Genomic DNA, 144,179 nt, shown 5'->3' on the forward strand with positions numbered 1-144,179 from the left:
ATATGATGCAACATGTTCTTGTGTCAAAGGGTGTCTGGAACATTGTGCAGGGCATTGATGTACGTCCTGGTTCTGAGGATGTAGGCGATGTTGAGGATGTTGTAGGTCTTGCTGCAAGGATTGCAGCTGTTAGAGTTGTTTTGCCTACGGCATAACAAGCTCGTTGGGATGTTAAGGATGCGCGGCTCATGCATTGATTGCGTTGTCTGTGAAGCGCACCATTGTTCCTCACATCCGTTCAGCAAAATCTGCAAAAAAGGCTTGGGATATTTTAGCAGGTCTTTATGCAAGCCGCAATGAGGCTAAAATTGCTTTGCTGTGTAAAGAGCTGGAGTCGAAGATTATGCATGAGGAAGATGATATGGACACTTTCCTTGCTAGTGTCAAGGATATCAATGAGCAGCTTATTTCTGCAGGTGAAGTCATTTCAGACAGTTCCATTGTGCAGACTGTTCTTGATGCCTTACCAGATTCCTACCAGACTTTTGCTAGTACTTGGAGACTTATGACCCAAGGAAATCCTGAAGTTGTCAAGTTTGATGCATTATGCACATTGCTGTTGCAAGAGTCACTTTCCAGAAAAACAGGACTAGGCAGCGTGCAGTTGAACAGGCTTTTATTGCTTCTCAAAGAAAGGGTGGTAACAGCAATGAAGCCACTTCTTATGGTTCTGCTGCGAGTGGAAAAACTTCTGTTCCTAATGCTTCTGCTGGCAGCAATTCGTCTGGAAATTCTGGTGATAAGGGCAAAAAGAAGATGCGTTGCCATTATTGTAAAGCTAATGATCACTTGATCAAGCAGAGTCCTAAGTTGAAGGCCAAAGAGGCTAAGAAGAAAGAGGGTGGTTCTAGTGCAAATGTTGGTTCCACTACAAATGCAGCCATTGTTGAGTCTTCTGTGAAAGGAGACTGTGATGCTGATGTTGATGTAGAATGGGCTTTTAGCACAAAGTGCACTTACAATCCTGGAGGTTAAGAAGAAAGAGGGTGGTTCTAGTGCAAATGCTAGTTCCACTACAAATGCAGCCATTGTTTGAGTCTTCTGTGAAAGGAGACTGTGTTGTTGATGTTGATGCAGAATGGGCTTTTAGCGCAGAGTGCACTTACAATCGTGTTGTCCATGATGCATGCTTGTCAGTTGATGCAGATTCACATGTGTGGTATTTTGACAGTGGTGCTACAAAGCACATTACCTCACATCGTGAATTGTTCACCTCTCTCGAGTCTGTCCCTCATGGGAATTCAGTCACTTGTGCCAACAATGCCTCTTATCCGGTTCAGGGAGTTGGAAAGATTGTGCTTACTGCTGCAAATGGCAGTTCTTTCACACTTAATGCTACACTTTATGTACCTAGGATCAAGAAGAATCTTTTGTATGTATCTGCACTTGCTAGACTTGGACTTGTAGTCAAATTTGTGGATGACAGATGTACAGTTCATGATCTTAGTTTTGGTGATAAAATTGTTGCATCTAGCATTTTGTGCCGTGGATTGTATAAGCTCACTTTGTATGACAAGTGTGGACAAAAATTTTGCAAATGCAGTTGCAGATTCAAGGGTTGTTTCAGATGCAAAACTGCGGCATGCACGTTTTGGGCATCTAAATTTTGCCAGTTTGCTGCCTCTTGAAGCACCTGTCAAACATGTTTGTGAAGGCTGTATTTTGGGTAAAATGCAGCGTTCTAAGTTTCCCAAGGATGGTTCAGTTAGGGCCACATGCAGGTTGCAGCTTGTACATAGTGATGTTTATGGGCCCATGCAAACTCCGTCCTTGGGCAATTACCTGTACTTCATGACTTTCATTGATGATTACTCCAGGCATGCATGGGTATTTCCACTTAAAGTGAAGTCCGAAGTTTTTATGTGCTTCAAACAATTTCTGGCTATGGCTGAAAATGTCTCGAAATGTACTATGGGCATCCTCCGTTCCGATCAAGGGGGGGAGTATATGTCTCATGAATTTAATGCATTTCTGGCTAGTCGTGGGATAAAACACCAATGTACAGTGCCTTGTACGCCTCAGCAAAATGGTGTAGCTGAGAGGAAAAACAGGTCACTTACAAAAATGGCACGATGTATGGTCAAGAGTCAAGCTTTACCACATTTGTTTTGGCTCGAGGCTGTCATGTGTGTCACTTATGTACTTAACAGGTGTCCTACGAAAGCGTTGCAGTCTATGACTCCATATGAAGCATGGCATGATAGAAAGCCACCTATTTAGCACATGCGTGTTTTTGGCGCTGTTTGGCTTATGGTTTAGTGCCATAAGTGCAACGTAGAAAATTGGATGATAAGGCTGTCAAATGTATTTTTGTTGGTTATAGTGCTGAAAGCAAAGGTTACAGGTTGTATCATCCGCAAACAAAGCGTATTTTGGTTTCATGGGATGTAGTGTTTGTGGAAGATTCTGTTCAACCCTTGTTGTCATGTACTAGAGACAATAATGTAAGCTCACAGGACATTTATGACACTTTGTTGCCTCTTTTTTGTGGTGGAAGTTCGAATGTAGATTCCAATGAGGCAAATGAACAACCTATGAAGGTTTCTAAAAATGATACAGATCAGTCTATTACTGATGCAGATGTACATGATGTACTTGATGAGGAAAGGGCTGAAAATGAGCAGGCTAGAGGTATGCCAAAATGGTTGGTGCGTACATTGTGTGACAGTAAATTGGATACACCTTTCTCTAATTGTACTCGTTCAGGATCTCGGCATTCATCTTATGCATCAGATTGTTATGCCTGGCTGTGTCTAGCTTGCATGATGGTGAGGAACCTCTCTCTTTTGATGAAGCACAAAATTCAAAAAATTGGGTGGCTGCCATGCAATCAGAATATGATGCACTTATAGAAAATGACACATGGACTTTATGTGATTTGCCTCATGGCAAAAAGGCCATTGGTACAAAGTCGGTTTACAAGTTGAAATGCAAGCTGGATGGTGAGGTTGATCGCCATAAGGCTTGACTTATTGCAAAAGGCCATGTGTAGAAAAAAGGCATAGATTATGAAGAAACTTTTGCTCCCACTTGTCGTATGACTACTGTTCGTTTCTATGTGCATTGGCAGATCATTTTGGTTGGGATGTACATCAATCAGACATTGTTACTGCTTTCTTGAATGGTGACATTTTTGAGAAAGCTTATGTAACATAGCCTTGCGATTTTGTCATAAAAGGACAAGAGGACAAAGTGTGCAAATGTAAGAAGGCTTTGTGTGGGTTGAAGCAATCTCCTTGTGCATGGTATGAGAAAGCTGACACTCATTTGGTCAAACAAGGCTTTCGTAACAGTCCAACAGAAAGCACATTGTATGTAAAGTGTGAGGGTGATGTACTTCTCAGTGTGGTTCTTTATGTAGATGATTTGCTGATCACTGGACCAAATGAGAGACATATTGCTGAATTTAAGGCTTATTTGAATGCCACTTTCAAGATGAATGATTTGGGGCTGTTGCATCATTATTTGGGCATACAGTTTAAGCAGTGTGATGGTGGTATCGCCTTGTGTCAAAAAAGTTACATAGAGACATTGCTATGTAAGTTTGGACTTGAGGATTGGAAACCTATTGCCACTCCCATGGAAACAAGTTTGAAGTTGAGTCTACATGATGCTAGTGATCCTGCTGATGTCACTCTTTACCAAACTGCTGTTGGCTACCTCATTTATGTACGCAACACGAGGCCAACTATTCAGTTTGTAGTCTCACAAGTCAGCAGATTTATGCATAGCCCAACATGTAAGCATTGGCAGGCTGTTAAGAGGATTTTTCGCTACCTTAGTGGCACTTTACATCTTGGATTGTTTTATTCCAATGGGGGATCATTGCCGCCAGACTTACATGCTTTTTTCGTTGGGCTGGTTGTTTTGACACGCGAGTGTCCACAAGTGGTTTTTGTTTCATGCTTGGCAGTTCATCATGGTTGATCAAGAAGCAACCTACTGTGGCCACTTCGAGTTGTGAGGCTGAGTACAGGGCAGTCTTCACAACTACGGTTGAGTGTGTATGGCTCAGACGCCTTATGGCTGATTTGGGTGTTGAACAAGACACTGCCAACACTATCTACACTAAGAGTCAGAGCGCATTGGCAGTTGCAAAGAACCCAATTTTTCATGCTCGCACAAAGCACATTGAGGTGCATTACCATTATGTCAGGGAGAGGCTCTCAGTAGGAGAGATCAGCTTGGCTTATGTGCCAACACAGGACAACCTTGCAGATATTTTCACAAAGGCATTGTCTCGTGAGAAGCTTGAAGCTTTTCGCAAAGCTTCGGGCTTACTCCCCTTTGTGGACTGATCATGTCCTTAGGGCATGGCACTTCCCTTTACTCATGTGCAAGCTCTCGTTCACCGCATCACTCCAGGGGGGATTTGTTACCATATACATGTGATAGTGGTGTGTGTGAACACACTAGGACCGTCGAGGCATTTTTTCCCTCTTTAGGAGGTTTTCCCCCCTGTGCATTGTATATACTCCCATCACTCTAGGGATATCTATCTTTTCATTGCACACTAAGTAATACACTCTCTATTGTGTGCCTTGAGCTTCCTTCGTCTTCTCCAAGCTGTGTGCGTTTCTCTGCAACCCTAATTCCAACAGCAATGGCCTACTGGTTGGCTTAGAACTCCAAATGTTGAGAAGTTGGGTGTGAATATAAAGCTAATCATCCTTCCTGCTTTGGTTTATTCTCTAGTTAAGATCAACGGCCCACGCTGTTGATTGATTGTGGGCCACCAATCCCACCTGACACTGGGAGTGTAAAATAGTCCCGTGGGAGAGCAAGGCAATGTGATTCCGAATAAAGCTTTTCCAAGGGACACAAATAAGATAGAGGCTTTGAAGGGTGAGGTGTGATCGGCACAACAAAGGGTCTCCAATCAAGGGATATAAGGTGCTATTTGATGAGATAGGGGGATACCAAATGAGCCCCTAACTAAGACCCCCTCTTTAGGGGTACATTTTCCATCATTACATTGGTAATCAAAGTAGATAAAGTTCCTTACGACTCATGGAAATCAAGTGTCATGAAGAGGACTCTTCCCCACAATCCCTCCTTCAAAAATTATCCATGCTAATAGGCTTTTGGGAAGCTCCAAGCTTATGTGAGAATGCCATTAACGCACTTTGCCCCATTCTAGGCCCCAAACAAAATAATGCTACAATGAGACACCTGCCCATGGAAAAGATGCAATTCTATCTTGTTTCCGACCAAGTTCATACATTAGTTGGAATCAAGATGAGGAGTGGAGTGGGAAATACAATCCAATGATGAAAGTGACCTAAAAGCCAAGGCAGACAAGTTGGCCTCTATTGAGGTCTTTTCCTTGGCTAGTTCTTCTTTGTCTTTCATTTCCTTGATGAAGATGGCTGAAAAATCACATATCAATCTCACTCAAAATAACCATGTCTCTAAAAATGTTGCAAACCCTTTCACCTTTGAAGCACCATCTTTGTTTGTGGCTCCCTTCTTGAAGTTGCCACCTCCTCCTCTAAGATTGATGCTCTAAGGATTCAATGACGCTTACCCTATGGTAACTGGTGAATGGAAGAGAGGGGGTTTATTAAAGGGAATGAATGCGCATTTTACAAAGAATGTTCCCATACAAATTGTTAAAAAGGGGCATTGATGGATGCAATGACGTCCCATTGCTATTTCCTTGGGGTTGGTGTTACCAACTCTTTTGATAAAGTAAGCTCATTGTTGTCTCCATTCCCCCAAGGGTTGATGCTGCCAGCTCCTCTGAGAAAGTACGCTCATTGTTGTCTCCATTGGCCCTCCTTATCTTCTTCTCCTCTTCCAAGATTGCAGGCACTGTGTCTGATACATTTGGATTTGTAGAAGGCTTAAGAGTTTTATGTAAAGAGGTAGAGCAGAATAGAGCTTGAGCTCTTACAAGAACACATGCACACAACCAAGAGAGTACACAATGGAGATGGAGGCACAAATCTTATTCTTCTTCTTCACAACTCAAAGTGATGATAAGTCCTACAAAATATAAGTAGGAAATACAACATAAGTTCTCCAAAACATAAGTAGAAAATACAACATTATAAGAACAATGTACAACAGTTAGTGTGAAATCACTAGTGAGTGAGCTGGTAAGATAAGTGACTTTTATTTTGAATAGGTAGACCATGTCGGTGAAGTCCATTTGTAGTACCACTAACGATGGTTTTAGTGTCTACTATCTCATGTCTGAGTGCGTGTGGTGAGTGCCAGAAGGAGAAGGCACCCAGACATGGTGGAGAACAAATAAGGATAATTATCCTCTACTCATTATTCTATTAAGTGAAAGAATAAGGTTAGTAGTTAGTTAGTGATAGGTGTCCAATCAGGTTGTCCTAAGCACTTACAATCTCTTACTTGAAGGATAACGTGGCCCAAGTGAGTCAATCCTGACCCTAGGGTAGTCATCACTCGTTCATCATCCATAGAGAATGTGTCCACATGTCTTGGAATTACCATATTAGCCTCTAGCATGAGCATGTCAAAGAATCCATATTGCTTATCTCCATGGTAGGAGGCATCTCTATCCTAACAGGATTAATCTGTTGTGTCTTGCTAGAGCATGTACGCTCTAACTCTGCATCTACAGACATGTTGTGCACAATGCTTTGGAGCCCATCCACGCAAGATATGTGTCTAGAATCTTGGTGACATGACTGTAATGTAATCAAGACTATGCCGTCTTGCACCTCGAATACATGCATAGGGTACCATTCTTGGCTCCTCTCGCAATGACTAGCAAACTGCAATGCATCTGAAAAGATTGATCTCTAAGGAATACCTGTCATCCACTATCTCTCAATTGTCCCGTTGGAACTATAACTGGAATTGTATTCAAAATAGTCAATGTACAAATGGTGAGTATTAAGTATGCCACTTAAATGGCTTTGGAGTTACAGAGAGAGCGCAACAGTACAAGATGTTATTACAATATGATTACCAAAAGTCCTAAAAAATGAATAGTGGATCCTGTTTATAGGCTCATAGACTGGTGCTTGACTGAGTGTGCACTGTCAGCTACTATGGTAACTCACTAGTTGCTGCTTCTGGAAGCTTCTGATATCCACCACACGTGCTAGGTGCGGTTCCTGCCTTCTACATTCGTCCTCTCCTTTCTTGAATTTTTTGGTATATACCAAAATTTCTAGATAACAATTTCCAAACTATTTCCCAAGTGCCCAATAATGATTCCTAGTTGCTTTTTATATCTCTTGTATGTGGGCATCAAACCTTCCAATGTGAGCATAGGACTCAAAAGGTGCATGCCGAAACCATTGGATCTACTTAATTTTGCAAAAGGCCAGTAGTAGAACACCAATTAACTCACCTAGTGTCTGTCCTCAAAAACCCTCTTCTTGTCAGGTGCCTTCTTCCTCTTTGGTGGTGCCTGTGATGCCTTCGAGGTAGTGGTTCCAGCATTTTCCTTCTAAATCAGTCTAAACAGTGCCTCTTGCTCCAGCTCATCCTTACTGGCAGTCTTCATTTCCACTTCATAGGATGTCAGAGGATTCTAGGTCTTGGTATCAACATCATACAGAGTGCATTTTCCTTTTGTTAGTTGAGGTTTGGCCAGCAGTTTGTGACAATAGGAAGCAGTGTGCATCGATCCTTAAGGCAATGGCTGGTTGCATTTAATGCAAGTTTTGAAGAGGATCTCAACCATTTCTCTGAACAAGGGTTCAAAGCTTGCCTTGCTAGCCAGTTCCTTCTCTGGAATCTTATATGTCTCAATTGTCGGCTGCAACAACTGGTTTGTGATCTTAGTGAGCCTTTTGATTTGAACTTTCCACTGGCCCAATAAGAGTTGAAACCTGCGGAGGTCACCCAATCGTTCATTGACCACAGTCTTATGAAGCGCATCCTACAATACTTGATTCCATGCCAGCCATTCCATGGTCACTTCTCATACCAGGTTCTAAGCCCATCGGCTATTTGAATGTATTTCTGTTGATCTGTTGGCTCAACCTAAGGGAAATAGAGAGCTGGAAAGAAGCGAGGTAATTTAGCTTCTTTGGCTGGGATGGCATATAAAAGTGCTGGAGAATCAGGAGGAAATTCTAGAAAATTCAAAACCATCTGATTCTCCTATTGCATCATTTTACTGGTAACCTTGGCTAAGTGGTAAAGAGTCTTTAGGTGTGTTTCCTATTCCTACAGAGTCATTCTAGTTTTGGATCATCTACTACTAGTAGCTACATTATTTTCTAATAAGGCTTTGACCCTAAAATCTAGAACACCCTTGGCACTTTGCATCTTAATGAGCATCTCTTTCATTTGATGTCAAATATCTATCATGCATTTGTATGTTAGCTTATCACGTAACAACATTTCCACATGAAGCCCGAGTGACTTAAGATTTGCTGTGGTCAAGTCTTTGGTAGCTGGGTTAGCCACTCTGTCATCATTGGTGAGGTCCTATTCTTGAATTATTTCTAGTACTTTGACACATGCAATATGTGCAGATAGCTGACAAATTGCTTGGTTGTGATAACTGGCTGACTTCCAGTCTGCAACCATTCGTCTTGCTTCGACATAAAGCATCTAGAATCTCTCCAGATCCGAGTAGACTGAGTCATCCTCCACAAATTGATGGATTTGAAGATTCTTATCTTTCCTCAGTCTCGTGATTAATGCCAATAGTTCAGTAGAATGATTATGGTCAAATTCATAGTCAGTATCTAACAAGATAACTTTCCATTTATTATGATTTTGATCTGCTTGGCCTCCATGTCCTCCAGCCTATTGAGGTGGATTTTGAGTTTCTCCAGCCGATGGGGTGTGGTCTTCAGTTGGCTTCTCTAAAGCGTGATTTAGAGGATTGCTCCCAATTGTTGAACCAGTTGTGGCTAAACCAATGGTGTGGCCAGCCGATACGTCCTCATCATCGTCATCTTCATCAGTTTTCTTCTGAGTTTGCTGGTTCTGATCCTGGGTTTTATCATCATCATCATCTTCCTCTTCATTGTCCTCATCCTGATTTTTTTGATTGTCTAGATATTCCATGAGGGCTTCATTGGCTAATGTGTAGTGTACTAACTTGCTTTCTCTCGGAGCTCGGACTGATCTGTCTCAATATAATTCTCCAAGTCAATCACATTGAGAGTCAAATCTCCATTCTTGTCCACAATCTGACCAGACGTTGATAACTGTACTTTTGGGAGATGGCCTCTTTCATCAGTTGATATGTCTTGTACATGTCCTTATAGTCTGCTCTTTTAGCCTCGAGAAGTGTCTAGAAGTGATCATCATCTCACTCGGCTTCCTCTTTTGATTCCATCATTATTCTATTTTCCTAAGTGAGCTTGTGGATCTTCTTTTGAAGTCCCTCCATCTCTCTTGCATGCTGTTGTTCCCTTATCTATAGAGCCAGATTTTTAGATGACCATCCAACATTCTCCTACCGTAGCTTCTTCAACTGAGCATGGATCTGTTGAAGTTCATCTTGAAGTCTTGCTATATCGGCACTGGAAGTAGATGCCTGAGATTCCATCATTTGACCAATGGAATTCACAATAGTATTCCATCCAGATTGGATGGCCGCCACACACCCTTGAGTGATGACCGCTGGGTCAGTCTGGTCTGTCTCATAGACGATCATTGGAAAAGCATATGGTAAAGCAGCCCGATCAGGTTTCTTCATGACCAACCTTCCCTTAAAGGGCTGTTGTCTGTGGCCTCTGTAGGCGGTCCAACTTTACCATTGGTAAATTACTGATTTCTGGTGTTGAGCCACTGTCAGATGCCTGGTTGCCTTCTTCAGTTCTGTTGGTTGCTTATTGCTCTGTTGTAACGATTGTCTATTCAATAGGTTTCTCCTATTTAGTGGTGGTTGTATTGTATCGGTGTCAGTGCCATGTGGTTTTTGGCTTCTCGCCTTGAATCCTTTACTAATTCAATTGTCCTTAGCTTCTTAGCTACAGATCCGGTGGCTGTGTCAGTGAGAAACTTTTTTTCCCCAGCCAGCTCTTTTTCGTTTCCTTTGTCATTAGATAACTTCATTGTACATTCTTTTTCCTGTGAACCAGTCCTATCAACCCTATCCTCATCAGATGATTCCACAATAATCTTGGTTGCTCAGGAAGTAGAGACTTTGTCCCAGATTGTGTGAACAACCATAGGTACAGATAGCAAATTTTCCCAATACACAAAGTGCCAGACATACCAAGCCTTGAACATATTTTTGGGTTTGTCTTTGGTAGTCTGCTATATGAAACTATTGTACAGAAACAATGTGATGTTGATACTAGCATTTGGGTTTGAATCTTGGCCAACAACATCACAAACTGTTTTTCTAACAAATAAGTTGGGTTATTCTTCAAAGTGATGGTCTCAACAATAAATTGATATACCGCAGTGTGTTCCAATGTTGCTACTAGAATGCCTTGAGCACCATCTTTGCATTTCTTCATGGCTTGGTCGTCTTCTCTCAGAAACTGGCTAACTTCATCGGCCATTGTTAGTGTGGTTTTCTGAGCATTTGGAAGTCTGAAAATATGTGCCAACTCTCTAGGTTTTAGATTTAACTCCATTCCACTAACATAGCAATACCTTTAACCGCCTTCCATGCTCTTTGACGTTGATTTCCCCCCCATATAAGACTCAGATGTAGAGGTTTCGGGTTAAAATGACTTACTTGTGGTAGCTGTTGTGAATGAACCGTAGAAAGAGTAACGAGGCGTCTCAGGAAGAGTTAATTTCAAAGGTGTAGGTGTATGCAGAGACGAAGCAGTTGGTGAACTCAAAGCATGCTCTTCAGGTTGAGAAGCAAGTGGTGCCAGAGGTTGCAAGTAAAATGTCGATGGGCGAACCTGTCGCATAGTTATACGTATCCTTGCCATGAATGCTCAACTCGTCGCCCACCCTTGATCTCGACACTATGTTTGTGACATGTCAAACTGGCTTTTATGATGCATCATTACTGGCAATATTCATTTTGGGATTTGGTACGTTTCCCACTTGTGACTGGTCGGAGATATTAATGGTGCGGTTGTATGTGACCGAAACTGAATTGGTTGGACGACTGGAATTGTACTGGTGCTGGAATTGTTGACCCTGGTTGGAAGGCTGAAATCGGTGCTAGTGTTGACTCCTCTATTGGTTTCATAATGGGCCTGATGTAGAACAAGTCCAATAGTTCCTTTTCTGGTTCTAGTATTGTTTCAACTAGAATCTCTTCTGCTCTGGAATAATATAACTTGATCTTGGACACATTGTAGACTCTAGGCAATAGTAAACCCGAAAAATCTGTGAGTCTTACTGTCCCATTAGAGAATACCGAATCTACCTCATAGTGTCTTGACCAAGCTATTTTCAAATTCAGCTTCTTTGGTCCCAGTTTGGACTGGTACAGTATTAAATCACCTCTCTGGAACTCTCTGACCTTGATTCTACTATCATGCCAACACTTCCTTCTTTGTTGCACCACTTCTTGTTCCCGTAAAGCCCTATGTTCTATCTCATCCAACTGTAGCAATTCATCCAGTCGTTATTTCAGATTCTGATTAAAATCTATCCCATGCTCAATTGCCAGTGGTGGTAAGCTTGGAATGACAAGTTCCATTGGCACTACTGCTTTTGTTCCATAAATCAACTTAAATGGCGTCATTCCAGTAGTGACCTTGTAAGCAGTGCGGTATGCCCATAACGTTGTCTGAAGTTTGGCATTCCATTGATGTGGTTCCTTCTGAACAAATTTTTAGTGATAATTGAGAATTGTTTTGATTGTTTTATTGCTGCTTTCGGACTGGCCATTACATCGGGGATAATACGGTGTTGATTTCTCGTGTTTGACTAAAAAATATCTCCATCAGGATCTCCATTGTGTCATTAATGAAACGATTGCCCTGGTTTGATACTATTTCAAAGGGACACCCTTATCTGCATATGATATTCTCATAAATAAATAAGGCAGTAGACTTGGCAGTGTTCTCTGGAAGTGCTTTAGCCTCCACCCATTTGCTGACATAACAAGTAGCCATAATGATATATCGATTCTTTCTGGGAGTGACCTTCTTGAATGGTCCGTTAAAGTCGAGTCCCCATCTCATAAATACTCCCAGTGGCTGTATTGGAGTCAAAGGTGTCATAGCAGCTGCTATAGGACTTCCCAATGTCTGGCAAATATCACAAGTCTTATAGAAAGCTCTGACATCGGCCATCATTGTTTTCCACCATAATCATGCTTGAAGAATTTTCGTATAAGTGATGTCTGCTAAGAAATGGCCTCCTGCATCTCCATTATGAGCTTTGGTGATGACTTGCATTCTACCCTTCATAGGCACACATTGACAAAGTATGCCATCAATGACTAACCGATACAATGCTCCAACAATGATGGTGAACTTAAGACTCTTGATAATTAGTGCCTTCTTACTTTGGGACCAGTCATCTAGAAATTTTCCAACTAAAGAAAATCATACACCTCTTGCCATTCTGGGTTAGATTCTTCTACAAATGTGCTCTAAAATAATTCAGCATCTACTGGTTCGTCTCTCAAAGATGTTTTTGAATAGCTTTCAGTGCTTTTGGAAATGAAATCAGCTCCACAATGTGTTTTGCCTCGCTTGTGAAAAATCTTGAATTCAAATTCCATTGAAAACATCGTCCACTTGATTACCTTCCTTGTATAATCACCTTGTTGATAAAAATAGTAAATCTTGATGATCAACATAGAAGTAAAATAGCTTGTCCAGTAGATAATGTCTAAATTTTTTGGCACTGAATACCATTCCTAGTGCCTCTCTTTCTGTAGTTGAATAGCCCTGTTCAGCTGTATTGAACCTTTGACTAGCGAAGTAGACTGGATAGTCTATCTTCCCATCGAGCTGAGCTAGTATAGCCCCCATCTCCATACCCGAAGCATGCACATGTACGTGAAATTTAACATCCCAGCTAGGCTGGTGAAGAATAGCTTTCTGCTAATTGCATCTTTCAGGCATTGAAAACTTTGTTCACATTCCTCAGTCTAGATGAACTTGTTCCCTTTCTTTGTTAGTTCATATAGGGGTAACGCCTTGGTTGCAAACATATGAACAAACCTGCATAATGTACCCCAGAAATAAACTCAATTCAGACGTTGTGGTAGGTGCTCTTGCTTGGTGAATACTCTTAAATTATCTTTAGCCATCTCAATGCCATTTCTTGAGACAATATGGCCCAATAGCTGACCCTTCCAGACCATAAAAATAGATTTGAATGGATTTAAATAGATCCTCTTCTCCTTGCACCTCTCAAAGATCATTTCCAAAAACAATAAATGCATTTCTTCAGTGGAAAAGACAGTACACTTGTCCAAGAAGATGGCCAGAAACTTATGCAAAAATTTACTAAAAATCTCCATCATGCATCTCTAAAAATTTGCTAGAGCATTACAAAGTCCAAATGGCATTACCAAATACATAAATGCTCCCAATCAGTGATGAATGTTGTTTTGGCCATGTCTTTTGGTGCTCCATGAAAAAAAAACATTTTGTGGTGCAATCTCATCTAACATCATATCCATGAATGGTAATGGAAAGAGATCTTTAATGGTCCGGGCATTCAACTTCTTATAATCCACGCATACTCTAAACTTTTCATTATTTTTTGGAATAACCACTATGGGAAATAAGTAGTCACTACTTGCAACTTTCGTAATGAACCCAACATTGAGAAGGTTGTCAATTTCCTCTTTAACCTTTATAGTATAATTAGGGTTCATTTTCTAACTTTGTAATCAGACTGGTCTGGCATCTAGCTTTAGTGGTATGTGATGGTGGCAACCTTTTAGATCAACTCCTTTCAGGTCTGTGTGTTCTCATGCAAATACATGTTTATATTTTTGGAACAATGCCTTGGTCTTCTCCTCAATCTCTGGCTTCAGATGCTTGTTGATTTTAATCATTATGGGATTCTCCTTTAAGCCGAGATTCCATTCTTCCAGTTCTTGATCATCTGAAAGTAACCAGTTTGGCCCACCTCCCTTTCTCTTGGCCAAATGACTTTGCTTCTTTGTCTGTCCAAATACCAGCAACATAGTCATTAAAAGGATTGCTGACTTTGATTAGATCGTTGTGAACATCTCGTATGAGTACTAATGGAGTTTCTTCCTCAAAAATTGCTGAATCGTTTGCTGAACTGGGTTCTTCCTCCGGTTTGAAGTTAAACTTTTCTGTTGTAGAATGTTTTGGTAACCGACCATAGTCTGAACTGACCTTCCTCAAGAATTTAGCGCAATAAATTGTTATGGATATTGCTGCTTCTGTTGTTCAGCTTGTTCCTTATCCATCAGTACTACACTGAGATTAATTTTTGTTAAGGGAAAGATGTTCATGGAGGCCCCCCAATCTTCTTCATTCCATACTTCTTACATAGTTCCTCTGGTCTCAGAGCTTTTCTCCATGTTTTGGTGTTGTTTGTCTTTATCTGAATTCTTCTATTGACGCCTTGGGTAGTTAAGGTTTGTTTTGCATAGTCATGTATGGCTCCAAAAATCCTGAGCCATGGTCCTCCCAACAACATACCATAGGCTCCTTGAAGTCTAACATCAGAGAGCTGGTTTTGAAATTTTCTTTCCCCACTCTTATCTGCATGGTCACAATAAGTCTAGTGGCTTGGACTACTCTATGATCCACCATCCTTATTCTAAATGGAGTTGGCTTCATTTCCCTTATTCCCAAATTTTGTCTTAGATGCTCGCTATCGACATTTGAAACACCAGATTTTTGCTTTCCTCAATGAGGGTCTTGTCTTTGCTATCTCAACAATCTGTCTGGACATTTCTTCAATCTTCCTCGTCCAAGACCCCTTCTTCTTGGCTTTTTCTTTCTCATCTGATTCATTGTCAGAAGAATTGGAGCTGGAAGTGGACCCAGAGCTCTCTTCAGTAGAACATGTACTATCACTGGATTGTCTTCTCATGTGGCCCTTTTCCTTCTTTTCCTGTTGCTCCAATTTTAGTGCGCTTTGAACCAGGTCATTAAATTTCTTCGTCAGTGCTAGTACCTCTTGCTCTCTCAATTTCTTACTCCGAAAGCCATTCAAGAACCAAGCTCTCATTTGTTTCTCCGAGGGAGGTTCTTGTAGTTTTTTGGTCAATTCCTTGATTTTTTCCACATAGCTCCTTACTAACAACTTCCCTTGCTTGATCTTATCAAGCTCATAGAAAATATCTTCATTCCACGGTTGTCTGAATATTCCAGCTTAAAGGCTTTGATGAGCTTGTTGTATGATCTCAGTCGGCAGGCTGGATGATGGTAGGACCATTTTTGAGTTGCTTCCTTCAATGTTTGGGGAAAATCCTCCCCCCATTCACCTTCATCAATGTCTTTCATCTCTGCATATTGCTCAAAAGCTTGTATGTGTACATAAGGGTCATCCTTTTCCCCCCCTTTCAATACTAGAATTTTTTTTTTCATGTTGCTGCAATGTTCATTGCTTTTACTGAATTTGATTCTGTGCTAGATTCCTATCTCGAGACTTCTTCTTGTTATACAGTTCTCTGTCTCTATATCTGCGATTGTTTCTTCTACTGTATCTTGGTGGCCTTATGTGATAAGCAATGAGTTCTTTGACTCCCTTCACTCTCATCAATATAATTTTGACTTTATGAGACCCATGAGATCTACTTCTCCTTTCAGCCCTTTCAACTCTCTGGCGCATGGAATGACTGGAATGTTGCGAATCCTGTCATTCCTCAGCAGTGCCCCGTCGTGGAGTGACATCAGTCTCATTCCTAGGGTGGTGATCAATGTCAGAGCCTAATTCAGTCTCCTCTAGAATCAGACTGATTTTATCGGGGTTCTCTCTGAATTGTGTGGTTGCTTCTTTTGGTTGCCATTGCTGACATACAGTAATTCTAATACCTAGATGGGAGATAGTCAAAATGTCCTAGAGCAATTGAGCTCAAAGCATTGTGATCACCAAAATGGAATGAGCTCGATGTGTTCAGACAGCTATTCTAGGTTGGTACTTAGAGTTAGATTCAGAGAATTCAGATAGCACTTCAAAGTACTGGAAGACAAAATTGGAAAATGAAATTACGAGACACTGTAATTGGAACTAGAATTGGAATTGTATTTAGAATAGTCAGTGTACATTTGGTGAGTATTATGTATGCTAGTAAATGGCTTTGGAGTTACAGAGAGAGCGCAATAGTACAAGATGATTACCAAAAGTCCTAAAAAATGAATAGTCAATCCTACTTATAGGCTCCCAAACTGGTGTCTGACTGACTGTTCACTGTTAGTTACTATGGTAACTCACTGGATACTACTTGAGGAAGCCTCTGATATTCACCACTCCTGCTAGGGGTGCTTCCCGCCTACTATAGAGTGAGACATTCTAAATCTTGAGAATTATTTTCTATGTCAATAGGTTTCTTCTATGAACAAGTAGTTGAAGAAGGCAAGGAGGTCATGTGAAGAAATTGCAAAACATGGTTAAGTTTATTGATATATGTATGTTGGGATGTGCTAGTAGTAAGAAATGATATGTTGATACGTTGACGATGGAATTCTTTGATGTCTATACATGTATAGAAGATCTCCATAGCTATCACAATAAAAAAGAATTGAAGACTTTTCGAGGAACATATGAGTCTCTATATCATTGTGAATGCTCATACTAGACACAATTTCCTAAACATTTTTGATTCATATACAATTATTTTCAATGTACAGAGTTCATTTCATAGTGTAATACATATATAAACCTTTAATTGATAAGAGGGACTTTCTTAGTGTTGAAAAACATCATACATGCTTTCAAGTTTTTCATGTACTGCTAAAAAAAAAACAAAACTAAGGGCGTTGCATCTTAATGTTTCACTCCAATAAAAGTGATATGGGTTTGCAAGGAAGCTTGGATGTAGGTAGGGTTGTGACTTAATATATTTTGTGTAACCATGTCTCTCAAGTGAAACATTTTCATGCATTCAAGGGCACATTTGTTGATGTTCTATTCCATACAAACATAACTTTGTAGGATGACATACAACTTTATGGACATTCTACTTCAAGCAAGGTGCCTGTTCCTCATTACATATTTTTAGAAATATTCTTTGTAATGGTGAATCATAAGCACCATGTAACTTGATTCCTACAATGGATAGGATACCATCAAGTTCTCTTATGATCCTCCTTGCTAGAATATTTTCTTACTATGGCATGTCCCCTGTGTACGTGTAGTAAGCAAGTGTTTAAGGCTAGAAAATTCAATGTTAAAGTAAGAAGCAACTTTACTTATCGTGCTAAACTATTCTTTCCTAGAATACAAAATTTTGAAGGATTCAAGGATTCACGATGAGGACACTTTTCATTTTAAACAGGTGACATATAAGGAACATGGAAGTTCGTTGTTTCAAAGATTAACTCATCCTCTTTAAGGGTATTGAGGCCAAGATTTTGGACTCTCTAAGCAATGCATATGAGCATGATTATTTATATGCTACTATGTGGAGTTAAAGTATAAGAAAGGGATCCCTTGCACTCGAATGCTAGCAAATGCCAAATACTCCACACATAGTTCTCTTCTTAGGAGAATTGACCTTACTTTGAGTATGTACTACACATGGGGGAGTATGAGCGCTTGGCACCAACACAGTGTGTCTAAACTTTTTCATTATAATATTGTTGGTAGAATGGTCAAAAGTCCTTGAAGTAGACACAATGACATTGGTTCCATGTCTTTGCTTTGCTAGAGAGTTTGGAATCCAATTTTCTTTATGTAGGGTCGATGTTGGGAAGTACAGTCCTTAGAAGTAACAACACCTGTAACTGGCTGCCTTTTCTAATTTTTCTTCCTCTTCCTTGAATTTGGCAATTTCATTTCATCTGCCTTTCTAGTTGTCATTGCTTTCCTGTCCCATGTATCTTTAATTTTTTTAAGGGTAAGTGTTATCTCTGCTTTTGTAAGGCAAAATTTGTGTTTACCATGATAAGAAATTTATGCATTCAATGACTTCTAAGGAGTTAGCCACCCGACTTATTTCCTTGTGTAACAGAGACGTCTATCCATCTGAGTTTTCTCCTACACTGAGCTTTTGTACTTGATCTAGTGTTGTTGGCCCTAGCACGCCCCTTGACTTTTGTTTATGTTCTCTGGGAGAAGGGTATTTCGGTTAGTTCACATTTGGTTTCAAAGTTGGAGCTCTAGGGAGCTCTAGGGGAAAATCATTCTTTGTGTGAACTAGTTTCATGGATGCCTTCTCATATGTGGAGATGCCTCTAGGCTTAATCACATATGGGATTTCAAGGTTGGAAGCACTAGAAGGATCCACTTTATATTTTCCCTTATCGTAGTACATGGCGTTAGTAATGCTATGGGGTGATAGCACCAAATCTTGTGGCTTGATGGAATTTCCTTTGGTTTTCTTTGGTATGTTCCACAAATGGTACTAGTATTTGCAACTATGTTTGGCATGAAGCAAATAGGAAAGTTTATTCCTTTGCCTGTGTTGTTACCTAGGCTTCAATCCCCTTTGTGTGCTTTTGGATGCTAAGTGTAGTAGCCATGCCTCCCAAGTTTTTATCACTAATAGTAGCCTTAGCTACCATTGTGTTGGGTCTCATCTTAAGGTAGGATTTTCAAAGTATACTTCAAAAATGATGAGACACCATAATGCACTTTAATCCTTAGTCAAGTTGACCTATGCATTGGATAGTAGCTAAATGCAACATTCAACACATTCACGTCCTTTGAGCTCTTGCACCTTTCAAACTATTGTTATCCTCGCCTTTTGAAACCTTTTGGATAGGCAAAAGTATTGGGCAATCTCTAATGACGTGTGTCATCTCATAGTTTTCACATCCATTTTGATCAATGGTGGTATCTGGCAGTATGCTCTATCTGATTCTGTTGATACATGCAATGACTACTTATCTCAATCATTAGTGAAGGCAATAACAATAGTTGATTCGAACACTTGCAATTCCATTAGCATTTTTTCAATGCTACTTAACTTCCATTCAAATGTGACAGTCTTTAGGCACTCAACTATGCTTCCAGAAATGATGCATTAGTATTGGATTGCGTCATGAATCCTAAATGATTGTAGTGCATGTTAACAAGATAGTTTGATGGATGTATAGCTGTATGAGAAATTCCATTGTTGATTGCCACCAATTGATGTCTCATTAGGCATGGACGGTGTGCTACCTCCGATAGCTACTCATGACTTTCATAATTTAAGAACCAATAGATGGCCTTGTCACGGCCAACATGATGACCTTTCTGGTACACAACTAGTACTTCGTCCCATCTTAGAGATTTGTTTCCCAATTCGAGCAGCTCTCATCCTAGTAGATCCTCATAAATGCATATATCATGCTCTTTCTCCATGGCAAGCAACAATATTACCTTGTACTTGAGCTTGAAACTACAAATTCAAGTCCTTGAGTTGGTTCATTGGATCTTGTTGCATTTGTCTTTACTCAACATCGTGATTTTTTTGAATTTGCATAGCTTATGAAGGTCCATCTTATATTTGATGTAGACTTCGCACTTTAATCCGAGACAAATTCACTAGCTAATTCAACCTTGATCTGTATCATTATTTGGCCTTCTGTTAGTTGCATGCTTGAATACTTTGCATTCTCTTAATTCATCAATCCAATTATGTCATTTGATAGTTCCTTGTGATCTGGTGAGTCCATTTGTTGTGAATTGCCATTAATAACCTCTTTTAGACCCACATTTATTGTTTGCATAGATCTTGCAACTTACACGTCAATATAGTTGTTAGCTTCCTTGGAAAAGCACCAAATTAGAGAATAAGTTGCTCCCTTTTTACCCTTGTACCTTTTTTTCATCTAGGTTTGCAATTGTAGTTGCCTTAATTGGGTGCCATTTGAAGGACTTTGCGTATGCAAGTCTCTATGATAGAAACTACCATAGTTGTTTATGTTCATTTTTCAAATTCCAAGTGTTGCAATTGCTCCAATGGGTGATTATGCAACTCCTTGTAGTTGTTTCAGTTCGTTTGCTTAATTTGCACCTACACATGATGTTTCAATTTCACCACAAAACCAAAATAGGTGGTCACGTGGGTGTGAGCAACCTAGAAATTGAATGGGGCTCATAGGCTAGCAAAGTAAAAGGGTGGGGTTTTATTACTCCATATGTACTTTAAGGCCATCGAAATCTAAAAAGTAGGCACCCTTGCTTCACACCAATGGTGCCAGCAACGGACTCTTAGATGCCTACGGAGACATTATATTTTAGTCGTCGATCATGTGCTCATGTAAGGACTATATGCTCCAAACCATCCTTAATAGTACACCCACGTTCTCAAGTGCTAAAAGAGTCTATCCCATGCATATGCATAGAAAGCTTTGTGAAAATCCACAAAAGGAGAAATTTGGTTTCTTCTTTCATGCCTTTTCCTAACCAATCAAGAGCTCAATGCGAAGATGTGATCAAAGGTAAAGAAGGTCCATCCAAAGTCGATTTGCCTCCCTCCTCTAAGCCTTTGCTATCTGAATATGAGCTTTGCACCATACAATAGATTGGAGGAGCTGAGAGGACAAAGATAATATTAATTGAAAAGAGAGCCTAAAATGAGGACTATTGAGAGTGAAGAGTATCAGTGAGAGTCACTACATAGGAAGTGCACAACACTTCCAGAGGCTCAAGAGTAGCAGTCCTATACAAACGAGAGCTCCAATGGAAAGTAAAGATAGTGGCATGACACCTAGAGGGCCGATGCAACTATAGCTCTCCGACCTGATCTATGCTATTTTGTCCCATCAAGGTAAAAGTGGGAGAACAGACATATGGGTGGCCTAGCAATGGAACCAATGAGTATTCTAGCCTAAGGGATGGGTGAGAATATTCTTGCCAGCCCTCCAAACTTTGATAAAGAGGGTGGGATCATCCTCCTTGTCACCATTGGCCGAGCTTCTTGCGTACAGCCTGTCCCATCCCCCTCAGGTTTGGCATCAACTCTCTCAAGCACACTAGCAAGCATGTCTTCCTTGACAGCCTCCGCCCATCCATCCCAGTTGGTACTTGCCTTGGTGAACTGCTGTTTGATATCATGTGTGTCCACCAATACTATTTCCCATTTGGGCTCCCACATGTTTTCCCTCCCCTTCCATTTTACCCCATGGCTATAATGTGCAAGGGAGGTGTCTCAATGGGCATATGTTCCTGTGAATGAGGATGAATGCATGTACTAATGTGTAGGTTCAGGTGGGCATTTGCACCCAGTGGCATACATGAATGTGTGTGGCGAACACCTGAGTCTGTTTGTATGTGTGGGTGGGTTTTCTTTTAGCGTGTGTGAATGCAAGTGTGGTGTGCGTGCGCTTTTTTTTTTTTGTGTTGGGGGGGGGGGGGGGGTGTTGGTTCAAATAGTAACTCTTTTGCTTCCTTGCTCTTTCAGTCAACGACAGAATTCAATAGAAGACAACTTTTCTGTTACTTTCACTACCAATAACTGGATCCTAATTAAAATACATGGAGCCAATTGCTGTTGCACAGCGTATATGGACCTCACAGGCCCCAGGCGCAAATCAATACTGAGCAGATTGGTTTCTATATGCACATAATCAATGACCTATCAAGGGGCAAGGAAACTAAAATACAATCGCTTTGATGAAAGCTTTGCATCATGGAAGCATGTGGCATGTATGTGGCACCCCTGGCTAATGTAAGCTGTATCAGTTGAATCTTGATATACAAAGCTCATACTCTTGAGCAGTGGTTAGGGTTTGCTACAGTTGAATGAATACATGGCCTACATATTCCTGTAAAAGATGTCAGGATGGGCAGAGTTTGAGCTGCAAGCTTTGTAAAATTAAGGATAACTGCATTGCCGAAGCTGAAGATTGTTCATCAGATATTGCATTCAGTCACGAGGATATAGGTTCATATGGAAAAAAAAGCCAGGGATGCTGCAAGGCTTCAGTTGCAGTGGGGCGTTTGTACGGATTGCTTTCAAGCAGGTATCGCACAAACTCTACGAATCCGTGGTCTCCCAATGGTAACCGATGGCTCAAGGATGATCTCTTTGGTATTAAATATTCCAGCTGATCAGTTTCCTGTTCAAACCCATGTAAATAAGCTTCAATTAACAGTTAAAGTGCCTTATTACAGAAACAAACAGAAGAGTAGTAGTAAAACTCTGGTGAAAAAGCAGCAAGACTGAAAAGCAGCAAAAACTCAAAAGGAGAAATAGCTTCTCTATGCAACAGACCGGGCCGAGAAAAAGGGGGGATCCTTGAAGGAGAGAAAGAAGCCATGAAGAGCTTACCGAAGCACTTGACAAGACATTGATATGAAGAGGAAGGCAATAACTGAGTCCATCCAAGCCAAGCAAGAGGGTTGGTGGAGGTGGTCGAGAAGACTCTACACGAGAAAGCGTGGGAGGACAAATTTTGCTACAAATTGTGCACACCACATTGGAGGAGGAGAAAATAAGGCAAGTGTGCTGCCTCAACGTGCGCATTACGGCATTCCCAAGAAAGCTGTGTCCAATCCTGGAGGAGATGGAAAAGTACTATGCAACTAGGCTACAAGGAAGAGGACCCCTTCTCTTCTGGCAAAGCATGGTAAGATGGGAAGAAAACCACCAAGAAACAATTCCGAAAAGCCACAGATAGATCCTCCTTCATAAGGAAGAGGGTAGTCCTACGCACACTCCCCGGAGACCCCATCCTCTTGAATGATGACCTCACCTGAATGCAGATAGAGCATCGATGCTCATGCATGCCACGTGTCTTGCAGAGCAGAAAGGAGAGCAAAAGAGCTATCTACCACGAAAAGCGAGTCATCATAGATGGCGAGGGCGAATAGGGATGAGACACCATACACAAAGATACACACAGCAGTATGGAACTGTAATGGTTCCCTATGGACACATCCACAGTGTATTGAGGAGATGGACGATAGAAATATCATCCTGCTTAACAGAGAGACATGAGAACCCTGAAAGGAAAGGGGATTTTAGAGAGTACAGGGATATGTTTCAAGATCTCAACATTGGAAGTGTATGTCGCACAACACTTCCAGAGGATCTAGATGAGTAGCAGCCCTATGGAGACCAGAGTTGCAGGGGAGAATACAGATTGTATCGCAAAATCCAGAGGCCCCCTTCACGTGGATCCGACAACAGCTTCATGAGGCGAGTTTTATCTGCATTGTTTTATGCTACTTCGCTCCTTCGGGGTCAAACTTTGTGACTGCTGGAGCTGAGGCACTGAGGAGAAGGGAGAGAAGGAAGGCACCAGCCAAAAGGTGATCATCCTAGACAAAAAGAAACAAAGCTGAAAATAAAGGAATAGTCCTTATGGTATCACTCTCCTTCCTGTGTGTAGTCCTCATCATCCTCTTCCGTCAAAGAGAGTGAAAGCTCATCTTCATCCTCATCGTCATCACTAGGATCATCATGGTCATTGCCAGAAACACTTGAGTTCCTGGTTGCATGCTCACCAACACTTGACATAGGAGCCTCAGCCTGCTCATCTACCTCTTGCCCCTCTTGCAAAGTAATCAACCTATCCTCATCCATCTCTTTGTTGATCATTTCCAAGGTAACGTCCATCTTCTCATAACCTCTCCCCTTTATTTTTCTCACTAGTCTATAAGATTGGTGTGTATACAGACCAACTTCTCCGTGTGAGAGGGCTTCAATCTGTTTCTTCTCTTAGTGTGTATGAGGAGAAGGTGCTCCAACTCCTCTCACAAGGGGATGCACAACTTCCTTGAGAGAGGATTCGAAGGGCAAGCCGCTGCGAATTGGGAGTACTTGCCCCAAATGTCTCCCACCATTTCACAGGATAATGCTCATCTTTTGCAAATATCATTAGCAGAAGAACCGACTTATATGTATCCAACTCATCAACAAGTGCTCCCTCGACTACCAAGTCATACTTGCTGCATCTCTTTATCACTTCCATCCAACCATCGTCCACCTCTTCATCACTCTTGACCCTTCCCTCTCCATAAGGAACGCAGGACAAAAACCTGCTGCATGCAAGGGCGTGTAACATTTCCCAACGATGCAACGAAAGTGCCTTCACTTCATTAAGCCGGTTGCTATCAACATCTCCCAATGTTTCGAGCTTCTCCACCATTCTATTTGTAAGTTCATAAATCATTCCCATTGTGCCGCCTTCTCTATCAGCCAAACGCAAAATTTTCAACATGAGAGCACAATTTGCCTTGCATTTCTCCAAAAACTGAGCTCCAAAACCATAATTTGCTTGCCTGCATCAGTTTTGCAACCTTCAACTTCATCCATTCTTCACTAACAACCATTCTCTTCAAACCATTGTACACTCTTTGGTTCAGCAAGTTGGACAAAGGAACTTCACGAATAAGCCTGTGACTGGAATTCAACACTTCAAGACAGTTCACGACTTGGTAGCTAGAGCGCTACCAAGCAGACAGTGACACCTTGTTGGCCCCAAAGGTATTCTTTAGTCTTATTAAACTTGAAAAAAACATATAAACTTCTACAAGTTGTCCCACTTTTATCCGACTGAAATTCCTCTACTCTAACTCGATTTCGGTAACATTACCACAAAAGAAGTCTCCACAGACAAAATCCCAAGTACACGGTGACTTTCCACGCACTTTAGAGCACTTTACAGAACCTGCAGAGAAATTAAAGCTCGCTGAATTCTCTGTTTTGCGCTCCGATTCACGTGCCAATCACTTTCGTGGATAGCCCTCGAGCTCTCACACCTATAGGGTCACTTGCTCCTTGAATTAGACGAGATTCCTCGTGGGAAATCTCTCTAAATTGTCCTGTACAAGCACCCAATGCTTTCCCGAGGCTCCCCTGGCAAATAAACGATCTGAACGCTTCCACCTAACCCTCACCAAGCTGTCCAAACTTTTCCACGCCTGTAATTGCAGGTTTTTGACCCAATTTCGCCAACAATGTCCAAACTTTTCCACGCCTGTAATTGCAGGTTTTTGACCCAATTTTGCCAACATAACGGCGCAAAAATCCTTGTAGGTCAAAAGTACACATCAAGGATGAAAGTGCGACTCAGAAGGTACCGATAGGTGCGCGTCGCAATGTAGTGCAGAATTGGGGCAATAAGCAGGAGGCACAGAGCAGCAAAGAGCTAGCGCTAGAGATCGAAGCAGGAGAGAGAGAGAGAGAGCTCATGTTTTTGGAGAAAACTCAATTAGTGACCTTTGGGTTTTCCCACTTTTATTATAAGTGACTTTAAAAAAATGTGTCCAGGTTCAATGTGAACCTGGACAAAGTATAAAAATGTACAAAAAGGGGATATTTAGGCCTTTAACCCAACAACCTCCCACTTAAAGGCATGAATGACGCCTTTAAGTTAACAAACTCCCACCAACTGTATGCAATGCTCATGTTGAGCCTTAGCAAGACTCTTGGTGAGAACATCTGCAGGGTTATCCTCTGTATGGATCTTAGTTAAGGTGACTAGACCATCCTCCAATACCTGACGTATGAAGTGGTACCGCACATCTATGTATTTCGTACGCACATGAAACATGGCATTTTTGGCTAAATAGACAGCACGCTGGCTATCACAACCCAAGACGGGTGTATGAGCAGGCATGCCAAGTTCTTTTGCAAGTCTGCCCAACCAAATGGCCTCCTTTGAAGCCTCTATGGCTAAAATATATTCAGCCTCAGTACTCAATGCCACAATTTTTTGCAACCTAGAACACCAAGAGACTGTATCACCAACAATGGAAAATACATATCCATTGGTAGATTTCCTGGTATCCATGTCACCTGCCATGTCTGCATCACAATATCCCTACAACTTTAAGTCACTTTTTTCATAACAAATACACTTTGATTGTGTACCTTTCAAATATCTCAAAATACATTTGACAGCTTCCCAATGCGCTTTGCCAAGATTCGACATGTATCGACTGACAACTCCCACTGCATAAGCAATGTCGGGACGAGTGGCAACCATAGCATACATAAGAGAACCACAAGCTGATGCATATGGGATTCCCTTCATTGCTTTCAATGCCACCTATCCTTTGGGCAATCTGCTTTGCTAAGCTTAGTGTATGGAGGTAAAGGTACTCCAAGAGGCTTAGCATCAGCCATATTAAACCTGTCAAGTACTTGTACCTTTCTTGAGATAAAAACAACAATTTCAGCTTTCTATCTCTTTAGTACGCATACCCAAAATATGCTCTGCATCACCCAAATCCTTCATAGCAAATGCTGAATTTAACTTACGTTTCACAACATCAAGACTAGTCTTATATTTCCCGGCAAGTAGCATGTCATCAACATAGAGAACAAGAATGATGGGACTCTTTTCGTATACAAACAATGATTTGCATCTCTGCGTTTAAAACCTTAAGACAGCATAAAAGAGTCAAACTTCTTATACCACTGCCGTGATGATTGTCTCAAACCATACAGAGCCCTTTTTAGTTTGCATACAAGTTCATTGCGTGTAGGAACTACAAAACCTTCAGGTTGTTTCATGTATATGTCCTCTTCAATGTCACCATGCAAAAACACTATCTTTACATCCATTTGATTCAATTCCAAATCAAGCTCCGCAACGAGAGCAAAAAGGACACGTAAAGTTGTAAGCTTTACAACAGGAGAAAAGATTTCTTGAAAATCAATTCCTTCTTTTTGTGCATATCCTTTTGGAACCAATCTTGCTTTGTACTTGGGTTTTTCATCCACAATCTTAATCTTGTACACCCATTTGTTAGGAAGAGCCTTTCTCCCTTCAGACAATGGCACAAGATCCCAAGTATCATTTGCATACAAGGATTTCATTTCCTCTTGCATTGCAAGCTCCCACTTTACTGCTTGACTCACATGATTTGGTCTCTTTAAATGTAAGAGGTTCACCCTCATTTGTCAACATTACATGATCCAAAGAGGCGTTAAATCTCTGCGGTTGCCTTCTCAAACGAGTTGACCTCCGTACCCAATGATCTATATTCTCAAGCAACGGTTCTACATCATAAGGCAATTCATTTTCAGCTCTATCATGCTGCTGAAAATCATTTTCAGCCAATTCAGGTGGTTGTCCATCCTCATTAGGAGTATCAATATCATGTCCTACCATTCCTGGCTCAAGGTTAACCGGCTGATTATCAATTTCAGCTTGCGGTAATGCATCATGAGGCTCTTTTTCAACATCAATGGATGGCATGGAAGGCCGAAATCTGACTGTTTTCTTGTCGGCATCAGATTTTGTAGCATTCTTAAGCAATCTTGCCTCATTGAACACTACATCTCGGCTACGTATTACCTTTCTAAACTATGGTAACCACACTCTATAGCCCATTTCACCTTCTTCCCCATAACCTAGAAAGACCCCCTTAATGGACTTCATATCAGGCTTTGTTCTCAAGTCATTGCGTACATGAACGAAAGCTTCGCAGCCAAATACTCTCAAATGATCATAAAAGGCAGGTTTGCTGTCACCAGGAGGTGTATTTTTCCTGTTGCCTTTCGTAAATAAGTACTATATATTTTTATTTATTTTATTTTTACTTGTTTTCCTCGGAACCCTTGAAAAGGTGCAAGTGGACATTGCATGGCCAGTGTGAAACAGCTGCGGCCGAATAGGTTTCTCACAGCGGGAGTCTGGGTCGGTCAGTCTGGGACTGGTCGGGCCAATTAGCACTGAATTCTGACGAGTATGAAAGCCTGTGTGCGCCAAATGAAGTCTGAGCCACTCGAAAAGTCACTTATAACTTTATAAGTCAGTGGGAACTAGAGAATTAACTCAAAAGGGGCAAACTGGACACATGGCGGCTTCTGGAGAGTTTGCTACTTCTAGCTGAAGAGGGGGCGCCCAATTTGAGAGACGAGGCTGATTTTTTATCAGAAGTGAGCTACAGTGTGTGTGTGAGTAGTGGGTGCAGGTCTACAGCTTTAATGGAAAGCTTGCCTTCTCCTCTGTCTCATGTAGCGCGATGACTTGCTCTCGTGCATCTCTCTCTCCCCTTTGGCACATATGGTAATGCCCCACTAGTTGGGCTACTCAGATGAACATGTACAGTTCTGGGGATTTATGCGCGTTTGCCAAGGCAAGAGCCTTCTGAACAGGAACCGGATTAGCTAATTGCTAATCCCCCACAGGTACGCACAGTTCCATCGCGAGAAATTGCGAGTTCGGAGAGTTTTCTCGCATGAAAACTCGTCCAATTCACAGGGGAACCGTCCCATTGCGTGCGGGAGCCCTTGGGACACGTGTAGGCGTTTCACTCCGCTAAAAACGATCCGAAAGAGCGAATTACAGCCTGCTGTGTTTTTCTGCAGGTTTAGGGTTTCGCACCTAAACTGCAAGGGAACACCGGGGGAGCCTTGTGAGAGCCTTGGGATGCGTGTACAGGCTTTTGGGCACCCGGCAGTGAAAAACAGGGAATTACAGCCTGCTGAATTTCTGTGACAGCTCACCAGAAAGCTTCCAAATAGCGAGGGAATCCGTCCTAGATAGTGCTCTTGACCTACATGGGTTTTTGCGCCGTTATGCTACCAAAATCAGGTCGAAAACCTGTGTTTTCAGCCCTCGCCAGGTTTGGACAGTTTTGTGAAAGCTTGTGCTAAGTGGTCGGATCGTGTACCTTAATTTGAATAAAGAAATACCGAAAGGGGCGCCGGTCTTTGGGGCCTACAGGGTGTCGGTCTCGTGTGCGCAGTGACATTCTAGTCGCTGGACGCAACTGTGTTCTCTTCCCTTCTCAGTGCTCTGTGTAAAGATAACAGGTAATTGAAATAGTACCACCCTCTACGTTGTACATGCCGGTTATATGGTTCCATCGACGGGATAGTCACTTTTTCTTCAAAGAGTGCAGCGTGGATTGTTGTGGGTGAAAGCAACACAAAGCTTGTCGTTATGGCAGAGAAGAGAGACCAAGTACCTGAAGAGGGATCTTCCTCACATGGCACGGAGAAAGTTCCTTCAACTCTTCAAGAAGAGGACAGGTTGTTTAGAACTCAACTGCATTGCTGCATGGACATGTTTCAGCAGTTGGCTAACAACCCAAGGATGCAGGAGTTCTTACAGGCTCCGACACACGGTTTTCAGCCTCCTACACAGGGCATGACTGAGCCGTTGCAGCAAAAGGAGATTTCCAATGCGCAGAGGACTCGTGATGCTCAAGGGAAAGCCCATGTGGTTGAGCAACTAGCGGTGTCCAATGATCCAAAGCAACTTGCTTTAGCTGGACAGGAACCGTTTCTGAATGGTCAAGGGAGCAATGAACAGGCTATGCATCAGACCCTTCCATTACCTAATACTTATCCTGGTTATTTTGGAGGTGGTTCAATGTTTCAAGCTATGGCTGGACCTTCCACAGGTTATATGCCAGGGAATGTGTTCGGGATAATGCAAACAGGCATGGGTAACCCTATGTACGCGAACATGGGTGTCCAACCAGGTTTTCAGGGTGCCTATGGCCAGTTTCGAGTGCCTAGAACACGATTTGGTATGGCTGGTTTTTCACAGCCATACGTACAAAATGCAGATATGACAGGGAAAACAGTTGATGCGAGTGCTGGAATGAACACTCATGGAGCACCACTGTTACAGGCACCTGTTTATGATAATGTGGCTCCTTTGAGTCAGCTTAAGGATTACAAGGAAGGTGGGCAGGGAGTGAAGTTTGAAACTTTCAGAGGAAACGAGGACCAATTGAAGGCTTTGACCTTCATACAGCAGTTTGATGCAGCTTATGCTCGAGGAAACTTCACGGAATCTTCGAAGATACGCAAGGCTGTCACTTTCTTGAAAGGGAATGCGCTTCAATGGTGGACCGCATTGTTGAACCAGGGTCAAGCCCCAACAACGTGGGTCCAATTCAAACAGGTTTTTACGCCTGCATGGCTGACAAACACTTTTGAAGTGGATGTGATGACAGAATGGCACGAGTTGAATGGTAAACAGTGTGCAAACCTAAAAGAGTACAATAAACAGTTTTGGGCCGCACTGTTGCCAGTCACCTCTTACAAGTTTGTGCCATTGTCAGAACAGATTGAGAAGTACTGTTGCGGATTGCCCAAGAAAATCAGGGACTACTGCACAAAGACTATTGTCATGAATATGTTTCAGTTGATAGAGAATGCAAGAGTGGCCAGCAATCTGTCGAAGGGAGATTCCGATGGATTTAATAGCCACAAGAAAGGGTCCCAGGGCAAATAGTTTTCAGCCAAGGGCAATGTTGCAGCAAAGCCTTCTGAGCCTCCCACAAAGAAGCCCTCCACTGAAGAAGGTGATACGTCCAAGAAGCAATCTAAGTCTTCTTCGGGACAAGGACAAGGACAAAAGAGGCATTTTTTTGGCAAAACTTTTGAAGAACGGAAAGCTCTTAGGGAGGCCAAGAAATGCTACATTTGTGAACAGGAAGGACATTTTGCAAATGAATGCCCACAAAAGAAGTCACGGGATAAGGATGACAAGTCAGACCATAAAGGGAAGAAGCCAAAGCCAAGTGTAGGACTTGTTCCAGATTTGGTTGGAGACCAGCCAAACACAGATGCCACGGAGCTGTGCAGAGATTGGGGCAAAGTTAGAGACCAGACAGTGCTGGTTTTCTTTGATCCAGGAGCCCGTGCAAATTTCATATCACCAGAATTGGCATCAAAGTTGGGCATTCGTACAGAGGAGATGGGTATGACAGGGGAAGCAGGTTTGGCATGCCCAGGTCATTCAGAGCCTGTTACTCCCATTTTGGGAAAGCTTCGTCTGCACATTCAGAGCTATGTGGATGCAGAAGAATTTCATATTATGCCAATAGAGGGCTGTGATGTGTTACTGGGTATCCCATGGTGTTACAGGTTGCATGCTATGGTGGATACTTACAACAAAAAGATTACCCTTGTACATAGAGGAAAGACTCATGTCCTTGATGTAAAGCTTAAAGCAGAGTCTGTTCCAGTTGTTTCTGCTTCTGCTATTTCATCTGCAATAAAGAATCATCTTTCTGCGTACTTGATCTTTGCAAAAGAAGTACCTCAAGTCGTATCTAATTTCTCTACCTTAGATAAAGACAGGTCAACTTTTTTGACTGGTTTCAGTGATTGTTTTTCGGACTCTTTGCTAGGGGAGTTACCTCCTGAGAGACCTGAGGATCATACTATAGATCTTGTGCCAGGTTCTAGTCCACCGAATAGACCACCATACAGGGTTAGTGCAGCCCAGCAGAAAGAGATTATGAGTCAGGTCAACGAGCTTTTAGAGAAGGGGCTGATTCAGCCCAGTTCATCCCCTTTTTGTTCGCCTGTACTCTTAGTGCAGAAGAAAGATGGTTCATGGCGCATGTGCATTGACTATCGCGCCTTGAATAAGAATACCATCACGAACAGGTTCCCCATACCGAGGATAGATGACATTCTTGATCGGCTTGAGTGAGCGTCATTGTTTACAAGGATAGACCTAAAGAGTGGCTACCATCAGATACACATTAGGCCAGAAGATGTCCATAAGACTGCATTCAGGACAACATTTGGTCTCTATGAGTTTCTTGTCATGCCATTTGGTCTCACAAATGCTCCTGCCACGTTTAATAGAATGATGGACAGAATTTTTAGACCACACAGAAACTTCGTGGGTACCTTCTTTGATGACATGATTGTCTATTCGAAGTCCGAAGAGGAGCATAGGGATCACTTGACTGCAGTTTTCAATGAGTTACGTAAGAACAGGCTACTCATTAATGCGAAGAAGAGTGAATTCTTTTTGCAAGAGATTCACTTCCTTGGGCACATTGTTTCAAAGGATGGGGTACGCATGGATCCCGCTAAAGTGGAAGCAATTAGGTCATGGCCAGACTTGAAGTCCGTACATGACATTCGAAGCTTTCTAGGCTTATGTTCCTACTACAAGAGGTTCATCCGAAATTTTGCTGAGATTGCTTCTCCACTCCATGCACTACAAGGAAAAGGAGTTACTTTCAAGTGGACAGCCAAGGAAATTTTAGCGTTCAAACACTTGAAAGAGAAGCTGGCTTCAGATCCGGTAATCATTTTGCCAGATCTTTCAAAACCTTTTGTGGTTCGGTGTGATGCGTGTGGCCATAGTCTTGGTGCAGTTCTAATGCAGAATGGCCGAGTAGTCGCATATGAGAGCAGAATTCTTTTGAGAACTGAAAGGAACTTGCAAGTCTATGAGAAAGAATTGCTGGCAGTAATTCATGCTCTCACTAGTTGGAAACACTATCTGCTGGGGGTTGATTTTGTTGTCCAAACGGATCATCAAACCTTCGATATTTTCTCACACAGACGAAGTTGTCTGAGAAGCACATGCGATGGGAAAACATCTTGTCAATGTTCCATTTTCAGATTGTGCATGTGCAAGGGAAAAAGAACGTGGTGGCTGATGCGTTGTCACGAAAGCCCCAAATTTCAGCAGTGTCAATTCCGTACCATTGTGAACTGGACGAAATGAAGACACAATATGCTGAAGATTCAGATTTTGCAAGGATCTATGACCAGCTTGTTGATGGGCAACATCATGAGCACTATATGCTTAAGAATGACTCTCATGATGCATGGAAAGTTATGCGTTACCAAACAGTTACGGCCCAAGATTTTGATGGAAATTCATGCTCCACCTTATGCTCGGCATCGTGGAATTGATGCGACAGTGAAAGGGGTTGAGGCATTCTTCTATTGGCAAGCTTTGCGTCAAGATGTTGACACATTTGTAAGATCATGCTTAGTATGCCAAAAAGTCAAATTTGACAGACAAAAGCAACCGGGATTGTTGCAACCATTGCCGATCCCAGATAGACCATGGAAAAGCATAGCAATGGACTTTATCTTTGATCTTCCAAGGACGCAAACAGGCAATGATGGGATTTGGACTATCATTTGTAGGTTCAGTAAGCAAGCCCATTTCATTCCTGTGAGGAAGAAGATAAAGCCAGAACACATGGTCAAGATATTTATGAGCAATATCTTTAAATACCACGGGATGCCTCAATCAATTGTCAGTGACAGGGATCCACGTATGACGAGTCTTTTCTGGAAGGCATTGTTTGAGAACATAGGCACTACGCTAAAGTTCTCTTCTTCGTTTCATCCGCAAACTGATGGACAGTCAGAAGAGGCAAATTCTACTATTCTGGACCTGCTCAAGTGGAAGGAGGGAAGAACGTCCCGCCCATTTTGCAGACTAAGGACAAGATTTTTGAGGCAGACAAGTATGTGCAAGATATGGATGAAACATACAGGAAGATAAAGATTGCTCTTGAAAAGACTCATGCTAAGCAAAAGAAAGCTGCTGATCGTCACCGTCGTGAACTTGTATTTTCACTTGGTGATTGGGTGCTTTTGCGCTTTGAAAAGGCCAAGTTAAGGAAAAGGAAAGGCAAGGAACGCTTGTTTCCTAAGCTCAGTATGCGATATTATGGTCCTTTTCAGATTTGAGAAAAGATCAGCGATGTAGCTTACAGATTAAAGCTACCAGAAGGCTGGAAAATACATAATGCTTTTCATGTCAGCCTTCTAAGACCCTTTGTTGGTAATGTGCCAGAGAATATGCTTCATGAGGAACAACCCGAAGTGGAAGAATTGGATGAAATCCTTGTTCCTGAACAGATATTGGCACATAAAGAAAGAAAGGTTAGAGCAAAGGTTCCAAGACGCTATTTGGTGAAGTTCAAGAACTATCCATCATTGGATGCCAAATGGATGGAAGAGTCTGAATTGCTTGATTTACCTCAGCTATTGCAATTGTATCTTGAAGCCTTTCAGATGGAACCCACAATGACTTAATGTAGACTTTTTGGAGCAAGGCAAGAGCATGGTTCATGATGCTCAAGAGAGTAGTTAAGCAATTGTATCTACTCTTTCCATACAGAATTTAGCTAGAGAAGTTTGTGCTTCAGAGTACACTAGAAGACTTCTATGCTTGATATATGTGTCGTAGCCAAGTTGGTGGGATTGTTTAATCGTCCAACGCTACATTTCCGGAAGCATGTATATCTTGGATTCCCATCATAGAATATGTGTGATATCAACAGATACCGCATGTATTATCGGCATGCAAGCGAGGTCGCTTCCAGTATTTCAAGGGTGGGGTGTGTCACCAGGAGGTGTATTTTTCCTGTTGCCTTTCGTAAATAAGTACTATATATTTTTATTTATTTTATTTTTACTTGTTTTCCCCGGAACCCTTGAAAAGGTGCAAGTGGACATTGCATGGCCAGTGTGAAATGGCTGCAGCTGAATAAGTTTCTCACAACGAGAGTCTGGGTCGGTCAGTCTGGGACTGGTCGGGCCAGTTAGCACTGAATTCTGCAAGTATGAAAGCCTGTGTGCGCCAAATGAAGTCTGGGCTACACGAAAAGTCACTTATAACTTTATAAGTCAGTGGGAACTAGAGAATTAACTCAAAAGGGGCAAACTGGACACATGGCGGCTTCTGAAGAGTTTGCTACTTCCAGCTAAAGAGGGGGCGCCCAATTTGAGAAAGGCGGCTGATTTCTGATCAAAAGTGAGCTACAGTGTGTGTGTGAGTAGTGGCTGCAGGTCTACAGCTTTAATGGAAAGCTTGCCTTCTCCTCTGTCTCATGTAGCGCGATGACTTGCTCTCGTGCATCTCTCTCTCCCCTTTGGCACATATTGTAATGCCCCACTAGTTGGGCTACTCAGATGAACATGTACAGTTCTGGGGGTTTATGCGCGTTTGCCAAGGCAAGAGCCTTCTGAACAAGAACCGTATTAGCTAATTGCTAATCCCCCACAGGTACACACAGTTCCATCGCGAGAAATTGCGAGTTCGGAGAGTTTTCTCGCGTGAAAACTTGTCCAATTCACAGGGGAATTGTCCCATTGCGTGCGGGAGCCCTTGGGACACGCGTAGGCGTGTTTGCTCCGCTAAAAACGATCCGAAACAGCGAATTACAGCCTGCTCTGTTTTTCTGCAGGTTTAGGGTTTCGCACCTAAACTGCAAGGGAACACTGGGGGAGCCTCGTGAGAGCCTTGGGATGCGTGTACAGGCTTTTGGGCACCCGGCAGTGAAAAATAGGGAATTACAGCCCGCTGAATTTCTGTGACAGCTCACCAGAAAGCTTCCAGATAGCGAGGGAATTCGTCCTAGACAGGTGCTCTTGACCTACAGGGGTTTTTGCGCCGTTATGTTGCCAAAATCAGGTCGAAAACCTGCGTTTTCAGCCCTCGCCAGGTTTGGACAGCTTTGTGAAAGCTTGTGCTAAGTGGTCGGATCGTCTACCTTAATTTGAATAAAGAAATACCGAAAGGGACGGGGCGCCAGTCTTTGGGGCCTACAGGGTGTCGGTCTCGTGTGCGCAGTGACATTCTAGTCGCTAGACGCAACTGTGTTCTCTTCCCTTCTCAGTGCTCAGTGTAAAGATAACAGGTAATTGAAATAGTACCGCCCTCTACGTTGTACAGGCCGGTTATATTTGCCAGACCAAACCTCCTCTGGAATGTCATTTTTTAGCGAACTATTAGGAGAGAGATTGCAAAATATGAACTGCAATTTTCAATGCCTCCCCCCAAAACTCTTGGGAAAGATTAGTGGTGGACAACATGAAAGCACTCTCTCACATAAAGTACGATTATACAAACGCTGAAATTCAGTAGATACATACTCTCCTCCATTATCAGATTTGAGACATTTAATCTTAGTACTCTTTTGCATAGTGACAAAAGCATGAAACTTCTTAAAAGCATTAAAAGTCTCACTCTTACTTTTCAACAAATGCACCCATCCTTTCCCAGTACAGTCATCAATGAATGTAACAAAATACAATGCACCCCCAAAAGACTTAACAGTCATAGTGCATACATCGGAGTGAATAAGATCGAGAGGATTAGCTTTGCGAGAGACACCAAAGTAATAAGAAGATTTCTTTTGCTTTCCATAAAGAAAATAGTTACAAAAATCCAAGTTTTTGCCTTTTATATCAACCCTCTTCAGAGAGGAAAGCACATCAATACCCTTTTGGCTCATATGGCCAAGTCTCTTATGCCACAAGTGACAATTCAGTGTGTGAAGCAACTTCAGCAACAACAAAAAACTTGCCAGGCAAAGCTTTGCATCGAAGATAGTATAAAGTACCTCTTTTAGACCCTTTTGCAACAAGCATAGAGCCCTTAAGCAACTTCCATGAACCCCCATAAAAAATGGTCGTATAACCATGTGCATCCAATTGGTCAATGGATAGCAAACTTTTCTTAATGCCTGGTACAAACCTGATATCATTCACCACAAGCTCTTGACCATTGTTAAGAGCCAAACGCATTGCAAGCAAAATTATCACCAAGGTACACCTTGCCATAATTGCCTGCAACATATGTAGCAAAACACTCCAAAGATGGAGTCACATGGAATGAAGCACTAGAATCCACTATCCAAGACTGGGATAGGCCATCATTAGCACTAAGCAATGCATCAATGACATCTTTCTTCGAGATAAGCATGTCAAGTGACATCCTTATCCTTTGTCTTGCTCTTACTTCTATTTTTGAGTCTTGTTTGGAAAGGGCATTTCTGATGCGTCACAGGATGGGTGACATAAAATCATACAATATCGCTAAGGACTTGCCTCGTAAAGTTCAATAATGAAGTGGCCAAGTTGTGTGCACTTCTGGTGCATCAAAAGGAGAGTGATGAGAGCACCAATGTAATATTCTTAGCTACAGCTACAGATAAATGAAAACGATTTTTGTGCACACACAAAAGATTTATGAATTTATTGGTACCAATTAATAATATAAATAAATGGGTAAATTTTCCAGTGCAATGAATAAGTAGAACAGTAGCCAGACGCAATGCAGAACAAGCACACGAATAAGATGGTGCCCCTATTTCGCTCGGAAAAGTCCGGATTTGATATTTTCACCATGGCCACCCGTAAAAATGGCGGGTCAGACACAGTGTAAATACGTCTCGACGGGAGCTAGCAGACTGAGTCAGGAGAGGCATGGAAACAACAGAGTTACTAATGCTCCAAATTGGCCAGAAACTCACCTTTCAGTAGCAGAAGTTAAATTTTGAGCACTACCTCCAGCGTGGCGGAGGTAGTGCTCTGCCGGAATGGCGCCTCGAGCGGCAAGCCGGCGCCTTATTGAGCCTCATAGTACAATTACCCTCATCCAATCCTCGAGACTGTAGCCAAAGCCTTCACCACAAAGTAGATAAGACGTTATTGACGTTTATGTGTGTGTAACAGTGTGTGTGTGTGTGTGTGTGTGTGTGAGAGAGAGAGAGAGAGAGAGAGAGTCCCGCCGAAGGCATGATTGATAAGCACCTTCCATTCCCAATTTCCATTTACCTTTTGCTTTTCATTTTAAGAAAAATTACCAAAACACCCTTGTAATTTGTGGAAATTACCAAAATATCCCTCAAATTTCAAAAATTCCCAATGTACCCTTTATATTTTGCCAAAAAATCCCAAAGTGACCTTCAATTTTGCCAAAATTCCCAAAATACCCCTAATCAACCTCGCAAACATCTTTAAAAACAATTCTTTTTGCAACTCTTCAGAGGAAGATTGGTAGATGATAGAACTAGAAGTTTAGATGGTATTGAGGCCTCTTTTGTTGAGATTGTTCATCATTTTTGTTCACAAAAGTCCTGTGAGCTCATTGGTGAATAATTTTGTCTCAGATGCTAAAAGATAGATCTCCATTTTCATAAACATTAGACTATGCAAAAATTGGGGCATAACTGATCAAATGCCCAAGTTGTAGCCTTGAAAATTAAGAGCCAATAAAACTACAACATAGTTTTTCTATTCTTATTGGAAAATTTACAATACAAACTTGGTTACGTGAGAAGTGGGAGTTAGGTTGGTTCTAACTTCAAAATTCGAATTACTATGGACAATGAGGTTTAAGTTGCATTGGTCTGTGAGCCTTGTGGCGATACTCTATGGCTGTGATTGAACTTCTATATGTTTTTTTTTGTAAAATAGTTTTTAAAGTTTGATAGCACGATGACATAATGTAATTTCATGACACCTAAGACCTAATTATTTGAGTTTTCTACCACCATTAACTTGAAATTGGTGCCCCGTTTTATTGAAACTCTTTAACTTATAGGACAAGTTCAACAAGCCCAAATCTATCTTTGCTCACGCACATCACATGTCACTAGAGAAGATTGATCATGCTTATTGCGCTAGCTCATGCCACATTGTTGCCGTAGGTTTGGTTGAGGTCAAATTTCATCATATCTTTCTTTTTTTCCCAAAAAATGGGTGGACCATATTGTCATATTTGTGAAAGGAAAACTACCAAAACACCCTTGGAAATTCCTAAGATATCCCTCAAACTTCAAAGGCTTACATCAATCTTTGGAAATCCTTTTTAATCATAGATATCCAGCTTTAAGTGTTTTAGAAAAACATGTTCATGCATATTTGTCTACAACGAATGAGCCACTTCATCTCTAGAGCCAACATTACAATCTAAAATCATAGTTCTATCATCTTGTATCACGGGAGGGCAAAAAAATAGCTTGAATAAGAGTAGTTTGGGAAATTTTGAAAATTTAAGAGTATTTTGGGGATTTTTGGCTAAAGTTGTTGAATATGTATTATGTATGGTATATACGGAATTTCCACAAATTCCTGGGCATTTTGGTAATTTTGCTTCCCTAAAAATTTCTCTTTGAGAAGGCTTGAGTGTAAAATTAGACCTCTGGTGCAGACTCAGAAGTAAAGCGTGACTCAGCACTCCGTGAGTTTCAAGAAGGGTTGAGAGAACGTATGCAGCCGGTCGGCACTGCTTTGAGCACGTCCGCCATGGTGGCAATTGTGCCTTGTTGGCTCCAAGCCCCCTCCGCCACGCTCGAGGCAGTGCTCGAAATATAACATAGCCCCTTTCAGCACTTGTTTTTAAACTTAGAAGTTAAATCTATTAAAAACAAGTGGCCGGACCAATTTGTAACAGGTCAAATTTGATAACATTCAATAGAACTCGGCTGTAGCGTGGAAATTTAGAAAAAGCCAGCGCTGGAGTTGTACGAGCACTCTTTCTGTCCCTCATGCAGCGCCACATGGCCAAAAATTTATAAGCAAGGCTATAAGAAGGGTAGCGCTACCAATTGGAAAGGCTTTGCAACAGTTTACACACACCCACGAAGCTTTCTCTCTCAGCTCCCAGTTCAGCCCTCTCTCTCTCTCTCTCTCTCTCTCTGCGCGCACGCTCAATTCAACCCTCTCTCTCCCACCAACAATGTTTTGCTCAGAGCTCCTACAAGAGCCATGTAGAACCTACGTAGCTTGCGACGAAGGTACCGGACAGCCATTAAAGCTTGTGTGCGTCCTTGCGGGGAATAGCCGCACTCAGACAAGCATAGTATTGGCTGTCCACTCAGCTTTTCAGCACCTGTCGAGCTCGAGTCGTCAATTTCAACCAAGACACTCCAGTTCGGGCACCCCATAAGTAAGCAGACAGCAGTAGACATCGCTCCCGCCAAGAAAACTTGAGAACGAAGTAAAAATAGCCGTTCTCAGCTACAAGTATGATAAATTTCAGCCAATAGGCTCATTAACATATGCATTTTTATGCATCAAAATAGCCTCCAGGACATAGACATAGTGTGAGCTTTTCCGATCTATGTGCTTATAACAGTTCATAACTAATAGAAAAATCTCCTCAAGGGGGGGACCAGCCCAACTTCTGCTCCCTAGTGCTGTGTTCTTTTTCTGCATTGTTTTCTCAGTATTACTCTGCGCAGAACCCTACGTGAAATAGCTAAATTAACTCTAAAGTACTTAAGTGCACACTTCCGTTTCTGTGACAGTGGTATCTGAGCAAGGTCCTCTCTAGACGATCCTTGTCAGAAACATACCCATCAAGGCAGTACAACAAGAAGAGCTTGAGCGCCTCATGAAGTAGATGGCAGAACTATACGCCACTCTCGCTCAGCCAGAAGTGCAACAAGTGCTTAAGACCCTTGAAAAAGGGAAGGCAAAGATGGTGGAGAAGCCACCTCAGAATCTCCCAGAGCAATCTCCTATAGTGGTAACTTCTGAATAAGATCTTTCCTCCTCGCCCAATTACTCTCCAAATTACTCCATGAAGAACTTGGACAAAAAAAAAATCTAAAGATCTGAGAAGTAGGCCTCGTTGCTGTTGTACATTGCCCCCCCGCCATCGTTGATCACCCCCTCTTGCTTCGCTCACCCGCTACCCTCTGCCTGCCTTGCGCACTGGTGTTGCCCGCCCTCGCGTGCAGCTCGCTCCCCCCTACTCACTCCTCTGCCCCCACGCCCCAACCTCCAGCTCGCTGCCTCCAGCTCCCCCGCCATCGCTGATCACTCCCCGCTTGCCGCCTCCAGCCAGAAAGCAGATGCTTTGTTTTATTGAGTTTTTGGGCAGATTCATACCATTTTTAAAATATGCCGGCCGCCCACTTCATAAGTGGGCAGCCGCCTGGAAAATAAAGCAGCAAAAACCAGCCAGCAATTTCTCTCTTTCAGGTAGAAGAACCCCAAAAAAAAAAACTTGCCACGATCTTTACGCGGGCAGCCAGCACTCAGCTATCTTTGTCGTGGCCAGGGAGCTATAGAAGCATCACAGGGCCTCTCTCAAAGGAAAAGACCAGTTTTTGCAAGGAGAAGATGCTGCTGCAGATTTCAGCCGAAAAGAAGACGTTGCCGGTGATGCCCATGGCTGCCCCAAGTGTACCCGATGTCGCTAGGACTCAGTGCGCAAGTTCCCTCGCAAAGAAGTGCCTACAGAGCGGAGCGTGTTTCCATCGCGAAAAGCTGCTGTTTTTCTCTGTTTTCAGCCCATAAACGTCATAGACGGGGCTGATTTACGAGAAGGAACCCAAGAACACAACTCCTTTGTGTGTAGGATTGGAAGAGAGGATTTTCTACGTAGAGATCTCTTCCGGGGAATTTCGTTTCGAGAACCGAGTTGCGTTTCGAGCGTCTAGACTATGAAGGTAACAATTTTCATGTTATAATTTGTTTGTTTTAGGAGTCGGGTTGGGCACTCCCGGCCACTCCCTTCATACACCAAAAAAGTGCACAAGAAGAACGACCAAGACTATGCACCCAGGCTCCTAGGGCAGACGCTTTTGTCACTAGTTTCCTTTGGACTACGTGAGGCCAGAATTATCTACACTCTTAGAGTTGTGCCCTTGAGAGACCCATGTCACTGACTAGTTATGGACGTGACAATGAGCAAGTACCTTTGTTCGCAGGCCCAGGTACTGCTGGACTTGCTTCGGTCTTCCCTTTGGAGTTGCCTCCTCCAGGTAACTTATTGCTCACCTCACTAAACTGCCCTTGTAACCCGACGGTTTTCCCCTAGGAAATGCCATACCCACTTGGCAGGGCGTCAGCTCACAGGTGGCGTCCGTTGAGGTTGGTTGCATCGATCTTCCCTTTGGAGTTGCCTCCTCGAGGTAACTTATCGCTCACCTCACTAAATTGCCCTTGTAACCCGACGGTTTTCCCCTAGGAAATGCCATACCCGCTTGGCATGGCGTCGGTTCACAGGTGGCGTCCAGTGAGGTTGGTGGTGTCTCCCTTTGCACCTCGCAACCCCTTTTAGGTGAGGTTGACCCCCCAAGGGGGGCAAGGCACTTGGGCGCTCTTGTAGCTCATTGGCTTCGCTTGGGAAGAATGACGTCATTGCCCTCGAAAGGGATCGAATTAAAAATAAAGCATAGGAAGGGGGGCATTATCCCCCCATCAGCCTATGCAGAGCACCCAAGTACCGGAGTACAACCTCACCAAGGAACTTCGCCAAAGACACGTGCCTTGCAGTTCCATCCCTCGAGTGCGGATCACGGCGTACCCAGAAGGGCAGCCGCTTCCCGCGAGCCTCCTCACCAAGGAGGATAACAATCGTTTCTTCAGGGTCCAACAACGGGTCAATGTCCTAGAATCATCAATCGCCGAACAAAGACACCAGCAAATGCGAAAGCGAGCGACCCTCTAACTGGGAGCACAGCAATCAAATACTGTGTCCGCACCTCCAACTATCAGCCAGTTTGAGTCTGCCTACTCTCGCGAGAGCCAGCACTCTCTCTTCTTTCCTATTCACGATAGTGCTCCTATTGAGCTGTAGCAGGTATCTAAGTATGATCTCTAAGTATTTGTTTGCAGGTGTACTTCCTCTTAGTGAGGGAGTAGGAGCAGAGGAAGGCATGAGCCTCTACAAGAGAGAGCGCTCTGAGGAACTAGAGCCAGATCAGCCGAAGGGTTTAGTACTCGAGTTTGGGACGAAGATCCAAAGATCCGAGAGTGATAGACTCTCGAGTTGGGGATCCAGAAGTTGAGATTCCCAAGGAAGGACTTCGCGTCCGGGAAAGCAGAGTTGTTCTGCGAGAAGAGGACTTTGGAAACAGAGTCTAAAAAGATTTGCAGGGATGCCATGCTATGAGTCTAGAAGGTGAGATCGAGAGGCAAGAACCTTGATTCTCGAGGATTTGGAATAAGAAACGGAAGTTCCTTGGAATAGGGTTTTGCCCTAGGAATAGGAAGTTGAGGCTTCCAAGAACCATCCAGACTTATTCTAGAACGAACGTGGTAATACGTTCGGTTCAAGTGCTTGTATAGACTTCTCCTCAGTAATAAAGATACTAATACGGGGGGACCAGCCCATCTTCTGGTCCCCAGTACTGTGTCGATCCTCTCTCTCTCTCTCTCTCTCTCTCTCTCTCTCTCTCTATATATATATATATATATATATATATATATATAGAGAGAGAGAGAGAGAGAGAGAGAGAGAGAGAGAGAGAGACACAAGACTTCGATTTTTGTCACAAAGTGATGACGTGGCGCACAACAAAAACCCTAATTTCTGCCAGAAACCCTAAAATTCCTACAAACCCTAATTTTTGCCAGAAACCCTAATTTTTGAAAATCGTGGAGGCTTTTTGTTTTTTGTTTTTTGTTTTTTTTTTAATGATGAGCGACGCGAATCTTGCTTTTTACTCTACGCAAGAGAAAGGAAGAGAATGCTTCTTTTTTAATAAAAAAAAGAGAAGAGCTTGAGAGAGAAGAGCTTTTGAGCTCTTATGCTTTTAACTGGAAAGCTTTTGGGGCTCTGCTTTTGGGCATCCCTTGTAACCTTTAAATTAGTGGTGAGGGCCTCACTTCTCAGAGCATCCGGACGCAGAGTCTGAGAGTGAATCCCGACCCACTCTCTTGTACTTTGAACTGATTAAAATAAAAAGAAATACCGAAAGGGGCACCAGTCTTTGGGGCCAATATCTCTAGGCACGGAACTCCGCCGGGCCAGTGCAAATCTATTGTGATATGTGAATTGTTTTGAAGTGGTTATTTGGTGCTGTCACGGTTGATTCTTGACTTGGAGTGTCCAAGTCTGTTACAGTGGTATCAGAGCACGGCCGATTTCTCTTCTACGGGAAATCCGATCCCCGAATTTTTTTTTTCCGCGGCACCTATGGCTTCACGCAAGGATCAGTCGACTCCCTCTGCATCTAGAGATGCGGGCTGGGATCACAACGAAGATTCAGACAGAGTATGGCTGTCACAAAGTGATGACGTGGCAGACAGCAGAAACCCTAATTTCTGCCAGAAACCCTAAAATTCCTGCAAACTCTAATTTTTGCCAAAAACCCTAAATTCCGGAAATCGCGGAGACGGATTATTAAAAAAAAATTTTTTTTTTTTTTTTTTTGGAAAATGATGAGCGACGCGAATTTTGCTTTTGCTTTTTTTTTTATAAAAAAAAAAGAGAAAAGACTCTCTAAGAGAGAGAGAGAACTGATGCTTTTGATTTTAAAAGCTTTTGGGGCTCTGCTTTTGGGCATCCCTTGTAACCTTTAAATTAGTGGTGAGGGCCTCACTTCTGAGAGCATCTGGACGCAGAGTCTGAGAGTGAAACCCTAACCGCTCTCTTGTACTTTGATGATTGATTAATACAAAAAGAAATACCGAAAGGGGCGCCAGTCTTTGGGGCCAATATCTCTAGGCACGGAACTCCGCCGGGCCAGTGCAAATCTATTGTGATCTGTGAATTGTTTTGAAGTGGTTATTTGGTGCTGTCGCGGTTGATTCTTGACTTGGAGTGTCCAAGTTTGTTACAGTGGTATCAGAGCACGGCTGATTTCTCTTCTACGGGAAATCCGATCTCCGAATTTTTTTTCCGCGGCACCTATGGCTTCGGGCAATGATCAGTCGACTCCCTCTGCATCTGGAGATGCGGGCTGGGATCACAACGAAGATTCAGACAGAGAGTATGGCCCGCCTCGGCCTACTCAGGCGGAGCAAACAGAGATGGAGTGTCGTCAATTGATTGGCGATGCAACAAAGATGATGCGTAATTTTGCCAAGGACCCGAAGATGGCAAAATATATGAACCAGACCTCTTTGGAAGAGGTACAGATGGAGTGGCAGAGAACCACAACACCACTCCCGAAACCCGCTCTCAAGAAACCTTCTGCCTCCAAGAAAATATACGGAGCAGGAATTGGAGAACATGGTTGATGCACGGATTGCTCAGCTTTTTGACACACAAAAGAAAGCCAAAATGCACGGCAAAAAGCAGAAGAAAGGCACTGACTTCCCGGGATATTTGGGTCGTCGGTCGACATTCGACAAAGCAAAGAAACGGAAGAAGCGTGTTCGATTTGAAGGAGTACCCAGTTCTTCTTCTTCTTCTTCTGACAGTTCTTCTAGCTCCTCGGATTAGAGCGAAGAAGACAGAAAAAAGCAAAAAGCGAAGCAAGACACAAAGCTTCGGAACGGGCAAGAAAAAGGCAAAGAAGGCTACATCTCGCCCAGAGACTGACAGCTCTACTGAGGACTCGTCTACAGACAGCTCAGATTCCGATGACGGGAAGTTTTATGCGAACAAGAAGAATTTTTACAAAGCCAACCAGTATGACTTTCTCGAAGATAAAAGCAAGAAAGTCTGAGAGTTTAAGGAAGGTGGCCACTCGATCAAGTTTGATACTTTTCAGGATACTCAGATGCTTCGAAGGCTTTGTCTTTTATACAGTAGTTTGACATCGCTTTCGCGGGAGGACGCTATTCAGAGCACTCCAAGATTCGGAGAGCTGCCTCTTACTTTGAGGGGAATGCTCGTACTTGGTGGTCCACGCTTCTATTAAGCAAGACTGTGCCAGTTACATGGCTGAAATTCAAGAGGCTTTTTATTTCTTCTTGGTTGACTCAAGAGTTTGAGCGAGATATACGAGCTGCTTGGAACCATCTTCGGATGACCAAGAGCGATACAGTGAATTCTTATTGTGAAAGATTCTGGAGCTCTTTTCTACCCGCCTCTTCATTCAAGAAGATCTCGTTCAGAGAACAGATTGAGCGGTTTACCTTGGGTCTACCTACAGAGATCCGAGATCACTGCTTGGAACAGAAGTCAGCTTCTATTCAAGAGTTGATGAGTCATGCGAAGCGGGGCTTTGCCATTCACTCTGGCAGTCTGACCTACCCCACAGATGAGGCCATGACACAACGAGCCGAACAGACTTCTGGGAATGAAAGTAGAATGAAAAAGAGCAACCCAGAGAAAAAAAAAGGATGCACGACCCAAGCTTACTCCTGAGGAGAGAGCTCGCTTCATCAGAGAGGGGAAGTGCTTTGGATGCGGGAAACATGGACATATTTCCGCAAAGTGCCCTGATAAGGCACAGAAAGAACAGAATGATAAAGACGACGACAGGTCTGAGAGTTCGAGAGCAGCTGAGGAATGTGGCAGAAAAGGCAGATAGAAAAGCAGAACTGGTACCACATGGCGTGGGACTTGCACCGAATCAAATGAATGAAAGTACAAACTTTGCCGTTTTTTTTTGGGGCAAAGTGAAGGATCAGGAAGCTCTTTTGAAGGAGCCAAGGCCAACTTCTTTTCACTTGGAATTGGCGGCTCGATTTGGAACTGCGCCCGACAGACTGACGCCACTGGCGGAGGTAGTTCGACTGGCACCCGGATGGGATGTTGCCATTACACCGAGCATTGGCAAACTTCGTTTGCAATGACAGGGGTGTTCAGGGCACGTGAGTGACGTTCTACTCGGGATCCCTTGGTACCACAAGAACTAGGCCGTGGTTGACTACCGGGCCGAGAAAGCGACTTTGATAAATGAAGGGCTTAGAGATTGTACTTGATGAACTTCAGTTTTCTTACTCATTCTTTTGGGAGAACTGAACGATGGATAAAAGTTGAATATGTTTTGACCTGAAGAAAAGAACGCCAAGAATTTTTTTTTCTCCACGCTCATGCCGATTGCTTTTGAGAGGGCCTGAAGATCATACCATTGATCTGATATCTGGAAGCACGCCACCGAATCGGCCACCTTATAGTGTGAGCCGAGTACAGAATGAAAAGATTATGAACTCAGTGAAAGACCTCTTGGAAAAGGGTCTTGTCCAGCTTAGTACTTCACCGTATTGCTCTCCAGTGTTGTTGATTTTGAAGAAAGACAGATCTTGGAGAATGTGCATCGATTATAGCACTCTCAACGAAATCACCATCAAGAACAGATTTCCGATTCCTAGGATCGATGATATACTCGACACGTTACAGGGATCCTCGTGCTTTAGCAGGATTGACTTGAAGAGTGGATATCATCAGATCAGGATAGCGCCAGGAGATGTCTACAAGACAGCTTTTCGGACGACTTTTGGGTTATTTGAGTTTTTGGTGATGCCTTTTGGCTTAACCAATGCTCCTGCGACATTTAACCGGATGATGGATAGGATTTTTCGAGAGTAGAGGCTATTTGTTGGCACTTTCTTTGACGACATCATTGTTTTCTCCAAGAATGAGGCAGAACACAGAGATCATTTGCTTCAAGTCTTTCAGGCATTACGAGATCACACATTAGTGATTAATGCTAAGAAAAGTGAATTTTTCCTACCAGAGATACATTTTTTGGGACACATTGTGTCAACAGCAGGAGTGCAAATGAACCCGGCCAAGATAGAGACTATCCGTGATTGGCCCGATTTGAGGAATGTCCATGAAGTTAGAAGCTTCTTGGGACTGTGTTCGTACTACAGGCGGTTCATACGAAAGTTTGCAGAGGTTGCTTCCCCTTTGCATACCTTGAAATAGAAAGGAATACCTTTTTCGTGGGGACCCACAGAGGTGACTGCCTTTCGGACATTGAAAGAGAAATTGACTACACGACCAGATTTGACTTTGTCGGACTTGCAGAAGTCATTCGAAGTATATTGTGATGCTTGTGGTCGTAGTCTGGGTGCGGTCTTGATGCAAGAAGGCCATGTCATAGCTTACGAGAGCCGTTTGTTCTCTAGGCCGGAGATGACAGCACAGATTTATGAGAAAGAGCTTTGGCGGTTATCCATGCTCTTACTCAGTGGCGGCATTACCTACTCGGAGCGGATTTTACTGTCTTTACAGACCATCAGAGTTTGCGCTACTTCTTGTCACAGAAGCAGCTTTCGGAAAAGCAGATGCGGTGGGCGAACATCTTGTCACAGTTTCACTTCCAGATTGTCCATGTGCAGGGACAGAAGAATGTGGTGGCAGATGCTTTGTCTCGGAAACCGTTGGTTCTGGCTATTTCCGCGATACATCATAGGAGCTTCGAGGATATGGTCGATCAGTGTGCCACAGATACAGATTTTGCAGATATTTTCACACGGATACGGGATGGGGAGACAGTAGCTGGATACTCCCTTCGGGAAGGCTACTTGATGAAAAAGACTATGTTGTGCGTTACACAACCGTTGAGGAAAAAGGTTATGACTGATTGCCACTGTCCACCTTTTACGGGTCACCGCGGCATTGCTACCACCATGAAAGGGGTAGAGAGAGATTTCTTTTGGCAGAGACTGAAGAAGGATGTGGAAGAGTTTGTGCGCAGTTGCTTGGTATGCCACAAGGTCAAGTTTGACAGGCATAAGGCACAGGGATTGTTACAGCCTTTACCCATACCCACCCGCCCCTGGGAAAATATTGAAATGGATTTCATTTTTTTATCTCCTGAGAATACAGAATGATCACGATGATTTTCCGATTACATGGCACGCCTGAGACGATTGTCTCCGATAGAGACCCCAGATTTATGAGTTTGTTTTGGAAGGCAATTTGGGAGAACATTGGCACGCGGTTGCAGTTCTCGTCATTGTTCCACTTGCAGACTGACGGGCAATTTAAGATTGCCAATTCAGTGATTTTAGATTTATTGAAGTCTTGTATCTCGGATCAGAAGACTCAATGGGAAAAGAACTTACCTTTGGTGGAATTTGCCTACAATAACACGATACACTCTTCGACGGGGAAGATGCCATGTGAGATTGTTGAAACTGCTGCGAAGGTTCCATCCTTCCTGAGCACGAAAAATTAGAAATTTGAAGCGGATGAATATTCGCGAGATTTGGATACGGCTTTTGCCAAGGTTCGCGAGACTTTGCAGGAGTCTCAAGAACGACAGAAAAAAGGCAGCGGATCGCCATCGTCGCGACTGGAAACTGAAGGAGGATGATTGGGTGCTCTTACTTTTGAGAAGGCACGCCTAAGAAAAAAAAAGGGAAAGGAGAGGCTTTTTCCAAAGCTTAGTATGTGATACTACGGACCTTTCCAGATTACTGACAAGATAAATGATGTCTCCTTCAGATTGGACCTGCCAGATACTTGGAGGATTCATAATGCATTGCATGTGAGTCTCTTGAACCCTGTTAAGGGTGATGTGCCTGATGATGGGGAGCCTGATGAGCAACCCGAAGTGGAAGAAAACGAGGAGATCCTTGTTCCTGAACAGATTTTGGCACATAATGATACGAAGAAAGGTAAAGTCCGAAGGCGGTTCTTGGTTAAGTTCAAGAACTTTCCTGCATTTGATGCGAAGTGGATGGAGGAGGAGGACCTAGCAGATACTCCTCGGATTGTGAAACTTTACCTCGATGTTTTGGTTTAGCATAGTCTACTCCAAACGGAACCCAGAAACTCAGCTTGGCCGAAGATCTGGTGCAGTGGGATGCACAAGAGGGGAGTCGCTCCACTCCTTTGTCAACAGATGCCTCGATTTTGATACTAAAGTCACTGATGTCTCTTTGAGCTTCAGGGATACTGAGAGCCAACAGTATTCTGCTGGATGACTTTATGAAATGGAATTCCTGATTATGATACTGATTTGTTCTTGACTTCTTGTGAGTGCAGGAACTGATAGCCGAAATGACTGCAGCATTTTGGTCTGATTGATCTCGAATAGACATGGTTGCAATAGGGGTTAGTCAATCGGACATCAATGAGGTCCCGATTGGACCTAGATGTGATTGCTAGCTACATTGCCGATAAATCATGGTCTAAGATCCGAATGAATGTTGAATGTCATGTGATGTCTGGTGATGTCCTGTGATGTCGTGTGATGTGACTGTCGATTTTGTACATGTGCTAGATGTGTGTTCCTAGTACGTAGGTACTAACAGTCAGTGTCTGCTAAGACGGTTTATGGCTTTTGTCGGTTTTGCAGGCGTAATCGCGGTCGATTACAATGCTTTCAAGAGGGGGGTATGTCACAAAGTGATGACGTGGCGGACAGCAGAAACCCTAATTTCTGCCAGAAACCCTAAAATTCCTGCAAACCCTAATTTTTGCCAAAAACCCTAAATTCCGGAAATCGCGGAGACGGATTATTAAAACAAAAAAAATTTTTATTTTTTTTTTGTGGAAAATGATGAGCGACGCGAATTTTGCTTTTGCTTTTTTTTTATAACAAAAAAAGAGAAAAGACTCTCTAAGAGAGAGAGAGAACTGATGCTTTTGATTTTAAAAGCTTTTGGGGCTCTGCTTTTGGGCATCCCTTGTAACCTTTAAATTAGTGGTGAGGGCCTCACTTCTGAGAGCATCTGGACGCAGAGTCTGAGAGTGAAACCCTAACCGCTCTCTTGTACTTTGATGATTGATTAATACAAAAAGAAATACCGAAAGGGGCGCCAGTCTTTGGGGCCAATATCTCTAGGCACGGAACTCCGCCGGGCCAGTGCAAATCTATTGTGATCTGTGAATTGTTTTGAAGTGGTTATTTGGTGCTGTCGCGGTTGATTCTCGACTTGGAGTGTCCAAGTTTGTTACAATGGCCCGCCTCGGTCTACTCAGGCGAAGCAAAGAGAGATGAAGCGTCGTCAATTGATCGGCGATGCAACAAAGATGATGCTCAGTTTTGCGAAGGATCCGAAATTTGCAAAATATATGAGCGAGACTTCTTTTCAGGAAGTGCATGAGCAGTGGCAGAAAACCACTACACCCGCTCTCAAGAAACCTTCTACTCACAAGAAATATTCAGAGAAGGAATTACAAGAGGTGGTTGATGCACGGATTGCTCAGCTTTTTGACGCGCAAAAGAAAGCCAAAAAGCACGGCAAAAAGCAGAAGAAAAGCACCAACTCCCCAGGATATTTGGGTTGTCAGTCGACTTTTGACAAGGCAAAGAAATAGAAGAAGGAAGGAGTACCCAGTTCTTCTTCTTCTTCTTCATCTGACAGTTCTTCTAGCTCTTCAGATTCGAGCGAAGAAGACAGAAAAGGTCAAAAGCGAAGCAAGAAACAAAGCTTCGGAAAGGGCAAGAAAAAGGCAAAGAAGACTAAATCTTGCCCAAAGACTGACAGTTCTACTGAGGACTCGTCTACAGACAGCTCACATTCTGATGTTGGAAACTTTTATGCAAACAAGAAGAATTTTTACAAAGCCAACCAATATGACTTTCTCGAAGATAAAAGCAAGAAAGTCCAAGAGTTTAAGGAAGGTGGCCACTCGATCAAGTTTGATACTTTTTCAGGATACTCAGATGCTTCGAAGGCTTTGTCTTTTATACAGCAGTTTGACATCGCTTTCGCGGGAGGACGCTATTCAGAGCACTCCAAGATTCGGAGAGCTGCCTCTTACTTTAAGGGGAATCCTCGTACTTGGTGGTCCACGTTTCTTTTAAACAAGACTGCGCCAGTTAAATGGCTGAAATTTAAAAAGCTTTTTATTTCTTCTTGGTTGACGACGCAAGAATATGAACGAGATATACGAGCTGCTTGGAACCATCTTCGGATGACCAAGAAAGATACAATCAATGCTTACTGTGAAAGATTCTGGAGCTCTTTTCTACACGCCTCTTCATTCAAGAAGATCTCGTTCAGAGAACAGATTTAGCGGTTTACCTTGGGTCTACCTACAGAGATCCGAGATCACTGCTTGGAACAGAAGTCAGCTTCTATTCAAGAGTTGATGAGTCATGCGAAGCGGGGCTTTGCCATTCACTCTAGCAGTCTGACCTACCCCACAGATGAGGCCATGACACAACGAGCCGAACAGACTTCTGGGAATGAAAGTAGAAAGAAAAAGAGCAATCCAGAGAAAAAGGATGCACGACCCAAGCTTACTCCTGAGGAGAGAGCTCGCTTCATCAAAGAGGGGAAGTGCTTTGGATGCGGGGAACAGGGACATATCTCCGCGAAGTGCCCTAAAAAGGCACAGAAAGAACAGAATGATAAAGACGACGACAGGCCTAATAGTTCGAGAGCAGCTGAGGAACGTGGCAGAAAAGGCAGATAGAAAAGCAGAACTGGTACCACATGGCATGGAACCTGCACCGAATCTAATGAATGAAAGTACAAACTTTGCCGCTTTTGGGGCAAAGTGAAGGATCAGGAAGCTCTTTTGAAGGAGCCAAGGCCAACTTCTTTTCACTTGGAATTGGCGGCTCGATTTGGAAATTACGCCTGACAGGTAGTTCGACTGGCACCCGGATGGGATGTTGCCATTACACCGAGCATTGGCAAACTTCCTTTGCAATGACAGAGGTGTTCAAGGCACGCGAGTGACGTTCTACTCAGGATCCCTTGGTACCACAAGAACTACGCCGTGGTTGACTACCGGGCCGAGAAAGCGACTTTGATAAATGAAGGGCTTAGAGATTGTACTTGATGAACTTCAGTTTCTTACTCACTCTTTTGGGAGAGAACTAAATGATGGATAAAGGTTGAATATGTTTTGACTTGATCAAAAGAACGCCAAGATTTTTCTCCACTCATGCTAATTGCTGTTTAGAGGACCTAAAGATCATACCATTGATCCGATACCTGGAAGCACACCACCGAACCGGCCACCTTACCGTGTGAGCCGAGTACAGAATGAAAAGATTATGAACCCAGTGAAAGACCTCTTGGAAAAGGGTCCTGTCCAGCATAGTACTTCACCGTATTGCTCTCCATTGTTGTTGGATTTGAAGAAAGACGGATCTTGGAGAATGTGCATTGATTATAGCGCTCTCAACAAAATCACTATCAAGAACAAATTTTCGATTCCTAGGATCGATGATATACTCGACAGGTTACACGGATCCTCGTGCTTTAGCAGGATTGACTTGAAGAGTGGATATCATCAGATCCGAATCGCGTCAGGGGACGTCTACAAGACAGTCTTTCGGACGACTTTTCGGTTATTTGAGTTTTTGGTGATGCCTTTTGGCTTAACCAATACTCCTGTGACATTTAACCGGATGATGGACAGGATTTTTCGAGAGTACAGGCTATTTGTTGGCACTTTCTTTGATGATATCATTGTTTTCTCCAAGAATGAGGCAGAACACAGAGATCATCTGCTTCAAAGATACACTTTTTTTTGGGATACTTTGTCTGAGCAAAGCAGGAGTGCAAGTAGATTCGGCCAAGATAGAGACTATACATGATTGGCCCGATTTGAAGAATCTCCATGAAGTTGGAAGCTTCTTGGGATTGTGTTCGTACTACAAGCGGTTCATACGAAAGTTTGCAGAGGTTGCTTCCCCTTTGCATATCTTGACACAGAAAGGAGTCCCTTTCTCGTGGGGATCCACAGAGGTGAAAGCCTTTTAGACATTGAAAGAGAAATTGACTACAGGACCAGATTTGACTTTGCCAGACTTGTAGAAGTCGTTTGAAGTATTTTGTGATGCTTGTGGTCGTAGTTTGGATACGGTCTTGATGCAAGAAGGCCATGTCATAGCTTACGAGAGCCGTTTGTTCTCAAGGCTGGAGATGACAGCACAGATTTATGAGAAAGAGCTTTTGGCGGTTATCCATGCTCTTACTCAATGGCGGCATTACCTACTTGGAGCGGATTTTACTATCTTTACAGACCATCAGAGTTTGTGCTACTTCTTGTCACAGAAGCAGCTTTCGGAAAAGCAAATGCGGTGGGCGAACATCTTGTCACAGTTCCACTTCCAGATTGTCCATATGCAGGGACAGAAGAATGTGGTGGCAGATGCTTTGTCTCAGAAGCCGTTGGTTCTAGCTATTTCCGAGATACGTCATAGGAGCTTCGAGGATATGGTCGATCAGTATGCCACAGATACAGCTTTTGCAGATATTTTCACACAGATACGGGATGGGGAGACAATAATTGGATACTCCCTTCGGGAAGGCTACTTGATGAAAAAGACTATGTTGTGCGTTACACAACCGGAAAAGATTATGATTGAATGCCACTGTCCACCTTTTACGGGTCACCGCGGCATTGCTATTACCATGAAAGGGGTAGAGAGATACTTCTTTTGGCCGAGACTCGAAAAGGATGTGGAAGAGTTTGTGCGCAGTATGCCAAAAGGTCAAGTTTGACAGGCATAAGGCACAGGAATTATTACAGCCTTTACCCATACCCACCCGCCCCTGGGAAAATATTGAAATGGATTTCATTTTTGATCTCCCGAGAACATAGAATGATCACGATGATTTTTCGATTACATGGCACGTCTGAGACGATTGTCTCCAACAGAGACCCCAGATTTACGAGTTTGTTTTGGAAGGCAATTTGGGAGAACATTGGCACGCAGTTGTAGTTCTCGTCATCGTCCCACTTGCAGACTGACGGGCAATTTTGAGATTGCCAATTCAATGATTTTAGATTTATTGAAGTCTTGTATCTCGGATCAGAAGACTCAATAGGAAAAGAACTTACCTTTGGTGGAATTTGCCTACAATAACACGATACACTTTTCGACGAGGAAGACACCATGTGAGATTGTTGAAAGTACTGCGAAGGTTCCATCCTTCCTGAGAACGAAAGATTTAGATATTTGAAGCAGATGAATATTCGCGAGATTTGGATACGGCTTTTGCCAAGGTTCGCGAGACTTTGCAGAAGTCTCAAGAACGACAGAAAAAGGCAGCGGATCGCCATCGTCGCGACTTGAAACTGAAGGAGGATGATTGGGTGCTCTTACTTTTGAGAAGGCACGCCTAAGAAAAAAAAAGGGAAAGGAGAGGCTTTTTCCAAAGCTTAGTATGTGATACTAGGGACCTTTCCAGATTACTGAAAAGATAAATGATGTCTCCTTCCCATTGAAACTGCCAGATACTTGGAGGATTCACAATGCATTGCATGTGAGTCTCTTGAACCCTGTTAAGGGTGATGTGCCTGATGATGGGGAGCCTGATAAGCAACCCGCAGTGGAAGAAAACGAGGAGACCCTTGTTCCTGAACAGATTTTGGCACATACGGATACGAAGAAAGGTAAAGTTCGAAGGTGGTTCTTGGTTAAATTCAAGAACTTTCCTACGTTTGATGCGAAGTGGATGGAGGAGGAGGACCTAGCAGATACTGCTCGGATTGTGAAACTTTACCTCGATGTTTTGGTTTAGCATAGTCTACTCCAAATGGCATCCAGAAATTCAGCTTGGCCGAAGATCTGGTGCAGTGGGATGCACAAGAGGGGAGTTACTCCGCTCCTTTGTCAACAGATGCCTTGATTTTGATACTAAAGTCATTGATGTCTCTTTGAGCTTTAGGGATACTGAGAGCTAGCAGTATTCTGCTGGATGACTTTATGAAATGGAATTCTTGATAATGATACTGATTTGTTTCTTCACTTCTTTTGAGTGCAGGAACTGATAGACGAAATGACTGCAGCATTTTGGTCTACTTGATCTCGAATAGACATGGTTGCAATAGGGGTTAATCAATCGGACATCGATGAGGTCCCGATTGGATCTACATGCGATTGCTAGCTACATTGCCGATAAATCATGGTCTAAGATCCGAATAAATGTTGAATGTCATGTGATGTTCTGTGATGTCGTGTGATGTGACTGTCGATTTGGTACATGTGCTAGATGTGTGTTCCTAGTACGTGGGTACTAACAGTCAATGTCTGCTAAGACGGTTTATGGCTTCTGTCAATTTTGCACGCGTAATCGAGGGCAATTACAATGCTTTCAAGAGGGGGGTATGTCACAAAGTGATGACGTGGCTACCGAGAGCAGAAACTGCCACAAACCCTAATTCTTGCCTCTCTCTCAAAGCGGAGTGTCAAGTCACCAACAAAATGCTCTCAAGGCAAATTAGAATATGGTCAAGGGAAGAACCAGAGATAATCAATGTGTAAAAGCATAGGGGTGCTCTAAAAGACAAAAATTCTTCTATATTTGAAACTTTCTTGTATAAGGAGAATGAGGGTAAAGCCTAAAACAATTTTCTGAAGTTCTGAAAGTGGCCTTCTTTGGATATTCAATGGGATGATAGACTAACCTTAAAGAAAATTCATTTCTTTCCATTGTAACACAAGGTTTCTAGATTGTAGAGGTCTACCTTGATGAATATAGTGTTCCCCAAGTTTATTAGGTCTACTGACCAGCATTCTTACAATGTGTTATGTGACATTCTCGGTTACGTGGCTAATAGCAAACTGCAAACCTGATTTCGCGCATATATCATATGGTTCTTTGTGAAATACTTATGAGTGTCACGCCCTTCTGCAAGGACCTCAGGATCAATTGGTCCAAGTATGCCCACGACCCTTGCAAGCATCGTTGCCAAGGAATCATTCTGAAATAGTACCTGCCACTCAAGGCAAAATATTGTTAAAAATTTCTGGGCTGAATTGGAAAAAAAGGGCCATGAAAGAATCAGCATAAACTCTTCCAAAACTCCAAAGCAAGCAATCTTTGTGATCAAAGACATTCACATTGATTTGAAAGTTGCAATTCTAATGAATATAGACATAGTCATGTGTGTTTGTGTGTGAGAATACACATACATATTACAATGTGTACATGTATGTCCTTGTTTGTATTTAGAGTTCACCATATATATTGACCTCATAAAATGTTCCACAAAAGCAGAGTGTCTCCTTTCTGAAATCGCTGCAGTATCCCTTTTGTTCAGCATTAGATAGCAATGGCAGTCATTTGTAGCCCACCACAATTTCAATAATTGACAGTCAACGGTATGTAGCAATTATGAAGAGTATGAAACAAACAAAACGAGAACACAGCAACCCGCATTTCTAAATATGGAAGTAAATCACCTATTAAGTATACAGGAGAACATTGGGAACTTACATTGCCAGTACAAAGCTCAGCCAATATACATCCAAGAGACCATATATCTATTTTTTGATCATATGGAAGCCCAAGAATAACTTCAGGAGCACGATACGACCGGGACTGCACATATGAACACAACTGATCTGTTTGGAAGCAGCTACTACCAAGATCTATTATCTTGATCTCACATCGACTGTAGCTTTTTACTAAAATATTCTCAGGCTTTAAATCACAATGAATTATTCCCAATCCGTGTAGAAATTCCAATGCTTCAAGACATTGGCGAGTGATAGACTGCAAAACACAAAGAAATTCACATCCCAATAAAATTCAGCTACCAAAGTTTACTGTTGTTGCTTTCATATGGAAACTAGAAAAGAAAGAGATACAACACCTGCAGCCGAGGCATTGTGAAGTAAACTTCTCCCCCAGATTCTCTGTTGAACTTATGAAACTCATACAAATTTGCACGCAGTAGTTCACACACGATAAAAAGATGCTCCTGCAAACAGTATTGAAAATTACATCCCTAGAAGACTACACAATCGCAATCATAAATTTAAAACAGAATTATCGCACACCCGATGATAGAAGTAATCATAGAGCCGCAGAATGTGATACTTGTCTACAGGATCATGTTTATTAATAAACTTGAGTAGCTTAATTTCATCCAGACTCTGATCAAAAAAGTCCTTGTTGTTTTTTATAATTTTCATACACACATCCATCCCTGTGTGCAGATCATGAGCTTGTATAGCCTTGCTGAATGCAGCAGATCCCAAGTATTCAGTTACATGGTAGCGCCCGGCAACTACAGAATTGATCAATACAGGAAAATCTTTATCTTCCTCAAATCCAGTCCTGCACAAACAAAAAAAAGGTTGAAATTTTCTTTTAAGTCCAAAGGTATATGGCTAAAGAGCGCATAGAAGGCCAAAAAACAAAGCTCAACCAAATCTATACAAACATAACACATAGAAGTAAGGCATCTCCTAAAGAAGACACTTGGTAGGGAATGCAGCTCCTGAATGAGGCTGTGTGACTGTGTGTATCTCTGTGTAGATTCACCAAAAAAAATTGAGTGTGCGTGCAAGCGCGTGGCAGATCAGAGAGAGCAAATCTTTAAATTCATTGAACCGTACATGCAAATTCCTCTCCCAGCCAACTGCACCGAAAGTCCTTTTATTCTTGCGAGTGCACTTGACAATTTGAACTTTAGTATAGACAAAACCATATATACCTCTTTGCAATTTTTTCTTGTTTGGACTCATCTTTGCCTTTGTTGTTGTTAGATTCCTTGGAGTTCGCTTTATTTTCAGCAGTTAACTTTTTCGTCTTCCTCGTTCAACAAAACATTTCTCTTCAAGATGACTTTTCTTTTCACAAAACGCACAATGACAAGGTTCTTTGGAATATTTGGTGGGTGTGAGAGCTTTGTTAGTTTCCCATTCCTTTGAGAATCTTCCTTTTCCTTTTTTGTTTCATTCGCTTTGAGTAACAAGAGCATTATTTTGCTTGTTCTTCTCATATTCAAGCATTTGTCATTTAAGAAAGAGATGGATTGTTCATAAGAGGAGAGAACCCGGAGAGCTATAGTGTCACAGAAATTCTTGAATGATGAAGGGAAACTTTATTATTTTTGGCATCTCTCTGGATTCGTTCAGTTGGTCCCGGTATCTCCCACAGACAAGTGATAGGGAGAGAGGAAGTTTTCAATTCAAGCTTTAGTTGCCCTTCTGCAACACACCATGTGCATGTGTTGGCAATTGGTGTAACCAATTATGAAAACACTTTCAGGAGGTATTAAAGGAGTGTGGACTACTTTATTTTATTGATGAATTGTCGAAATTGCAAGTGTTCGGAAAGCCACATAATCTCTCTAATATAAACATCGAGGTAGGTCCATGTGTATGACACGTACGATACGGTGGGGTATGGTACATAATATTGTACGCTCTCCAGAAAAAAGTATGTAAGGTACGACAAGACTTTCCTATATAGAGAAAACTCTCACGATTGTGACTTAGCTGCATTATACACTTTCTCATGGTTGTAGATACAAGAAGTGGCATGCCAAGGAGGACCCTTAGACTTGGATGGTCAAGACTCTTAGCTCTAGAGACATGCCTCTTCGCCGAAAGCCACACTCCTTTGACGAATGGTCACACCCCTTCACCCTAGGTCCTCTGGGCCCCATTGGACGGGGTCCCATAAGTTGGTAGGACGACTTCTTAGGGTTTAGGCCCCTTGGCCAGGGTCTGCAAGTCGGCTCTGGTCTTCAATGGCTCGGCATGTCAGCAGTTTGTGACAGAATGTCGCCACGGTAACTCATCAAGACGAGGCACCTCCAGGGCTGATTTGATGCACCTTTAGACCTTCTCGATGTGGGATTGCGGATGGCCAAAACGCAGCAGATCTCTCACGTAAAGCAGGCTTGAAAACACAGATCTCGATGATGCCGATGATAAACAGCAATGGAGCGATGCTAGTGAGGGAATGGCCAAGGGGAGGCTCGATGGGCTGCCGAAGTATTGGACCGCAACAGGAAGAGAACGAATGCAAATCCCTAGTTACTTGCAATGAAACGGAGCTAAAAAACTGAAAAACCTAATCTAATGGACTCATCCGGACATGCGAGTCATGCGAACAGGCTCACAAAATTGCCAGTACTAATCCTCCTGGGATTTCAGACACTCCTATCTAGAAGGGGCAAACTGGCTCTGGAAGTTGATGAAGCATGTCCACGTGGCACGCACAACCATGTGCACGTGACATCCCCTTCTGCTTAAGGTGAGGTACTAGTACCGAATTTCATGCACGCCATAAGATGGTCTCGGATGAAGTTCCTGTCCTCCACGGCGAAAGAGGCTCCCCTGGGTGATGTGGAAATGTCCAAAACACAAGGATGGTGATGATGCATCTACTTGCAAGCAATGGATTGCCTCTTGGATCAATGATGCCCTTGTAGGTTATTGGCCAACAATAACCTTTGCTGCCCCTGTCACAAACGGGAGCGCACAACAATATAAAATATACTCGGATAAATAGAATTTATCGCTTAATACTGAAGCCAAAGGATATAGAGAGAAATAGAGAGAGAGAGAGAGAGAGAGAGAGAGAGAGCGAGAGAAAGAGAGAGAGAGAGAGTGAGAAGATCGACACGGTACTGGGGACCAGAAGATGGGCTGGTCCCCCCCCGTAATAGTATCTTTATTACTGAGGAGAAGTCTATACAAGCACTTGAAACGAACGTATTACCACGTTCGTTCTAGAATAAGACTTGATGGTTCCCAGAAGCCTCGGCTTCCGATTCCTAGGGCAAAACCCTATTCCAAGGAACTTCCATTCCTTATTCCAAATCCTTAAGAACCAAGGTTCTCGCTTCTGGATCACACCTTCCAGACTCGGGGCATGGCATCCCTGCAACTCTTTTCCGACTCTGTTTCCAGAGTCCTGTTCCTGCAGAATAACTCCGCTTTCTTGGACACGAAGTCCTTCCCTTGGGAATTTCAACTTCCGGATCCAATCTCAAGAGTCTACCTCTCTTCAATCCGTGGATCTGCTTCCCAAACTTGGGTACGAAACCCTTGGGCTGATCTGGCTCTAGTTCCTCAGAGCGCTTTTATCCTGCAGAGGCTCATGCCTTCCTCTGCTCCTACTCCCTCACGAAGAGGAAGTACACCTGCAATCAAATACTTAGAGATCATAACATAAAAATTGTACCTTCAAAGTCGCGACGCTCATAACGCAACTCGGTTCTCGAAGAAGCAATTCCCCGAAAGAGATCGATGCATAGAAAATCCTCTCTTCCAATCCTACACACAAAAGAGGTGTGTTCTCGGGTTCCTTCTCGTAAATCAGCCCCGTCTACGACGTTTATGGGCTGAAAACAGAGAAAAACAGCAGCTTGTCGCAATGGAAACACGCTCCGTAGGCACTTCTTCGCGAGGGAACTCGCGCACTGAGTCTTGGCGACATCTGGTACACTTGGGGCAGCCATGGGCATCACCGGCAAACGTCTTCTTTGCGGGTGAACTCTGCAACAGCATCTCCTTCTTGCAAAAACTGATCCTCCCCTCTGAGTGAGGGCATGTGATGCTTTTATAGCTCCTATCCACGGGCACGAATAGCTGCTCGCGTAGAGATCGCAGCCGTTTTTTTTTTTTTTTTTTTTTTTCCAAATTTTTTTCCGCTGTTCTGCCAGAAAAAGAGAGAGAGAAAACGCTGGCTGATCTGTTGCCTTATTTATCAGATGGCTGCCCACTTATTAAGTGAGCAGCCGGCGTATTTTAAAAATAGTCTGAACCTGCCCAAAAACTCAATAAAACCTTATAAGTTAAAAACAATGCTTTCACAGCACTTCCCAGGCGTCCCTGGATGCGATCACATGCATAGTTGCAGTGCAGACATAGACTTCCTCGCGGGAAAGCATCTGCTTTCCCGAAAAGCAATCCCGCTTTCTCAGAAAGCATCTGTTTTTCCTCAAAGTTTCCTTTGAACCCATCTTCATTCAAGTGCTTGCTTTTTCCTTGTGCACAATTCTAACACAGTTCGGAATTTCCTCCCGACTATGGATATTCCCTTTCCCATGCACCCATCACCCACCTTGTGACGCATCAGGAATACCCATCACCTAGTCCTTTCCTACCGAACTTACGGTACAATCTCCTTCGCGATGCTCTATGTCACCCATCCTATGACGCATCAGAGATGTCCGTTCCCGGATGGTCGAATACTTCTTCCCGATGCTCCCCGTCACCCATCCGATGTGACGCATCAGAAGTACCCGTTCCTGCTGGCCTTACAGATATTCCCGTTCTTAGTGCTCCCATCATTACTTTGACTGACGCACTAGGAATACTCTGTACTCGGATGTCTCCAGTGAGAAAAACCCTCTCACTTAAAATTCCAATAATTCATTTAGAATTATTTTTCCTAATGTTCCAAGCGAGAAAACCCTCTCACTTATAAATCCAATAATGCATTTAGAATTATTTTTATGTCAGATAAAGCCAACTTAGCAACGGCCCCAACTCGGATGGTGTGAACCAAACTGCAAACCGGATCGATACTCATAGAGCGAATGGCTCTATATGCAAACGCCGATGTCCACAAAGGTTACTGGCGAGCCTATGCTGCCCCTACGTGGGAAGATTGGCGAGAGCAGCGCCGAATGGGAAATGCAAATGGATATGTCCTTTAGAATGCCCACGAACTGTCACAAACTGCTGACGTGTCAAAGCCTAAAGAAGGGAGCCAACTTACACATGCCGGCCGAAAGGCCTAAACCCTAAGAAGAGCAAGTAACAGAAGAAATCCTACCAACTTATGGGGACCCGTCCGATAGGGCCCCAAGTGACATAAAGATTAAAATAAAGCAGGACCCGCAGCTGATGACGTGGCAAATTTTCGAAAATTGCGATGGCATGATGACGTGCAAGCTGTACGGAATTCCGTGTTTTGCGTTGGCTGATGACATGGCAAGCTGTACGGATTTCCGTGATTTACGCTAGCAGCTTTTTGGCATTGCTTTTGGACCAAATGCTTTTGAGTTTGAAGGCTTTTTACTTTAAACTGCTTTTGGGACCTAGGGCCTTTAAATATGAGGTTAGGGCTCATTCTCTGGCATGCTTCCTTGAGAAGGTGCAGAGTCTGGAGTACCGGCTTGTACTGTGTTGATGCAATATAAAGAAATACCGAAAGGGACGCAAGGTTTCGGGCCAATACTCTCTAGGGTAGAATTTCGCCACTCTGTGTCGCTTGTCGTCTCTCTCTCTCAGTTTAATTGTTAATGAAGTGCTAAAAGTCTATTCAGTCTGTTCTTTTCTATGGCACGTGGTGCCCGTCTTGTGACACGAACCATGGCAAGTCCTTTGTATGATGTCTCATGAAACCACCAAGTAACTCCTCAAAGATAGAGGCTCCTCTTGGGGCTTCAAGTAGATTGCCGTATGATAAACTCTAGATGAATCCCCATCTCTGCAACGAATGTGGCTGCGAACGTAAGCTCACGATGTCTACGAACTCTCACGGTGGTTGCCTCGGATTGAAACCCTTTGGCTCCGGATTGATGGTTACCGATTGCTAAGAAGATGCAGACGGCGTGGACCCCATGTGCTGCCAAAGATGTGTACATATCAATGACGATGCAATGTATCTTTTGGAATGATGGAATTCTCCAAGGAGATGGGAGAGATAATTGTGCAAACAATGTCAAGACTCCAAAGCTAATAGACTGATTTGGATGGCGCCTTTCTTTGTCGTCATAGACTGGTAACAAATCCAGATAATCGCAATCAACAACTTAATGTTTTCGATGCATGTCTTCAATGATGTGATCTGTCATGTCGAAGAACGTATGACTACAAATCTCCATGCTAGGATTTCTTCATGTCGAGGTGGTCGAACACACACTAGGTCAACTACCCTCTCGCAGGCGCACCACATTGTAACCCCCGGTATACAGTGTTTGCATCTCCTACGCTCAAAGTGCATGGTTCTACACGCAATGGCAGGTCCTACACTTCCTTGAGATATTGCATGGTCCTACGCAATGGCAGGCTCACAAAATTGCCAGTACTAATCCTCCTAGGATTCGAGACACTCCTATCTAGAAGGGGGAAACTAGCTTTGGAAGTTGATGAAGCATGTCCACGTGGCACACACAACCATGTGCACGTGACATCCCCTTCTGCATGTGCGTCCTTGGGCGAAACGCTACAACACACTCAAACACTAGAGAGAAAAAACAAATCCAAAGATTAGCGAATTAGTGCAAAATTACAAAGCTCTGATACCAATGTCAGGTGCAATGGAATTGAAATGGTCAAGATCTAGGTTTTACACTTCCACAAATCCTTCTCCTTCTTTCCTTGCGTTAGTGATTCCTTTTAGCTTGAGTGATGGTTCCTTTTACCTTTCCCTGAAGAGAGGGAATGAGAGAGTGCGGTAGACATGTGTAGAGAGAGAGAAAGAGAGAGCAAAGAAGAGAATGACACCCGAAGATCCAACCAACCCTCTCAAGGACCCCCCACACCGTTGCCGATGTGGTATTTGATTTAGATTGCGTAAATGGAATGTACGCACATGCAATACCTCAAGTGCAGACTTTACTGACTCGAATGATGAATGTCACCGCGGTAACTCCTCAAGCCGAGGCACCTCCGGGGCTGATTTGATGCACCTTTGCATCCTTCTCGATGTGGGACTGCAAATGGCCACCAAGGGGTAGATCTAGGGCTGATTTGCGCTCCCGATGTAAGAGGAATGAAGGGCTGAAAGCTGGCTGCAAAAACGCAGATCTGAAGCGTAAAACGCAGCAAATCTCTCGCGTAAAGCAGGGCTGAAAAACGCACATCTTGATAATGCCGATGATGGACAGCAATGGAGCACTCGATGCCGATGAAGGAATGGCCGAGGTGAAGAAATGGCCGAGGGGAGGCTTGATGGGCCGCCGAAGTACCGGACCGCAATGGGAAGAGAGCGAGTGAAGATCCATGCCGTTTCCCACAGTGAAACGGGGCTAAAATCTTAAAACGCTGGCTGATCTATTGAAAATCTGCTAACGCTAGGCTGATCTAGTATTTTTAGGCAAAAACGCTAGGGTTGATTGCTCTTGCAAAAAAACGCCAAGTTGAGGGACTCCAAAAACGCTAGGGCTGATGGGAGCAAATACACTGAGTTGATCTAATCCTTGTGCTAGTGCTAGGAAATCTCCCCTCAAATGCTAGGCCAAGTACTCCCTTTATAAGGCTAAAAATTGGATTATAAAGTTTAAACTTCTTTAGGCTTACGTAGGGCTAGCTGTCCACCAAACCCAACAAAACAAATCATAAAATGATTTATCAATAGGTTTGGCCAAGGGGTCAGTTTTGGTTAAAACTCACACATTTGCCCACCCGAGAATTCGATTGACGCAGGGAATGGCTCGTTGGATTTCTCTATCCTAACACTATATGCACGTCATGCCAGATTCCCACCATAATGTAACAACGTCTGTCAAAACGCGTGTCCAAACCATTTATGCAAGAGGGTTCCAAAACTGGAAAACCTAATCTACTGGACTCGTCCGGACATGTAAGATGCAACGAAAGTGAATGTTGAACTTTGCTCAAGATGAGTGCTCCGAACTGTGCTCAAGGGTTCCTTTTACTTACGGAAGGGAGAGCCTTCCGTTCCTTTAGTGAGAGAGTGCAATGGACACAAACAAAGTGGTGAACACTGTGAATGTACGACGAGGACGCGCTGAAAACGCAGATGCTGAAATCTGCGTTTTCCGAGCTGAAATTGCAAACTGCGTTGGATCTGACCGTGCGGCGAGGATCTGCTGCGGGAAGGTGAGATCTACGAGATTCGGGACTTCTATTGCGGTATTTGACTGCTGAAAATCAAAAACGTTAGTGCTACTGCTGATTCCGTCGCGGAGAAACTGCAAAATACTAGGGTGCCTGCAGCTCCAAAAACAGCCGGGCTGATATGGTCTTACTGAGGAAAATCTGCTACAAAAACGCTATGGCTTTTGCTTGGTCTGCTGTCGCCAGGAGATCTACAATTGCAAAACGCTGGCTGATTTGCATTGGTGAAAAACGATGGTTTCCTGTGGCTGAAAAGGCTGGGTTTTGCTGCCGGGGGTGGTCTTGCTGAGAAGGTGCCTGTTGAACCCTTGGTTCCCGTTGCCTCTTCTGCCCATAAGTGCTAGCGCTAGGTTTCTTGATATACTTGCTTGTGAAAATTACCCTTCCCAGTTTCCAACAAAAGTTGCTTAAAAATAATAAGTGGAAAATGTCAAAAATAGAAAAAATAGGTCTATGCACTATAAAAATGCTCCTGATGGGTTCTCATGGAAATCTGATGATCGTGTTGTGTGCAACCAGAGGATATGCATCTACTCTAAGTGTCTGGACATGCACGGTCTACGAATAGACTCACAAAAGTGCCAGATCACTTCCTTATCTAGGCTGACTGAACTGAACTGAACCCATGTTATGAAGTAGCTTGCCCACGTACACATAGGGTTAGATGTACACATGACAATGCTGATGCTTGATGCTCAATCCTTCTTGTGCTCTTTCGGATACTGTGTCATGCCAAGGAAGAGACATGGAATGTGAATTCCTTGAATGCAAACATTTCATCTTTTCATGAGTAAATCCATATACATCCGTGCTCATTCATGAGTGAATCGTGCTCATCGTACAATATGTCATGCCTATGAAAAGGGATCACATCAGGACGGTGACTAAAATACAAGAAAGCATCACCAATGAAACACTCGAACAATGCGTGCTAACTAATCATTCGAACATATAATACTTCTTGTGGGGGGTTCTTTGGACCTCGACTCGAGATCCAAGATCGGTTCTTCGTGATTGATGAATCTTCCTGTGGGGGTTCTTTGGACCTCGACTCGAGAGCCAAGATCGGTTCTTCGTCATTGATCGAATCTGCAATGAGGTTAGCTTCACTAGAAAAAGTATCAACTAAACCATCATCCTTGGGAACAATCACATCATTATCATGCAAATCATCATGCTCGCGAGTAATCACATCTTGATCATGCAAATGCTTGTCATTATCATCCAAATCATTATCATGCAATTCTCATGCTTATCATTATCATCCAAATCATTATCATGCTTATCATCATGCAAATCTTCATGTGTGTCATGCTTTGGAGAAGAAGAGACGGAGAGAATCTCCTTTTCCCGAATCTATTGCATATGTGCATGCACTTGAGAAAAGAATCGGAACAAGGCGACTTTCCTTTCGTTGTGCTCATGCTCTATGGCTGCCATTCTTTCTTCGTGTTCACGTTGTATTTCTGCTTTTCTTTCTGCATTTCTTGCTTGGCGTTCTAACTTCCTGTCCATCATCATCTTGTCGAAAGCCTCCATAGGAGTTAGTGCAATCCGTGGCGTAGATGGAGAAGGGGGAGGATCGGAAAAACCTCCTAGTCGGAAAAACTCTTCTACGCCACTCCCATGCTCACCACCTCCATGCAAAGTATCCATTCCGCTTCGCGGGTGATGACCATCCACTAAAGTCTTGGGTTCTTAAGTTCACGAGGAACTTGGGTTCTTGTGGGTCTTGGTGTTCTTGAGTTCTTGAGGTTCTTGAGTTCTTGAGATTCTTGAGTTCTTGAGGGTCTTGAGGTTCTTCTTTAGCTTGCAATCTGTGTTAGAGAAGGATCTTCTCTTTACCCGACTATTTTGCGGGCGCACCCCTTGGCGGGCTTGCGCTCACACCAAGGTTGCTTTTTCCCACCTCACGTCGATTGGCCGGCCGCTAAGTGCACGGTCCACTCTCAATGAGTGAAAAGAGAAACAAGGGGAGGTTGGACAAGCCCTTCTTTCTTGGGTTTCCTGTCACTCTTCAAAAACACGATTAGGAATCGACATGCCGAAGAGGACTTGGGTTACGTGCAACCCCGATAAGCAAAAAAATTCTTGTGGTTCTTTCTTTGAGTGATACAGAACACTGCCAAAGCTCTGATACTAATGTACGGTGCAGAGGAAGTGAATGTTGAACTTTGCTCAAGATGAGTGCTCCGAACTGTGCTCAAAGGTTCCTTTTACTTACGGAAAGGAGAGTCTTCCATTCCTTTAGTGAGAGAGTGCAATGGACACAAACAAAGTGGTGAACATTGTGAATGAAGGTGCATGAGACTGAGAGATAGAGAGAGAAGAATACGACACCAGAATGTTGTCAAACCCTCCTCCGAAGGCCCCACTCTCTATGGCGAGAGTGGTCTACTTATGATTGCACAAATCTCTACAATGCTTGGACTTGCCGACGATGAGGACGACGACAAGACGGGCTGAAATCTGAAAATGCTAAGGGCTAAAATCTGCAAATCTTTATCTGCTGAATTCTAACTCTATGTCGGTGATGATGTTGATGGCGACGATGCGACGACGATGCGCTGAAAACGCAGATGCTGAAATCTGCGTTTTCCGGGCTGAAACTGCAAACTGCGATAGATCTGACCATGCGGCGAGGATCTGCTGCGGGAAGGTGAGATCCGCGAGGTTCGGGACTTCTACAGTCTACTGCGGTATTTGACTACTGAAAATCAAAAACACTGGTGCTACTGCTGATTCCGTCGCGGAGAAACTGCAAAACGCTAGGGTGCATCCAACTCCAAAAACGTTAGGGCTGATCTGGTCTTGTTGAGAAAATCTGCTAAAAAAACACTATGGCTTCTGCTTGGTCTGCTGTCGCTAGGAGATCTGCAATTGCAAAACGCTGGCTGATTTGCATTGCTGAAAAACGCTGGTTTCTTGTGGCTGAAAATGTTGGATTTTGCTGCCGAGGGTGGTCTTGTTGAGAAGGTACCTGTTGAACCGAGTTCCTGTTGCCTCTTCTGCCTATAAGTGCTAGCGCTAGGTTTCTTGATATACTTGCTTGTGAAAATTGCCCTACCCAGTTTCCAATAAGTCACTTAAAAATAATAAGTGAAAATTTTTCAAAAATAGGAAAAATAGGTGTATGCACTGTAAAAATGCTCCTGATGGGTTCTGATGGAAATCTGATGATCATGCTGTGTGCAACCAAAGGATATGCATCTACTCTAAGTGTCTGGACATGCATGGTCCGCCAACAGACTCACAAAAGTGCCAAATCACTTCCTAATCTAGGCTGACTGAACTGAACTGAACCCGTCATGAAGTGGCTTGTCCACGTACACATAGGGTTAGATGTGCACGTGACACGACATACAGGTCCTGTGAACAGGCTCACAAAATTGCGGGTACTAATCCTCCTACGATTCTAAACACTCCTATCTAGGAAGAAGAGGAAAACTGCTTTGGAGGTCGATGAAGCATGTCCACGTGGCACATAGAGCCCTGTGCACGTGACACTCTCAGACTAAACACTTAACACTTGACTCAAAGTTGGAACTAAATTTCTCTCATGCTCTCACTCTCTCGCAGTATTTGGTAGAGTACTTTTAATATAGACCAAAGAGGCACAATGAAGAGTCACACCCCTCGGTAGGGTTATCAGCATGAAACGTGCCCTTTAGAGGTAGTTTTGTCTCTTCATATAGTTGTGACCTGTAAGGTGCATTGGATGTGAATGTTGAACTTTGCTTAAGATAAGTGCTCCGAAATGTGTTGAAGGTTCCTTTTACTTATGGAAGGGAGAGCCTTCCGTTCCTTTAGTGAGAGAGTGCAAGTGATCACAAACAAAGTGGATAAACACTGTGAATGAAGGCGCTGAGACTGAGAGATAGAGAGAGAAGAATACGACACCAGAATGTTGTCAAACCCTCCTCCAAAGGCCCCACTCTCTATGGTGGGAGTGGTCTACTATTGATTGCACAAATCTCTACAATGCAATGGACTTGCCGACGAGGTCGACCACGATGAGGACCACGATGAGACGGGCTGAAATCTGAAAACGCTAATGGCTGAAATCTGCAAATCTTTATCTGCTGAATTCTAACTCTATGTCGGTGACGACGGTGATGACGATGATGTGAAGACGACGCGCTAAACATCTGCGTTTTCCGGGCTGAATTTGCAAACCTCGGTGGATCTGACCATGCGGCGAGGATCTGCTGCAGGAAGGTGAGAAATGCGAGCTTTGGGACTTGTGGTGCGGAATCTAAGTGCTGAAAACTTAAAACGCTGATGCTTATGCTGGTTCTATCGTGGTGGATCTCCAAAACGCTAGGTTGCCTGCTGATCCAAAAACGCTAGGGCTGAATTTGTGCCTGATGCAAAAACGCTAGTGATGCTGTGTCCTGCTGTAGCCAGGCTGCTGCAAATGTAAAACGCTGGGCTGATTTGCAAAGCTAAAAACGTTGGGCTGATCTGCAAAGCTGGCTTGTTCTTTGGCTGAAAACGCTAGGTGATCATGCCGAGGGGGTCTTGCTGAGAAGGTGCACTGCCGGATGTCTAGTCCTTGCTACCTCTTCTGTCCAAAAGTGCTAGCTCTGGGCTTTCTTATATACTCGCTTGTCAAATTGCCCTACCCAGTTTCCAACAAAAGTCACTTTAAAATAATAAGTGAAAAATGTCAAAAATAGGGAAAATAGGTCTATGCATTGTAAAAATGCTCCTGATGGGTTCTGATGGAAATCTGATGATCATGCTGTGTGCAACCAAAGGATATGCATCTACATTAAGTATCTGGACATGCACGGCCTGTGAACAGACTCACAAAAGTGCCAGATCACTTCTTAATCTAGGCTGATTGAACTGAACTGAACTGAACCCATGTCATGAAGTAGCTTGTCCACGTACACATAGTGTTAGATGTGCATGTGACAGGACATGCAGGTCCTGTGAACACACTCACAAAATTGCGGGTACTAATCCTCCTACGATTTTTGTTTTGTTTTCGGAGTCGAGTAGGGCACGCTCAGGCGCTCCCCTCATACACCAAACAAGTATACAAGAAGAACGACCAGGACTATGCACCCAAAATCCTCCTACGATTCTAAACACTCCTATCTAGGAAGAAGAGGAAAACTGGCTCTGGAGGTCGATGGGCATATCCATGTGGCACACAGAGCCCTATGCACGTGACACTCTCAGACTAAACACTTAACACTTGACTCAAAGTTGGAACTTAGAATCTCTCATACTCTCACTCTCTCTACACACACAAGACACTTGGAGAACTTGGTTGCAGTATTTGGCAGAGGACTTCTTTTAATAGAGACCAAAGAGGCACAATGAAGAGTCACACCCCTGGGTAGGGTCATGAGCGTGAAATGTGCCCTTTAGAGATAGTTTTGTCTCTTCATATAGTTGTGACCTGTAAGGTGCAGCGGATGTGAATGTTGAACTTTGCTCAAGATGAGTGCTCCGAACTGTGTTGAAGGTTCCTTTTACTTACGGAAAGGAGAGCCTTCCGTTCCTTTAGTGAGAGAGTGCAAGTGATCACAAACAAAGTGGATAAACACTGTGAATGAAGGTGCTGAGACTGAAAGATAGAGAGAGAAGAATACGACACCAGAATGTTGTCAAACCCTCCTCCGATGGCGGAAGTGGTCTACTATTGATTGCACAAATCTCTACAATGCAATGGACTTGCCGGCGATGTTGACGATGATGAGGACGACGACAAGACGGGCTAAAATCTGAAAACGCTAATGGCTGAAATCTGCAAATCTTTATCTGCTGAATTCTGACTCTATGTTGGTGTCGACAGTGATGACGATGATGTGACAATGACGCGCTGAACATCTGCGTTTTTCGGGCTGAATCTGCAAACTTCGGTGGATCTGACTGTGCGGCGAGGATCTGCTGCAGGAAGTGAGATCTGCGAGGTTTGGGACTTGCAGTGGGGAATCTAAGTGCTGAAAACTGAAAACGCTGATGCTTATGCTGGTTCTGTCGCGGTGGATCTACAAAACGCTAGGTTGCCTGCTGATCCAAAAACGCTAGGCCAGAATTTGTGCCTGATGCAAAAACGCTAGTGATCTGATGTGTCTTGCTGTCGCCAGGCTGTTGCAAATGCAAAAACGCTGGGCTGATCTGCAAAGCTGAAAACATTGGCTTGTTCTTTGGCTGAAAACGCTAGGTGATCATGTTAGGGAGTCTTGCTAGGAAGGTGCGTTGCCGGATGTCTGGTCCCTGCTGCCTCTTCTACCCAAAAGTGCTAGCACTGGTTTTTCTTATATACTCGCTTGTCAAATTGCCCTACCCAGTTTCCCAACAAAAGTCGCTTAAAAATAATAAGTGAAAATTGGCTAAAATAGGGAAAATAGGTCTATGCAGTGTAAAAATGCTCTTGATGGGTTCTGATGGTAATTTGATGATCATGTTGTGTGCAACCAGAGGATATGCATCTACTCTAAGTGTCTGGACATGCACGGTCTGCGAACAGACTCAGAAAAGTGCCAGAACACTTCCTAAGTAGGCTAACTGAACTGAATTGAACCCATGTCATGAAGTAGCTTGTCCACGTATACATAGGGTTACGTGTGCACGTTGTTAGGAGTTTTTTGGAGCAAGGGATTGCGCATATGTACATATACATGCATGGTGCATCGAATAAAGGATTGCCCATTTTCCAGAGCCAGGTGGTTATGTGGGGCCCACATGTGTACAGGTAGGATAGGGTGTACATAGTGCATCGATTTTCACTATTACCAGTACCACTGTGTTTTTTCTACAGTAAGGAGTTGGTAGCGCATAAAACTTCTCGAGGAAGCTATCCGCGAGCCGACGACATGAGGTAAGCAGGTGCGTCAGATGGCATCGATTGGCGTCAGGAGGTCGAACGGGGTCAATACTTGCACGCGGAGAAGTATGGACACGACGTGGGTGTTTTCTTGTGATACTTATGCAAAAAGGTCATCATGAGGACCACTTTTTGGGGCCACTTCACGTGGTTGCGGGATGCATTATTTGGAAAAACTGAGTGCCAGGTGTGCGGATGATGCAAAAAGGTGACAACTATGCAATGCGAGGTCAGTTTTTGGCCTGTTCGAGGTCCGTTTGAGGTCATCTAAAAGGCCACGGGTGCCCAACTAATAAAGCTAAGTGTGGGAACTGAAAAAACTGAGAGAAGACCAGAAAAAACGTGGAGAAGAGAGGAGGAACAGCCGCAAGTGTGTTTTTGCTGTTTTTGGAGCATTTTTTTGCCCTGAACTGCTCATCCGATGTCAGATTTGAGCACTGTGACATTGTAGGGTGGGGTTTTTGGGCGTTCCGGACGCAATGGCGCTGTCCATTTTGCCAAATTCCTCACAGATTTTCTGCTGTTTTTCTGTGTAATCTTCTCCAGTGAGTGAAGCCTCTGCTTAACTTTGTGGTTGTATCTGGTGTATTTCCTCAATACTGTGTAAACTATTTGCCCCATTCGTGTTGGACTGAGCTTCATTGAGTCTAAACAACAGCAATTTGCCTCCTTTGAGCTGAATTGAGAGTGTGTGTGTGAGTGTGTATGTGTGAGTGTTGAGTGGGCAAGTGGAAAATCTCTCTCCTCTCACTCCGTCTGTGTGTTTCCTGTCTCGGCCAGGCTGGTTGTGTAAGCCGAGTGGTGCCCCATAATGTGTGTGTGTATCGTCCCAAGAGTGTGTGCCGGGTCATTATAGAGGCGTTGTGTGTGTTTCCATCCCGCTCACATTCTTTTGGCGCCCCCACGGAGGATCTTCTTCGAGTACCTTCTGCTTCGAGCTTCGAGCTTCGAGATTCGGGGCTACAGGTTACAAGTTACAGGGACAGGTACAGGTAGCTGGAGTACAGTGATATACTAGCAGTGGTGTCACTTGCAGTTGTTGTGGGGATGCATCACTTGGCGCCTATTTGAGCGCATTGTCTGTTGGATTATACGTTACTTGTGGAAACTGCCATTGTACGCATTTGTGGAGCCATACTTGGTTGTATTTGGCAATCCCAGCCATTTCTGAGACTTGGTCTGGAAGATAGTCATTTCTAAGACTTGACTATACGCGATCTGCATTAGCCTTCGTGTGAGGGTCGATAGCGTGAGGTTTTTATTGAGCTGGGGGATTCTCAAATGTGGAGATCCTTTCGGTGATACAGGTAGCTGGAGCACCCTTTTTGTGACCTCGCCATAGGCTATGTACTAGGGAGTCCTACTTGATGCTCGGGTTCTATTGTTGACAGTTTATGCATACATATACAGTCTATATTTTGGGTTCCTACTGCTCTATTTTTGGGGAAACTCTGCCAAAATTTTTCCAAGTTATGATGGCTGGTTTTTTGGTCTTTTGAGCCATTTATGCTGTTATGCTGCTGAAATTTTGGCAAAATCAGAGGTTAAGTCAGGTGTGCCTTCTTGGTTTCTTCATGGTTGGCTTTAATGGATGATCAAAATGGCCCTCAATTCACTCCATTTCATTTAACTCAAAGAATCCAGATAAATGTTCATGTGTCCAGAAAGACTTTTTTCCAGCAGCGCATAGTCTTTATGTTTGGGCCAAGAAGATTACGAGAGATCTTGGAATGTCCTTTGCCTGTTGTAATTCCGATGATCAACTATGAAAACTCATTTGATGTGCATGTGTTTGTCCTTGTCTAAAGTTGAGCTCCATTGAACTTTTTGGGGATTGGGTAGTCAAAAGTTTTGGGTTTTTGCACGTGTGTTCAAAGGGGTTCTCAAAGCATTGTAACTTGGGTAGCCATGGCTTTCTCTTATCCGGAGTTCCATGGAAGAAGTGATGAAGATGTGGAAGATTTTTTGGAAAAGATGGAGGTTGTCTGCATTAGCAACCAGATTCATGACCCTGCGCAGATGCTACGTCTTCTCCAAATTTGTTTCAAGAGTGATGCACGAGTCTGGTCCAAAACATTTGAAGAGGAGTTGCGTGCAGCGGATCCACCTGTAAGATTGAGTTGGGACAATCTAAGGCATGGGTTGGAAGTGGAGTTTGTGAAGATAGAAGATCCTAACAAAGTGTGGCAAGAAGTACAAGGTTTGGTGCAAAAGGAAGGTGAGCCAGTAGATGCGTACATATGTAAGTTCTTATTGGCATGGGAGCGAATGTGCAAGGCCTTAGCACCACCGCCTGACATGATGAAGGAGGACAGGTTCTTGGCTGGTCTTTGGGAGAATATACGTTGGAGAGTGGAGCTAAAGAAGCCTAGGACATATGAAGATGCACTAGAGGTAGCAAGGAAAAAAGAGTGAAAGTTGAGGAAAATGAGCGAGTTAGGGGTGCATTCTTTGCCCATGAGGTCTGAATTTCAGCCTATAGAGTCTTTACAAGGTCGCATGTCAGGGGTTCAAGGTTTGGTGCAAAAGGAAGGTGAGCCAGTAGATGCGTACATATGTAAGTTCTTATTGGCATGGGAGCGGATGTGCAAGGCCTTAGCACCACCGCCTGACATGATGAAGGAGGACAGGTTCTTGGCTGGTCTTTGGGAGAATATACGTTGGAGAGTGGAGCTAAAGAAGCCTAGGACATATGAAGATGCACTAGAGGTAGCAAGGAAAAAAGAGTGAAAGTTGAGGAAAATGAGCGAGTTAGGGGTGCATTCTTTGCCCATGAGGTCTGAATTTCAGCCTATAGAGTCTTTACAAGGTCGCATGTCAGGGGTTCATCATGAACCAGTGGTTCCTGTTACTACTCAGGTTATGCCAGCAATGGTCACTACATCGGTGCAAGATGATGGGTTAAGGCAAGACATGAGGCAAGTGGTAGATTTGATGAAGAATCTCAGCCTAAACATGCTAGGTCAAGTGGGAAATAATCGAGGTCGAGGGAGGTTTGCAAATCAGCCAGGAGGTGAAGAAAGGCCTAGAATGGTGTTGGACAAAGCAATGGTAGGTTTTGGAGACAGACGCCCACATGTTATAATTGTGGAGAGTTGGGTCACATCAGCCCGCAATGTGATAAGCCACCAAGGATGGAGGGAGACATGTATCCATTGCCAAGACAGGTGCTAACTAGGTCAAATGATTATGGCATCAAAATTAAGGGAGACGAAGGAACCAGTGGACTGACCCAAGAGGAAAAGGGAAAGACAAAAGTGCTAAGTGTAGTCACCTTGGAGAAGGCATCAAAGCTAGAGGATACATTAGTGATGCCTATTGGGAAAAGGACCACAGAGGATAAGGAAGGAAGAAGTGCCCTAGGTCCTAGTAAGAAGAAAGGAAAGAGCCATGAAGGCGAGGATGTCAAGGCCAAGAGGAAAAGGAGAGCTCGTCGAAAGTTTCATGTTTCAGATTTTCCTCTAGGGGATGGGCAATTAAGCTATGGCTTGAAGGAGGATTTGACGAGCAGGAAGGCAGATGTTACTTTTGGGCAGCTTATAGAGATGGCGCCTAAGCTAAAGCGACAGTGGAAGAGGATGGTTAACCCAATGGAGAAAGAGCCAGAGAGAGGTTCAGTAAAGGTGTTGGCAATGGATGAGCTACCAGACATTTGTCCAATAGTAGATGTGTGGCATAAAAGGAAAAATTTGGGACAAGGTTATGTGGATGGCGGAGCCCAAATATGCGTCATAACACACTCATGCGTTGAGAAGATGGGTCTCACAGTGGCTGGGGTGTCAGGTTTTCGGATCAGATTGGCAAACCATCAAAAAGTAGAATGCTTGGGTGTTGTAAAGAGCTTAGAAGTGGAGGCATATGATGCAAAGGCAGTGGTTGATTTTCATGTGATGCCAGCAGGGTTGGGAGCATATCCTATTATACTGGGCAGACCATGGTTACGTGCAGTGGGAGCTGTTCAAGATTGGCGACATGGTACGATTAGCCTCTATGGAAAGACACGTACCAAGAAGCTTTATAATATGGACACAAGGAAACGATTAGAGGAGCTTTATGAAGATGAGGATGAGTCTAGTGATGAAAACTATTCCACGGTGACAGATGAGGACAGTGATAGCACTACCAGCAGTGATGAGGATGCTGATGTTGCATTTCTTTTGATGGACAAAGAAATCCAGGAGTTTGGTTTAGTTGCATTTGCGAATGAGGTTGAAGATGAAAGTGAAGGGCCTTATGAAGTGATTGAAGGGCTGATGCAAACAAAAGTTGAGTTGTCAAAGAAGCAGGAATTGATGACACAAATGATCAGTGGAGACCTCTCAGCTATGGAGAAGGATATATATTTGCACATACTGGCTAGTTTTCCTGATTTGTTCATTACTTCATATGAAGAGATCAGAGGGTTCAAGGGCGAAGAGATGCATATAAAGCTGAAAGAAGGTGCTAAGCCAGTGCGGCAAAGGCTAAGAAAGATGGGTCAAGAGCAAATGGAAGCCTTGCGAGAAGAGGTGGACAAGTTGTTGAAGGCAGGGTTCATAGTCCCTGTGGAGACCACAGAATGGGTGAGTCCAGTTGTAGTCAGTCCAAAGAAGGATGGGAAGTGGAGAATTTGTGTAGATTTTAAACCCTTAAACGCAGCCACTAAGAAGAACCCATATCCTCTTCCATTCATCGATCAGATCTTGGATTCAGTGGCAGGTTATGAGAGATACAGTGTGTGTGATGGTTTTTCAGGCTATTTTCAATTGAAGATTGCTCTTAAAGACCGCACAAAGACCACTTTTATTACGCCATGGGGCTACTATTGCTACACAGTATTGCCATTTGGGTTGTCAAATGGACCTTCCTTCTATCAAGAGAGAGCAAATTGGGTGTTGGAACCATTCATTGGTAGTTGTGTTAAAGCTTTTATGGATGACTTCTGTGTTTATAGCAAAAGGGCTGAACACCATGAGAAGCTGCAAATGGTATTGGCTCGATATGATGAATGTGGAGGACAACTAAATCCAAAGAAATGTCATCTAGCACAGCCAAGGGTGAAGTTACTTGGCCATATGGTGTCAGAAAATGACATTGAGGCTGATCCAGATAAGGTGAAGTCTATTATTCTTCTTCCATCACCTACGAGTACGAAGCAATTGGCAACTTTAATACACAAAGTGAAGTACATGCCACGGTTTATTCCATTGTCTTCGCAGCTTCTTTATCCATTACAGCAAGTGGCAAAGCATGATCCATTGCAATGGGATGACAAGTGTGAAGAAGTGTTGCAAGAGGTGAAAGAGGTGTTAGGGGGGTTGTCAGCCATGCAGGCTCCTGATTGGGAGAAAGTGTTTTATGTAAATCCATCAGTAGGGGATGATGCCATTGGAGCCATGCTATTGCAAAAGGGGAAGGGCAGCCATTATATGAGGCCAGTGTATTGTGCAAGCCGAGTGAAGTTGGTAGCGGAGAGAACGTTCTCGGAAGTAGAGCTAGTGATGGCCAGTGTAATATTTGCTTGTGGACGATTTCGTCATTACTTGCTATCACGGCCTTTTGTTTTCTTGACGAGTTATGCCTTTTTGCCACAGTTAATTAATGGTACTAACATGTCAAATGTGGTGAAGAAATGGGAAATTGAGCTGCAAGAGTTTGAGTTCTCTTTTCTAGTGGAAGATAGTACAAGGGCTACCCTAGCTGATTTGTTGACCTACAAGGAGAATCCCCTTATTGTTAAGGAGGAGGTGGTGAGAAAGGTAGTTGAAGAAGTGCCACAGATCAGCAATGCACATGTGTTGTTCTTTGATGGTTCATACAGAAAGAGTCATGATGCAGCTTCAGGGGGTATAGCACTTTATGATCCAGAGGGGAAGCTAGTATGCAAGAGAGGGTTCGAATTGGATGCTCATAGTAACAATGAGGCTGAATATGCTACTCTGGAAGCCGGATTACACATTTGTTTGAAGCATGGGGTTCGAAGGTTGCATAAAAGGTGATGCCTTGTTAGTTGTGAAGCAAGTGCTGGGTGTGTGGAAGAGCAAGAACACCTCATTGAAGGAAATGTGTTTCAGAATTAAAGGCCTGTTAAAAAAGTTTGAAGCATGGAGCATCAGACACATTGAACGTGCTCTAAATGGGGAGGCACATGAAGCGGCTCAAGGCATGATTGGGCAGCTATTTGTGTTGAGGACCACTTTACCTCTTTATCATGGCCGGGAAAGTTTAGCTCAAGAAGAGGAGTTTTTGCTAACAGGAATCATTCCAAAGGAGATTCAGAAGTCGAAGAAGTATGGTTTTGTACGCAGAGCATACAGGTACAAATTGATTGGTGATGTCTTATACATGAAAGGGGCCGATCTCGTGTTGAGACGTGTACTTTGGCGGGAGGAGCTTTACAGAGTGTTGGAAGAGAATCATGAAGGCGCATGTGGTGGCCATTTTGCTCTAAAGATCACCTTGCATAAGATTTTGCAAGAGGGGTATGTATGGCCTAGTTTGCACAAGGATGTTCACCATTGGTGTAGGTCTTGCAATAGGTGTCAAGCATTTGGGAAGAGAGTGTTGAAGCCAGAGCTACGAAAAACCATTATGGCGTTTGATGTGTTTGAAAAGTGGGGGATTGATGCAATAGGCCCGTTACCTATCACAAGCAGGGACAAAAGCTATATTTTAACGGCAGTGGACTATCTCTCTAGATGGGCAGAGGCTATAGCAGTAAAACAGATCACTGCAAAGGATGTGGCAAAATTTGTGTATGATGAAATATGTTGCAAGTTTGGGGTGCCATTGGAGCTACTTTCAGATAAGGGGCCAGGATTTAGAGCTAAACTGCTAGACTTCTTATGCACAAAGATGAAGATTAGGCACCAGCATACCACTCCTTATTACCCGCAGTGTAATGGCTTAAATGAAAGATTCAATGGTGAGTTGGTACAAATTCTTTCTAAAGTGACAGAGCACCAAGGAAAGAATTGGGATTTGGAATTGCCTAGTGCATTATGGGCTTACCGTACTTCGGTGAAGACAGGTACAGGGTTTACTCCATTTCATTTGGTGTATGGAAAGGAAACACTATTGCCTGTGGAGGTAGAGTTGCCTGCGGTCAAGATGTTAGAGAAGTTGCTTGGGCCGCCTAGTGATGCATTCAACGAGAGGCTCTTGCAGTTACAAGAGGTCCAGTTTGATAGGATGAGCGCATTGGAGCATTATGGACAGATGCAGGATAAGGCTTTCGCAAAGATAAATGAAAAGGTCAAAAGTAAGGGTATCAAGAAACATGACTTGGTTTTGCGCTACAACAGTAAGCTGGACAACACCTTCCAAAAGAAGTTTCAAATTAAGTGGGAAGGCCCTTTCAAAGTAGTGGAGTATTTTCCAAATGGCACATATCAACTGGCTAACCTGGATGGTGTTCGACATAAGTCAAGGGTAAATGGATTGCATCTTAAATTGTATCATGCTAAATTGATGATGGTGGAGCAAGATGAGTTGTCTGTGGATCAAGCAGTGTTGGTGAGGGATGAGGAGACCTGTGATGCGGCGAGTCTCATATCTCTCTTTGCTGCTTCTGATCATGAATGATCTAGCAAGCTAGGGGATGGGCAAATTATGTCAGGAGTTTTTTGGAGCAAGGGATTGCGCATATGTACATATACATGCATGGTGCATCGAATAAAGGATTGCCCATTTTCCAGAGCCAGGTGGTTATGTGGGGCCCACATGTGTACAGGTAGGACAGGGTGTACATAGTGCATCGATTTTCACTATTACCAGTACCACTGTGTTTTTTCTACAGTAAGGAGGAGTTGGTAGCACATAAAACTTCTCGAGGAAGCTATCCGCAGGCCGACGACATGAGGTAAGCAGGTGCGTCAGATGGCATCGAGTGGCGTCAGGAGGTCAAACGGGGTCAATACTTACACGCGGAGAAGTATGGACACGACGTGGGTGTTTTCTTGTGATACTTATGCAGAAAGGTCATCATGAGGACCACTTTTTGGGGCCACTTCACGTGGTTGCGGGATGCATTATTTGGAAAAACTGAGTGCCAGGTGTGCGGATGATGCAAAAAGGTGACAACTATGCACTGCGAGGTCAGTTTTTGGCCTGTTCGGGGTCCGTTTGAGGTCATCTAAAAGGCCACGGGTGCCCAACTAATAAAGCTAAGTGTGGGAATTGAAAAAACTGAGAGAAGACCAGGAAAAAACATGGAGAAGAGATGAGGAACAACCGCAAGTGTGTTTTTGTTGTTTTTGGAGCATTTTTTGGCCCTAAACTGCTCATCAGATGTCGGATTTGAGCACTGTGACATTGTAGGGTGGGGTTTTTGGGCGTTCCGGACGCAATGGCGCTGTCCATTTTGCCAAATTCCTCACAGATTTTCTGCTGTTTTTCTGTGTAATCTTCTCCGGTGAGTGAAGCCTCTGCTTAACTTTGTGGTTATATCTGGTGTATTTCCTCAATACTGTGTAAACTATTTGCCCCATTGGTGTTGGGCTGAGCTTCATTGAGTCTAAACAACAGCAATTTGCCTCCTTTGAGCTGAATTGAGAGTGTGTGTGTCAGTGTGTATGTGTGAGTGTTGAGTGGACAAGTGGAAAATCTCTCTCCTCTCACTCTGTCTGTGTTTCCTGTCTCGGCCAGACTGGTTGTGTAAGCCGAGTGGTGCCCCATAATGTGTGTGTATCATCCCAAGAGTGTGTGTCGGGTCATTATAGAGGCGTTGTGTGTGTTTCCATCCTGCTCACAACGTGACATGACCATTCTAAGAGACATGTCCCTTGACGAGACATCCCCTCCAGTAGACACAACCCTTCATGGTAACCCTTGACAAGATAATAAAAAAATAATATCCAAAATATCCCGAAAATAGAAAGTCACGAGAATCATGACACTTCTTCCCACTTAAAATAAAGCCCTCTGCTATATAATAGCATGGCGTTTGTCGAAGAAATCTCTAAGAAGCTTTGATACCATTGTGCAAACTCAAACTCTTGGAAATAAAAACATGACATTACTTGAATCAAAATTCAAAACTTAGAATCTCTCATACTGTCACTCTCTCTACACACACAACACACTTAGAGAGCTTCGTTGCATTGTCTGACAAACGACCTCTTTAAATAGAGGCCGAAGAGGTAAAATGAAGAGCCTCACCCTTATGTGTGTTCTTTAGAGGTAGTTGTGCCTATTCATATAGTTGTGACAAATATGTCTCTTGACGAGACCTACCCTTGAGTAGCCACAACCGTTCATGGAAACCCTTGACAAGAAAATACGAAAATAATATCCAAAATATCTGGAAAATAGCCAGTCATAAGAATCGTGGCAAATTTGCTCTCATGGCATCCCTGGCTACACTTTATAGGCACGCGCCAAAACACAGTCCCCAAAAGCAACTATAAAATAACTATTACTTATACAATTGTCAAAAAGCACTACCATTAACAACTAGCGCTCTAAAGCAAGAAGTCAACGCTTTCATAATTGGCCAAAAAAGAAACTCTCACACCTAGGTGCCACGTCAACAGCTCGAATCCTCTCACTATGACTTGCAACACGAATCTTGAGAGCTAAGATTGACTCTTCTTGGGTCGGATCTTCTCCTCTATCTAGCGTCAAGTGATGCCACGTCATCACTTTGTGGCATAACCCCCTGCCCCCCCCCCCCCAACAAGGGAAGAGTACTCGCCCTCGATTATGCCTGCAAATAGACAACCAAATCTTCAATAAACATCAATTCCTTGCAGACATGCCAATGACCATGTCAGGTGCAACGGAATTGAAATGGTGAAGATGAAGGTTTTACACTTCCACAAATCTTTTACTTCTTTCCTTGCGTTAGTGATTGTTTTTAGCTTGAATGATGGTTCCTTTTACTTTCCCTACAAAGAGGGAATGAGAGAGAGAGAGAGAGAGAGAGAGAGAGAGATGTGTAGAGAGAGAGAGAGAAGAGGAGAATGACACTCGATGGGGTCCCGACCAACCCTTTCAAAGGCCCTCCACACCATTGCCGATGTGGTATTTGCTTTTGTGTCACGTGACACATCCAACCCTATGTGTCCATGGAAGCTACAGCATGACCAGGGTTCAGTTCAGTCAAGTCAGTCTAGAATAGGAAGTGATTTGGCACTTTTGTGAGTCTGTTCGCAGACCGTGCATGTCCAGACACTTAGATTAGATGCATATCCTCTGGTTCCACACAGCATGACCATCAGATTCCAGTCATATCCCATCAGTAGCACTTTTACAGTGCATAGACCTATCTTCCCTATTTTTGACATTTTTCACTTATTATTTTTAAGTGACTTTTGTTGGAAAGTAGGTAGGGCAAATTGAGTAAGTTTGTATATAAGCAAACCTAAGCTAGCACTAATTGGCAGAAGAGGCAGCAGGAGCACCTTGCTCAACAGGCAACTTCTTAGCAAGACCAAGCCCCGCGACTATTCTGGCGTTTTCTCCGCAGAAGACCTAGCGTTGTTGCATCAGATCAGCCTTGGCAATTTGTGCACAGCAGATCAGCCCCGGCATCGTCAAGACACAGCAGATCAGCCTAGCGTTTTGCATTTGCAGAACAACCGGTGACAGCAGTAGATTTTTAAGCCCTAGCGTTTTAGCATCTGCATCATACCCCTGCGTTTTGCAGATTCTCCGCGACGGAACCTCAAGAATCACCAGCGTTTTCAGTTTTCAGCCCTTAAAAACCGTAGATCAAGTCCCGAACCTCGCAGATCTCACCTTCCCGCAGCAGATCCTCACCGCACGGTCAAATCCATCGAAGTTTACATATTCAGCCCGGAAAACGCAGATTTCAGCACCTGCGTTTTCAGCACGTCGTCACATCGTCGCCATCGACATCGTCACCGACATAGAGTCAGAATTCAACAGATAGAAGATTTGCAGATTTCAGCCCGTCTCGTCATCGTTGACATCATCGGCAAATCCAAGCATTGTAGACATTTGTGCAATCATAAGTAGACCGCTCTCGCCATAGAGAGTGAGGCATTCGGAGGAGGGTTTTACAACGTCTCTGGTGTCGTATTCTCTTCTCTATCTCTCAGTCTCATGCACTTTCACGCACAGAGTCCATTCACTTTGTTTGTGTCCATTGCACTATCTCATTAAGAACGGAAGGCTCTCCCTTCCATAAGAACAAAAGGAACCTTGAGCACAGTTCGAAGCACTCATCTTGAGCAAAGTTCAAACATTCATTCCGTTGCACCTAACATTGGTATCAGAGCTTTGGCAGTGTTCTGTATCACTCAAGGAAAGAACCACAAGAATCAGAAAAAAAAAAAATTGCTTGTTGCGGTCGCACGAACCCAAGTTCACTTGGGCATGTCGATTCCTAATCGTGTTTTGAAGAGTGACAGGAATCCCAGGAAAGAAGGGCTTGTCTAGCCTCCCCTTGTGCCTCTTTTCACTCATTGAGAGTGGACCGTGCACTTAGCGGCCGGCCAATCGATGTGAGGTGGGAAAAAGCAACCTTGGTGTGAGCGCAAGGCCGCCAAGGGGTGTGCCCGCGGAAAAGAGCAGAACTCGTGTAAGGTGCAGCGGAATGAATGTTTGAACTTTGCTCAAGATGAGTGCTCCGAACTGTGCTCAAGGTTCCTTTTTGTTCTTATGGAAGGGAGAGCCTTCCGTCCTTAATGAGAGAGTGCTATGATCACAAACAAGTGAATGGACACTGTGCGTGCACAAGTGTATAAGACTGAGAGATAGAAAGAGAAGCGAAATACGACACCAAGACGTTGTAAAACCCTCCTTCGAAGGCCCCACTCTCTATGGCGAGAGCGGTCTACTTATGATTGCACAAATCTCTACAATGCTTGGACTTGCCAAAGATGTCGACGACGACGAGACGGTTGAAATCTGAAAACGCTAATGGCTGAAATCTGCAAATCTTTATCTGCTGAATTCTGACTCTATGTCAATGACGATGTCGATGGCGACGTTGCGACGACGACGCGCTGAAAACGCAGATGCTGAAATCTGCGTTTTCCGGGCTGAAACTGTAAACCTTGCGGAAACTGACCGTGCGGCGAGGAACTGCTACGGGAAGGTGAGATCTTCGAGGTTCGGGACTTGATCTGCGATGTCTAAGGGCTGAAAACTGAAAACGCTGATGCTTCTTGGGGTTCGGTCGCGGAGAATCTACAAAACGTTGGGGCTGATTTGCAAATCAAAAACGCTAGGGCTGAAGATCTGTGCTTCTGCAAAAACGCTAGGCTTCTGCGGTGTCTTACTGTGAACTTAAGAACCAAAGATCATAGTGCATGGTCATCACCCGAAGCAGAATGGATACTTCGCATACAGGTGATGAGCATGAGAGAGGCGACAAAGAATTTTTCCCACCAGGAGGTTTTTCCGACCCTTCCCCATCTACGCCAAGGATTGCACTAACTCCTATGGAGGCTTTCCATAAGATGATTATGGACAGGAGGATAGAACGAGAAGCGAAACACGTCGCCTTGGAGCACGAGCGCAAAGCAAGAACAGCAGAAAGAAGGGTAGCCATAAACCGTGAATACGAAGAAAGAATGGCAACCATAGCACGTGAGCACGAAGAAAGAAAAGCAGAAATGGATCGCGAGAACAAAGCAAGAAAAGCAATGAACGACCGACACATGAAAGAGATGTTGCGACTCTTTTCTCAAGTTCCGGCACAGATGCAAGAGATTCGGGAAAAGGAGACTCTCTCAGTCGCTTCTTCTCCAAAGCATAACACACTGGATTTGCATGATGATGAGCATGATGATTTGAATGATAATGACAAGCATGATGATTTGAATGACAATGACAAGCATGATGATTTGCATGATGATCAAGATGTGATTTCTCACAAGCATGACGATTTGCATAAAGATGATGTGATTGTTCACAAGGATGGTGTGTTAGTTGATGCTTTTTCTAGCGAAGCTAACCTCGTTGCAGATTCGATCAATCACAAAGGATCGATCTTGGCTCTCGAGCCTAGGTCCAAAGCACCCCTTCAGGAAGAACCGATCTTAGCTCTCGAGCCTCGGTCCATAGAACCCTCACAGGAAGTATTATGTGTTCGCATGATTAGTACGCAGGCATTGTTCAAGTGTTTCATTCGTGATCGTTTCTTGTATTTTCGTCAGCATCTTTATGTGATCCCTTTTACTAGGCATGACATATTGTACGTTGAGCACGTTTCACTCACTAATGAGCACGGATGTATGTGGATTGTTCATGAAAAGCTGAAAAGCATGTATGTAAGCACGTCACATTCCATGTCTCTTCCTTGGTATGACACATTTGTAGAAAGAGCACATGAAAGTATGAGCACTAAGTATGGGCATTTCCATTGTGAATTGCCACAGTTGATTGTTCTAGCTCCGAAGAGAAAGATTCGATCTCATTGTTTGCAAGTATGTGGTGAATGGTTTGGCACTCCGTCTATTTGTTCATCTACATTGCATGCACAGTCTTTGAGGAAGACAAGATTTTTTCCACTCACTTTACATGGAATGGATATGTTCATGTTTTTGTGTTGGAAATGGTTTCAAGAATTTTCAGCCATGGAGATTCTTGAAGCAAGAAGAAGCATGACTCTAGACGAAGTTGAAGCATTGAAGGAGCCCCATAAGACTGTGTCGCTTTCGGTGCGGCCCAAAGAAGCAAGCGTTGCAGACCTTTATGAAGTTCAAGTATCGCATGACCCACACCTCAGAGTGGGCCTGCGAAGAGTCTTTTCAAGGATTCCAGATGTCGTTGGCGATCTCCCTCGACGCCATACAATTCGGTACGAGTACCTCACCTTGAAAAGGAGGGGATGTCAGGTGACACATCCAACCCTATGTGTCCGTGGACAAGCTACATGCACGTGACACATCCAACCCTATGTGTCCGTGGACAAGCTACAGCATGATCAGCGTTCAGTCAATCCAGTCAAGTCTAGATTAGAGTGATCTGGCACTTTTGTGAGTCTATTCGTAGACCGTGCATGCCCAGTCACTTAGTGTAGATGCATATCCTCTGGTTGCACACAGCATGATCATCAGAATTCCCATCAGAATACATTAGAATCAAATAGGGGAATTTTCCAGTGCATTTAGCCTATTTTTCCTATTTTTGACATTTTTCACTTATTATTTTTAAGTGACTTCCCAACAAAAGTAGGTAGGGCAATTTTTCTAAGTTAATATATAAGCAAACCCAAGTTAGCACTTTCTGGCAAAAGAGGCAGCAGGAGCACATGCTCAACAGGCACCTTCTCAGCAAGAACCCATCGACCTAGCATTTTTGGGCATCCTCAGCACCCCCCAAGATCCCTGGCGGCTTCAGTTGCAGATCGCCATCAGCAGATACCTAGCCCTAGCGTTTTTGGTTTTCCCATCAACCCTGGCGTTTTTGCATACCTTCAGCACCTTCACAATTCCCTGGCGTTTTCAGCCAGCCCTTGATCGCCAGCAGTCTCAGAAGGCCAGCGTTTTTCCCTAGCGTTAGCAGGCAGCCCAACGTTTTGGTTTTCAGCCATCCCGCAGCAAATGGACAGCGTTTTCAGCATGCATGATTTGCATCAGATTCAGCCATAAAGACTTGCAGATATCCCCCATTTTCGGCCCTAGAAAACGCAGCCAAAACAGTCATTTTCAGCCACCGAAACAGTCCCGAAATTCAGCAGATAAAAGACCACAGATTTTAGCCCTAAAGTCGTCGTCGTCGTCACCGGCATAGTCCCAGATTGCATCAATCAATTGCATCGTCATTGTACCACTTTGTGCAATCATAAGTAGACCACTCTGCTCACGAGAGTGGGGCCTTCGGAGGAGGGTTTTACAACGTCTCTGGTGTCGTATCTCTCTTCTCTCTCTATCTCTCAGTCTCATTCACTTACACGCACATTGTCCATTCACTTTGTTCGTGATCATAGCACTTTCCATTAGGAACGGAGGCTCTCCCTTCCATAAGAACTAAAAGGAACCTTGAGCACAGTTCGGAGCACTCATCTTGAGCAAAGCGCAAACAATCATTCCGCTGCACCTAACACTACAGCATGACGAGGGTTCACTTCAGTCAAGTCAGTCTAGAATTTTTGTTGGAAAGTAGGTAGGGCAAATTGAGTAAGTTTGTATATAAGCAAACCTAGGCTAGCACTAGTTGGCAGAAGAGGCAGCAGGAGCACCTTGCTCAACAGGCAACTTCTCAGCAAGACCAACCCCCGCGACTACTCTGGCGTTTTCTCCACAGAAGACCTAGCGTTTTTGCATCAGATCAGCCTTGACGATTTGTGCACAGCAGATCAGCCCCGGCGTCGTCAAGACACAACAGATCAGCCTAGCGTTTTGCATTTGCAGAACTGTTGGGGTATAAAGCCCAATGTGGTCGCCCACGTAAGTGGGCGGGCCGCCAGGTATGTACACATATTCTTTTGTAAAAACCTAATAAGAACTCACTATGCTCTACACATTACAGTAGAGCGAGTTCACCATATCGTCGTGCTCTTCTTCTCACACTCTCTCTCGCGTCGCACTTCCGCTCGTACTCCTTCAACTGGTATCAGAGCTCAGTTCGAGGCTCGGGGCAGCACTGTAGGAGGCTAGAGTCACCAGTTCAAATTGGAGTGAAATTCGACAGACGAAGACATGGCCCCAAATCCTATGGGTAAGCCCGAAGGACTTGGTGTTCTCAGAATTTCATTCTGAGGTCATCTCGGCCACCGTTCGGCTTCGACAAAGGCCTGCGCAGGCCATTTTCGACTACGTGGTCTCAACGGGTGCAGATCCGACTCTGCAAATTTGGGGTTTTCGGCCTGCGACTGTAGGTGCTGAGGATATCGACACTCCCAGAGTGTTGATTTGTGGCTATCTACACATCGAAGGACGGCTCACAGTTCTTGGAAGCGTGTCACATACGACACGGGCGCATCTACACAGACTGTAGGCGACATCCACTAATTCATCAGGTAGCTTGTGTTTGCTGCTTGATATTCCAGATTTCATCCTGACATTACAGGTACTTCCACATGGGATGTATTGTCAGAGATGATGTATGTTTGTTGAGGGTTTGCTGGTTGTGAGTCACGCAGCAAACAATCGCCGCAGCGGTTACAGCATATAGTGGAAAATTTGTGGATGTATGACTTTGTGGGCAGTCTATGTACTGTCAGATTTACTGCAGCCTTTGTTGAGGGTCGAGTGAGGTTTTATTGAGCTGGGGGATTCTCGAATGTTGAGATCCTTTCAGTGATACAGGTCTTGGAGCGATCCCTCGAGCACCCTTAGATAGGCACCTAGGATGTATTGACTGTGAGTTAGACAGTTGGGATTGCATCTTTGCTTTACTACCGTTGAGGCATTGTCGCAGTCTATGCTTATAGGACAGTGACAGGATAGTGAGAGACAGTACAGGTGCAGGATAGGTTTACACGCAGCTTACAGTGTCAGAGAGACAGTGTTTTTTGAGCTGTTTTTTGGTCTGTTTTTAGTACACCAGAGCCATTTTACAAAGGAGACTCTGCCGAAATTTATGCAGAATATGAAGCTTTCTTGGTTCATTTGACAAGTTGATATTGGTTCAGAGGTCAGTTTATAGGGGAAACTCTGCCGAACTTTTCCCAGGAAAGTAAACTACTGTGAAGCGTAGCTATGGCTGGATCACAGGACACTGCTCTTTACAATATCAAGAAGCTGGATGGAACCAATTTCCCATTGTGGAAGCAGCAGATTTGGCACGTGTTGGTACAAAAGAAGCAGATAAAACCTATAAAGCTCAAGGAGATAAAACCAGAAGATATGGACGAAGATGAATGGAGCGAAATGGATGAATTGGCACTTTCTACCATTATGCTGACTTTGGCAGAAAGCGTTTACTTCAATGTAGCAGACGAGATGTCGGCTTATCAAGCATGGTTAAAGCTGAGTGATCTTTATGAGAAGCAGAGTGCAGCTTCACAGGCATACTGGCTTAAGAAGCTTGTTGACTTGAAGATGAAAGAAGGGACACCTATGTCCAATCATCTGAATGAATTCAACACAATCTATAGTCAGTTGTCAGCTCAAGGTGTCAAGTTTGATGAACCTGTTAGAGATATGTTCCTGTTGATCACATTGTCGGAAAGTTGGGACACTTTTCGCACAGCTTTGAGTAATTCTGCACCTCCGGATGGTTTGAACATAGCAGGTGTAGAAGGAAGTCTGCTTACTGAAGAAACCAATAGAAAGACAATGGACAAAGGCAAAGGAACAGCCTTAGTTGTCAAGGGAAGGACCAAAGAAAAGTACAAAGGTGGAAAGAGGAATCAGTCTCGTAGCAAGTCCCGCAGTGCTAAAAGCAAGAGTGACATAGAATGCTACCATTGTGGCAAGAAGGGTCACATGAAAAGAGACTGCAGAGAATGGAAAGCAGAAAAAGGCAAAGAGAAAGCTGAAGACCATGGTGAGAAGAACAAGTCCTCAGTGAAGATTCAAGAAATAAATGTGACAAACACTGTTGCAGAGGATGACAGTCTAGTGTCAGGAGACATCTACTTCTTGAAGAATACAATGGACTCAACTCTTCTTACAGCATCTGATGGAAATGCACTGAGTGACTGGATTATAGACTCAGGGGCATCACTTCATGCATCTCCAAACAAGGAGTGGTTTACTTCTTATGTGACCACTAAAGATCATGTTCGGCTAGGCAATGGGCAGACATGTGAGATCTTAGGTGTTGGAGATGTTCAATTGAAGTTTCAGAATGGCTCTTCTTTCACGCTGAAGAATGTGAGACATGTTCCCGCAATTACAAAGAGCTTGATCAGCACAGGTTTACTTGATGATGCTGGCTACGTCATCACTTTCGGACAGAACATGTCCAAAAAGCTTAACCGAGCAGCCGAACGTTTCTTTGTGCCATTGCCGGTTAGGACATATGTCCAAGAAGGGAATGGAAATCTTGTCTCGTTCTGGTTATTTGCATGGCTTTTCATTTAATGATTTTGAATTCTGTGAACATTGTCTGTATGGTAAGCAAACAGAGCAGCCACATAAGCATAGAAGCAGTAGAAGAGATACACAGTTGGCACTTGTTCATAGTGATTTGTGTGGACCTATGCCTAACCTATCTCTAGGGGGAGCTTCTTACTTTATGACATTTATAGATGATTACTCGAGGAAAGTATGGGTTTACTTTCTCAAGCACAAGGATGAAGCGTTTAGTGTTTTCAAAACGTTTGTGACACTTGTGGAGAATCAGAGTGGCAAGAAGCTTAAATGCTTACGCACTAACAATGGTGGAGAGTATGTTTCAAAGGCCTTTCAGGACTTTTGTGAGTCAAAAGGTATAAAACGTGAACTTACTGCTCCTTACAATCCTCCTCAAAATGGTGTTGCTGAGAGGATGAATAGGACCATACAAGAGAAGGTCAGAAGTATGTTGTCTAATGCACAGCTGCCAAATGGGTTTTGGGCTGAAGCTGTATCAACAGCTGTTCATCTTATAAATAGATCTCCTAGCAAGGTTTTGCAGAAGGATTTAGTGGCAGAGATGGTATGGTCAGGCAAGGTGCCCTCATACAAGCATCTCAGAGTCTTTGGCTGTGAGGCATATACTCACGTTGCAAAGGAATTTAGGAACAAACTTGAGCCAAAGAGTACAAAGTGCATCTTTCTAGGCTATGGTAATTCTGGTGAGATGGGGTACAAACTTTGGGATCCCGAATCCAGAAAGGTTGTCCGCAGCAATGATGTTCACTTTAATGAATCCAAATATCATTCTAAACCAGAGAGGGTTGAGGAGATTAGAAGAGTTGTCTTCCGAGAAGATGGACCTGCACGTGCAAGACAAAATGTCAAGGCTCAAGAGGAGCAAGGACAGGATAGAGTGGAACCACAGGTTGTGGCTGAGCCTAAGCCACCTATTGTGCGTAGATCTGGACGTATCACGCGACCTCCTGATAGGTTTGTTCCATCTATGAACTATGTCATGTTGACTGATTGCAATGAGCCTTCATGTTACAAGGAAGCAGTGCAAATGAAGGACTCCGGGAATTGGCAATTGGCCATGCAGTCAGAGATGACAGCTCTGCATAAAAACAAGACATGGAAGCTAGTTAAATTACCACACGGCAAAAAGGCTCTACCTTGTAAATGGGTTTACAGGTATAAGATCACCGCTCATGATAGTGAGCCAAAGTACAAAGCAAGGCTTGTTGCCAAGGGCTTTAAGCAAGAACAAGGCATTGACTTTGATGAAGTCTTCTCTCCGGTGGTCAAGATGACTACATTGAGATGCTTTCTTGCATTGGTTGCCATATTAGATTTGGTGTTGCACCAAATGGATGTCAAGACAGCGTTCTTGCATGGTGATTTAGATGTGGAAATTTACATGCAGCAGCCAGAAGGGTTTGTTGAGAAAGGCAAGGAAGATTGGGTATGCCAGTTGTTAAAGAGTCTTTATGGCTTAAAACAATCACCGAGGGCATGGTACCATAAATTCCACAAGTTTATGCTTTCTCAAGGCTACAAACGTAGTGAGTTCGATCACTGTCTATATACAAAGAAGGCTAAGGATGGTAGTTGGCTGATCCTTATTTTGTATGTGGATGACATGTTGATTGCTGGCAAGCACTTGGAAGAAATTTCAGCTTTGAAGTCAAAGATGGCAAAATCATTTGACATGAAAGACATGGGTGAGGCAAGTCATATACTTGGTATGCGCATTGAGAGAGACAGATCAAAGAAGTTGATTTGGTTATCTCAAACAGAGTATATTGACAAGGTTTTGCATCGTTTCAATATGGAGAAGGGAAAGGCATTGAGTGTTCCATTGCCACCATATGTGAAACTTAGCAAACAAGATTGTCCTGTGTCTGAGGAAGAACAGGATGAAATGGATAAGATTCCATATGCGTCTGAAGTGGGTAGTTTGATGTATGCAATGATTGCTACTCGCCCAGACATTGCATTTGCAGTGGGAGTAGTAAGTCGATACATGTCAAACCCAGGCAAGAAACATTGGGAGGCAGTGAAAGGAATATTGAGATACCTGAAAGCTACAAAGAGTATGCGTATATGCTATGGGAGTCAGGAGCTAAGTGTAAAGGGTTTTACAGACTCAGATTATGCAGGTGACTTAGACAACCGAAGGTCTACGTCAGGGTATGTCTTTACATTGGCTGGTGGAGCAGTATCATGGCGTTCTAGATTACAAGATTGTGTTACTCGGTCTACTACAGAGGCTGAATATGTTGCAGCATCAGAGGCATGCAAAGAATCAATTTGGCTTAATCGACTAGTAACAGATTTGGGAATCAAAGAAGAGATGCCTGTGTTATATTGTGATAGTCAAAGTGCTATACAATTGGCTCGCAATCCAGTTTATCACTCAAAGACAAAGCATATGGATGTGAAGTATCATTTCATCAGGGAAATGCTCGAGGATAAGCAACTTCAGCTTGTCAAAGTTCACACCACAGAAAATCCTGCTGATCTACTTACAAAAGGACTTCCCTCAGAGAGCTTTGCGCATTTTCGCAAGCAGTTAGGTGTAGGGTAGTACATCGCTTCCCTACATCTCTTGTATATTAGCTTGTATAGTAGCTTCTCTCACACTTAAAGTACCACATTAGACTTTAAGTGGGAGGTTGTTGAGGTATAAAGCCCGATGTGGTCGCCCAGGTAAGTGGGCGGGCCGCGAGGTATGTACACATATTCTTTTGTAAAAACCTAATAAGAACTCACTATGCTCTACACATTACAGTAGAGCGAGTTCACCATATCGTCGTGCTCTTCTTCTCGCACTCTCTCTCGCGTCGCACTTCCGCTCGTACTCCTTCAAGAACAACCGGCGACAACAGCAAATTTTCAGCCCTAGCGTTTTTGCATCTGCATCATACCCCAGCGTTTTGCAGATTCTCCGCGACGGAACCTCAAGAATCACCAGCGTTTTCAGTTTTCACCCCTTAAACACCGCAGATCAAGTCCCGAACCTCGTAGATCTCCCCTTCTCGCAACAGATCCTCGCCGCACGGTCAGATCCATCGCAGTTTACAGATTCAGCCCGGAAAACGCAGATTTCAGCATCTGCGTTTTCAGCGCGTCGTCATCGCACCGTCGCCATTGACAGCATCACCGACATAGTCAAAATTCAGCAGATAGAAGATTTGCAGATTTCAGCCCTTGAGTTTCCAGATTTCAGCCAGTCTCGTCGTTGTCTTCATCGTCGTCGGCATCGTCGGCAAGTCCAAGCATTGTAGAGATTTGTGCAATCATAAGTAGACCGCTCTCGCCATAGAGAGTGGGGCCTTCGGAGGAGGGTTTTACAACGTCTCTGGTATCGTATTCTCTTCTCTATCTCTCAGTCTCATGCACTTTCACGCACAAAGTTCAAATATTCATTCCGTTGCACCTTACATTTTGATTGCCCAAATAGAAAGTACACACATGCAATACCTTAAGTGCAGACTCTACTAACTCGAATGGGCAATGTCGTCAAGGTAACTCTTCAAGATGAAGCACCTCCGGTACTGATTTGATGCATCTTTGGATTCGTCTCGATGTGGGATTGTGGATGGCCACCAAGGGGTAGATATGGGGCTAAACTGCGCTCCCGATGTGAGGAATGAAGGGTTGAAAACGCAGATCTTGGTGATGCCAATGATGGCAGCAATGGGAGCACTCGATGTAGCAAGGGAATGGGAGAGGCTCAATGGGCTGTCGAATCACCGTATCACATTTGAATGGCTGCTGGCGTTAGTAGATCTCGCGCGTCTCCCGTGAGGGAATGGGCTGAAAACTGAAAACTGAAAACACTGGCTGATCTGCAAGGAAGAGGCTAGCACTAGGGCTGGAATTGCAGATCGCTGGCTGATCTGCTGCCAAAACAAACCTCTGGCAATAGTCACCCAAAGTGTTCCTTTTTCATCCTCTAAAGATGCCAAGTTATGATGTCACGTGCACATCTAATCCTATGTGCATGTGGACAAGCTATCCCAGATCTAGGGTTCAAGTTCGCCTAGGAAGAGTTATGGCACCCTTGTGAGCCTGTGTGCAGGACATGCATGTCCAAGCACTTAGATTCCCTCTGATTGCACACAGCATGATCATTAGCATGACGTTCAATACTACCCATCATGAACATTTTCCACAGCATCGAACCCTTTTTTCCAAAATACACATTTTTCACTTATTTATTAATAAGTGACTTTTGTTGGAAAAGTAGGTAGGGCAAATTGCTAAAAAACTATAAAAGAAAACCATTGGGCACTCAATAGAAGCTGAAGAAGCAAGGACACAAGGAGGCAGGCACCCAACAGTCAGGCAGCACCTCAGCATGAGCCCTAGCATTTTCTCAAGAAGAAGACCCAGATTAGCCTGGCGTTTCCAGATTTCAGCAAATCAGCCTGGCGTTCTCAGATTTCAGCCTTAGCCTGACGAGAACCCGCACATCCCGTAGCAGATCCTCGCCGCACCGACAAGCCAAACCAAGAACAGCATAGCTTTTTCAGTTTACAGCCAAATCAGCCAGCGTTTTGCAGTTTACAACCAGATTAGCCAACGTTTTGCATTTTCAACCAGATTAGCATAGCGTTTTTGCATTTCCGTCCAAGTGCGACTCAGCGGTTGCAAATCCAAGCCACAGTGCCGCCACACTAGCAGATCCCAAGCAAAGCCTCGAGCATTTTCAGTTTTCAGTCTTGACACCGCTGTCGTCGTCGTCGTCGACATCGTCATCACAGTCCCTATCTTGACGACGACACCTTAGTCATCGTCATCGCAGATCCCGGACTTGACGACGACACCATCGTCGTCATCGTCATAGCCTCCATCGTCGTCGTCGACATAGTCATCATCAAGTACCACAGCATCCCATTGTACCAGATTTTTTTTTTCCGAGAAAAAGATCCTTCTATTAGTTAATGAAACTGCCCACAGGGCTACAACCAACTCTTCGAGAGAGGGCTACAACAACCATGAAGGGGAGACTCTCCCAATGAAAAAACAGCATATGTACAATGAGGCTAAATCAGGAAATGGGAGGAGGGAAAAGCCACACAGGTGGACGGTAGTGCCATCTGAGTACTCCCTAGACCATGGTGAAAAAAGGCCTAGGACGCCAGAGTCGAATGAAGGCCTCTCAACGCTCCCGCATGCGGTCGGAGTTGCCCTGGAGTCTCTCTAGCTGTCCTCTAAGAGTGTGGATCAGCTCTAGCCAAAGATCGCGGACAGTCCTGGTGGTACAAGGCGAGCCTCAAAGATGCGGAAAGAGCGGGCCCGCCAGATGAACCAGAGTGTCAGGCCACTGATGAGCTCCCTGCACTCCTCTCTGTCACTACACCACTCCTGTGGAGTAAGCTCTGTGGCACGCTGGAGTGTAGGCCGCCCCCCCTGCATCACTATCATCCTGCTGGTGGAAGATAGCTCAAACTGAAGTGCCGAGTCCGTGAGAGTGGACCAAGTCGCTGCCCCCCAAGTGTACTGCCGAGCTGTGGAAAGAGCAAGCATCAGCCGAAGAACACGAAGCCACACCTGCTATGCCAAAGGGCAGTCCCAAAGACAATGACGCTGACTCTCCACAAGCTGTACATGCGACCGAGAGACCACTATGCACCAGCCAACTCCCAACTGCTGTAGCTCTGTGTGCGACCAGCCACTGAAACAAAGTGACTCACCTCGACTGTCTGGAGTCCCACAACCTCTCCCAAAAAGCTGCCAAAAACTCAGCTGTGAGACTCTCCTCCTGCCAATGAGGTGTTGCAGCGGGGCGAGCCTCTCTCCAGTATGTGACGTCCCAATCGAACAGTGTACTGAAAGAAAGGGACACATGGGTGGTCTGCAGAAGAGCAAGGGTCCCTCTAGAGCCACTCTCCAGGGTCTCACTGTACTCATGCCAATGGACAACACTCCTAGGCCCATTGCCTCCAATGTCCAGTCTCAAGAGCTGCTAGGTCAGGATCGATGACACAAGTCCTCCCACAGATGCCCACCACTCGGATCCTTTGAAAGCAGCACTCTGCCACCTGCGGGGCCTCTACTACAACTCGCTGTAAGCGTCCCTCTCCCTGTAGCTTGAAAAACAGGGAGGGAACAGTCTCTGAGCAAGCCCGAACAGAGATGAGAACCTCCAGTCGCGTGAAGGCTCCCATCCATCTGGGCGTTGCTGACTCGAGAGGCGTAAGCCGCTCAGCTGATACTGCCTCTGAAATGTCCTGACACATGCTCTACACCCCTCTCATGCCCTGTAGCTGAAAGCCATGCAGCTCCTCTGACAAGCCTGAAAACTGTAACCAGTCACCTAAAGAGCATGCTGGACCCGCTGCCATGGAACCCCAGGAAACATAAGGCCGACAACCAACCAAGTGCCCTCTCTAAGTGCTAACCATGGGGTTCCAAACAAGTGGCTGTCGTCGCAGGCGCTCCTCCATGCAAGTAGGCTGGCGCTGCTCCAGACCTCGCTGCAAGTGCTCCCAAGATCGAAGCAACCCCAAAGCAAAGCAATCCTCCAATCTCCTGCTCAAAGTTCAAACCAACTCTACGCATCTCTGTGAAGATCCATCTGGTCGAAGGTTGCCAGGGTGCCTCAGGTAGCACGAAGTCGCTATAACAAGAACTCCTTCCAGGGCTCCTCACCTGGAAGAAGACCTCGGACGATGAACTTCCCAAGAAGGGCTCTGCTCTGCTGTGCTGGGTCAATGATCCCAAGCCCTCCCTGTGAACAAGGAAGAATGATGACCTGCCAAGCCACTTTGGCTCGGGCAGTCAAAGTGTCTCGCCCTGACCAAAGGAAATTCCTGATCAGCCACTCTACTTGGTTGATACAAGAACTCGAGAAGATCCAGCAAGAAGTGATGTACCACATAGTAGCCAACGCACCTGGTTGGCCACTACAACTCTGCCAGCCAAAGAAAGTCGTGAGGAGCTCCAATGTAACAACTTCCTCCTGATGGCCACTACAACTCTGTAAGCCAAAGAAAGTCGTGCGGAGCTCCAATGTAACAACTTCCTCCTGATGGACAGGAGGAGGGGAGCAATCTGCTGCTCGGGAGACAAGTCCAAACCAACCTGACAGCTCAAGTACCGAACTGCAGTCCCTGAGGGAATCCACCTGAAACCCTCACCTGGCGTCCAGTCGGGCATAGGGGCACTACCAACCGAGAAAGCCACAATCTTTCTCCATTTGATCAGTGCACCAGATGCACAACAAAAGGTCTCAAGAGCATGCTCACACCTGTGAAGGTTGGCCTCCTGGACATCTAAGTACAAGACTGAGTCATCAGCAAACTCAGCGTCCAGCAAATCATCTCCCTGAATAGGGAGTGCTGAGCCCCATAGACAAACCTGTTGCGACACCAAAACCCTGCTCATCGCCTCAGCATAGAACAGAAAGAGGAAGGAGGCAAGAGGACAGCCCTGTCTGACCGAACGAGTGAGCATGAAACGATCACCTCTACCTCCTACCAAAAGAACCTGACTGTGTGTCTGTCTGTACCGAGCTGACACCCCTCTGATCCAAGCTTCTGAGAAGCCCATCCTGTATAGAGTGCCCTCTAGAAAGTCCCAGTCAACTCTGTCGTATGCCTTCTCAAAATCAAGAAGAAGAATCACCAGGTTTTGCATTTTCAACCAGATTAGCGTAGCGCTTTTGCATTTAAGTCCAAGAGCGACTCGGCGGTTGCAGATCCAAGCCGCAGTGCCGCCACACTAGCAGATCCAAAGCAAAGCCTCGAGCATTTTCAGTTTTCAGCCTTGACGCCGTCGTCGTCGACGTCGTCACAGTCCTTATCTTGACGAAGACACCTTAGTCGTCATCGCAGATTCGTATCTTGACAACGACACCTTCGTTGCCATCGTCGCAGATCCCGGACTTGACGACGACACCATCGCCGTTATCGTCATAGCCTCCATCGTCGTCGTCGACATAGTCATCATCAAGTACCACAGCATCCCATTGTACCAAATTTGTGCAATCTATAGCATAGACCTCTCTCGCCATAGAGAGGGGGGCCCTTGGAGGAGGGTTTGAGAATGTAAGGTGCAGCGGAAGTGAATGTTAACTTTGCTCAAGATGAGTACTCCGAACTGTGCTCAAGGGTCTTGGTTCTTGGGTTCTTAATGGTCTTGGTTCTTGGATTCTTGGGGTCTTGAGCTTCTTGACGTTCTTGAGGTTCTTCTTTAGCTTGCAATTTGTGTTAGAGAAGGATCTTCTCTTCACCCGAGTTCTACTCTTTTCCGCGGGCGCACCCCTTGGCGGCCTTGCGCTCACACCAAGGTTGCTTTTTCCCACCTCACGTCGATTGGCCGGCCGCTAAGTGCATGGTCTGCTCTCAATGAGTGAAAAGAGACACAAGGGGAGGCTGGACAAGCCCTTCTTTCTTGGGCTTCCTATCACTCTGCAAAACACGATTAGGAATCGACACCCCCAAGTAGACTTTGGTTACGTACGACCGCAACAAGCAAAAAAAATTATGTGGTTCTTGTGGTTCTTTCCTTGAGTGATACAGAACACTGCCAAAGCTCTGATACCAATGTAAGGTGCAACGGAAGTGAATGTTGAACTTTGCTCAAGATGAGTGCTCCGAACTGTGCTCAAGGTTCCTTTTTCTTAGGGAAGGGAGAGCCTTCCGTTCTTTAATGAGAGAGTGCAAGTGATCACAAACAAAGTGGATGAACACTGTGAATGAAGGTGTTGAGACTGAGAGATAGAGAGAGAAGAGAATACGACACCAGAATGTTGTCAAACCCTCCTCCAAGGGCCCCACTCTCGATGGCGAGAGTCGTCTACTATTGATTGCACAATCTGGTACAAGATGCTGATGCAAAACTAAGTGGTGCTATGTCGAGGCCGACGTTGGTGCCGACAATGATGAGACTAGGGCTAAAAACTGAATGCTCGGGAATGCTTGCGAATCTGCAACTGTCGACGATGACGGGGCTGATTTGCTACTGTTCATGCTACTGGAAACGTTGATGTCATGCTGCTGAAAACGCTGATGTCATGCTATCTAAAGCCGCTGATGTCATGCTGTCTAAAAACGTTGAATCTGCTAGGCTTCAATTGCTGAATTTGCATGTGCAAGAACACTGGTGATAAGTCTGGAAAACGCCAAGATTATGGACTGGAATCGCTTATTCTGTTGTCCTACACAAACGCTGGAACAGGGGGCTGAATTAGCGCTGTCCAAGGCTGAGGTCGCTGGTCTAATGGTCTTCAAAAACGCTGGAGATGCATGTTGAAAAAACGCTAGTATTTGTTGCTCCAAAATGCCAGGTCCTTGTAGAGACTTGCTTGAGAGAGAGACAGAGGGATACCTGCTGCAAGTGGCTTGCCTGTGCACTCCTACCTCTTCTGCCAGAAAGTGCTAGCTTTGGTTTCCTTATATATTATCTTATGCAAATTGCCCTACCCAGTTCCCAACAAAAGTCACTGAAAAATAATAAGTGAAAAATGTCAAAAATAGGGAAAATAGGTCTATGCACTATAAAAATGCTCCTGTTGAAATCTAATGGTCATGCTGTGTGCAACCAGAGGATATGCATCTAATTTAAGTGTCTGGACATGCACTGTCTACGAACAGACTCACAAAAGTGCCAGATCGCTTCCTATTCTAGACTGACTTGACTGACTGAACCCTATTCTAGACTGACTTGACTGACTGAACCCTGGTCATGCTGTAGCTTGTCCACGGACACATAGGGTTGGATGTGTCACATGACATCCCCTCCTTTTCAAAGTGAGGTACTAATACCGAACTGTATAGCGTCGAGGGAGATCGCCAACAACATTTGAAATCCTCAAAAATACTCTTCGCCAGCCCACTCTGATGTGTTGGTCATGCGATACTTGAACTTCATAAAGGCCTGCAACGCTTGCTTCTTTAGGCCACGCCGAAAGCAACAAAGTCTTCTGTAGCTCCTTCAATGCTTCAACTTTGTCTATGGACATAGGTCCGCCTTCTTCAAGAATCTCCAAGGCTGAAAATTCATGAAACCACTTCCAACACAAAAACAAGAACATACCCATTCCATGTAAAGTGATTGGAAAAAATCTCGTCTTCCTCAAAGACTGTGCATGCAATGTAGATGAACAAATAGACGGAGTGCCAAACCGTTCACCACACACACGCAAACAATGAGATCGAATCTTGTCTTTCTGATCTAAATCAATCAACTGTGGCAATTCACAACGGAAATGCCCATGCTTGGTGCTCATACTTTCTTGTGCTCTTTCTACGAATGTGTCATGCCAATGAAGAGACATGGAATCTCACTTCCTTGAATGCAAACATTTCATCTTTTCATGAGAAATCCACATACATCCGTGCTCATCCATGAGGGATTCATCATGCAATATGGCATGCCTATGAAAAGGGATCACATAAGGACGGTGATTAAAATACACGAAAGCATCACGAATGAAACACTCGAACAATGCGTGTTGACTAATCATTCGAACACAGAATACTTTCTGTGGGGGTTCTTTGGACCTCGACTCAAGAGCCAAGATCGGTTCTTTGTGATCTATCGAATCTGCAATGAGGTTAGCTTCGCTAGAAAAAGCATCAACTAAACCATCATCCTTGTGAACAATCACAGTTTCTTTTTTCTGCATATCATCATGCTCGTGCAAAATCACATCGTGATCATGCAAATCATCATGCTTGTGATTGTCATCCAAATCATCATGCTCATCATTATCATTCAAATCATCATGCTTATCATCATGCAAATCATGTGTGTCATGTTCTGGAGAAGACGAGACTGAAAGAGTCTCCTTCTCTTGATTCTATTCAAACTGCACCTTCACAATAGAAAAAAGTCGCCACATCTCTTTCATGTGTCAAGCGCTCTGTTCTTCATACGCTAACCGTCTTTCTTCGTACTAGCGATCCAATTCGGCTAGGCTTTCTTTGGCCTTTCTTTCTGCTTGTTCGCGTTCACGCACTATGGCTGTCATTCTTTCTTCGTATCTACGCTCTATGGCTACCATACTTTCGTCGCTTTCTAGCTCCTTATCGAAAGCCTCCATAGAAGTTAGTGCAATCCTTGTCATAGATGGGGAAGGAGGAGGGTCGGAAAAACCTCCTGGTGGGGAAAATTTTTCTTCACCACCCTCATGCTCATCACCTCCATGCGAAGTATCCATTCCGCTTCGGGTGATGACCATCCTCTGAAGTCTTGGGTTCTTAAGTTCACGAGGAACTTGGGTTCTTGTGGGTCTTGGGTTCTTGGGTTCTTGAGGGTCTTGGTTCTTGGGTTCTTGGGGTCTTGAGGTTCTTGACGTTCTTGAGGTTCTTCTTTAGCTTGCAATCTGTGTTAGAGAAGGATCTTCTCTTCACCCGAGTTCTACTCTTTTTCGCAGGCGCACCCCTTGGCGGCCTTGCGCTCACACCAAGGTTGCTTTTTCCCACCTCACGTCGATTGGCCGGCCGCTAAGTGCATGGTCTGCTCTCAATGAGTGAAAAGAGGCACAAGGGGAGGCTGGACAAGCCCTTCTTTCTTGGGCTTCCTGTCACTCTGCAAAACACGATTAGGAATCGACACGCCCAAGTAGACTTTGGTTACGTACAACCGCAACAAGCAAAAAAAATTATGTGGTTCTTGTGGTTCTTTCCTTGAGTGATACAGAACACTGCCAAAGCTCTGATACCAATGTAAGGTGCAACGGAAGTGAATGTTGAACTTTGCTCAAGATGAGTGCTCCGAACTGTGCTCAAGGTTCCTTTTTCTTAGGGACGCGAGAGCCTTCCGTTCTTTCATGAGAGAGTGCAAGTGATCACAAACAAAGTGGATGAACACTGTGAATGAAGGTGCTGAGACTGAGATAGAGAGAGAAGAGAATACGACACCAGAATGTTGTCAAACCCTCCTCCAAGGGCCCCACTCTCGATGGCGAGAGTCGTCTACTATTGATTGCACAATCTGGTACAAGATGCTAATGCAAAACTAAGTGGTGCTATCTCAAGGCCGACGGTGGTGCCGACGATGACGAGACTAGGGCTAAAAACTGAATACTTGGGAATGCTTGTGAATCTGCAACTGTCGACAATGACGCGGCTGATCTACTATTGTTCATGCTACTGGAAATGATGATGTCATGCTGCTGAAAACGCTGATGTCATGTTGTCTAAAAACGTTGAATCTGCTAGACTTCAATCGCTGAATTTGCATGTGCAAAAACGCTGGTGATAAGTCTGGAAAACGCCAGGATTATGGGCTGAAATCGCTGATTCTGCTGTCCTACAAAAACGCTGGAACAGGGGGCTGAATTAGCGCTGTCCAAGGCTGAGGTCGCTGGTCTGATGGTCTTTAAAAACGCTGGAGATGCATGCTGAAAAAACACTAGTCTTTGTTGCTGCAAAACGCCAGGTCCTTGTAGAGTCTTGCTTGAGAGAGAGAAAGAGGGATGCCTGTTGCAAGTGGCTTGCCTGTGCACTCCTGCCTCTTCTGCCAGAAAGTGCTAGCTCTGGTTTCCTTATATATTATCTTATGCAAATTGCCCTACCCAATTCCCAACAAAAGTCACTTAAAAATAATAAGTGAAAATTGTCAAAAATAGGGAAAATAGGTCTATGCACTGTATAAATGCTCCTGATGAAATCTGATGGTCATGTTGTGTGCAACCAGAGGATATGCATCTAAATCAAGTGTCTGGACATGCACTATCTGCGAACAAACTCACAAAAGTGACAGATCACTTCCTATTCTAGACTGACTTGACTGACTAAACCCTGGTCATGCTGTAGCTTGTCCACGGACACATAGGGTTGGATGTGTCACGTGACAGAGAACCGTTTGGTGTCGTATCTCTCTCTCTCTCTCTCTCTCTCTCTCTCTCTCTCTCTCTCTCTCTCTCTCTCTCTCTCTCTCTCATTCACAGTAGCCTTCACTTTGTTTGTGATCATTGCACTTGCACTCTCTCTCTAAGAAGACGGAAGGCTCTCCTTCCGTAAGTAAAAGGAACCCTTGAGCACAATTCGGAGCACTCATCCTGAGCATCATCAACTGTAAGGTGCAGCGGAAGTGAATGTTGAACTTTGCTCAAGATGAGTGCTCCGAACTGTGCTCAAGGGTTCCTTTTACTTACGGAAGGGAGAGCCTTCCGTTCCTTTAGTGAGAGAGAGCAATAGACACAAACAAAGTGGTGAACACTACGAATGAAGGTGCATGAGACTGAGAGATAGAGAGAGAAGAACAAAGAACACGACACTAGAATGTTGTCAAACCCTCCTCCGAAGGCCCCACTCTCTATGGCGAGAGCGGTCTACTATTGATTGCACAATCTCTACAATGCTATGGACTTGCCGACAATGTTGACGACGACGAGACGAGCTGAAATCTGAAAACGCTAATGGTTGAAATCTGCAAATCTTTATCTGCTGAATTCTGACTCTATGTCCATGGCGACGATGCGACGACGACACGCTGAAAACGCAGATGCTGAAATCTGTGTTTTCCGGGCTGAAACTGCAAACTTCGCTGGATCTGACCGTGCGGCGAGGATCTGTTGCGGGAAGGTGAGATCTGCGAGGTTTGGGGGTTCTACTGCGGGTACTGACTGCTGAAAACTGAAAACGCTGATGCTATCTAAGGTCTTGTCGCGAAGATCTGCAAAAAAACGTTGGACTGCCAGGCTGATGCAAAAATGCTAGGGATGAATTCTGTTGCTAGGGGAAATCTACTAACGCTAGGGCTGATCTACTATCGTCAAGTGGTTCAGTTGTGTTTGCTAATGCCGAAGCTGCTCTGCAATGCAAAAACGCCAAGGCTGATCTGTCTTACAAAAACGCTAGCTTTGATGTTGTGTTGCAAAAACGCTAGGCCATGTTGTTGGGGTCCTGTTGAGAAGGTGCCTTGAACCGAAGTTCCTGCTGCCTCTTCTGCCAGAAAGTGCTAGCTCTGGTTTGCTTATATATTATCTTAGCAAAATTGCCCTACCTACTTTCCAACAAAAGTCAATTAAAAATAATAAAAGAAAAATGTCAAAAATAGGGAAAATAGGTTTTCTGGTCTGTAAAATGATCCTGATGGAATCTGATGGGAATGCTGATGATCATGCTGTGTGCAACCAGAGGATATGCATCTATTCTAAGTGTCTACACATGCACGGTCTGCGACCAAACTCACAAAAGTGCCAGACTACTTCCTATTCTAGACTGACTTGACTGAATTGAACCCTGGCCATGTTGTAGCTTGTCCACAAACACATACGGTTGGATGTGTCACGTGACATCAACATTCACTTCCGTTGCACCTTACATTAGTATCAGAGCTTTTGGCAGTGCTTTATATCACTCAAGGAAAGAATCATAGACATTTTTTTCCTGTTGCAATCGCACGTAACCCAAGTCCACTTGGGCGTGTCGATTCCTAATCGTGTTTTTGAAGAGTGGCAGGTAACCCAAGAAAGAGAGCTTGTCCAGCCTCCCCTTGTTCCTCTTTTCACTCATTGAGAGCGGACCGTGCACTTAGCGGTCGGCCAATTGACGTGAGGTGGGAAAAAGCAACCTTGGTGTGAGCGCAAGGCCACCAAGGGGTGGGTGCGCCCGCAGGGAAGAGTGGAGCTCGGGTAAGAGAAAAGCCTTCTCAAACACCGATTGCAAGCTTAGAACTCGAGAACCTCAAGAACTCAAGAACCCAAGAACCTCAAGAACCCAAGTTCCTCAAGAACTTAAGTACCCAAGATCTCAGTGTATGGTCATCACCTAAAGTGGAATGGATACTTTGAGTGACGGTGATGAGAGTGGAGTTAGCGAAGAAGAAGTTTCTACACTAGGAGGATTGTTCCCTCCCCCATCCCCATCTACGCCACAAATTGCACCAAATCCTATGGAGGCTTTGGTCAAGTCGATGATGGAGATGATGTTACAACAGGAGGTGCAATGTGCCGCCTTAGAAGAAAGGAGGTCAGCCATGGAGCGGGAGTAGGAGCGTGAGCAAGCGCGCTTGGCGGCCGAAGAACGAAAGGCGACTATGGAGCTTGAGCGCGAGCAAACACACGAAGCTCAATGCATAGCGGCCGAAGAAAAGCGAGTGGCTATGGAGTTAGAGCGTGAGGCGCAGAGAGACCAACACATGCAAGAGTTGGTCCTACAGGTACTCACATCGAAATTCGAGCCAATCAAGGACGTTGGCACTTCATCAAGTAGCACAGGTAGAGATGCAGATTCCAACAACCCAGTAGTTGACGTTCAGTAAGTATGGCGGTAAGATGGATGCTAATGTTATTTATTCTTGGTTGCATCAACTTAATGCTTACTTTGCAACAACTAAGAAAACACGGAATCGCAAAATTTTGACGACAGCCATGTATCTTGCCGGTGATGCCATTAATTGGTATCAAGCATGGCAAGAAACACAGTTGACTGCGCACCTAGAGGAAGTCGAGGAAGGCATGTCCCTTTCTTTCAATTGGGCCGACTTCCAAGGCAAGCTCAAGGCACGATTCATGCCACCTCAGTACTTAGCGCGGTTGAAAGAAGATTGGTGTAATCTCAAGCAAAATGGTATGCCAGTTATGTCTTTTTCTAACCGTGTTTTGCAGCTCGGCACCCAATTACGCAAATCGGATGAAGAGCACAAAGAGGCGTTCCTTTTCAAGTTGGACGAGTATATCGAGTTCGATGTAGAAGTCCTCGACCCATAGATCTCAACAAGGCGGTAGCAATTGCTCTCGCACAAGAGATGAAGCACAATAAAGGTAAGCCTAAGGAGAACAAGTCTTTTCATAGTACCATTCAGAATTCTCAGAACCCGCAGAATGGTAAGATCGGTAAGAACAACGATAATTCTCCTAATCAATCTTCCTCTATTTCTCAAGCACAGAATTCTCACAATGAACCTAAGGGAAAAGGAAAAGCTAAAAGTCAAGAAAACCCGAAGTTGATGCCATATGAAAAATCTGCTCAAGGAATTTTAGGAGGTTGGTAAACTATTGAAAAACGAGCCGAATATGCACGAGACAAAAGATGTTTTGAATGTCACACTAAAGGTCATATGAAAAGAGATTGTCCTAAGAAAGCATCCAACAAACCTAAAGAACCCACAGAACCCACATCCTTTGTTAACGCCATAAATGAGAACAATAGTGTGTCCCAAGTCTCTCATGCTCATATAGCTGATGAGTCTCTCATGAAGTGTTATGGTCATGTGAATGGTCAACGCATGGTGATCTTGTTTGATTCAGGCAGTTTGCATGATGTGATTGGTGACTCTCTTGTCAAAAAAGCCCGCTTGGAGGTTAGCCAGACAACTCCTCTCGAGGTGTCAGGCTTCGCTCCCGGTATGGACTCTCATTATGCAAGAGTGCCTTGATGTGTTATTCACTTTTCAGCAAGCTTCCTTCCGTAGAAAATTTGTTGTGTCTCCTCTCTCAAAATGTGATATGATTTTGGGCATTCGATGGTTTCATGAACATAACCCTCTCAATGATTGGGTAGACAATACGCTCACTCTAAATGCCAAAAGTGACTCTCCCATTATCATTCGTGGTGAGGAGGGTCTTCATTATTTGCCTCTTATTCCTCATTTGCAGGCGAGCTTGAAAAGAAACATGAGAAGGAGACTCTCTCAGTCCTTTCTTCTCCGAAGCACGACACAATTTTTGCATGATAGAGATGTGATTGTCCGCAAGGATGATGGTTTAGATGATGATTTTTCTAGTGAAGCTAACCTCATTGAAGATACGATCATTTATGCAGGACCAATCTTGGCTCTTGAGCCGAGGTCCAAAGAACTCACTCGGGAAGTATTGTGTGTTTGCATGATTAGTCAACACGCATTGTTCAAGTTTCTCATTCGTGACGGTTTCTTGTATTTTGAATTTTCGTCACCGTCTTTATGTGTTCCCTTTTCACAGGCATGCCATATTGTACGATGCATATGATTCACTCACGGATGAGCACGGATGTATGCAGATTACTCTCGAAAAGAAAAAAAGTTTGCATTCAAGGAATTCACATTGTTTCCTAATTGATTGTTTTGTCAATCGCTTTTATTACATGTTTCTTCCTTGGCATGACAGTCTCAAAAAGAGCACGAGCAAGATTGTCCATCAAGCATCAGCATTTCCATTGTGATTTGCCACATTTGATAGGTTTAGGTCGAAAAGTCAAGTTTCGATCCCACTTTTTGCGTGTGTTTGGTGAACAGTTTGGCACTCCGTCACTTTGTTCATCTGCATTGCATGCACAGTCATTTAGGGAGAATAGTATTTTTCCAATTATTCTACATGAAATGGGTATGTTTATGGTTTGTTGTTGGAAATGGTTTCACGAATTTTCCTCCTCAGACAATCTTGAAGAAGGTGGACCCACGACCATAGCCGAAGTTGGAGCATTAAAGCCGCAAGAGATCATTTTGTGTCGCTTTCAACGTGGCCCAGAGAAGCAAGCATTGCAGACCTTCATGAAGTTCAAGTATGGCACGACCCACGCATCAAAGTGGGCTGACGAAGAGTTCTTCACAGGAGTCAAGAGTTGTTGGCGCACTCCCTCGACGCCATACAGCTCGGTACCAGTACCTCACTTTAAAAAGGAGGGGATGTCACATGCACATCCAACCCTATGTGCATGTGGACAAGCTCTCCCAGATCTAGGGTTCAGGTTAGCCTAGGAAGAGTTCTGGCACCCTTGTGAGCCTGTGCGCAAGCCGTGCATGTCCAAGCACTTAGAATAGTTGCATACCCTCTGATTGCACACAGCATGATCATAAGCATGACGTTCAGGACCCATCATGAGCATTTTCCAGAGCATAGAACTCTTTTCCCAAAATACAAGTTTTTCACTTATTTATTAATAAGTGACTTTTCTTGGAAAAGTAGGTAGGGCAAATTGCTAAAGAGCTATAAAAGAAAACCATTGGGCACTCGGTAGAAGCAGAAGAAGCAGGGACACAAGGAGGCAGGCACCCAGCAATCGGGCAACACCTCAGCAGGAGCCCTAGCATTTTCTCAAGAAGAAGAAGACCCGGATCAGCTTGGCGTTTTCAGATTTCAGCCTTAGCCTCGCGAGAACCCGCACATTCCGTAGCAGATCCTCGCCGCATCGACCACGCCGAACCAAGAACAGCATAGCATTTTCAGTTTACAACCGAATCAACCAGCATTTTGCAATTTACAATCAGATCAGCCAACGTTTTGCATTTTCAGCCAGATCAGCCTAGCGTTTTTGCATTTCAGCCAAGTGCGACTCGGCAGTTGCAGATCCAAACCGCGGTGCCACCACACTAGCAAATCCCCAGCACACCATCTAGCGTTTTCAGTTTTCAGCCTTGATGCCGTCGTCGCGACACCATCGTTGTAGTCGACATCGTCATCGCAGTCCCTATCTTGACGACGACACCTTCGTCATTGTCATCGTAGATCCCTATCTTGACGACGACACCTTCGTCGCCATCATCGCAGATCCCGGACTTGATGACAACACCATCGTCGTCATCGTCATAGTCTCCATCGTCGTCGTCGACATCGTCATCATCAAGGACCATAGCACCTAGACCATTATACCAGATTTGTGCAATCTATAGCAGAGACCTCTCTCACCACAGAGAGGGGGACCCTTGGAGGAGGATTTGAAAACCGTTTGGTGTCATATCTTTCTCTCTCTCCCTCTCTCATTCTCAGCACTCTCATTCACAGTAGCATTCACTTTGTTTGTGATCATTGCACTTGCACTCTCTCTCTAAGAAGACGGAAGGCTCTCCCTTCCGTAAGTAAAAGGAATCCTTGTGTCACGTGCACATCTAACCCTATGTGCATGTCGACAAGCTACTTCATGACAAGGGTTCAATTAGCGTAGAAAGTGTTCTGGCACCTTTGTGAGTCTGTTCGCAAACCGTGCATGTCCAGGCACTTAGAGTAGTTGCATTTCTACACAACATGATCATCAGCATTACCATCAATTCCATCAGGAGCATTTTACAATGCATAGAACCTATTTTCCCTATTTTAGCCATTTTTCACTTATTATTATTAAGTAACTTTGTTGAAAAAATGGGTAGGGCAAATTGGCTAAGGATAAACTAGCGCGAGCACTTTCTGGCAAAAGAGGCAGCAGAGACCCAGTTGTCTGGCAGTGCACCTTCTCAGCAAGACCCCCGGCGGAACACCCTAGCGTTTTCAGCCATCAAGAACAGCCTAGAGTTATCAGCATTTGCAAATCAGCCCTAGCGTTTTGCAAGTTGCAGATCAGCCTAGCAACAGCAGATTCCCCGTTTTTGAAACAGAAAATCAGCCTAGTGTTTTGCAGTTTCCTGGCGACAGTTCAGCCCACAGCATCAGCGTTTTGCATTTTCAGCGATTAGACTCCATACCGCAGCCCCCAAACCTCGCAGATCTCACCTTCCCGTAGCAAATCCTCGCCGCACGGTCAGATCAGCCAGCGTTTGCAGATTCAGCCCGCTCTCTCCCCCTCATCTTCCTATTTGTTGTGCCATGGGTGTTGTGCTCTTGCAGGTTCTACACGCAAGGAGGGTTGTCCACTATTCAGGGCTGATTCGGATGAGGTTTGCTCATGGCATTGACAAGGTTCGCCGGTTGCCCGGGATCAAGAGTCCATCACCACCTGTTGCACATCATCCGATTCACCTTTTTCACTACACCTTTGACACTAGGGCCCTGTTCAAATCATATTTTGTTCTTTGCCTAAAACTACGGTGGGTTTCAGAACATGCCAGTACTCGCAATGGTTACAAAAGGCAAAATGAAGCGTACAAAATGGTATATTCTTGCCCGATATCAAACAATATGAGTCAGACTTGAACCCTCCCACCTTGGCACACCTGTGAGGCTATTTATGAAAAAAATATCCCTGTGACTTTACTTGCTATGAAAATACAGGTCAAACTACAAGTGAGAAAACTAAAACACCAAGTCAAAGAATTAGGCACCAACAATGGAAGACTAAAGACCACTTACCTGTTCTTTCTATGTATGACTCTTAAGTTGAATATTTCAAACTGATCGTCGTATTCATTCAGCATTCTCATTTCCTCCTGACCAACCAAAGTATCCTCTTCCTCTTGAACTGATGGCTGGCGCGTTGATAGTTGGTATCCTAATTCTGACCCTTCATTCCCATGCTTTTTAGCCTGCAGACTATCATGGTAGTCTATGGATTGAGAGGAACCGTTCGGATAGTTTGGCAACTCAAACCTTTGAAGGTTATCCTCACTAGAGTAGACAATGGGTGATGAGTTGTTACTCTTTTGCTTCCAAGCAGCCACAGTGTCATCTGGCCCTACCATGCCTCTAGCATACCTATCAAACTCATCTACTTGACCTATGCCCTCCCTGGTTGACCTCAGTGACCTCAGAGATCCTGCAGTTGAGACTGCTACTTCTCCTGTGCTTGACGGTGAAGGAAAGGAAAACCCTTCAAGCAAAGACCCACCATTTTCAAACAATCCCATATTTCTACAGTCTGTCAAGTGCTTGCTCTTGGAGAGCTCCGTAGACTGAAATGTATTTCTGCTTGCAAGCTCTTTATCTGTGGCCCTTTTACAAAGGCCCCAAGCTTCATTATAGTATTGCAATACCATGTCATGTTCACTGTTACTTGCCTCCAAATGCGGCATAGAAGCACTTCTCACCCCTGTGAGGCTTTCCCGCTCATCAGTACACGATTTATGGGAATCAAAACTGCTTCTTTTTGGCTTAAATGTCGACAGATCTTGATCTCTTAGACTTTCATCACCTTCACTACTTCCACCAAGCAAACTGTCCCTTAGCTCACTACCAACATCTGCGATGTCACTGCTCACAAACATACCTCCTGATCTTACAGATTCCTGATTGTCATCATCAACGCCACCAGTATTTACCTTATAGCCATCAAATCCTACATCATCCTCATCACGATCAATAGAACGACCGACAAATCCTTTCCAAATAGGCTGAGATTGCATTTGTAGAAGTTCCTCAGCATCAAAAGCCCGACCCTGATTTTGTTCCGCTCCCCGATCAACCCCCAATAATGTTATTGGGTGACTAGCAGCTTGTGAAGGATGCTCGTTAATGGAAGCAAGCTGTTCACTGTCTGATCTCCTCGACACAGAAAACTGTGGCTTGTTGTAATCTTTCTTGGCTGCCTGTAATCTGTAATACTCTTCCCCTGAAAAATAAGAATCCTCTCCTCCACCAGACTGCTCATCTTCATCAACCTTCCTTGTCTGCATGGCACTTTTTACATTGTGTGTTTCTGTAAATTGCCTTGCTCTTTCGTCGTCACTAGGGTGATCAATTTCATGTGCAAGAAACCAGTCTTCATCAGCAATGGGCTGCCTATGATAGCCAGGATCATCATCATCTTCATATGTATCCAAATCACAATATTCATCAGGATACCACCCATCAGCAGCATTTGAAATACCAGGAACATGATTTGACAGAGCTCCCACAATACCTTGACTGACAGAGGATCTGAAATTTGACCTCTTAGATCCTGGCAAGCCCAAAAAGTTGATAATGAGAGCAACATGGAAACAACGTCAAGAGAATGAAGTTTGTTATTCCTGAAACAAAAAAAGAGAAGCAGTACGGGATGTAAATCTGGGTGTTCTCAGTCTACTAGCCAAATTTTTGCGAAAAAGAAAAAAGCCTGCTCACAATTTCATAATTGTAACTAGATCTTGATTTCAAAGTAGTAAAAAACAAGCATAACCTGAAGTTGGTAGTAAGTCCTGGACGAGTAAATTGTCCATTGATGTAAGGGAACCCAGAGCATCTTCGCCCATTCCATTCTCATCTGTGTGTTGTCCATCATTTGTCAGGACTTCCATAGCAATAGAATGAAGCCTAACAGGAGCCAATCTAGGAAGCTCCCCAGACTCGTGAAGGCTGGTTGGATGCAATTCTAGGGTATTAGAATGAGAGCTGACACGTGAATTTCCACTCAGTGATGTCACTGCTTCAACATTCTCACAGTCCCAGACAGACTTCTTTCCAGATTTCCCATAAACAGAATTATTTTTCTCTAGACTAGAAGACCTCTGTTCCCTATCACTCCTATACGCTTTTAGTAACGAAAGAGGTAAAAGAATCCTTGGATCAGTGTTCTCATGAATCTCCTCATTGAGTGGGTCTGTTGAAACAACAGTCTGCACCTCCAAAGACACTTCCCTGCAGTGCTCTTTCCTATCTACTACTTGTTGACCTCCCACTAGCAAATCTGATTGAGTTGCCTTGTCTTCGTTTTTGTGAGCTGGTTGTTTTGACTCTGGCATGTAAGGATCAAGCTCTTTCTGAAGTTCGTCTGTGTGATATTCTTGATGCTGAGCGTGAAACTGTGACACACAAAAGGTACTTGTAGGCTTGGACTGTCGCTCCTCATTCATTGTTTCATCAGACCTCACTATGATATGCTCATCTTGCTCACTTTTGGCCTGTGTTTCACAGTTTCTGCCAATTAAAGCACCTGCTTCCTCTTGCTTGTGTGAAGATTGCCAGCTCGTTCCCTGCATGACAGGACCTAAAGCTTCAATAGGAAACGTAACACGGTCTTCAGGAGCTTCACCCTTGGGTACAGTACTAGCATCCTCGAATGCAAACTCCTGTGACCGTGTGATAAAACCATCTTGATAAGATACTCTTCTAGGTTCAAACTCTACGTAGAGCTGCTTCTCTGGTGGAGACCTTACTTCCTCTGAAAAAGAGCCGGCCTCATTGCTCTTAGAACCCCCCAGCTTGTCACTCTGGAGGGATGGCATCAACTTCTGCTCGCCTGTGAAACCAGCCACACCCCCAGGTGACTGCAATTGCAGATCCTGATGTGAAACATTGTCTGAGGGCAAGAGAAACCTTCCTTCATCTTCCCTTGACAGAAGCTCAGCCTTAAAGGCTGCCTCAGCTTTGGCGAACTGATGCCTCCTGAGAAAATCTAGTATGAAATCCGCAGGGTCAGACATCTTGAACTACCTAATCAGGCAATGACACATACAGTCTTTCAAGAGGAAATCCACTGCGTAATACAATGCAACGCTGCTGGCCAAATGTGTCAATGCACTTGTGATTGCACTTCTTGCCCTTCAGCATATCCGAAATCTGCAAGCAGTGCATATGAATGTAATCATCACAAAACAAATGCACATTAAAATGCCCTGCCTTTCTCTGTCACATTTTTGTGCTGATGCACTCCTCCTCCATTTTTCAACTGCTGCACGTACAATGCACGGAAATTTTCAGTAATTTGTACATTTCCAAACTTTCTCTCTTTCCAAACTTATTGTTTCTCTTGGTTGTCTCCTGCTCTCCTGTCAGGTAAAGAAACTCCAGAATTCCTGCATGGAGTGTAATGCCGCATGGCTACATGTTGTCAAGCAGGAATTCTGTCGGCAGTGATGATGGAGATGAGAATCAAGAAAATGCATGCGACCCGCTAAGCAGGGGAAAAGAGAAAGCAAACAGATAAAGAAGATCCCGGCTATGGGAGAACGGAAGCACAGCCCTTCGCCGAACACGGACTCCGAAAAACAGTGGGGGGGGGAAATTTGGACGACGAGATGATGATGATGAGCAAAGAACTTAGTATTAAAGCCCGTTCACATTAATACTTGTCACCCTCTTTGCCATTCATTGCTAGTTGCAAAGAGCCATGTGTGAGAGTTCATTGCAAAAGCTAAGCACATGAGTGATGCCCATTGTCATGTTTGGGTGGGGTATGTGTATAAAGTGTCACTCCCTTGCACATGGTCAGAATTTGTGACTCTGCAGCGTTGCACCCATTGAAAGCTCATGTGCCAGGAATTTCAAGACATTGCATCAAAATCATACATGTGTGCGCAAATTATGCACGAAGTTAAGGTTTGGTGTCGGCTTCAAATAGCAAAGAAACAAAAGGAAAGGTAGGTGTTTGTATATGATACAAGGCTATTGACACCTTGTAAAACAGGAGTGTCTTCCTTTAGCTATTCAAGTTACTCACCCTTTCAATAGGAAAGCTTGAAACCTGCACAAGTCAATGCATGCGGTTTGTTTTGATTGGACTCAATTTCAAGGACGTCCGTTGATGGCATCGGTGTAAAGTTCATCTACCTTACATCAAAAGATAGCATTAATCAAGAGAATAGTGCATGAGTTAGAGTTGTTTTGCCCATTGTTAAACAAGAGCGTTGGGATGGTAGAGATGCATAGGCTCATGTATTGATTATGCTCTTGATTAAGTGTTTCATTACTCCACACATTTGCTTAGCAAAAATGAAAAAACAAACATGTGATAGTGCTGTTGTATATGAAGGTCACAATAATGCAAAAATTGTTGACCCATGTAAACAATTAGAGCCAAGTTTACGCGGAGGAGGATGAAATGGATGTATACCATGTGAAGATTAAAGGTCTCATGCAACAATTGGTCGTTGTTGAAAAGGTTATTGCTAACAATTCCCTTGTGCACACTGTTCTTGATATGTTATCAAATTCCTATTAGACTTTTGCTTCCACTTGAAGACTTGTGACATGGCACAAACTTGATGTTATAAAACTCAATAGCGTTTTCTCTATGCTTTTATAGGAGGCTCAATCTAGGGTAAACAAGACTAAGCATGCATAATGTTGGTCAAGCCATTCAGAGGACATGTATGTGAAGGTTGTATTTTGGGGAAATGCAATGTTCCAAGTTTGCAAAGGATGGTTTTGTGTGATTACGCACAAATTGAAGATTGTCCACATTGATATTTATTGTCCTATGCATACTTCATCTTTTGGCAAGCAATTGTAGTTTATGACTTTTGTTAATGATTATTCCAGGAATGACCTTGGGCTATGCATAAATCTACACACCTACGAGATGGCAAACTGAATATCATGTCTCATATTGCATACATAAATAAGGCATCCAATAGCACTCTAGTAAAGAGTGACATTGACAGGATCACCAACATCATGAAGACTCAAATTCAAACCTGTTTCTAGAGAATGAGCAAGCTAGAGGTATGCCAAAATGGATGGTGCATACTTGTGTGATAGTAAATTCTTGCCATGCATCTTATGTGCAAATTTTATGCTTTGGCTGTTTCTAGTTTATGTGATGTGGAGGAACCTCTATCTTTTGATGAAGCACATAATTCAAAGAAATTGGATGGATGGCATGCAATCAGAATATGATGCACTTATAGAAAATGACACATGGACTTTACGTGATTTGCCTCCTAGCAAAAAGGCCATTTGTACAAAGTGGGTTTACAATTTGGATGAGAGTTGTATATGTGATTTGAAAGGCAAACAAAGAGTTACCATGTGAAGGTTTCTACTTGCATGGAAAAAATCTAATATACGCACTTTAAGGACTTAATCACATATAAGTAGATTTATGTAGCAAAGTAAACAAAGGAAGAATTAGGTGACTTGAAATAGATTAGCGTACACGAATGGGAGATTATTGAAATGTAACAAAAGATTGAGACAATGCTTGGGTAAGATCCACAAGGAAAATATAATTAAAAAAGTAGTTTATCGATCCAAAAAGTAGCTTGAATACATAGATAATTACTTTAAAGTGATCGTAAATGTTTTGTAACCTAAACTTGCAAACAAGTACTTCTAGAAAGACGCTTACTCAAATACACACACGTACGTACACACGTAAGTGTTAATTGTGATGGTGTAATGGGGACTTGTGTGTATCCCTTTGTGTCACCTAGACTGATATTTACATCCTGCCAATGAAGCAAATCGAGAATCCAACACATGGAGTAGATTGAGGAGAAGATTTAGGAGATAAGTTCTCCATGGAAGTCAAATCCTACCTTTTGAAGAGCTATGATTGGAAGAGTCTACTCAAAACTCCATTAGGTGAATAGGCTGTCTAAACTTACCTAATTGAGCTTAACTTCCATACATCTAGTCAAATCAATCTTTTGTTGAAACCCGAATCTTGTTGCTCCTCTGCTACAAGGTGTCGATTGAGCACTCTTTGCCATCTTCGGATGCCACCACCACTAAGGCTCAAAAATGCAGCCAATGCTCCTTCTATTTCTCTTCTCCATCGGGTCCAAATCCTCTTCCTTGCGATCAACAAGCACAATGTTGACACCATGTCAAAGTTGACGATGTGGAAGTGTAGAGCAATGGGAAGAATACACGAGAGAGACATAAAGTGTGTGTGTGTGTGTGTGTGTGTGTGTGTGTGTGTGTGTGAGAGAGAGAGAGAGAGAGAGATTGTTGAACCAACCAACCTTGGGCAATGAATTGATGATGATACAATGGGGGAAATGGGTTGCATATATACCCACCTAAGTAAATCGCCCTACCCAGACTTTGAAAAATAAATACCTAAAAGCCAAAATAAATAATGGCATCACATTGGGTAGTTCACTTGAGATGCCATAACTCTAACAATAAGTACACAACTACCCCATACAAAGCATTGGTTGGGTGGATGGAGCTTCAATGTGCTTTTCCATACCCTTTTAGAGAGCTACCATACGCTTGGTTGTGCCTTTTCTCTCCCATAGCCATGCAACACTTGGGAGTAAAAATGACAACATCTTCACATATTTTGAGGTAGTGGAGCATGCCAAACAATTGAGACTGCCCTTGACAATCCTCTTCTTTGACTTTGAGAAGGCTTATGATAGAGTGGACTCGGATTTTGTTGAGGGCACTTTACATAGGATGGGTCTTCTGGTGCAATAGATTTGTGGTGTTTCAATTTTACAAAGCTCTAAAAGTAGTGCAGTCATGATGGATGGAATTATGAAGTATAGGGGTAAAATATTGTGGAGCAGTTATGGCACCATGTGAAGAATCATGGTTGGATTGTATTTGCAAAGGGGGTTTTATGAGTTTTGGACCTCTCACTCCTCTTGTTCTACACACAAGTCTACTCCTACATGTTACCATATACATGTGGTAGTGATGTGTGTGAACACACTTAGGACCGCCGGGGCATTTTTCCCCTCACTAAGAGGGTTTTTCCCCTATGCATTGTATATACGCCCATCACTCTAGGGCTATCTAATCTTTCTATTGCACACTAAGTAGTACACTCTTTGTTGTGTGCCTCGAGCTTCCTTCATCTTCTCCAAGTTGTGTGTGTTTTCCTGCAACCCTAATTCCAACAATTGATATCAGAGCAGGTTGCCTCCTCCTAGGCTTAGTTGCCATCAGCTCCAACACACACCTGCTCACTTGCTCCTATTTTTGTGAGTTTTGGCAAGCGTTCGCAGGTCGACAAATATTTTGAGATAGCTTGTAGATCCTGGTCTGCTCAGATTTTTGATTTGGACTCATTTCGGCCTCCTTTTCCACTACAGGTAGTACTACGCATGCTATTTTTTCATTTTGTGCAGAATTTCTGTCAGTGCCATTTTCTACATAGTAGGTCCCGTACAGTCTTCTACAGTTTGTGCTATATAGCATGTGTTGTTCCCACTCTATTTCTCCTCTTTTTGGGCAGTTTTCACATCAAGTGTAGCATTCTCCATGGCTGACACCAACACAGATGTGTTCAAGATGTTTGTTGTTGAGGATAGGTTGGATGGGGACAATCACCCTATGTGGGCTTACATGCTGTAACATGTCCTTGTTTCAAAGAGCATTTGGAACATTGTGCAGGGCATTGATGTATGTCCTGGTTCTGAGGATGTAGGCTATGTTGAGGATGTTGCAGGTTTTAGTGGTAGGGTTGTTGTTGCCTGAGTTGTTTTTCCTACGGCTGAGCAAGCTTGTTGGGATGTAAAAGATGCACATGCCCATGCATTGATTACATTGCCTATGAAGCACACTATTACTTCTCACATTCGTTCAGCGAAATCTGCAAAACAGGCTTGGGATATTCTAGCTGGTCTTTATGCAAGTCGCAAAGGGGGAAAAAATTGCATTGTTGCGTAAAGAGTTGGAGTCAAAGATTATGCACGAGGAAGATGACATGGACACTTTCAAGGATATCAATGAGCAACTTATTTCTGCAGGTGAAGCCATTTCAAACAGTTCCCTTATGCAGACTGTTCTTGATGCCTTACCAAATTCTTACCAAATTCTTACCAAACTTTTGCTAGTACTTAGAGACTCATAACCCAAGGAAATCCAGAAGCTATCAAGTTTGATGCATTATGCACATTGATGTTGCAAGAGTCACTTTCCAAAATAAAAAGGGACTAGACAGCGTGCTGTTGAATAGGCCTTTATTGTTGCTCAAAGAAAAGGTGGTAACAACAATGTAGCCAATTCTCATGGTCCTTCTGCGATTAGTAAATCATCTATTCCTAATGCTTGTGTTGGCATCAATTCGTTTAGGAATTATGGTGATAAGGGCAAAAGAAGATGCATTGCCGTGATTGTAAAGCTAATGATCATTTGATCAAGTAGTGTCCTAAGTTGAATGCCAAAGAGGCTAAGAAGAAAGAGGTTGGTTCCACTACTAATGTTGGTTCCACTACAAATGCAGCTATTGTTGAGTCTTCTGTGAAAGGAGACTGTGACGATGTTGATGCAGAATGGGCTTTTAGTGCAAAGTGCACTTATGATCCTTCTATCCATGATGCATGTTTGTCAGTTGTTGTAGATGCTCAAGTATAGTACTTTGATAGTGGTGCTACAAAGCACATTACCTCTCATCATGACCTATTTACCTCTCTCGAGGATGTCCCTCATGGGGATTCAACCACTTGTGTCAACAATGCCTCTTATCCGGTCAAGGGAGTTGGAAGAAGAATATTTTGTCTGTATCTACACTTGCTAGACTTGGTCTTGTAGTCAAATTTGTGGATGACAGATGGAATGGGAGTTGGTCTCTTCAGAAAGCTTATTCCAGTGTTAGAATTTAGAGCTACTGGTTATGTCGTTAGTTCAGCTAGTGAGAATTGGAACAAAGTACTAGACTGAAATAGAGAACTGAACTGGAATGTTATACTGAAATGAAAGACACAACTGAAGACTAGAAATGGTATTTGTAGACTCAGATTAACAGCTCAATGATGACCAGTACAGTGTACAATGGGTTTAAGCTCAGATGATTACAGGAGTAAATCTAGAAGCTAACGTAAACCAAAAGTTTTTAGGAAGCCCAAAAGTCAAAAAGATAAGAAGCCCGGTTACAGTGTAGCGGGTCCTATTTATAGCTCTCAGGAGTTACTGCAGTAACTACCTGCGATAATTACTGCCAGTGTGGCTGCTCCCGCTAGTCAGCCTTCTAAGGGGCAGTTAGCGCCTGCTGGGACGACCCTCACCTTCTACATCCTTCCCTCCTTTCTTGAATTTTGGTATAGCTCCAAAATTTTTGAAAAAAATCCACCCGCCTGATTCTGATTTGGTGTTAAGAAAACCATTTGGCTTTCTGGTTTGGCCGATGTTCCTCATGATATTACTCTTTCGGTATTGCCGGCTTTATGCCCTACTTCATGCTTGTTGAGTGCTTGACACCCCTATAGTTGTAATTCCAAGGGTGCCCAGCCAAGGAAATTCTAGTGCCTAACTAGAAAAATCCACCGTCTGATTTTGAGATGGAACTACCCAGTATCCTTCCACTGAACCCGCTTCCTCTTGCCCTTCTTCTGTGTTGGTGCCTTAGAAGTCCCATTGCTAAGTCCCAGTGCCAGCATTATCCTTTTGGATAAGTCTGTAAATGGCCTCCTGCTCAAGCTGATCCCACCTTTCAGTGGACATCTCAAATTCATAAGGCATGAGGGCATTGTAGGTTTTGGTGTCGGGATCATACACATTGTGTTTGCCCTTTGTTAGACGTGTTCTGACCAATTTATGACAATGCGAGGTTGTGTGGATCCATCCCTGCGGAGGAGGCTGATTCATCTTAATTCTAGCTACAAAGAGAATCTCAACCACACGACCTCCCCCATGCTCTAACCACCACGCTGGTTTTGCAGTGATATCCTTTTCAAGAATCTTGGAAGACTCCATCGTCAGTTGAAGTAGCTGATTTGTGATCTTTGTTAATCCACGGAGCTGGATTTTCCATTGTTCCATACAGAGTTTGACCTTCTGCATTTCTCCTTGCAAATCCATGACATTATCCATTTTGAGGGCGTCATTGATCAGCGATGCCAGACTTTCCATTCCATAGTGGCTCGCTCATACTAGTCCTGGAGTTCATTAGTGATGCTGAAGTAAGTGAGCCGATCCATTGGTTTTGGATGTTGAGGATACAAGGTTAGGAAAAATCTAGGCAGTTCAGCTTCTTTAGCAGGTAATGCATACGGAGAACTGGAGAATTAGGCACAAATTCCAGAAAATTGAGGACAACTTGGTTCTCCTGTTGCATCATCTTTCTCATAACTCAAACCAATTGAAAGAGTCTTCGAAGAGCAGTTGCCTGTTCTCCTACTGTCATTTGAGTTCGGGTCCTTTACTGGTGGAAGAATGATCTTCAATGATGGCATGCACCCTCTAATCCAAAACTCCTTTGGACATTTGTATGTGAAGCAAAACTTCTTTCAGTTGAGTCCTGACCTCCTTCATACATCTGTATGTAGGTTTGTTTCCTAGCAGTAGATCCCGTTCAAGAGCTAGAGAGTGTTGATCTGCAGTGGACTGTTGCTGCCAATGTGGATTGACTGTCATATCATCAGAAGTCAGCATCCATTCAGGTACCCTTTCCAGTAGTAGTTGGATCCTGTTGGGATGCTCAGGTAATTGACACAGCTCTTGATCATGAAAGGCAGATGATTTCCAGTGTTGAATCATTTCCCTGGCTCTTACATACAGCCTATGGAAGCGTTCTAGATCAGAGATAAAGTGTCATCCTCCAAATGCTTTCTAGTAATAGGAGCTTGTTGATGTCTTAATCTCTTGTTCAATGTGATGAGCTGTAAGGAGTGTTGCTCATTAGTCTTGAAGGATTCAGTCACAACTTTGTCTTTTCCTTTGCTGTTTGGAATGGCCGTGACTGGTGTACTGGAGAATTTTTAGTGTTTCCCTTATCGTGTTGTCCACTACCTTGCTGCTAACTGTCCGACTGCTGGTCTGGCTGGTCTTTGTGTTGGGTTCATTGCCCCTTGTGGCAGCTGATCCACCAGCTCCAGAGCATGAGGGTGGGGAGGGAGGGAAATCATAATCCTCATCCTCCTTTTCTTCCCTCTCAGGCTCCTTATCAGGATCATTTTGCTTACTGGTGATATAAACTATGATGGCCTGGTTTGCTAAGGCTGTGTTGTACTCAGAGAGCTTTTCTTGTTGATTACTCTACATAGTCTCCATAAGTGCCTTCAAATTGTCTATATCCATAGTTATATTGCGGATTCAGAATATCAGCAAGATTATTATAGATATATCTCTCTGTCAGGGAAGCTTTTAATGCAGTGTAGGTTGTCAGCAGTGCGTTGAAGTCTTCACGCTTCATTCATAGCAGAGTCTGGAATCTGTCAGCATCTCTTAAGGTTGCTGCCTTGTCTTCATTTAATTGCCGATTTTTTGTTTCAAGGTTGCATAGCTTTGCTTGCAATTCCTTAATTGTTCTTGCTGACTGATTTTCAGCAATACCATGCCTAAGAGATTGTGCTGCCCCATCTTTTTGAAGTTTCTGAATATGTTGCTGGCTGATTTCCAGTTCTTCTTTCAACTTAGACACTTCTTTAGTGGAAGATGTTGGGGTATAAAGCCCAATGTGGTCGCCCAGGTAAGTGGGCGGGCTGCCAGGTATGTACACATATTCTTTTGTAAAAACCTAATAAGAACTCACTATGCTCTACACATTACAGTAGAGCGAGTTCACCATATCGTCGTGCTCTTCTTCTCGCACTCTCTCTCGCGTCACACTTTCGCTCGTACTCCTTCAACTGGTATCAGAGCTCAGATCGAGGCTCGGGGCAGCATTTGCAAGTAGCCAGAGTCACCTGCTCAAATTAGAGTGAGATTTGACAGGCGAAGACACGGCCCCAAATCTTGTGGGCAAGCCCGAAGGGCTTGGTGTTCTCAGAATTTCATTTTGAGGTCATCTCGGCCACTGTTCGGCTTCGACAAAGTTCTGCGCAGGACATTTTCGACTACGTGGTCTCGGTGGGTGCAGATCCGACTCTGCAAATTTGGGTTTTCGGCCTACGACTGCAGGTGCTGAGGATATCAGGACTCCTAGAGTGTTGATTTGTGGCTGTCTACACATTGAAGGACGGCTCACAGTTCTTGGAGGCGTGTCACATACGACACGGGCGCATCTACACACAGACTGTAGGCGACATCCACTAGTTCATTAAGTAGCTTGTGTTTGCTGCTTGATATTCCAGATTTCATCCTGACATTGCAGGTACTTCCACATGGGATGTATTGTCAGAGATGATGTATGTCTGTTGAGGGTTTGCTGGCTGTGAGTCACGCAGCAAACAACCGCTGCAGCGGTTACAGCATATAGTGGGAAATTTGTGGATGTATGACTTTGTGGGAAGTCAATGTACTGTCAGATTTACTGCAGCCTTTGTTGAGGGTCGAGTGAGGTTTTATTGAGCTGGGGGATTCTCGAATGTTGAGATCCTTTCGGTGATATAGGTCTTGGAGCGATCCCTCCAGCACCCTTAGATAGGCAGCTAGGATGTATTGACTGTGAGTTAGACAGTTGGGATTGCATCTTTGCTTTACTACCGTTGAGGCATTGTCGCAGTCTATGCTTATAGGACAGTGACAGGACAGTGAGAGACAATACAGGTGCAGGATAGGTTTACCCGCAGCTTACAGTGTCAGAGAGACAGTGTTTTTTGAGCTGTTTTTAGTACACCAGAGCCATTTTACAAAGGAGACTCTGCCGAAATTTATGCAGAATATGAAGCTTTCTTGGTTCATTTGACAGGTTGATATTGGTTCAGAGGTCAATTTACAGGGGAAACTCTGCCGAATTTTTCCCAGGAAAGTAAACTACTGTGAAGCGTAGCTATGGCTGGATCACAGGACACTGCTCTTTACAATATCAAAAAGCTGGATGGAACCAATTTCCCATTGTGGAAGCAGCAGATTTGGCACGTGTTGGTACAAAAGAAGCAGATAAAACCTATAAAGCTCAAGGGGATAAAACCATAAGATATGGACGAAGATGAATGGAGCGAAATGCATGAATTGGCACTTTCTACCATTATGCTGACTTTGGCAGAAAGCGTTTACTTCAATGTAGCAGACGAGATGTAGGCTTATCAAGCATGGTTAAAGCTGAGTGATCTTTATGAGAAGCAGAGTGCAGCTTCACAGGTATACTGGCTTAAGAAGCTTGTTGACTTGAAGATGAAAGAAGGGACACCTATGTCCAATCATCTGAATGAATTCAACACAATCTATAGTCAGTTGTCAGCTCAAGGTGTCAAGTTTGATGAACTTGTTAGAGCTATGTTCCTGTTGATCACATTGCCGGAAATTTGGGACACTTTTTGCACAGCTTTGAGTAATTCTGCACCTCCAGATGGTTTGAACATAGCAGGTGTAGAAGGAAGTCTGCTTACTGAAGAAACCAATAGAAAGACAATGGACAAAGGCAAAGGAACAGCCTTAGTTGTCAAGGGAAGGACCAAAGAAAAGTACAAAGGTGGAAAGAGGAATCAGTCTCGTAGCAAGTCCCGCAATGCTAAAGGCAAGAGTGACATAGAATGCTACCATTGTGGCAAGAAGGGTCACATGAAAAGAGACTGCAAAGAATGGAAAGCAGAAAAAGGCAAAGAGAAAGCTGAAGACCATGGTGAGAAGAACAAGTCCTCAGTGAAGATTCAAGAAATAAATGTGACAAACACTGTTGCAGAGGATGACAGTCTAGTGTCAGGAGACATCTACTTCTTGAAGAATACAATGGACTCAACTCTTCTTACAGCATCTGATGGAAATGCACTGAGTGACTGGATTATAGACTCAGGGGCATCACTTCATGTGTCTCCAAACAAGGAGTGGTTTACCTCTTATGTGACCACTAAAGATCATGTTCGGCTACGCAATGGGCAGACATGTGAGATCTTAGGTGTTGGAGATGTTCAATTGAAGTTTCAGAATGGCTCTTCTTTCACGCTGAAGAATGTGAGACATGTTCCCGCAATTACAAAGAGCTTGATCAGCACAGGTTTACTTGATGATGCTGGCTACGTCACCACTTTTGGACAGAACATGTGGAAGATATCCAAGGGTTCTATGACAGTACCACATGGAGTAAAGTCTGGCGGACTTTACATGATTTATGTATCAAATGTCTCTAAAAATGTAATCAATGTAACCGAGCAGCCGAACGTTTCTTTGTGGCATAGCCGGTTAGGACATATGTCCAAGAAGGGAATGGAAATCTTGTCTCCTTCTCGTTATTTGCCTGGCTTTTCATTTAATGATTTTGAATTCTGTGAACATTGTCTGTATGGTAAGCAAACAGAGCAGCCACATAAGCATAGAAGCAGTAGAAGAGATACACAATTGGCACTTGTTCATAGTGATTTGTGTGGACCTATGCCTAACCTATCTCTAGGGGGAGCTTCTTACTTTATGACATTTATAGATGATTACTCGAGGAAAGTATGGGTTTACTTTCTCAAGCACAAGGATGAAGCGTTTAGTGTTTTCAAAACGTTTGTGACACTTGTGGAGAATCAGAGTGGCAAGAAGCTTAAATGCTTACGCACTAACAATGGTGGAGAGTATGTTTCAAAGGCCTTTCAGGACTTTTGTGAGTCAAAAGGTATAAAACGTGAACTTACTGCTCCTTACAATCCTCCTCAAAATGGTGTTGCTGAGAGGATGAATAGGACCATACAAGAGAAGGTCAGAAGTATGTTGTCTAATGCACAGCTGCCAAATGGGTTTTGGGCTGAAGCTGTATCAATAGCTGTTCATCTTATAAATAGATCTCCTAGCAAGGTTTTGCAGAAGGATTTAGTGGCAGAGATGGTATGGTCAGGCAAGGTGCCCTCATACAAGCATCTCAGAGTCTTTGGCTGTGAGGCATATACTCACGTTGCAAAGGAATTTAGGAACAAACTTGAGCCAAAGAGTACAAAGTGCATCTTTCTAGGCTATGGTAATTCTGGTGAGATGGGGTACAAACTTTGGGATCCCGAATCCAAAAAGGTTATCCGCAGCAATGATGTTCACTTTAATGAATCCAAATATCATTCTAAACCAGAGAGGGTTGAGGAGATTAGAAGAGTTGTCTTCCAAGAAGATGGACCTGCACGTGCAAGACAAAATGTCAGGGCTCAAGAGGAGCAAGGACAGGATAGAGTGGAACCACAGGTTGTGGCTGAGCCTAAGCCACCTATTGTGAGTAGATATGGACGTATCACGCGACCTCCTGATAGGTTTGTTCCATCTATGAACTATGTCATGTTGACTGATTGCAATGAGCCTTCATGTTACAAGGAAGCAGTGCAAATGAAGGACTCCGGGAATTGGCTATTGGCCATGCAGTCAGAGATGACAGCTCTGCATAAAAACCAGACATGGAAGCTAGTTAAATTACCACAGGGCAAAAAGGCTCTACCTTGTAAATGGGTTTACAGGTATAAGATCACCGCTCATGATAGTCAGCCAAAGTATAAAGCAAGGCTTGTTGCCAAGAGCTTTAAGCAAGAACAAGGCATTGACTTTGATGAAGTCTTCTCTCCGGTGGTCAAGATGACTACATTGAGATGCTTTCTTGCATTGGTTGCCATATTAGATTTGGTGTTGCACCAAATGGATGTTAAGACAGCGTTCTTGCATGGTGATTTAGATGTGGAAATTTACATGCAACAGCCAGAAGGGTTTGTTGAGAAAGGCAAGGAAGATTGGGTATGCCAGTTGTTAAAGAGTCTTTATGGCTTAAAACATTCACTGAGGGCATGGTACTATAAATTCCACAAGTTTATGCTTTCTCAAGGCTACAAACGTAGTGAGTTCGATCACTGTCTATATACAAAGAAGGCTAAGGATGGTAGTTGGCTGATCCTTATTTTGTATGTGGATGACATGTTGATTGCTGACAAGCACTTGGAAGAAATTTCAGCTTTGAAGTCAAAGATGGCAAAATTGTTTGACATGAAAGACATGGGTGAGGCAAGTCATATACTTGGTATGCGCATTGAAAGAGACAGATCAAAGAAGTTGATTTGGTTGTCTCAAATAGAGTATATTGACAAGGTTTTGCAACGTTTCACTACGGAGAAGGGAAAGGCATTGAGTGTTCCATTGCCACCATATGTGAAACTTAGCAAACAAGATTGTCCTGTGTCTGAGGAAGAAGAGGCTGAAATGAATAAGATTCTATATGCGTCTGCAGTGGGTAGTTTAATGTATGCAATGATTGCTACTCGCCCAGACATTGCATTTGCAGTGGGAGTAGTAAGTCGATACATGTCAAACCCAGGCAAGAAACATTGGGAGGCAGTGAAAGGAATATTGAGATACCTGAAAGCTACAAAGAGTATGCGTATATGCTATGGGAGTCAGGAGTTAAGTGTAAAGGGTTTTACAGACTCAGATTATGCAGGTGACTTAGACAACCGAAGGTCTACGTCAGGGTATGTCTTTACATTGGCTAGTGGAGCAGTATCATGGCGTTCTAGATTACAAGATTGTGTTACTCAGGCTACTACAGAGGCTGAATATGTTGCAGCATCAGAGGCATGCAAAGAATCAATTTGGCCTAATCAACTAGTAACAGATTTGGGAATCAAAGAAGAGATTCCTGTGTTATATTGTGATAGTCAAAGTGCTATACAATTGGCTCGCAATCCAGTTTATCACTCAAAGACAAAGCATGTGGATGTGAAGTATCATTTCATCAGGGAAATGCTCGAGGATAAGCAACTTCAGCTTGTCAAAGTTCACACCATAGAAAATCCTGCTGATCTACTTACAAAAGGACTTCCCTTAGAGAGCTTTGCGCATTTTCGCAAGCAGTTAGGTGTATGGTAGTACATCACTTCTCTACATCTCTTGTATATTAGCTTGTATAGTAGCTTCTCTCACACTTAAAGTACCACATTGGACTTTAAGTGGAAGGTTGTTGGGGTATAAAACCCAATGTGGTCGCCCAGGTAAGTGGGTGGGCTGGCTGGTGTGTACACATATTCTTTTGTAAAAACCTAATAAGAACTCACTATGCTCTACACATTACAGTAGAGCGAGTTCACCATATCGTCGTGCTCTTCTTCTCGCACTCTCTCTCGCGTCACACTTTCGCTCGTACTCCTTCAGAAGATGACTCATCCATCATCTGTCCTAAGGAATTGACAATGGTATTCCATGATGCTTGGATAAGCGCCGAGCAGCCATCAACCAGTGTAGCGGAGTCAGATTGAACTGGTTTATAAGCCATGATAGGAGCTATGTATGGCAATGTTGCCAAATCTGGTTTTTGAAGAATTATTTGGGCTTTGACAAGGTTATGCTGTAATTGCTGCAGCCAATCCTTCGTGGCGACGTATAAAGCCATTTTACTGAAAAGGACTTTGGTGGCCAAGTTGGCAAGTGTTGGGCCCTTTCCTTTGTCGTTATTGATTGCCACATGTTCAGTGCTCGACATTGCTTGCTGACCTGTTCTAGTGCCAATTTTTGTTGGAGTCTGCTCTCCAGGTATTGTTGAAGTCTGGTCTGTTGAGGATTTTTCAGTAGGCAAGGGCTTGATTGACTCTCCAATCGCTTCAATAGATCAGTACTCTTTGCCAACATAATCCTTGGTTTCTTTGAACCACTGGCCTCCATCTATGTGGCCTTCCTCTTCTGTCCGATTAGAGCCAACTGATTGCCTAGAGCCTCTTCGTCTGAGGATAGCTCTACATTGTTAGTGGCTGGAATGGGCTTCGGACTCCAAGACATCTTTACCTCGAAAGAGGCTTTTGGAGCAGTTGCCCAATATAGAAATTTCCAGACATACCAAGCTTTGAATACATTCTAAGATTTCAGCTTGGCAGTCTACTGGAGCACATTAATGTGAGACAAGATCTGGCATAAACTGATTTTAGCTTTAACATTTAATCTTTTTGCGAGCAGCATGGCAAACACCTTCTCTGACACATATGTGGGATTGTTCTTCAATCTAACAGCCTCAGCAACAAACCTGTAGGCTGAGGGGACGTTCAATCCTGCTACTGGAACCCCTTGTGCACTAGCCTTTCTTTTCTTTTTAGCCGCTTCATCCTCCTTCAGAGGCAGACTTATCTGCTCTGTAGAGGTTGTGGTTGGCTTTGTCTCGTTGGGCATTTTGAAGGCGTAGGCAATGTCGTTAGGTGTTGCTGTGATTTTTACACCATTGACAATGGCACTGCCTTCCTCAACATTAAAAGAATCAAGAACCTACTTGATAATGGCTGTATCAAAATCCAACCTTGTAGCGTGTACGACTACATGCAAATCCCAGAGCTGTAGCGGCAATTCTGCCTGCTCAACAAACACATATCTTTGTATCTTGCTATGTGGGATAAGTGATAGAGAAGCTTGAAGAGAGTTGATGATTGTTGCGGTTTCATCTATTGTATCCTGCATCTTCTCCGACATTTTCCTTCTACCCATACACTGTGAGGACGGTATGTAAATGAAGAAGACTTACTTGTATATTCAAAGCCGCAACAAGGTGTGTCGGGTAAGGATAGATAGTGATCAACAGATTCTTTTGATGAGGAGGTTTTTGGTTGTAGTGAAGAGTCTTCAGAGCTTGGCGATGGCGAGTGTGTAACAGCAGGTAGGCGTTGCACAAGAGACTTGTGAGGAAGAATGCTTACCCGCCTTATTGTTATATGCGTAAGTGCCTTAAAAGCTCCACTACTTACCATTCCTAGAGTTTTGTGCACCGTCGGCGACGTGGGCACACATGCATTGGCTAATTTGTCCCATAATCCCCTTAATGATTATCACATGCATTCCCATTGGCCCTTTTCCCCATAAAAATTGGTACTAGCTCTGAAACTCTACCGACTCTGTCACACTGGCACTGTTTTGTCACGCTGAGACTTTCTAGCACTATCACTGGTTCTGGTACTGGTTGTACATGGAAGAGGTTTAGAATGGCTGGGTCTGAAAGTCCCTGGTCATCAGTACATAGAAGACCAGTCTCTTCTCCTATGGAGGTCTCTTTTTCATTAGAATAATATAGCTTGATTTTGGCCCCATTATAAACACCTGACAGCAATAATCCAGATAAGTCCTTCAACCTTACTGCGCCATTGGAAAATACCCAATCGACTTCATATGGACCAGCCCAAGCTATCTTTAAGTTTGGTTTCTTAGGGCCCAGTTTGGATTGATAAAGCAAAACTAAGTCTCCCTTCTGGAACTTCCTAACCTTGATTCTTCTATCATGCAAGTGCTTTCTTCGTTGCTGAACGATCTCCTGTTCCAGCATGGCACATTGTCGCAACTCTTCCAACTGCACTAATTCTTCCAGTCTATGTTTAAGATTATGATTCAAATCTAATCCATATTCCACCATCATTATAAGACTGGGAATCATGAATTCAATAGGCACTACACCTTCAGTACCATACACCATTATGAAAGGTGTCATTGTAGTGGTGACTTTATAAGATGTTTTGTAGGCCCATAGAGCAGTTTGGAGCTTAAGATCCCATTGATGACTTTATAAGATGTCATTGTAGTGGTGACTTTATAAGATGTTTTGTAGGCCCATAGAGCAGTTTGGAGCTTAAGATCCCACTGATGTGGTTCCTTCTGAACAATCTTGGTGAGAATATTCTTGATGGTTTTGTTACTGCTCTCTGCTTGACCATTGCACCTAGGATAATAAGGAGTTAATTTCCTGTGCTTAGCTGAGAGTATTTCCATCAAAATTTCCATAGTGTCATTAATAAAATGTGTCCCTTGATTAGACACAATCTCAATGGGGCATCCATAGCGACAGATAATGTTTTTAAATAAGAACACAACAGTGGAATTTGCAGTATTATCTAGAAGAGCCTTGGCCTCCATCCATTTAGTGACATAACAGGTAGCCATCAAGATATGCCGGTTCTTCCTTGGAGTGACCTTCTTGAATGGTCCCATGAAGTCTAGACCCCATTTCATGAATACTCCCAGTGGTTGAACTGGAGTAAGTGAAGTCATATCAGCTGTTGTTGGTATGCCCATTCTCCGACATATATCTCAAGTTTTACAAAAACTTTGAACATCCGCTATCAAAATTTGCCACCATAATCCAGCTTGCAAAATATTCTTATAAGTAATATCAGTGGAGAAGTGTCCTCCAAAATCCCCATTGTGTGCTTTAGAGATGACTTGCATCCTTCCTTTCACTAGCACACACCTTCGAAGAACACCATCGATACCCAGTCTATAGAGCAATCCTCCTATGATGGTGAACTTCAGACTCTTAATAATCAGAGATTTCTTTTGATTTTGAGTCCAGATTTCTAGGAATCCTCCTTTTGAAAGGAACTGATACACATCATACCATTTTGGATCTGTATTTTCCTCAGTTGTCACCTAAAACAGCTCTACATCTATTGGCTCATCCCTAAAGGATATTTTTGAGTAGCCTTCAGTACTTTTGGACAGGAAATCAACACCAGAATGAGATTTTTCAGGCTTGTGTAATGTGCGGAATTCAAACTCCATCAGGAACATCATCCATCTGATCAATCTTTCCTTAGATAATGACTTTGTTAATAAATAATAATAATGCCTGATGATCCACATAGAAATGAAATAGCTTGCCCAGTAAATAATGTCGAAACTTGGTGGCACTGAAAACCATTCCTAAGGCTTTCTCTCTCCCTGGTGGTATATCCTTGTCAGCTTGACTAAATCTTCGACTGACAAAATACACTGGATGATCAGTCCTCCCATCTGGTTGAGCCAATATTGCTCCCATTGCCAGTCCCGAAGCATCAACATGCACATGGAATATAACATCCCAATTTTGTTGTCGGAGTACTGGCTTACTGATAATGGCATTTTTAAGACATTGGAAGCTCTCCTCACATTCAGCAGTCTAGATGAACTTACTGGTTTTCTTGGTGAGCTCATATAAAGGTAATGCCTTGGAAGCAAACATATGAACAAATCTTCTATAAAAATTGATATATCCCAAGAATGAACTTAATTCAGATGCTGTGCGGGGTGCCTTGGCCTGCTGGACACACTGGATTTTATCATTGGCCATCTCTATGCCATTCCTGGACACTATATGCCCTAGTAATTGTCCCTTGCAGACCAGGAAAACAGATTTGATGGATTCAAACAGATCTTCTTCTCTTACACCGATGGAAAACCATTTCTAAAAACAACAAATGCTTCTCCTCAGTTGAGAATATAGTGAAGGCATCCATAAATATGGCGAGAAATCGGTGCATGAATTCACTGAACATCTCCATCATACAACGTTGGAGTGTTGCTGGAGCATTGTAAAGACTGAATGGCATGACTAAATACATGAATGCGCCCCATTCAGTGATAAAAGTGGTTTTACTCCGATCTTCAGGAGTAATTTTTAATTGATTATAGCCACTGTAGCCATCCATAAAGCTATACATATCATGGCCTGCAATCTCATCAAGAAGCATATCCATAAAAAGTAATGAAAAAGGATCTTTGATGGTTTGAGCATTCACCTTTCAATAATCCACACAGACTCTGAGCTTTCTATTCTTCTTTGGTACTACCACAATAGGGAATAGCCAATCACTAATGGCAACTTCTGTGATAAATCCAGCCTTCTGAAGGTTGTCAATTTCCTCCTTGACTTTCTTAGCATAGTTTGGATTCATTCTGTACCTTTGCAGATGCACTGGTCTGGCATCTGGCTTTAAAGGTATTCTGTGTTGACAAACCTCTAGATCTACACCTTTTAAATCAGTATGTTCCTCTACAAATACGTCTTTGTATTTTTGGAACATAAGTCGGGCTTTTTCTTTCATTTCTGGGTTCAGATGCTTATTCACTTTGATCACTCGAGGACTTTCTTCAAAACCCACATTCCATTCTTCGATTTCTGGATCATCTGGAAACAACCAATGCGGCCCACCTCCCTTCCTTTTGGTTGACTCCTTAGCATAATCTAGGACGGTCCTATTGGTTATGGACTTTCATTCTGAATTCCAATAATTTCTTCAGAGTGCACTGCTTTAGTGGGGCTGCTAGCGTACTGGAATCTGAGCATTCCTCTTTGGAGTCAACTGGCTTCTTTGGCCGTCCAGTTAACTGAACTGGTTGTTCCAGGATTGATATGGAAATTGCTTCCGCTGCTTTTCAACTTAATCTTTGTCGAATAATACTTCATTCAAGTCTATCTCGGCCAATGGAAAAATATTCATTGCTGCCAGCATCCTCTCAATCTTCTTTACCCCATACTTTTGGCAAATCTCTTCTGGTTGTAGTGCCTTTTCCCAGCTTCTAGTGTTGCTTGTTTGGATATGGATTGTTCTACTGGTGCCCTATATTGTCAGAGTCTGATTGGCATAATTGTGAACAGCCTGCACTGTCCGTAGCCATGGGCATCCCAGTAGCATCCCATATGCTCCTTGAACATCCAGTACCAAAAAGCTGGTCTTGAATTTTTCTTTCCCCACCCTTATCTGCATATTTTTATCATACCAATTTCCTGAACAACTCTATGATCGGCCATTCGAACCTTAAAGGGTGTTGGTTTCAAATATGTGATGCCCAACCTTTGTTGAAGATGTGCCCCCAGGATATTCACACCTGCTCCTCCATCCAGTATGACACCAGATAGTGGCACCTAGATTACCACCACTTCATCATCTCTGACAACTGCCAAGTCAACTGCTCTAGCATCGGCTTCAACCTTTCTTCGATGTCTGATGAATTTTGCTGCTTCAAGCAAAGTCTTCCTGATGTCTTCTAATTCAACCGTCAGTTTTTGAATTCTTTCACAGATTTTGACATGAATTTTTTCTATCTTGATCAGAGTTATTATCAGAACTCGAGGAAGTGGAACTATAGTGTCAATCCTCTGTTCTAGTGTCTGCTTTGCTCACTTCTTTGTTTCCCATTGCAGTTAGGTTTGATTTGACGTTTCCTAGATCTTCCACCAGTCCTTGGACTGCAACAAGCACAATCTCAGAGATTCCAGATCCTGATTGCTCTGGTTGCCTTTCCTCAAAAGACTGGGCTAGTATCTTCTGAATGACTCAAGCATCAGTTTCTGGCTGCTCTGGTAGCTTCTTAGCCAGATCTTCTGTGAACTTAGTCGCCAATTCTCTCTGCTCTTGCCATTCATCTACTACCTTCTCTTTGCCCTTTGCCTCCCATACCTCTCTTTGTTGAGTCCATTTGCTAGTTTCAGGATTGACTGGTTTCATCGGCTCATCTGAGATTTCCTCAATGACTACCCCTTTACTATGTGTAACTGCTCGTACTGGAACTGGTTCTGGGGCTTTCGCCTTTGTAGCAGCAGTACTGGGTGCCTCTGGACACTGAGCCACAAAGTGCCCATATGTTCCACAAGTATAGCAATTAAGTCTTTGATTTTGAAAATTACCCCATCCTCGGCCTTGGCCAGTACCCCCTTGGTATCTCCCGCACCCAGTACCAATGCCATTGTTACCTGATTTCTGCTCTTGGGGTACATTGGTCGTCTCTACCTTAGCTGGTTCAACATTGATAAATGCCACTAGAGATATATCCTTTCCCTTCTTGAAGTGATGAATTCAAATACCACAGTTGTTCCATAAATGGCCATACGCTTTGCACTAGGTACATTGTGGACATTCATTGAAAACATGATCTTTAGATTTGCATCTGGAACACCAAGTTTTCATTCTTCTTACTTATTGTCTAGTCTGGCTGATTTCAGCAATCTGCTTGGCCATTTCATCAAGCTTCCTGGACCAAGACCCTTTCTTAGCCTTATCCTTGATCTTTTCATGAGCGCTACTGTAAGAGCTGCTGGAGGTCTCACTAGAATTGGAATTCTCAGTGGAAAAACTGCTACTGCTGGACCTCCACTTCTTGTGGCTTCTCTCCTTCTTTTGTTGTTCAAGCTTCAAAGCTCTCTGCACCAAATCATTAAATTTCTTTGTTGGTGCAGGTACCTCTTGATCTTTGAGCTTCTTGCTTTGGAACCCATTTAAAAACCATGCATATAGCCTCTTTTTTGATGGCGGCTCTTGCAACTGTCTGGTTAACTCCGTGATCTTTTCAACATAACTTCTCACAGACAATTTCCCTTGTTTGATCTTGTCGAGCTCGCATCGGATGTCTTCATCACCTCTGTTGTCTGAATACTCAAGTTTGAAAGCCTTGAGCAGTTTGTTGTATGACCTGAGCTGGCAAGCTGGGTAATGGTAATACCATTTCCTTGTCGCATCCTTCAATGTCTGAGGAAAATATTCTCCCCAGTCATCTACATCAATATTCTTCAACTCATCATACTGCTCAAAAGCTTGAATATGAACATTAGGGTCATCTTTCTTTCCGCCTTTGAACACAGGAAAAGAGATCTTTAATGAAGTATAATCATGCCGGTCAGCATTGTCTTTGCTTCTCCTGACCTTGGGAGCCTGACCGCGTCTTGAAGACTTCCTGTAGTGATCTGTGTGAGCATCCCAATCAACTTCCTCTTCAGTTTCAGTCTTTGTCTCTTCTTTGGATTTCCTACTGGAACTGTGACGGTTGCCCTTGGCCTCAACTGCCTTGTTTGTGGACCGAGAACTCCTGGTTTTGCGTTCCTCACACTCAACCCTTCTCCTCCTTGAGTGACTAGAATGCTGAGAGTCTCTGGCCTCTTCAGCATGACTGTGCTCCTCCTGAGCCTCAGTCTCACTCTCAGGGTCCTTCTTAGTATTAGACTCTCTTTTTGACACCTCAGGAATAGGGTCGACACGGGTGGAATTAGTGCCTAACCGGGTTGACGGTTTGCGACCACACTGACTTTCGGTGCCATGTGTGTAGCTGAAAATTCTAAGTGGGAGATAGAGTTCTCTGGTCAAAGAGTGATCAACTCTAACCACCGTGATCACCAAAATGAAACGGGAGTTGGTCTCTTCAGACAGCTTATTCCAGTGTTAGAATCTAGAGCTACTGGTTATGTCATCAGTTCAGTTAGTGAGAACTGTAACAGAGTACTGGACTGATATAGAGAACTGAATTGGAGTGTTATACTGAAATGAAAGACACAATTGAAGACTGGAAACGGTATTTGTAGACTCAGATTAATAGCTCAAGGATGACCAGTATAGTGTACAATGGGTTTAAGCTCAGATGATTACAACAGTAATGATTACAGGAGTAAATCTAGAAGCTAAGAGCTCGTAAACCAAAAGTGTTTAGGAATCCCAAAAGTAAAAAAGATAAGAAGCCCGATTATAGTGTAGCGGGTCCTATTTATAGTTCTCAGGAGTTACTACAGTAACTACCTGCGATAATTACTGCTAGTGTGGCTGTTCCCGCTTCCCGCTGTGGTCGGCCTTTTAAGGGACAGTTCTCGCTTGCTGGGACTGTCCTCGCCTTCTACAACAGATGTAGAGTACATGATCTCAGTTTCGGTGATAAAATTGTTGCATCTGGCATTTTATATCGTGGGTCGTATAACCTCACTTTGTATGACAAGTGTGGGAAATTTTTTGTAAATGTAGTTGTAGATTCTAAGGCTATTTCAGATGCAAAACTTTGGCATGCACGTTTTTTACATTTGAATTATGTCAATTTGTGCGTTTGCAAAAATTTAATATGGTTGCTTCTTTGCCGCCTCTTGAAGCACCTGTCAAACATGTTTGTGAAGGCGTTCTAAGTTTCCAAAGGATGGTTTGGTTAGGGCCACATGCAGGTTGCAGCTTGTGCATAGTGATGTTTGTGGCCCCATGCAAACTCCGTCCTTGGGCAATTACCTGTACTTCGTGACTTTCATTGATGATTACTCTAGGCATGCATGGGTATGTCCACTTAAAGCTAAGTTTGAAGTGTTTTTGTGCTTCAAGCAATTTTTGGCTATGGCTAAAAATGTCTTGAAATCTACTATGGGCACCCTCCGTTCCGATCAAGGGGGGGAATATATGTCTCATGAATTTAATGCATTTTTGGCTAGTCGTGGGATAAAACCCCAATGTACAATGCCTTATATGCCTCAACAAAATGGTGTTGATAAGAGGAAAAATAGGTCACTTACCAAAGTGGCACAATGTATGGTCAAGCTTTGCCACATTCGTTTTGGCTTGAGACCATCATGTGTGCCACTTATGTACTTAACAGGCGTCCTACAAAATCTTTGTAGTCTATCACTCCATATGAAGCATGGCATGATAGAAAGCCTTCTATTGAACACATACATGTTTTTGGCTGTTTGGCATATGCTTTGGTGCCACAAACGCAGTGCAAGAAATTGGACGATAAGACTGTCAAATGTATTATCGTTGGTTATAGTGCTAAAAGCAAATGTTACAACTTGTATCATCCATAAACAAAGTGTATCTTGGTCTCACGGGATGTTGTGTTTGTGGAAGATTCTGTTCAGCCCTTGCTGTCATGTACTAGAGACAATAATATCATTTGAATGTAAATTCCAATGAGGCAAATGAACAACCTATGGGGGTTTCTAAAGATGTTACAGATCAGTCTATTACTGATGCAGATGTACATGATGTACTTGATGAGGAAAGGGTCGAGGACAAGCAGGCTAGAGGTATGCCATAATGGTTGGTGCATACTTTGCGTGACAGTAAATTGGATGCACCTTTGTCTAGTCATACTTGTTTAGGTTCTCGCCATGCATCTTATGCAGCAGATTGCTATGCTTTGGTTGTGTTTAGCTTACATGATGTTGAAGAACCTCTGTCTTTGATGAAGCACAAATTTCAAAAAATTGAATGGCTGCCATGCAATCTGAATATGATGCACTTATAGAAAATGACACATGGACTTTATGTGATTTGCATCCTAGCAAAAAGGCCATTGGTATGAAGTGGGTTTACAAGTTGAAATGCAAGCCGGATAGTGAGATTGACCGCTATAAGGCCCGACTTGTTGCAAAAGGTTATGCACAACAAATCACAGATTATGAAGAGACTTTTGCCCCCACTTTTTGTATGACTATTGTGCGTTTTCTATGTGCATTGGCAGCTCATTTTGGTTGGGATGTCAAACATTGTTACAGCTTTCTTGAATGGTGACATATTCGAGGAAGTTTATGTAACACAGCCTCGCGGCTTTGTCAAGAAAGGACAAGAGGAGAAGCTTTGTATGGGCTAAAACAATCTCCTCGTGCTTGGTATGAGAAAGCTGACTCTCGAGGCTTTCATAAACAGTTCAACTAAAAGCACATTGTATGTAAAACGTGAGGGTGATGTACTTCTCATTGTGGTTCTCTATGTGGATGATTTACTATCACTAGACCAAATGAGAGACATATTGCTGAATTTAAGGCTAATTTGAATACTACTTTCAAGATGAAAGATTTGGGGATGTTGTATCATTACTTGGGTATATAGTTTAAGCAGTGTGATGGTGGTATTGCCTTGTGTCAGAAAAGTTACATAGAGACATTGCTATGTAAGTTTGGACTTGAGGGTTGCAAACCTATTGCCACTCCCATGGAAACAAGTTTGAAGTTAAGTCTTCATGATGCTGGTGATCCTATCAATGTCACTCTTTACCAAACTACGATTGGCTACCTCATTTATGTATGCAACACGAGGCCAGATATTCAGTTTGCAGACTCCCAGGTCAACTGATTCATGCATAGTCTAGGGTCTAAGCATTGGTAGGCTGTCAAGGATCTTTTGCTTCTTGAGTGGCATTTTACATCTTGGCTTGTTTTATCCCGGGGGGGGGGAGGTCATTGCCGCCATATTTACATGCTTTTTTGGACTTAGATTGGGCTGGTTGTTTTGACACACGAGTGTCCACAAGTGGTTTTTGTTTCATGCTTGGTAGCTCATGCATATCATGGTTAAGCAAGAAGCAACCTGCTGTGGCCACTTCCAGTTGTGAGGCTGAATACATGGCAGTCTTCACAGCTACAGTTGAGTGTGTATGGCTGAGACACCTTATGGCTGATGTGGGTGTTGGACAGGACATTACCAACACTATCTACACTGACACTCAAAGCGCGTTAGCAGTTGCGAGGAACCCAGTTTTTCATGCTCGCACAAATCACATTGAGGTGCATTACCACTATGTCAGGGAGAGACTCTCAATTGTAGAGATTAGCTTGGCTTATGTGCCAACACAGGATAACCTTGCAAATATTTTCACAAGGTATTGTCTCGTGAGAAGTTCGAAGATTTCTGCAAAGCTTTGGGCTTACTCCCCTTTGTGGATTGATCATGTCCTTAGGGCATGGCACTTCTCTATACTCTATGTGCTAGCTCTTGTTCACTGCATCACTCCTAGGGGGAATTTATTACCATATATATGTGGTAGTGATGTGTGTGAACACAGTTAGGACCATCCGGGCATTTTTTTCCTCACTAAGAGTTTTTTTCCCCATGCATTGTATAGATGCCCATCACTCTGTGGCTATCTTATCTTTCCATTGCACACTAAGTAATACACTCTCTCTATTCTGTGCCTTGAGCTTCCTTTGTCTTCTCCAAGCTGTGTGTGTTGTCCTGCAACCCTAATTCCAACACTACATACACTTCAATTTCCTCTGTAACCACGAATTTTGCAACCAAACGGAGCCTAATATATGGCTAATTACCTAATTAACACCACTTTGCATGCGGCTTTTCACTACCTTAGGGATGTGCTCCTTGGCAATGGTGCCAAGTGTGTAGTCATTATAGCATAATGGAGAGCTACATACACAAAATGGCCAACACAATAATGTTTCAATTTGGTGACCTCTTACCCAGCTAGGTCATGAAGGCACCTAACATCAATTATGGGGAAACACACACACACACACACACACACACACACACACACACACACACACACACACACACACACACACACACACACACACACACACACACACACACACACACACACACACACACACACAATACTTGGCTATGATTGACACAATCTTGTCAAGAATGCGTGCACACATGCATGGAAATGCATCTTTGCACATATTGTAAAGATTATGTCCCTCAATACACACAAATATTTGAACAAATGATCACACACAACATGCACACACTTGCAAGTAGAGAAAAAGAGAATACAAACCTTCCGACACCAAGGTCTAGATCTATAATAAAAAATTTCAACGTCATGTGTGTTATGCCATATAAAATCTTCACATACTCTTACCACATCTTGATTGGAACGGGTCATATTTAATTTGTTTTCTATGCATCACTTTACACCAATGGAGCTTAGTGTTACCTTTTGCTCAACTTTAATAACATGATGGCTATAGTATCCTTGAAGGTTGGGTGTCGCTTACATGTTCCAAGGAATTCAATAATCAATTTATAAATTAATAGTAGTAATCAATTATGTGTCTTTTTGTGTTGTAAATCGATTGAAGGGTTTTGTGATCGAGGTATTGGAAAACTTACTCATGCTTGCCGCTTTCTTTTTACCTCTCGCTTGCTTTTCATTGCTCGTTAAATGATAGCACCCGTTTTCTTGTGGCTCGATAGGCTGAATGAATCTACATGTAATCTAAGCACTAGCTATGGCTTCTTTCCCTATGTTGCAACATTATTCAATCCAACTGGATAGCTGATTGGTGGTGTTTGATTCATGGGTTGAGGATTGTATGGTCACTCTCTAACATAGTTGCAATTGTAATATCACTTGTTCGTCTTCTAGTTTGTCTGCTTTTGTTGGATTGCACAACATAAAGGTTATCATTGCATGTTTGCAACTGCTAGTTTTGGCTAAGTATAGCTCCGCATGATAAGATAATCACCTCCACAATGTCACACTTCCTTGTTTGAGGTTTTCTAACATTTCATGCTCATCTAAAAACCTGATTAATTCTACTGACTACCTTTCTAGTGATTTTGATTGACATTAGCTACTTGTTGTGCTATGTTGCTCTATTAAGTTGCAATTTCACTTGTAACGAAATTTTTGTATCTTTAGTTGAGGCATCCGAATCTTCTGATATGAAGATCTTTGTTGTTTGACTTAACTTATACAAAGTGAGGAATGAAGTACCAACAATATCCTAAAGTCCAAATGTTTAGAATGCCAAATTAACCATACAAGTATAGGTTTTCAATAAATTTGCAAACCTAAACGAATGTCAGTAACATAGCCAATTATGCTATCCCAAAAAAATGGCATCTTTTAATATTCATGAACCATATAAAAAAAACTACCGAGCCAAGTGATGTAAAGACTTTAATTCATTTCTCCTTTGACCATGTCAAAACAGGCAAGTCCAATATCAAAAAATTTCTAGGTGAAGAGAATACTCAAGCATAAGAAGGAGACAAAATTTAAAGCCAACAAGAAACATATTCTACAATAAAATCAAAAGACAATGTATAGTGAAAAACCTGAGAAGAAGAGGCTTCTTTAATAATTTATATTTGCTTGAATGAAAGCACAACACGTCAATCTCAACACCCTTTTGAGAATAGGATAGAACCATCAGACCTTATACCTCTCTTTCTCTCTATGTGTGTGTGTGTGTGTGTGTGTTGTAGGCAAAGAACTTTGCTGAAAAAATACCAAGGCTAAGTGAGGGTGAAGAAACCTCACCTTAAATCAAACTATGAAGTAATAAGCATGCGAGTAAAAAACCAATATACTACACTGTTTGCAAAAGGGGGAAAGAGCCCCAAACATTGGTAGTCTAGTAGGGTTGCATGATATCACAAGCATGTAGAGGGAAGAGAAGAGATTAACTCCCAAATGATGACACCCACAATGCAGAGAGGGAGAGAGATTGTGCAGGGCCTCGTTATTATACAACTATTGAACTATATAATGGACTAGACTAGACTTCAGAGATGTATAATATTGCAACATTAATGAAGTTAAAGCTACCTTATACTAGAAAGAAACATATGTATATGTCTATTGAATTAATTGATCTGCTAACAATACAACAATGCCTTCATATACAATAAGTTATAAGCTCAGAACACGTCTTCATATGTAGAACCGGTCCAATATGTGGATCCACTACTGCAACCACAATTACTTTTGTAATTCCAAGGAGAATACATGTTACCTGCCACCATCCAAGAACATAAGCACATCAGTACTGACATAACTTGAGAAGACAGGTGTCAATGACCCGTTCCCCTGGTTATCGATGTCAAAAATTACAATGAAACTAACAACTAAGCAGAGATCAAGTGCTAAATTCATAACGAGAGAGAGAGAGAGAGAGAGAGAGAGAGAGAGAGAGAGAGAGAGAGAGAGAGAGAGAGAGAGAGAGAGAGAGAGAGAGAGAGAGAGAGTTAGTTGAAGATTTGAGCTGCTACAAATGGAATTGAAGGATGAATCAAAGTGAGCCTTAACTTCAAAAAGTCAAATATAATCCCATTACCTGGTTTTCATTTATGTTTTCTTGCTTTGAAATTCATTTTTTTCTTAAAAATTACGAAAAAATTTCAACAACATCTTGTCTTTATACGAGGTCAATACTTTAAAAAAACTAGCCATAACTATCTCTTATAAAATCCTCACATGAGGCTTTATGGCTCAAGTACAATCTCAAAGCTAATCCATTTACAATTTGAGTTTATGATTTTCCGCTTATTGGTCTTTTAAGACAATGTGTACACTAGGTCCCAAGAAACCACACAAAGGAATGAGCATATTTGATTAGTGTGTGTAGATCAATCATAATAGAAAATTTTTTTTAAATTATTTTTTGGTGTAAAATCGAGTTCTAATCCTATTTTAAAACAAAATAATGAAAGTACTTGGCGTGAAGACAATCATGCTTCATCTATGACCTTAACTATAGCCATAGTTAGAGAAGGTATGCCATCTTTTCTTCTTAGGATCTAGAAAACCATAACCCCCAAAAAATCAACCATTACCGAATTGGGGGATACATCACCATTTGTAATTAGTGTCACTCTTAAAAAAAACTAGTAGCTCAAAAAAACAAAACGACTAACAATTGATGATTCTCACAACTCATTTTTGATCGTGCTGCATACATTGATAACCATTTTAACGTATTACTTGAATTTAGCCATCTGTCATGTAAAGGTTAGAAACCAACCTTTTGAAGAACTAATCAGTGTCAAGTAGCAGCTGCTCGAGTTCACAACATGTATTTAACTAGTATTTAGTGAAAAGATTGAATTTTAGAGTTTTTGTTGAGATTCAAAGTCTCATTCAATGTATATAAGATTCATTTTATGATGCGGTAATCTAACTCAAGTATATGTTAGACTATTACAGAGAATAGCATCCGCATACTTGTTATCCCATTCACTATAACATTCAACAACCACAATCCCAGTAATAATGTTGCCAAGTCCAAAAAGCAAAAAAATGTCATAAATGTTCATAACTGCTTTGCTACGCCAACACTCAGAAGCCATTATCCCACTAGTAATGTCTCCAACAACAAAGAACGCAAACAATTGCCTCTACTATCTAGATTTTGAATGCACTTTTGCAATTAACACTACCCACCTCACGATTATACAAAGCATGTGGTATATGGCAAGACTGCTTCTCACTATCTTTCCTTATAATAACATATCCAACACATAAGCATAACCAAATGTTTTGAAAAAAAACAATTTTCAAATAAAAAGCAATAATATTATAAATCCTTAATTGACTGAGCAGGTGTAGTTGCACCTACCTGTTTAAAGCTTCCTTCATTTTACCAATAAACGAGGGTTCCATCTTAAAATAACTTGTAAATTGTTGGACTTCTCCTAGCATTTTGAAATGTTTTTGGGCCAGGTGGTGCAGCTACACGTACCTGTATAAAGCTTCCTCCTTTTTATCGATAAACAAGGGTGCCATCTTAAAATAAGTTGTAAAGTATTGTACTTCTCCCAGCATTTTGAAATGTTCCTGGGACCTTGTCATAGCCGGGGGTGACTCCGTATGCAAAAAAACATCCACTAAATAATTTCAATGCTACAATGTATAATGCCACCGAATCTCTATTGCTATTGCCCACAAGAGGGATACTATGCTCAACTCTTATCTGATTCAGCTGTATTAAGTAGGTGCAGTTGCACCTACTGTTAGGAAATAGGGCGTAGCTAAGTAGATATTAGAGTAGTTTACTTAATCAAGAGACATAATTTTCACACATGAGAGATTATATATATATATATATATATATATATATATATATATATATATATATATATATAGAGAGAGAGAGAGAGAGAGAGAGAGAGAGCTCTCGCCCTTGCTTCGCTCTCACCACCTCACATACACCTTGTTTCATCAACTTCACAATGCAAAATGTGTGTAAAAGAGGCCTCCTTTTATAGGCCAAAAGAGCTACTCTCTCTCATGAGAGGCAACCATGTGTAGCCGCCCTTGTGTAGACAAGTCCAAGTTGGACACTCCAATGCACGCATGTGTGGTCGCTCTTGAGAAGACAAGTCCGCCTAGAAATCGACCATCGGCCATTGAATTAGGCCATCGGTCACCAGCCATTGACTTTTGCTCACTAGCCACCATCCATTGACCAGCAGCCACCGGCCAACCGGAACACAACCACTTTTCGGCCGCCCTCCGGCCATGATATTTTGAGACTGGGCATGAATTTTTGGTTTTCAATGTGCTTTGTCCTTGAGTGAAAGACTGAATTCTTCTTAAGATAAATCGCGCTTTGATTGTCACTATACAAGACACAATTGTCTTGCTTGTATCTAAGCTCCTCCAAGAATCTGTGAAGCCGCAGAATCTCTTTGCTTGCCTCCGTCATTGCCACATATTCTGCTTCCGTGGTAGAAAGTGATACCACTTTCTGCACCTTTGAAGCCCAACTTGCTGGTGTGCCTCCAATTGTGAAGACATAGCCAGTAGTGCTCCTTCGAGTATCTTTGTCACCTGCCATATCTGCATCAATATATCCTTGCAAGAAAATGTCAGTGCCTTCAAAATACAAAGCATTCGTGGTTGTCCCCTTTAGATACCTAATTATCCACTTCACAACTTGCCAATGCTCTTTACTTGGAATATCCATGAAGGTACTCACAACTCTCACTGCAAGTGAAATATATGACCTTGTCCACACGATAGCATACATTAGAGAACCTACCACTGCAGCATATGGAACTTAGACATATAGGCTATCTCCTCTTGTGCCTTTGGACACATATCATTGGTTAGTTTAAAGTGACCAGCCAAAGGTGTAGAAATCGATGTTGCATCTTGCATTGCAAACCTTTCTAGTACCTCCTTGATGTTATCCTCTTGAGATAGCTTTACTGTCTTTTTCATCCCATCCTTGATATCTTCATACCAAGTATCCGCTTTGCAACACCTAAATCTTTCATTGAAAAATATTTAGATAACTCCTCTTTTAGGTCTTTGATATCCTGCATGTTAGCACTTGGAATCAGCATGTCATCAATATACAACATTAGGATGATGAACTTCCCATCTCCCAAATTCTTTGTGTAGACGCAATGATCTGAGTTGCATCTTTTGTATCCATGATCCAACATCCATCGATCAAACTTCAAGTACCATTGTCTTGATGCTTGCTTTAGACCACAAGCTCTTCTTTAATCTGCAAACCATTTTCTCCTTACCCTTTACTTTATACCCCTTTGGTTGAAGCATGTAAATTTCCTCCTCCAAGTCACCATGAGGGAACACCATATTTACATCCATTTGCTCAAGATTTAAGTCATGAGAATCTGTAGACATGTAGTAGTGTTAGTGTGTATACGCGCTTCATCAGGGGCACTTTTCTCCCACTGGGTTTTTCCCCCTGGGCATCTGGTGTGAAAGGACACCTTATCTCTTAGGGTTTCATATAAGCTTTGTAGCTCTGAGTTTGTATACTCTATCATTCTAATACAGAGAGATAAACTACAGAGATATCGTACGCAAGCTCTGTGTCTTCTCCTTCTCCATCTTCTTCCTACTCTGAGTTGCTGTCTTCCTTCTGTTTCCTGTTTCACCATCTTCAACAATTGGTATCAGAGCAAGGTGATTTCAGAGCCTCTACTTGCGTTTTCGCGTCCGCGCGCGCAATCGA

The 144,179-nt window shown here is 43.4% G+C and overlaps 2 protein-coding genes across 3 annotated transcripts; both read right to left on the reverse strand.

Annotated features, from left to right (window-relative positions):
* Window positions 1-21,387: 21,387 nt before the first annotated feature.
* LOC147460674 (uncharacterized) lies at window positions 21,388-112,799 on the reverse strand. 2 transcript variants are annotated; one of them, XM_086508395.1, is made up of 8 exons: window positions 110,940-112,799; window positions 110,682-110,720; window positions 109,196-110,585; window positions 56,737-57,016; window positions 56,550-56,657; window positions 56,171-56,449; window positions 55,524-55,667; window positions 21,388-22,028 (listed from the first exon to the last, which is right to left on the reverse strand). In XM_086508395.1, exons 1-8 carry the CDS (start codon window positions 112,180-112,182, stop codon window positions 21,840-21,842), a joined length of 3,672 nt encoding a protein of 1,223 aa, XP_086364521.1. In that variant the 5' UTR covers window positions 112,183-112,799; the 3' UTR covers window positions 21,388-21,839. The 2 variants fall into 2 exon arrangements, with proteins under 2 accessions (XP_086364521.1, XP_086364520.1); XM_086508394.1 differs by having other exon boundaries at window positions 109,196-110,720.
* A 15,192-nt stretch (window positions 112,800-127,991) lies between these two features.
* LOC147460675 (uncharacterized) lies at window positions 127,992-128,639 on the reverse strand. Its single transcript, XM_086503749.1, has one exon. It carries the CDS (start codon window positions 128,637-128,639, stop codon window positions 127,992-127,994), a length of 648 nt encoding a protein of 215 aa, XP_086359875.1.
* Between the last annotated feature and the right edge of the window lie 15,540 nt (window positions 128,640-144,179).

This window comes from Adiantum capillus-veneris, chromosome 3 (genome assembly GCF_014529385.1).
Source record: "Adiantum capillus-veneris isolate H3 chromosome 3, ASM1452938v2, whole genome shotgun sequence".
Taxonomy (NCBI): Eukaryota; Viridiplantae; Streptophyta; class Polypodiopsida; order Polypodiales; family Pteridaceae; genus Adiantum; species Adiantum capillus-veneris.

Bases quoted from the DNA above. Each gene is read 5' to 3' on its own strand.
- LOC147460674 (XM_086508394.1), bottom strand. From the start codon at position 112,182: ATGTCTGACCCTGCGGATTTCATACTAGATTTTCTCAGGAGGCATCAG. The intron at 56,450-56,549 runs GTGTTGTATCTC...TGTGTTTTGCAG, and splicing joins TCACAATGCCTCGGCTGCAG to TCTATCACTCGCCAATGTCT. The intron at 22,029-55,523 runs GTTTGCAGTTTG...GGGTTTGAACAG, and splicing joins TGATATATGCGCGAAATCAG to GAAACTGATCAGCTGGAATA.
- LOC147460675 (XM_086503749.1), bottom strand. From the start codon at position 128,639: ATGGTGTATGGTACTGAAGGTGTAGTGCCTATTGAATTCATGATTCCC.